This window comes from Buteo buteo, chromosome 10, assembly GCF_964188355.1.
Source record: "Buteo buteo chromosome 10, bButBut1.hap1.1, whole genome shotgun sequence".
NCBI lineage: Eukaryota > Metazoa > Chordata > Aves > Accipitriformes > Accipitridae > Buteo > Buteo buteo.
The window spans coordinates 34377756-34515142 of NC_134180.1; the positions used below are offsets into that span (position 1 = coordinate 34377756).

At 48.2% G+C, this 137387-nt stretch overlaps 8 protein-coding genes across 15 annotated transcripts in view; 3 read left to right on the forward strand and 5 right to left on the reverse strand.

Annotated features, from left to right (window-relative positions):
• The first annotated feature begins 25285 nt into the window (after positions 1-25285).
• RAD54L (RAD54 like) lies at positions 25286-45474 on the forward strand. 2 transcript variants are annotated; one of them, XM_075037027.1, is made up of 18 exons: positions 25286-25359; positions 25476-25568; positions 26627-26746; positions 27525-27585; positions 29346-29481; positions 30265-30334; positions 32800-33088; positions 33593-33717; positions 35560-35710; positions 37616-37742; positions 39871-39945; positions 40378-40508; positions 40616-40726; positions 40868-40991; positions 41311-41389; positions 41497-41676; positions 43081-43244; positions 44429-45474. In XM_075037027.1, the coding sequence occupies exons 1-18, from the start codon at positions 25357-25359 to the stop codon at positions 44628-44630; spliced, it is 2241 nt and encodes a 746-aa protein (XP_074893128.1). In that variant the 5' UTR covers positions 25286-25356; the 3' UTR covers positions 44631-45474. The 2 variants fall into 2 exon arrangements, with proteins under 2 accessions (XP_074893128.1, XP_074893129.1); XM_075037028.1 differs by lacking the exons at positions 25286-25359; positions 25476-25568; positions 26627-26746; ... (1 more) ...; positions 29346-29481; positions 30265-30334 and adding an exon at positions 31153-32019.
• Positions 45475-45481: 7 nt separating this feature from the next.
• On the reverse strand, positions 45482-54396 carry LRRC41 (leucine rich repeat containing 41). Of its 4 annotated transcripts, none has more exons than XM_075037024.1 (10): positions 54056-54396; positions 53883-53969; positions 53234-53304; positions 51273-52434; positions 50604-50849; positions 49547-49711; positions 49119-49217; positions 48503-48625; positions 47489-47564; positions 45482-46253 (listed from the first exon to the last, which is right to left on the reverse strand). In XM_075037024.1, the coding sequence occupies exons 1-10, from the start codon at positions 54168-54170 to the stop codon at positions 46019-46021; spliced, it is 2379 nt and encodes a 792-aa protein (XP_074893125.1). In that variant the 5' UTR covers positions 54171-54396; the 3' UTR covers positions 45482-46018. The 4 variants fall into 4 exon arrangements, 2 of the variants coding, with proteins under 2 accessions (XP_074893125.1, XP_074893126.1); XR_012651817.1 differs by having other exon boundaries at positions 46192-46253; positions 48437-48625; XM_075037025.1 differs by lacking the exon at positions 50604-50849.
• An 82-nt stretch (positions 54397-54478) lies between these two features.
• UQCRH (ubiquinol-cytochrome c reductase hinge protein) lies at positions 54479-55972 on the forward strand. 2 transcript variants are annotated; one of them, XM_075037029.1, is made up of 4 exons: positions 54479-54610; positions 54697-54723; positions 55049-55210; positions 55706-55972. In XM_075037029.1, exons 1-4 carry the CDS (start codon positions 54569-54571, stop codon positions 55736-55738), a joined length of 264 nt encoding a protein of 87 aa, XP_074893130.1. In that variant the 5' UTR covers positions 54479-54568; the 3' UTR covers positions 55739-55972. The 2 variants fall into 2 exon arrangements, with proteins under 2 accessions (XP_074893130.1, XP_074893131.1); XM_075037030.1 differs by having other exon boundaries at positions 54507-54610; positions 54700-54723.
• A 620-nt stretch (positions 55973-56592) lies between these two features.
• NSUN4 (NOP2/Sun RNA methyltransferase 4) lies at positions 56593-60626 on the forward strand. Of its 2 annotated transcripts, none has more exons than XM_075037034.1 (6): positions 56593-56723; positions 57057-57548; positions 57637-57791; positions 57957-58111; positions 58791-58915; positions 59701-60626. In XM_075037034.1, the coding sequence occupies exons 2-6, from the start codon at positions 57244-57246 to the stop codon at positions 59972-59974; spliced, it is 1014 nt and encodes a 337-aa protein (XP_074893135.1). In that variant the 5' UTR covers positions 56593-56723; positions 57057-57243; the 3' UTR covers positions 59975-60626. The 2 variants fall into 2 exon arrangements, with proteins under 2 accessions (XP_074893135.1, XP_074893134.1); XM_075037033.1 differs by having other exon boundaries at positions 56599-56723; positions 57057-57469.
• Positions 60627-61050: 424 nt separating this feature from the next.
• Positions 61051-71702, reverse strand: LOC142035535 (vitamin D3 hydroxylase-associated protein-like). The gene is made up of 15 exons (XM_075037646.1): positions 71493-71702; positions 70002-70115; positions 69512-69655; positions 68405-68538; positions 67817-68023; positions 67295-67335; positions 66942-67066; positions 66219-66344; positions 65280-65377; positions 65013-65112; positions 64103-64146; positions 63030-63069; positions 62451-62559; positions 61953-62098; positions 61051-61296 (listed from the first exon to the last, which is right to left on the reverse strand). Exons 1-15 carry the CDS (start codon positions 71700-71702, stop codon positions 61171-61173), a joined length of 1764 nt encoding a protein of 587 aa, XP_074893747.1. The 3' UTR covers positions 61051-61170.
• A 4172-nt stretch (positions 71703-75874) lies between these two features.
• Positions 75875-88525, reverse strand: LOC142035183 (vitamin D3 hydroxylase-associated protein-like). Its single transcript, XM_075037032.1, is given in 21 exon segments — positions 75875-76065; positions 76068-76131; positions 76441-76583; positions 77433-77541; positions 80924-80963; positions 81581-81624; positions 82705-82808; positions 82811-82868; positions 83631-83756; positions 84548-84571; positions 84574-84677; positions 85305-85345; positions 85910-86084; positions 86087-86115; positions 86441-86520; positions 86522-86575; positions 86763-86801; positions 86803-86886; positions 87222-87315; positions 87317-87333; positions 88316-88525. Coding segments are annotated over 21 exon segments (1701 nt in total). The 3' UTR covers positions 75875-76003.
• Positions 88526-91213: 2688 nt separating this feature from the next.
• Positions 91214-101937, reverse strand: LOC142035182 (fatty-acid amide hydrolase 1-like). Its single transcript, XM_075037031.1, has 15 exons — positions 101263-101937; positions 99838-99951; positions 99003-99146; positions 98525-98658; positions 97235-97441; positions 96773-96813; positions 96077-96201; positions 95747-95872; positions 94504-94601; positions 94023-94119; positions 93678-93718; positions 92818-92857; positions 92137-92245; positions 91649-91794; positions 91214-91557 (listed from the first exon to the last, which is right to left on the reverse strand). Exons 1-15 carry the CDS (start codon positions 101431-101433, stop codon positions 91429-91431), a joined length of 1722 nt encoding a protein of 573 aa, XP_074893132.1. The 5' UTR covers positions 101434-101937; the 3' UTR covers positions 91214-91428.
• A 31014-nt stretch (positions 101938-132951) lies between these two features.
• The window catches only part of DMBX1 (diencephalon/mesencephalon homeobox 1), a 6978-nt gene continuing 2542 nt past the window's right edge, over positions 132952-137387 (reverse strand). The window contains exons 2-4 of one of the 2 annotated variants that reach the window (XM_075037054.1): positions 135341-135519; positions 133827-134181; positions 132952-133352 (exon numbers count right to left, since the gene is read on the reverse strand). In XM_075037054.1, coding sequence (XP_074893155.1) covers positions 132952-133352; positions 133827-134181; positions 135341-135519 — 935 coding nt within the window. Of the gene's footprint in view, positions 133353-133826; positions 134182-135340; positions 135537-137387 lie in introns of both variants that reach the window. The other variant, XM_075037055.1, reaches the window with a different exon arrangement.

Here is a 137387-nt window from a genome sequence, read left to right on the forward strand (position 1 = left end):
AGCATGGATGTGGATGCTAAACATCAAACAGGACTTGAAGTTTCCAGCATTTAATTTCCCATTTAGCCAAGGCAATTAAAAGCATCACCATGTAACACGGCTGATTTTCTCCTGCATTTTTATTTGCCTGTGTCCTTAAAGAGAGTAGTTCAGAAGCAATCACATCCATCCCGCAGCAGTGTCCTACTGCAGCGTGAACAAGCCCGGCTGCTTGCCCTGTCAAGGGCATCTGAATGTCTCCTCCATAATTACACAGCCCTGAAAGCCTGGGCTCTAAGAGGATGTCCTAACTCACCTGGAGAACCACTGTGCAGGCATGTCTCCACATGAGATGGCTGTTCTGATGTTGGCGTTGCCAGCAAGGCAGCAAGGGAAGGAGGATGAAAATGAATTTTGAGGACAGAGCCACTGACTAGGGTGGGAGGGTCCTGAGAAGATGGAGCCAGAGTCTTCTTGGACATGCCAAGTGAAAGGAGGAGAGCAATGGATGCAAGTTGTGAACAGTGAAATTCCAATTAGGAAGAAATTCACCCTCAGGATGGCCAGACATTGGCAAAGGGGCCCAGAGAGGTGGGGAATCTCAGTCCTTATTAATATTCAAGACCTGACTAGATGAAGCCCTGGACAACCTGATCTAAGTTGGCTCTGCTTTTAGGGGTGTTGGATCAGAGACTTCCAGAGAGGTTCCTTCTGACCTAAATTTTTCTGTAACCCAATGAACAAGTCATGCCTGGGCATGCCACCAGCAAGACTGAGGGATACAGTCCTGGCATTAATCGTCAAGGCTGTCCACAACTGGAGGGAATATTTGCCCCAGCGTCCTGCTGGTGGATACATCCCACTAGAGAGGGGGTCAGAGTATTCCTGTGCCTCCCTGGAGCTCCTGTGTAGTACCAAACTTCAGAGGACTTCAGAGCCATCACTGAATCTGCTTGGCTGAGGCCGTGGGATGCTTGTAGCCTCCCTAGCTAGTACCAGAGATGTGATGAGTTCTGGCTGGTGTTCTTTGAGCTTTGCTGCCTGGGCTGTAGGCAACACTGCCTGCTCTCCTGTCTGGAGGAGGAGCAGGTTGCAGCAGCACCAGGCAGGGTTACAGGGACAAATGCCCGAAAACGGTGGTACTCCTGCTTCAGGCCAGACACAGCAGGAGTGCCTCATGGCATATCAGCTTCTCTCTAAAAAATGGAGAACAGCACAGATGACTGTAAAACAGGTGAGAGGTATCTGAATGGGATAGTAAAGGTCCTCCTGAAAGCAGGTTAGAAATAACCTAGCTCTACACCAGTGTGTGAATTTTGCTCCTAGTGCAGGTCATCCCTCTGGCTGGCCATTCCCTGGTCCCTGACCATTCCTTGGGGCACATCCAGGTATTTACTGTCAGTGCTGGCTCTTGGGGGACTTTGAAGTGTGTTTCCTTCTATTCAATTATCTCTGGGAGCTGTAAAGTGCAGCGGCAGAGGTGGCTGTATCATTACATTTGTTCCCCGGCAGCCGACAGGTTTTTAACCAAGTAATTAAGGGTTGGTTTCGCTTGTACCTGAGAATCAACCAGTGAGGCAGAGATAAGGTAATAGCAACACAGCAGGTACTCCGCTATTATTTCTGGCTATGAATTAATCACAGACACTACGGCTCTGTGAATAAGTGCATTGATCATTTGCTACAACAATAAGAGTTTCAACCAGTTATGCTTTTTTTCTCTCTATAAATACTTCGGAGACTGCAGACTTAATGAGTACGAGTCCAGGCTCTTCCCAGAACACTAATAGCATCCATTTAAAAAAAATCCAGCCCTTTATTTTGTGCCTGCTGAAAAGCCTGTCGCTGTTAACTGCCCACGTCTGGGGTCTGCTGAGGGAGACTGAACTCTCCAATTCACAGGAGGATCCAAGCTGTTCCCTCAGAAAGCCTGGGAAAGATTAAAAGCAGCTGAAAGCAAATCACGCTGGCTTGATGAATGGCATTTGGATGCTGTCATGTCGTGGCTGCTGGCATTGCCTGCCTTGAGAGCTGTAGCATGAGCCTCATGAAAACCAGTGCTTCGGGTAAAGCCTCTGGGAGTCATGGGGTGAGTTGAGAATCCCACCTTGCCTTTCTACTTGGTTTTTACAGCTCCATAGTGATGGGGGATGAAGCCCCAAACTGGCAAATGAGGTCAGATGGCCCCAAAAGGCTCAGAGGGGAAAAAAAGTTGAAGCAAAGTGGATTATTTCCTTTTGAAGCCAGGCATGTGTGTTTTGAACCCTTGAAATTCACTCTCTGGGGTGAGGAAAGGGAGGAAACTCAAGATTGGTTGTTCCTTTCCCCAGAGCAGGACAAGCCTGTATCTTGGGGGCTTTAACACCATATATTATTTGTTTAATCATCCTGTCGCTACCCACAGGGATGGTCACCATGGCATGAGCGCCGTGGGGATGGGATGACATGAACGCATATGAAGCCAGGCTTTGTCACTCCTGCTTTCCAGAAAAGCAGCGCTGATGGTGCTGAGCAAACAGCCCTACGTGCATCCCGACAGGCACGACTCCGACCTGTGCTCAGGATCCCGTACCGTTCCTGCCGCACACTTGGGATGGGTGGCATGGCTGTGAAGGTGAGTGGGAATGGGGACAGTCCGGCTGGACCAGGATCATCTCCAGATGGCTGTAGTCACAGGCTTACATCCTCACATAGCTTCCAAGGAATAGGAGTGATTAAACACAACTGTGGAGGAGCCACATTTAACAGTGTGTTTCCCTCACCCCTAAGCAGGTACTTGAGGAAAAAGTATGTGATGTCAAGTGATGTTTTGGGCAAGTTTTTTCCCTCTTGGAGGAAGGATGATCTACTCAAAGGTGGAAACAGATTCAGAAAATCAAAGCTAGAGTTCTGTGCAGACTCTCTAGCCCTTACTGAAATAATTAAATTCCAGTTTTTAAGGCTCTGGGCTTTATTATGCACTCAGTAAAACAAAAAAGGACTAACAATCTTTGGTCTGTGTATTTACACCGCAAACTCTTCCACGTCAAGACTATCTCCTAGTTTGTCCAGCTGGGAATTGGTGGTCTAATTTTCAGAGGGAAACTTGGCAGATACTGTTTTGTAACAAACAGTAAAGAAAGTTCCCATACCTCCCTAATGACTTGCACAGGCAGGATTATTCACTCCAGTTTCCCATCTGTCCTGGTTTTGGCTGGGATAGAGTTAATTGTCTTCCTAGTAGCTGGTACAGTGCTCTGTTTTGGGTTCAGTATGAGAAGCATGTTGGTAACACACTGATGTTTTCCGTTGTTGCTAAGTCGTGTTTAGACTAAAGTCAAGGATTTTTCAGCTTCTTATGCCCAGCCAGCAAGAAGGCTGGAGGGACACAAGAAGTTGGGAGGGGACACAGCCAGGGCAGCTGACCCAAACTGGCCAAAGGGATATTCCATACCATGTGATGTCATGGCCAGTATATAAACTGGGGGGAGTTGCCTGGGAGTGGGATCGCTGCTCATGAACTAACTGGGTATCAGTTGGCAAGCAGTGAACAATTGCAGCGTGCATCACTTGTTTTGTATATTCCAATCCTTTTATTATTATTATAATTATAATTGTCATTTTATTATTGTTATTATTATCATGATTAGTTTCTTCCTTTCTGTTCTGTTAAACTGTTCTTATCTCAATCCATGAGTTTTACTTTTTTTTTTCGATTCTCTCCCCCATCCCACTGTGGGGGGAAGTCAGCGAGCAGCTGCATGGTGCTTAGTTGCTGGCTGGGGTTAAACCATGACACCCACCCAAACAAATATGGGAAACAGCTGTCACAACCAACATACCTTTCAAGAGTTGAAAAATCTTTCCAAGCATGGGCTGGATTGGAAAGCTCAACATTGACTTTCATTGCACTCCCAAACTACTTAACTCTCAGCATGGGTCAAGTAATATATTTCCTTTAGATATTCTGATATGTTTTATTTTCTTTTTAGCTAGTTAACCTTTATTTGAACTTATATTTTATAAATAAAATAAAATAAAATTAAATTTAAAAGATTAATCATTTAAAAAAAAAAGCTGATGTGTAAAACTGGATTTTTTTTATTTTTAGAACCATATTAAAAAAAAAGTGTGGACTGAATCAAAGTGTTTTTTCATGGTTTTTTTTGTTGGATTTTTGTTTGTTTGTTTCAGACAAAACAGCTGCCTTCAGCAGGCTTTGGCAAACATTTGGCAGGGTGACCCGCTTTTGGCCCACTTTTGCCGCCTGCGGATGGACCCTTATTACAACAGCTCACGGAGTTGAGGAGAATGAAGATGGGTTCAGTCATGGCAGAATTTACCTACTTGCTAGTAAACACCCATTGCTGATATGAAATTATTTCCAAGACTTAAATAGGACTTTAACTCAACACTGAATAAGCTGCCTTATTTCCCAGACAGAATAACCCAGGAAATTCCTTCATATTCAAGTGGTAAATATTTAAATACTAGTTTCACCAGTAAATAGCCCCTGTGCCCGAAAGGGCTTGCTTGGTTTATTTGTTAAAATTTTCCTTTATCGAACACAGCTTTACAGAGAAAAAGGAGAAAACACGGCAATAACAAAGAGGTAGCTGCCCAGACACCCCTGGAGAATCCAGGATTAGAAACTTTCTCTTATCATCAAACAGGAGGGATTCAGATGAGAAACACAGAAATTAGTGCTGGGAAGTTCTTTTGCTTGATCTTAGTGTCCATGCTCCCAGAGATGCCCAGAGATGCAGGGGTTAGAAATAGAGCAAATGAAAAATAAAAAATAAGAATTTTCCTGGCCAACCCAAGATAAACCATATTTTCTAGCATACTGTTTATATATAGTCTCCTCACCCTTTGTAATCCAGCTCGGGATGATGGCTCTAGCTTGTGTCTCTTTTGGGCCTCTGGTGCTGAACAACTCATTGGCAGGCTGGCTGTGACACATCTGCCGATGGAGTGAATATGCTACTTTGAGCACAGGAGGGGACTGACTCCATCAGGATACTCTGCCCTAAATATACAGGAGGATGGGAGAGAAGCCTGAACAATCTTGAATAGTACGAAGAAATAGCAATTAGTAAGTATATTGTGCTTCTCCCACACAAAAAAAAAAAGGGTACCAGTGAGAGGATCAGAGGATTTGAAACAAACAAAAGGATATACTTTTTCACACATTGTATTATTACATTATGAATGTTATTGCTCCAAGCAAAAGTCTAGCAGATCCAAAAGCAGCCTGAGAATTTCATGGGAGAAGCATCCTTCAGGGCCTGTTAATAGCTGTGTGTCAACCTCCACTTCAGGAGTCCACCAGCCACAAATTGCAGAAAATGAGGAAGAAATTCCAGAACCTCCAGACCTGGTTTTTTCCCCCTAAGCCCCTGCTAGTGTCCCCTACCAGTGCCAGGTAGGGCATGATGAGATGGACTTCTGGCATATCAGTTTTTATATGTTATGCTTTTAATTGGCAATGCCTTAATTCCTACCCATGGCAGAGCTTTTCTTTCCACTAGGCTGGAATTTCTCACCAGGATGTGGCCAGACCATTGCCAGGAGGAACACCAAACAGGCTCAGACCACCCAGCCTTTGGAAGCCCAGGCCCCCAAGATATGGTTTTGACTTAGAAACCATGAACATTGAGCTGAGCTTTTCCTGCTGACTGAACCAGGTTTTGCCCAAAGCCTGTGCTCAAACATTTTTCTGTCCCCACAAGAGCAAGGAACTTGGATTTCCTTGCTATTAAGAGACGAGGAATCACCAGACCACTTTATACATATACCCGTGTACCACAGGCTCCTAAATGCCACCTTGGAACCAACCCAGCTCCTCTCTGGCTTAAGCCTGTTATCCAACTCCCAGCTGAAGGCACCCAGAGATACCGAGTGCTGTTCTCCTTGAGTTTGCTCTTCCCGTTTATCTCCCTCTCTGCTAAAGATATGCTCCCTATGTCTTATTTGCATTTGTCTGGCTTCATCTCTCAGCCATTGGCTCTTGTTCGGCTTTCTCTGATAGATTAAAAAGCGCTTTAGAAACTGGTGTTTTCTTCTGCTGACGGCACTTATGCATTGTAATCAAATCACCTCTTGACCTCCTTTCTGATAAGCTAAACAGACTCTTTCAAAGTCTCGTTGAAATTTTTTCTCTTGCTCTCAGATTATTTGCAAGTTCTTTCCTGCAGCACTCAGCCTGTATGCAGCACTCCTGGCCTCCCTCTGAGATGGGGAGGGGGGAGAATGGGTGTTTTAAAGAAATAGGAAAAGTTGTGTCAGGGTTGAGGCTTTGGTTTAGGTTCTGGCTTCGCTGCAAGGGCATCTACCTGGTCCACAGTCTACCTGGTACATATGGTGTCCTCCCCCTTCCTTCTCCACATGCCAAAGCTCACCCTTTATAAAATCAATCAAGCTCTGCCCTCCTATTTAGGGCACAAATGGCCTCAGCACACGACAGCCCCAATTCCTAGTCAGGAATGCTTCTCTTCAGGCAATGCACCAAGACCAGTGCATACCCACCAGACAGAAGCGACCTGCTAAAGTGTCTCTTGTGGAACTGGGACAGAGCTGTGCTCCAGCACATCTGGTGCTTGCTGCTCCTCTCTTTTGCTGTCCCCTTCAAGAGCACATCTTCTTCCTCTCTTCTCCACCACCCTTCACTACTCCACCCCCTTAATGGACCTGCAGCCCTTCTTGGGGCACAACAGCAGCATCCTCACCTTGCATATATCCCTTGCAGAGGTGTCTCCCCTGCCTCGGAGCCCTTCCTTTGCCGCAGGATGACCAAGCATCTTCTCTGTAGTATTATAAGAACTGCCGGGATGTGGAAGATCCTCCTCCTTTCCACAGCCAGATGTTGTCAGCCTTTAGTCTCTAGCTCCGTTGTTATTAGAGATCCTCCACTGCTCCCACAGTGTCTGTGTTTTTTCGGCGATAAAGTGAGGAGCCCTGGATTTGAAGCCATCCCTCAGTGTGTCAGACTTGGAAAGATTCCGCTCTCTTTTTCCCACCGCTTAGAGGCATTCAAAAGGTATTTAATTAAACCCACATCAGAGACCTGTTAGCAAGGTTTCTCCAATTAGCAAGGTGGAGAGGACTACATGTCATGGGGGGAAATGAGCAGACATGAAATGGTTTTGTTGCCTGTGCCTTCCTCAGTGTCAGATTAATTGGCACTTTTCTTCCAATTTAAGGCAGAGCTCTGGGCACAGACAGGTCACAGCACCGCAGTGCAACAAATTTTCTAGTTTCCTCTCTCTCTCTCTCTTTAAATATGATGATTGAAAATTTCCTTAGACACCTGAATCATGTTGGGCTCTGTCTGCCAGGGCAAACAAAGAAGAAAAATTAGTGGCACTCAGATTGGTCCTAGATGTCAAGTTCTTTTAGGATCGTCACTTTCCTCTTCCTTACCCATTCTGTGCGTGTGTGGGTGTATCGGCTTTTTCTGTTGTTTTAACACATGCTCCAAACCACGACTAGCTCAAATCAACCTCAAATGGACTTGCAGCTGCTCAGGCCCTCTCTGTATGGAGCAAGTTGAATTAGTCAGATGGTGATCCACCCTGACTGAGGATCTGCCTCCATGGATGTCAGTTTGAACTTGCAGGAAGCCACAGGGATCAGATGCAAGGAGAGATGCCTCTTCAAAAGCATTAACAGGAGACTTGCCTAGCAGAGGCACTCCCCCTGCCTACCCCAAGGACCTGCTGGCTCTCGGGATGTGTGTGTGATACTCACTTGAGTCCTTCACGTGCATTGTCACAGCCCGGTGCCACCTCCCAGCTGGGGCTGGCACAACCCTTCTGTCACTGTGGGACCTTCCTACTGGTTACAGTTGGTCAGTTCTGCGAGACAGCTGTGGCACTGGATGTGGGCTTCTTCCATGTCTGAACATCTCCAGACAGTTAATGGCCCACTGACTATTCACCTACGTGTAAGTGGGAAACAGTGGAAGAGTTGCAGGTTTCAGACTTGGCTAATTCTACAACCAAGGCTAGAAACGTGTCTTTTCAGTAGGCTCAGTTCTTGTGGCACGTTTTGTCATGGGTCATTGGCACACTGCTGTTTTAGATCTCCTCTAGAAACCCCTGCTACCTTTGGACTGTAGTGATAGAGGTACAAGAGCCCTTCCAGACCTGCGTGGCTCCCTATTGGGCCAGCATGGCAAAGAGCCAATTTAAGTAGCCAACAAGCTGGAGTGTGATCAGGGCAGCATTACGTGACATCGCATGACATGACATCACACCCCACAGCCTTGCATCCCACTTAGGATCCAGCTACTGATCTCAGTGCACAGTGCCAGGATGACTGGTGGTCAGCACAGACTCAGAGCAAGGTGTGGACCTGTGGCTCAGGGGCCGGAGAGAACCACATGCCAGGACTGGTTAAATAACCAAAGTCCTGCTCCTTGGGTCACGCTACACGAATAATGACACAGCACTGCCAAAGAGCACGCTTCATTTAGAAGAAGAGGGAACCCAACTCTCACTCCGGAGGATACAGAAACAAATTTAACAGCTCTTTTCTTTGGCTCCCAAAATCAAAGTCAAATCTAGGCTGCATTTTCATCCTTGGAAGTCCTTACAGGGGTATCCTAAGGGTGTTGACAATCAGCTCCGTTTTTCCTCCCACAATTAAATGCAGTTGCAATTCCAACAACACAGCAAATCCTCTTCTATCAAAGCAGGGCACTGGGTTTTGTTTATTATTTGCAAATTGCAAACCAGCACATACAAAAGAGCCCTACCTCAACGTGTGAGCCCGCGATGGGGACATGCTGCTATGACAACAACATGAGGCTGAATCATCCAGACAGACAAGACACACATAATTGTGTGATCACCTGTTCCCAGTTGTTCAAAGGAAATTTTATTAGCGCTGCTGAAAGTACATTAGAGCACAAAGCACAAAGCATCCACACATCAATCAGGGCTCAGCTAATCAATGCAAGCACCGCCTGAGCCCGGTGCCTCACTGTTTGGCCATTCAGCATTTCAGAGGCTTCAGGATGGCATTTACAGAAACTTGTGCTTGTATGTAAAAGATCAAGAAAAACTCAGTTTCTACTAAAATGAAACATTTATGGCTTTTGGATCTTGCTGAGAACACCTGATTTTTGACTGTAGGATGTTTGTGGTCAGTGGAGGGACAGTCTGGATCCAGGACAACAGTCAGAGAATAAGCATGACTGATAGCAAACATGCCTTTTTTAATATTAAAAAAACCCCCAACAATAATTAAGAATGGCAGGTGGGAGATAAGAGCTGGCCTCTTGTGTTACAAACAGAAATATGCAGGGTCATAATTCAGTCAGCCATACCTATAAATCCATATGTGTTTTTGCTGGGCAGGTGCATTAGCCAGAGCATCCATTTCCAGCTGGTGAGAGAGCAGTTCCACTTGGTTTCTTCACTCCCTTGTTTCTCCTAACACGAGGGCATGAAAATCATGACTCTCTAATCATTAGACTGCTTCATATGTCCTTTTTTAGCCATATAACCCCTGGGCAGCACAAAAATGGCTTAATGTCAGTTCCAGAATATCCCTAAATGCGAGTGTCTGGCACTCTTTTTTATGCTCTCTCCTTTCTGAATCTATTGGTATTTTTGCTTCCTGAAGTCTTTCATACCTTAATCTTGTTCACCCAGAAGACTCCAGCAGGTATAAAGGGCTGCTCAAGTAGAAAGAAGCCCATTGTATTTATTAATCACACTCTTTTTGAAAAGGTGGTCAAAACATTCCAAAGGATATTTTTTTTCAAGCATTTTGTCAAGATTTCAACACTCAGTGACAAAAAAAGCAATTTCAGTAAGGTATTTACAGCATTTGAAGATTTTCTACCAGAAGCAACAATGGCATTTTTACATGACTTGGGGAGTTTTCCGCCAATGCTCCTTTCTGATACTGCCCAAAGAAATATCAGTCGAGTTCACCCAGAAGCTGACAGGCAGCATTGTTGGCAGCAGCAATAAGAGCTGAGATGTTTTCCTCTGTAGGTATTGCATATGTATGAGTGTCTCCCTGAGAACATTTCCATCTGCTCCGTGGTGAACGGAAGATGTGGGTATTCCACGAGAGCCATGCTGAGACCACTCAATCAACCACTAATAAAACCAGTCCCAGAGTAATCTGAAAACAAGAGGTTCAGATGCATAGACATGAAACACAGCTGAACAAGCCTGTGCTACAAGCCAGGGCTATTCCCTTCAGTGACAGAGCAAATCATGAAAAGCAGCATCTCTCCTCACTTTCCTCTGTACCTGGCACCAAGGTTTAGCCAGGTGCAAGGAGGGACTGTTTGAAAGTCAGCTTCAAAAGGCAGTGAGGAAATAAAAAAAATCCCAAGAGGGAGGATAGTGAAGCATGACAACAGATTTGCAGACAAAAGCAAGACCTCTCCGTTGCTGGAGATGAGCAGACAGTGGAGTGCATTGAAAACTGGCTGAATGGCCATGCCCAGAGGGTGGTGATCAGAAGGACAAAGTCTAGTTGGAGGCCAGTAGCTAGCAGTGTACCCCAGGGGTCAATATTGGGCCCAATCTTGTTCAACATCTTTATTAAAGGTCTGGATGATGGAGGTGAGTGCACCCTCAGCAAGTTTGCTGATGATACAAAACTGGGGAGAGTGGTTGATACACCAGAGGGTGACACTGCCATCCAGAGGGACCTTGACATGCTGGAGAAATAGGCCGACAGGAGCCTCGTGAAGTTCAACAAGAAGTGCAAAGTCCTGCACCTGAGGAGGAACTGCCCCAGGCACCACCAGAACATCGTGGTGACCAAGCACTGGAACAGGTTGCCCAGAGAGGTTGTAGAGTCTCTGTCCTTGGAGATACTCAAAAGCTGACTGGACATGGTCCTCGGAAACCAGCTCTAGGTGGCCCTGCTTGAGCCACCTAGACAAGATGACCTCCAGAGGTCCCTGCCAACCTCAACCATTCTGTGACTCTCTAATTCTGTGGAGTTTTTAAAGAGCAGGTGGAACAAATATGTTTTCAGACTCTTTTAGGAGAATGGACTAACCTTGTGAAGGCTCCTCCAGCCCTGCCTGGATCCTGGCTGGAGCTGAGAGGACTACATTCACACCAGGTCTACACCAGCTGGCAGTGTCCCAAACTGCCACTGGACCAGATCTGGAATTGCTGAATGACGCTGTGTTGTTGACAGCAATCTTCAAGATCAGATGGTGCTATAAGATTTCTGCTTAAGAATGGGGGAAATCTTGACTGCTTTGTCAATATTTAAACCAAAAGCTATCTGGAAAACAAAAAGAAAAAAAAAAATACATCCACCCTCCTTCTGATTTTGGATCCCCTCTGCAACTCCATCTCCACTCAGAAGATCGTAGTTTTGCTGCACGGCTGCAGAAGAGCAGGGAGACCTGTGGGCACGGCTGTCACCTCTTTGCATGTTCTTAGCACTACAGGTTCTAGTTAGAGAGACAAATTCTAAAGCAGGAACCTCAACAAAGACATAAAAAGCAATCCTATGACCTTGCACTGCTTAGAAACCTGGGCGTGCCTTTTGATGGGGTCCCCTTGCCACAGGTGAGGAAACCTTGTGCATTAGTCTTTAAACTCAGTTTCCTTCCATGGCTTGGCAGATGTATTTCATGATTTGGAAAGAATTGACTGAGCTGTAGAGAATGGATCTGCCTCAGATCTCTTCCTTGAACCCTTTCCCTGACAAACAAAGCTGGTGAGGGTGCAGGTGATGGACCCAGTGTGAAGTGTGGGGCTGGCTGTCATTCTGCTATGTCATGTTATCAGTCACCTCCTCTCCTCCACCAGCCTGGCTTCGGAGAGATGGGATCCTTTCTACCTGTCTCAGTGAACAGAGCCAGGGGAACATACACACATACAGCGGAGAACAAAAATAACCTAACCTGGCAGAAAGCAGACACGCTGTCACACCTCCAAGGGGAAAACTGATACAGCCTCTTGCTTCTGTTTCAAAATCAATTTCAAGATGGTTCATTCCATGAAAGAAATGGCATAAAGGGCATTAGGTCCAGCAACAGAGGCTGCCATTCCCAGGATGATGGATGGGAGATGAGTACAATTACCCGGATGCCTAGAGCTGGTGCACAGCCTTTTCTGTTCAGCAGGCTCTGGCTGTCCTTCCCCATCAGCAGCAAGATCAAAACAAACTCTGCAGAGCCTCTTATGGGGCTGGGCTTGTCTCTGCTCTAGCTATCTTGGAAAACAGAACAAGGAGCAGCAGTGGCAGCTGCTCAGAAAGGACTGTCTGTAATGTTGTATCAAAGACGATCTGCTGCACAGCGATGCGGGGGAACCTCTCGTGCATCCGCAAGACAGTGCCAAGGCTGCTCTCCTGCCCTCTGGTCCCCCGGTCCCCTGAGCTGCTGGTGTGCAGTCCCACACAGGGTCCTGCGGAGGGACCCTGCTGGCAGCACCCTCTGCAGCAGCATCCTGACCTCCCTAGACGAGAGCTGGCACCACCCAAATGCTGTACCCCACCCCAGCCTTCACCTTGATGGTGTTGATGTCAGTAGCATCAGCCACAAACTCTTCACCAGCTTATCTACCAAAAGGTCCTTGTGAGTAAAAACACAGGGCTGTGTTTACACTAGTTGTAAGAGGTGATGTCGAAGTCGTGCCCACATCAGCCAAGCGCTGATTCTGATTCCTTCTTCCCGATGCCCTGGAGCTGCCCTGCTGCTCATGCCCAAGGCTCACTTACACCAGCACTCCCAAAGGGGTTTCCAGCGTGGGCAGTCTGTTGGCAGCAATCCCACTGTTCCCTATACCTGCCATTCCACCTCTCCCAAACTCACCTTCCCCTTCCCTTCTGCACCTGATGAGAGCAGCAAAGCAGAAAATGCAAGACCAATTCCTACACACACTCTCTTGCAGGTGCCACCCTCTTTCCTTTGGAGGCTCCCCCGGAGCTGGCATGTAGAGTAGGGCCATCATGACCTTGTGGGGAAAGAGATGCTGAGGTCCTGGCACCATCCACACACCCAGTGCTCAGTGGGCCACCCACGGGATCACAGAATGGGGACACTTGCTTAGGGGCCATGTGGCCCCCACCGAGCTGGCTGTGCAGCGGGGAGAACCAGGTGGCCTGGAAGAAGTCAACACGATAAACCAGCTGAACACCTTTAGCCCCTGGATTTCACTTCTGTGGAAGAAGGAAACATGGAGGGGCACAGCAGGCAAGGTGTGATGGTCGTTGCATTCCCCCCTGATTGGCAAGGGCCTTCCACTGGCTTCTTAGCTCTGCTTTTGTTTGGAGGTCAAATGCGGTGGGAAATGCCAGAAAGTGGCGATTCAGAAATTGTCACCAACTGCTGGCTGTGGTTTTTCTCAGGCCAGCAAAAGTGCAGGGATCTATAGCCAGCTTTAGGAGAGATGGGGACCATGGCATCTCACGTTATTTGATGAAACTAATGAAGTCTAGTCTTTTTTTTTCTCTTGAAAATTGAAATGCTTTGGGAAAACTGTATCCTCTGTCTCGTGGCTGCAGGCAGCTCTCTCGAATAAGCTATTGTCAGGCCTCAGAGATGTGAGTCAGAGCATCTTTAATCTCTGGGCGGGAGCATTCTCCATGGCTTTCATGCTTTGGAATAAATCTTCAGAGACGTTCCCAAATTAAGCACGATTCCTTTCTAATCTCCTTGCACTTCTTCCTTTCCCCATTTTATCAGCCAGGCTCAAACACATTCAGCATGGCCTACTTCGAAGCAAACTGATTAATGCAATCGCTTCAGGTTTTAGGAAGGATCAGTGCTTACAGCAGGGGAAAGGGCTCCTACTGTTGCTGGCAGCCCCAGCTCCACAGCAGCTTGGGAGGCTTATAGAGATCTGCCTGTGAGCAGAACTGACAGCAGAGGGTGGCAGCAGGGATCACACACTTACACGGGCATCTTCCAAACTCCGGCAGAAGCCTGCTCAGTGTCCAGGCAATTCTCTGAGCCCTCGAGGATCAGAAGCTGCATCGTGCTGCGCAATGTGGCCAGTGCCTCCTGGGCTTGGGGGAGAAGGAGGGAGAGGAGCTCTTGGTCTGCAGAAGGGATGTGCCGTGCGGCTCAGCAGCATCCCTTCCCTCCCTGTCGCCTGGCAGCAGCCGGGTACCACAACCTCTGCCTGCTCCTTCAGCCAGAGACAGCTGAGCGGAGGATCGCAGCTCGCGCTGCTCAGCTGCAGCTGGCACACATCTGGCATAGGAGAGAGGTTTTGGGTTTGCATCACTGGGATTTGCCACGTGGGATTCAGGCCTAGCTGTAGGATGGGTAAAGCCTGAGTCAGGGAGCAGTGGTCTGAATGGCGTGCTGCTATGGGACAGGGGTAGAGAGGGATGTTGAAAGGGGGGTGGTCAAATGCTGGGGAAAAACACTAGCTCTGGATTCATATGTGTGTATTGATGTTGCTAGCTGGAAAGAAAACTGCTCCTCTTGGCTTTTGTGAATCAATTTTTCTGATAAAAGATGCCATCTCTCACTGCCAACCTTGCCTGCATTCAACTCATGCAAGTCATATTGTGTTTGTCTAACGGAGGGACTTCTCACGCGTGGTGTCCTTGGATAGTCCCTAAGAGCTTACAGCCTAAATAGACAAAAGCTGCACAATGATTAGCTGCTTTTTACAGATGAGAAGCTAGAGGTGGAAGAATTACGCAGAAGGGAATCTCCTTCTGTCTCTGCAGTTTTGAACCAACAGGATCCTGAATCCAGTGTTACATTTGCCTGGGGCCGGGAGATACGAAAGCATAAGTGCCCTTTGATTTGTCATCAGACTTCCCAGGACCAGAGTGGGCCAGTCTGTAATCAGTACATTTTGGATGGGTAACACCAAAATGGGACATTGCCTATGGAAAGGTGAAGCTCATGAAACTCCATGGAGCCCACGGAGCACAGTGGATGTTGATGGTGGAAGGGGTAGGAGGGGCACAACTAAACAAAAAAAAGCCTTGACGGATGTGGGCCTCCTGAAGCTGCTTGTTTCCTACCTCACCTGCAGAGCCTCTGCCTTTGCCTCCTCAAGCGGGGTGGCGAGGAGCCCTACCAGCTCCTGCCTTTGCAGTCTGGCCCATGTGTCTACAATCTTGGTTTTTTTCTTGATTGACAAGAGTAGAGGACCCTCGTGCTCTAGTGAGTGTATAATGGCTGCCTTGATGTCATTTATTGATGCTTTGGAATAGCTGTGCTTTCTAATTACTTCTTCCCACCTGCCTGAAGAGCACCTTTTGCTTTCAGATTAACTTCTTGCTATCTCTTTGAACTTGTGCCTCTGTACTCCAAGCACCCTGGGTTTTGTGAGATCAAGGCAAGCTTGGTTAAGGTAAAAGGCAAGTACTGATCAAGGGTTTTTTTCCTTTTCTGCACACGAACGTGCCAGGTTTGCTGATTAGACTGTGTGTGGCACTATCAGCTGACTTAGGGTCCTTGTGCCTTCAAAAGAGACTCTCCAAGAAGAACAAGTTAGTAGGCTGCCTTTGAAGGGGAAAAGCGTTCTTCCTGATGTTCAGAGGAGCATTGCTAGTGTCCAGCATGTGCATCCATATGAACTGCACATATATTTTGGACATGTGCAGTGGCTTCTTAGCTCTGGCAAGCAGAGAGGTTTTTGGTCTGTGTGACAGGTGCTTCCTATGAGTACAGTTTTACAATTCAAGCTGAAAGGGCTGATTTACTCCAGGCAGTCAAATGTCCTAAACAGAAATGGCAAAGTCCAGTCCCAGGCTGAAAATCTCCACTATATAGTGGGATAGTGGTTTGGCTGAGTTTACATTACTAACCGTTGCATTGTTCTTACCAAACATAGATTCAGCAGAGCTTTTAAAATGCTAATTCACTGTAGTTTAGTTGTGGCATAGAAGAAAGCCCCAAGGTTTTCCTGAATACAGATAGGAAATTTAGGCATGATTGATAACCTGGAATATGCAGCATCCTTATTGTCCAGAGCAATGGGGCAGGAGTTGTCCTTGGGCTTTGTGCAGCACCGAGCACACCAGGCAAGCTGACAAACCGGCATCTTCTCTTCTAAAGTTTGTATCCTGCCCATCTATTTCAGGCACTGTGTTAAGCTGCCTGTAGTCTCCTCAGTGACGGTGGCTTCCTTATGGAAAACTAGAAATTAGGTTAGGAGGGAGGTCTAGGGGTCACCTCCACCCAAAGCATAACCCAGCTGAAGGGTATATTGCTTGCTCTTAAAAACTGCAAAGGTTGGAATGCTATCCCTGTCCAGACAGGATTATTTTTCCTCTTGGCAAGGTTTTCCTTAATTGCTAACCCATATCCTCTTGGGCTGCAACGGAAGCCTGCCACTTCCTTTCCTACCTGTTGTGATCCCAGAGAAGACTCCCTTCTTCACAAGAACTTTTTGCAAATTTGCAGATTGCTCTCCTATTTCCTTCTTCTGAGGCTAAAACAATCACAGCCTTTTCAGGCTTCTTCTGCCCTTCCTATTTTCAAGGGGTCTTGATAATGCTGGTCACTCTTCTCACCTCCTGACACACTGACACTGGATACCCAAATGGGGCACGGTATTGCAGCTGTGTAGAGAGGAAGGATATCTTGATGCATCTGATGACTTTTGCCTGATGATACACCCCAGGATGTAGCAGAGCACTTTAGCAGCTGCACATGGGGTGGCTCCAGCAGCTCAGGACTAAAGAAGCCCTGAGCACAACCTCCTTCCATGCTAGAAATCAACTCTTTATTGCTGCTTGCACACAAGCATTGCTCAGAGGAAACTGCAAAACCCTGCTGTAAACCAGGACAACTTACTTGGGAGACAGATGGGCCAAACTGGCACAGCCTGTTTCCTACGGAGTTATTCCCAGAGGCCGAGTTCTGCTTGGACTCCACGGTGCCCAGTAAATGAGATGTTTCATGCTCCTTTGTGACTGTTGAGGAGAGGCATTTTTTGCTAGCGGAGTTTCTCTCTCCTCTCCCCAGCTGCCTGTTTACTCCAGACTTGTCAGAACTGCACGTCTGATCCCCCTGTGAAAAATTTGGTGCGAGCAGCCAAAGGATTTAAAAGTTATTAGGAAAAAAAGAGAAGAGAACAGCGGCATAATTCTGCTTCTTTTGGAAATAAAGCTTAAAAAAGATGAAAGGTATTTGCCTCAACTCTCTGCAGGCTCTACCTCAGCAGCCAGCTGGAGAGACTTTGGGAAAGCAATTCCAGGAGCCCGGAGCTCTTAGCGTCAGTAAAACCTGCTGCTGGGACGGCCGAGCCATCTCACTGAAATCCGCTCGCCTCTGCTTCCTGGCAGCTTCATTTTTTTTCTAGTGGTTTTCGGAGCTGAAATTCCCCCAGTAGCTTGATTCAATTCCCGTGCAAGATGGCAAATGATTGCCCCCAAATGGCAAGCAAATTCCTTGCCTGGCAGTCCAGGTTGTGGCATTGAGGTTCTTCCTTTTTGTTTTATAGCTGCAAGGACTCATAAATGAGCCCTGTGCCCCCAGGAGTGCTATTGCTAGCAAACTGAAAGGGGGACAAAACAAACAAGGATGACAAACTAGGTGTCACAGCTTTGGAGTACAGCTTGGAGGCTGGCTTGTGGTGGGGCTGAGTGTCTACAGCATGGCTGGTTTGGATGAGGCTGGTTTGGAGAGCACCCACACTCGATTACTCATGTCCCTACTGAAGGCTGTGGACAGAGCCTGAAGGTTTCAAAAAGCTCTGGCTCACATCTCTCTTTTTGAGGCTTTCCCCTGTGCCTGTAGATGCCACTGCATATGCTAACCCTCCTGGATTTCTTCCATGACAATCCCAGGGCAGTGAGGGGCATTAGGACATTTTTTCATCAGAGCACTGAAGGTGGAGGCTGAAAACTTGGGTGCAATTTCTCTGTGACTGGGATGAGGGTACTGGAGTGTCCATCCTCAGAGATCTTCAAAGCTCAGCCAGACAAAGTGCAGAGCAAACTGATTTAATCTTTGAAGTTGGCCCTGCTTGGAGCATGGGGTTGGACCAGAGACCTCCAGAGGTCCCTCCTCAACTAAATGAGTCTGTGATTGCAGGCATGGTTTGGGGTAAGACTCATCTTTCTGGTCCTTAGGTCTCCATCTCTGGAAGAAGGAAAAGTTACCTTCCTAATTCTGCATTATCCATCCATCCAAAATCATAAAGCAGAGAGTAAAAAATAAAATACCCAATCCCTTTTTTCAAGGGTGGGAAGATTGTTGTGCTTGTCAGACATTTCATTTTTTATGACATTTTCACTGAATTTTTTTCTCGAAAATGTTATTGCTTTTTAGCTTGACTGAAAAGCCTGCTTTCAGAGAGGAGAAATTCTCAATAGCCATCTTGATAACGTGTTTTTTTTTTAAAACCCCAAACGATTAAAAGCACTCATTACAAATGCTGAAAATCCTTTACAGTCTGCCTGTTTTGAACCCTGCAAAATTAGAACAACAGATATTTCTGTATTTTTCACAAAATAGCTTTTCCCCTTTATTTTTTAAGTCCCTCCATTCAGGCTGTAAGCTTTTCAGGGCAAAAATTGCCTCTTTAACAATGTCATTTTCCAGCTCTCACTTCACCAAGGTTTTCAATTTGGATGGGAGCTCTAAGTCAGATAATCATGCAAGACCACAATGTCTCTGGTTCAAAGCAATGCTGACCATTTTAGGTCACAACTCCAAACTAAGACTTTGAGTTTATTATGGAGCTAAGTTTGAAGGTGTTTTTTTCCTCAGCAGCTGAGTTCGCTGGTGCCCTGCTTGTTTTGTAAACTATTATTAAAAAATAATTATTTTTTCAGGGAGATGCTGTAAGTTCTCTGCTTTTCATGAATTGCAGCTATCAGAAATTATTATCTTAGTGCCTAAGAGATCTGTCATGTCTGCCCCTTCCCTTAACACTTACAAACATGTATAATGTTGATGAATTTAGATGGTCATTTAAAGGCAAATTGCTTGTCCTACTTTTTCCTTCTTATTGATTGTCATGTAATTAACTGATTCATTTCGTTAATATAATCCAGAGTGTCTGCAACCCACTTAATCAGCAGAGCCTGATCAGAAGACTAGGGTTTAATTAGACTGTGCTAATTGCCCCAATGAAATGATGTTTCTTCTGTCCTGAGCCATTACTTATAGGAGCCAGATTTTTTTTTTTCTATTGAGATTTAATTAGGGGCAGAGAGAATAATATTTTGCCTCCTGCCAGAGGAAGGACTTCTGTAAGCAAAGACAAAGCAATTGGGGAGAGCAGTCACACACGGTTAGAGGTGACACATCCCTTATTAGCTGAGCAATATGATGGTCTGCCCATCCAGTGAGACCAGGTGTGTTTCAGGTTGCGTGGTCCATCCCGTGAGCTCCCAAGCTGGTCCTGGAGCTCACTAGAGCCATACAGGACCTGAGGCAACTTGGTACCATAGTGGGAAGGTCTGGGAAGGAAGGACCACGTGCTGCCACAAAAATAATACAAACCCCCTGTTGCCTGTGTCTTATACTCAACCCCAGCCAGCCCCCCTTTAAAGAGAGGAGCTGAAGTGTTTGGGGACTGTGCACACTTCAGAAGATGTCTTCCAAGGGATGCACCTTCGCCACCCATCAAGCTGGTTTCCTCAAACCCAGGTCTCAGCATAGAGACCACCTCTGCTCCCAGCCAGCCTCACTCCTGGCCCTTGGAGGTTGTATAAATCACAAAAAATAATACACAGGGGGCAAACTGTTCTCCGAAGGGAGCCAGCACTTGGTCTCTGCAGAGCTCAGACAGCAGGGAGGGAAGCAATTCCTCTTGCCTTGGAGAAAAACCCATTTGCAGAAAAGTCTTTCTTGGTCATGCAAGCCGATAAGCAAAGATTTTTAAATGTGGTGGAGGGTGCTTGGTAGATTAACTGCTTAGAAAGTAAGTGTGTGTGTATGTGTGTGTATATTATATATTCATATATATTCTTTCAGCTTTCACACCCAGACTGACTATGGTGGGTGCCTCTCTGTAGATCATAAAAGCGACATGATGGAGGTAGCCATTATAAGAAGATGGGTGCAATCCTATTTATTTCAGTTCTAGTCCTGCAACTGGATTTGCATCAAGGCGTATTTGTACCCATGAGCAGCTCCCTTGAATGCAGCCCCAAAGAATTCCACTGGCAGTGCTGTGTGAGTGGTGAGGACCCAGTGGGATCAGGGGCTGTCCCTGGTCCATAAGGCTGAGACCTGCCCTTGGATTTGTTCTGCAGCTCTCTGAGTGCTCTGTAAATGTCTGAGCTGGACATGGAAAATTGCAACTGATTGTAAATTTCTTCCAAAAATGGACCTTCAGCAGGGCTAAATCAATTTGTAAAATCAAGCCGAATTTGGGAAGTCATTTTGGCCTCCCCTCGAGAAACGAGGGATGTTTTTGGAAGTGCCAACACAGCTTGACTCTGACGTTTCCTAAAATCAGGCTTTTTAATGTTTGCAGGTTTTGCTGTTGGCTTGCCTGTGCTTATAAAGGTGAACGAGATAAGACTGGCTAATTAGCTTGTAAACAAAATAGAACATTTTGCTTTGCATCACATGAAATATTTTGGGTTGCTGAGTCAGACTCATGCATGTTTAAAAACATTTTGGCAAAAAAGTTAAATTAGAAGCAAAGGTGGTGCAGGGGGAAAGTACCCCACGGGGACAACCTTCCTTTTGAATGAAGGGCTGGCTCTTGAAAGCAGTCCCATGGAGTGGGAAATGGCTGAAGCACTCAAGTCGCTGATGGTTTTTCTTGGAATAGCGGGGGGGGGGGGGATATCTCTTTGTAGGTGGGCAATGCTAAACCCAGGTTGGTAGGTGAGCCTCTGCTTCCAGGTACTCTTCAGCCAGTGCCATGAGCCTGAATAGGAATCAGCTGCTTAATGTCAAATTAGTGAGAGAGACTGTGATTAGAGCTGGATGCAGCAACAACAATGTTGAAGGAAAAAGGTCAGGGCTTTGTCTCTGCAGGAGGTTGTTGCATTACCCGGAGGCCACCCCTCCTTCTGCTTCCCCACTCATCCTGTGCCCTCTCCAACTCATGGCTTTCAAGCCATGGCGTGTGGCTCGGCATGGTGCAGAGGTCTTTGCCCTCGAGAGGAGGGCATCTTGATTTCCAACAGAGGGCAAGGATGTATTCAGAGAGGGACGCACCAAACCCGTGAGGAAGGAAGCGGGTCTGCAGCATTTCTGGGGCTCAGAGCTCACTGGAGTAGCAGCTGTGGAGATTTTTCCCTGCTCCTTTTGCCTTTGCTGCTTTAAGGAAATAGGATTTTGTGGGTCTTTTTTTGGTAAATAAACAAGATTAGCAAAGATTTATTTTTTCTCTTCTAACAGTAATAAGGATTAGGTACCACCGGGGCCAAAGGGACAGCAGTCATAAATGAATCAAAAGAAACTGTGAAATCTAGTATGTAATGCGTGATGACGAAGGGCTCCGAGACCGAAGAGGGCAGCGACTGCCCAGCTGTGCCACCCCGCTGCGAGACACGAGAGCTGTGCCTTGGGGTGTGCTCACCGCACGTCGGGGTTCAGGCTGAAGCGGATGCTGCACGGCTACGGCTGCGATGGAGGGTACTGCAGGGATGGCTGGGTGGGACGTGGGTCAGCCCTGTAGCCACAGCCCTTCGCTGTCGGCCCAGCCGTAAGTGCTCGAGCGCTGTGGCAGCTCAGCAGCCAGACGGCCGGGGGTGGGAAGCGTATCAGCTGCCCGACTCGCATCAGTCTGGGCTCATGACTCAGTTTTCTTTTGGGTGGTATTCATGCAAATGTGCCAGAAGCAGTGGCAGTGCTGGGATCGTTGCTGCTGAACCTCTGCCTCCATCCAGCGTGCGGTCCGGCTGTGTGTTGAACGGCACCTGACCTCCAGAAAGGAAAAACATTTTTCTCCCCGAAATTAATATTTTTAAAGCACTTAGTGTTTCCTCTCTCAATAAGTGGCTTTGGTGGTAGGGCAGTTGAGCTGTCTCTGACGGTGGTGAAATGGGATCACAACTCCAGCTGACAGCAACTTGGTATGATCATACTCAGTTTCCCTCTCGTGGTTTGCAAAGGAATTAACTGGAAGGATATTTAACTAATTACCTTCCCAGCTGAATATGGCCAAGCTATGCAGGTACATAGGGGTCTTCATCCTGCAGTCCTGGTCCCTTCAGAGCTTCACCTGAAAAGATCCAGGTGGCACCACTGAATTTTGTTAAAGCTGTAGCTCTGCCCTTCTTATCATGATTACAGATTTTCACCTCTGCTTTTCATTACAGAATGGCTGAAGCTGTTAGACGGGGTCTAAGGTGTCCTTCCATCAGGAGACATTTTCTCACATTATCTCTCCCTCATGCTGTTTTCTGCCTGCTACAAAGGTCACAAGCTCTCTTGGGCAGGACCTGTCCTTATTCCTGCCTGCAAAGAGCTGGATACGAGGCCCCAGTTCCTGCAACGCATTTCTTAAAAGTTTCTGTGGGGAACGGGGGAGGGCCTGTGCTCCACAGCAAAAGGAAGGAGCCTCAAAAAAAAAAGGGGGGGGCTGTAAAAGAAGGGAGATTCCACACATCAGGGAGGTCACTGGAGAGCCACTGCATCCACCAGGGTCTGGGTGGAATAGTGGTCCCACTGAGGTGTGGTGGTGGTTGACACTGAGGGGGTGACATGAGTTCATACCATGGTGGTGACTGGAAAACAAGCTCTGTTTGATTATTTTAGTTTTTTTTTTTTTTTTACTGTTTTTCTGGCCTAATCCTGTAGAGTCCCTGAGGAAGTTGTTTGGCATCCTCCCTTCTCCCTGCTTGTACTGGAGGGACTCAGCATCCTGCAGAGACTGCAAGGGAAATCACAGGATTATTCCCCATGGTGATTATCCTGTGATCTCTCAGGGCTATATAAATGGGAACTGATTACAGCTAGAAAAGGAGTAAATTGTGTAATTAGAAAGGGGGAAGAGGGGAGGACTTAACCTCTGCCTGAAGGTACCAGTTTGGAGAGAAGAGTGGAAAATAGAATGCCAAGCGACATCTGCACTGAGACCCAGAGCACCAGAAAGGGCCATCACTGACCTTGTCCCTGGCTGCTCCTGCTGCCTTGGGCAAGACCTTCAGTCTTCCCCCCTGGAAAAAGAATGAAATATTTCTTTCTGCTCTATTTCTCAGCCAGTTTCTTTGGGAAGAAAGGGGATCTCCCTTGTGCATGTCCACCTTGCCCTAGGCTTGCAGCATGGTTGGCTTACGAGCGGACTGGCCGTGCTCAGGCGTTAGCATCATCCCAAATTTGGGACTTGTCACAAACGGTTAGAAGAGAAAAGCTGTTTCAGGATGGAGTCCTCAGTGGTTCTGTGTTGGGTGTAAGATGACCAAAATCTTTGTTATTGCTCTACAGGGAGCAGGAAAGAGCATTTTACCTCCCCTTCCTCTTAGGGTCTTAGGTCTTCCAGACCTAGCCTGGCCTGGGCCAGAATACCTGTCTGTTCCCATTGCAGGCAAAAAAGCACGCAGCAGAATTGCTCTCAAAGCCATGGTGAGGGAGGCTATTAATGCGAATATTATTCATGCCAGGAAAAATAGCCAATTACCTTCCTATAGAACCACTCTCTACCCAGTGAGCCAGTAATTGCAACATCTAACATTTGCCACCGAGCTCTGAAAGCACTTCAGGAATAAAATACTGACAAATGGATTTGGACTTAAAAGAAAAAGACAGGGGAAAAAGTAAAGTTAAGGTACTAGATATTCAGGAGGTGTAAACGGCTGCAGGGAATCTATGCCCACTTACACCTCGCATCCTACAGATGCAAGAATTTGGCTTTGTCTTATATCTACTCTATTGTATGTTCTGTATATGTATGTATAAGATTATATATGTATGTATAACTGTATTAACATAGATGTTTAATAAACTGAATAGAAAAATAGCATGTAACTTGAGGTATGGATACTGCCAAAGGGGCTTCTTGTGTTTCCTGATGTTTAAGAAGGTCAGCTGAGCAACTGGAAGTGACTGAAGTGAGTTTTTGCATTTAATTTATTTCCCAGGTTTACCAGTGAAACAACCAACAAAGGGGAAATCTATCCTTCCCTTTCTCCTTTTCCTCCTTGGAGGAGGAAGGAAAGACAAAGTCCCTTTAAGAGCTGCAGGGCATTGCACATTGACTCGTTTGCTTTGCTGGACTGCACTGAAGGATATGTTTCGTTCCCTGCCTGTCCCCAGGTGTTCCACGGACAGTGTCTGGAGATTTGATGAGTTTCCCAAGATCTATTAATGCTGTCAGCTGCTGAGACCTCCTGGAACCCACAGGCGCCGGAGGACGTGCTCCAAGCCCTGGGAGAGGCACATCGTGGTATCGCAAGCTGTGTGGGAATCTCATCATAAGGGTGCCTTTTCTGCCTGCTGATGGAAGAATTAACTGCATGGATTAGAGGACTTGGCTTATTTCATGGAGTTGTTTGGTGTTTCCCCTGTGTAGCCAGAAGGAGAATTTAGCTTGGGTATCTCCAAAACGCTGTGGCTTTGCAATTTGCAAAAAGTCTGTCCTTTAAATTGCTTGGTGAGCGCCAGCTCTCATTTATCACGTCAGCTGTGATCCATGGAACAGGAACAGCCTTGCTCTTTCCTGAGGACTAGCTCACTCATCTCTTTCAAGGAAAACAAATCGACACGCAAACTGCTGCAGCTCTGAGTTTGCTTTTCACCCTGACCCCCCCCCCCCCCCCAGATACCCTTTAGGTTGTACCAAAGGGACTGTCTTTTTGTTCTGTGGGTGCACAAACAGACGCTGGTCCATAACCAGGGCTTTAGGGTCAGCCATACTCTGAAGAAGTAAGTAGGTAAAATAACATAAAACTGTTCAAAAGCGTCGGTCTATTTTGAAACATGACTGTAAAGGGAAGGCTCCTCCCTCTCCACAGCTCTCATTCCTCGGTGCCAAGGGCCACCCGCCTGCTTCTGTCACGACACCTTGTAATTTAATTCCCTCTACCAGGAGTCACGACAGCCACGGGGCTCTGCCTACAGACCCAGTGTCTAACTCGCTTCACTTTAAAGCTCAAGCTCTCGCCCTCCGCACCTTTGTGCGCCCAACGCCTGATCCGCCGTACCGGGGCAGGACGAGCAGGCCCCGAGGGCCGCCGCCTAGCCCCGTTACCGGGGGGCTGCAGGGAGGCCCCTGCCCGTGATCCACCAACCGGGGCCGGCGGCCCCAGCTGAGGCCCCGTCCCTCCTCGGGCCGCTGCCAGCCCGCCCGTCGGTCAGTCGGTCTGTCAGTCGGTCCGTCACGTCCCCTCTCCTCCCCTCCCCTCAGCGGAACCCCGAGCGGATCGATAGGGCTCGGCGCTCGTTTGGCCATGCCTGTTGCCTTGGAGAAGGGGCGGGGCGGAGCCCGCCCAGCGCCTTTCCCGCCTCCAGCCCGGGGCGCGCGAACCCCTGCGCGCGCGGGAGGTTATCGCTCCCCCTCACCCCTTCCCTGTGAGGCGATGGTGAGTGCGGGCCGGGCCGGGCCGGGCCGGGCCGGGCTGCCCCCCGGCCCCGCCCGGGCTGCCCCCCGGCCCCGCCGTCCCCTCAGTGTTTGTATGTGTGTGTGCCCCTCTTCCAGAGAAGGAGCCTGGCCCCCAGCCAGCTGGCCAAGAGGAAGGCGGGCGACGAGGAGGAGGAGGAGGAAGAGGAGGCAGACCGGCATCCCCCGACGGTAAGCGGGGGGCCCCGGGATGTGGCGGCCTCGGCGGGTGGGGGAGACACCCGTGCCCTTCGGTGTCGAGGCCGGCCTCGCCCGGGTGGGGTTAGGGTGGGCTCGGCCCCGTGTGGCGCCCGGAGCCTCTCCAGCCGTGGGCCGGGGGATAGGGTGCGGGGTGGCGGCGGACCCGCCGCTGCCCAGGTCAGTCAGTCCCTGGTGCCTGATCGCAGGTTGTTACCGCCCCCGTCTTCTGGGGAGTGAGGGTCAGGCCCCAAGTTTATGCTGTTTTCACCAGTTGGGAGAAAACTCCTGTCTGGGCATCTAGCTGGTGGAAGAACTTCGTTGTATACAGGTGATGCTTCGTGGTTATGGAAAAAACTATCCCTGGGAGAGCTTCCAAGTGTTTTGTGGGAGGGCTGGTAACTAGGAATAAGTAGATGTTTAAGACAAACCAGATTGTTATGATGCTATGCTTTATGTCATACAGGTCAAAGAATCTCACTTAGTGCTTTCTGTGTCAAATCCCTTTTTCTGTGCCGGCAGGTGGTTAAAACCGTGCCTCAATCTGAAGAGGACTGTGCTAAATCAGGAAACAGATCAACCACTTGTTTATCTTCATGCTTTGCAATGTGTCTGAAATTTAGGTTTCAGTGTGAGGCCTTTCACCTGCGTAACAACAGATGCTGTGGGAGCCCCTGGGGACTTTCATGTAGTTTGTTCCATGCTATTGACCCTTCCTTTTTTTTTTCCTTCTGCTTTTTGCAGGGGGTGGGGACAGGACAAATCTTAGCACAGACAAGCCTGCCCTTTTACAGGTTAGCAAGTGGTAGCTATTTTCTTAACTAGGACAGTATTTTAAACTTCATACAAGTTAAACTTTAGGGCATGGTGACCTTGGTGGTGTTGCTGGCTCTGCCCTTTGGCAGTGGGGGTGAATCATGATTGTGTCTGTTTAGAGATACTCAGCTGGCTGGGTGGATTGTCTGTGTGGTTACTGAGCATAACAGTGATGCATCTATCATCTGGTCTCACCGGATACCCCCGAGTTGTTTTGTCTTGATTCTGTTTTTCAGACTCGGAAGAGACAGAAGCCTGTCAGTGAGACGGGGAGTGGAGAATGTTACAGATCACCTTTCCGGAAACCCTTGGCTCAGTTGACCAATAGACCTCACTGCCTGGATAGCAGTCAACATGTAAGTGGGTGTTACTGCTGGCATACCATGGCAGGTGGTTGCATATGGAGCTCATTCATCAAGGATGTCCAAATGCCTCCATGGACTCATTTAATCAGAGGTATTACAGAAGTGCCACACATATACACAGAGTCTTTAGGAGACACCTTTTGCGAGCTCCAACCATCTAGTGTTGAAGGAGGTGTGGTGGGGGTACTTTCTATAATGGAAATCCTGAATAAGAGAGTTCTCTGGGGTCTAGGTGAAGGACAGTGCACAGGGATGTGGGTGGCTTTCCACACAGATGGCTCAAGTGCTGTCTGCTTGCCTGGTTCTCTCTGGGTTTCCGCTGCTGGAAACTGTGTGCTGGACTGGCTGGGTGCTCGCTGGTTTGGCATGGATGTTCCTACAATGGTAACCCAGCTCCTTTACTTATTTACCCAGGAAATCAGTTGCCTGACTGAATTACCAAGGCAGGGGAAAGCAATAGCATTTACAGAAGTGAATAATGCCCGTGGATTTGGGAAGACGGGAGTTATGAAAAATCAATTTAATGCATTAGAAAACCCAAAGGAAAATAGTTTTGAAAAGCAGAGTTGGTGGGGGGAATTGTGCTGGTTTGTTACTGTCTTCCTTTTGGATATTCTTGAAAACAGTTGGAGTTGAAGCTTGAATAGATTGAATAGAGGGACTCTCAGCACCTGGGAAAATTGAGTTCTCAAAAAATGTCCTGGGCTTGCCTTCTTGAGCAATCTCTGTTTTCAGACATCTTAAGCATGTTTTCTTTTTGAATTCCTAGGAGGCTTTTATCCGCAGCATTTTGTCCAAACCCTTCAAAGTCCCCATTCCAAATTATAAAGGTAAGATGAGGAGGTTTAAGGATTGTCTGTGTTGACTGACTCGGGTAAAACAGATGATGCTCAGGCCTGTCAAATATATCTGTGGGGATTATTGTTATTTTTTGCACTGATGCGTATGTTCCAGAAATCCTGATTTAATTTTGAAAGAAAAATACTGGCACATTAGCAAAGTCTTCATATTTCTTAGTAGTGTTTAGTTTGGATAATCCTACATTTCAGAATTGGATTTTGTATTCTTACTGCTATGTATTTGATGTAGTGCCAGAAGATTGTGCACCATATCACAAATATAAAAGCAAGATGAATTCCAAGCTATGAAGGTTTACCATCTAAATAATACCCTAATGATACTAACAGACAGAAGGCTCTAGGTGAAAAAGATAGTATGTGCCAGTTTTCTTTCTACTTGGCTTGATGTGTTGTGTCTCAAGGTGATCTTCAAAGCAAAGCAGTATTGAAATTCAAAGCCTCAGCTGGTTTGAATCAGTGAAACACAAGATCTCAGCAATAAATAGACTTGTTCTTGTCCCCTTCTTCCCCTTCACCCTCCAGCTGAAAAATTCAAATGCAGATCAATCAGTTTCACTCAAACTTTAGTTATAAAAAATATGTCTGTAAGCAGACACTGACTATGAAATGACAAGCCCCAAAAGAGTTTGACAAAGTTAGCTTGTGGAAAAGCAGATTTGTCAGGAGGCTAAAACAGAACTGTAACTGGGGAAGCTGCTTTCTGTGACTGTTATCTTCCTCAGGAGATGAGGCTGTTTCATGTGCTCTTTTCTTGGTGTGTACACACTGCTGCCTCAGCTTGTGGTACTTGCTTTGCAAGGAGCTTTGGCAAGCAGCGGGCAAATTGACCCTGCTTGACTCTTTCCCAAGTAAAATCAATCCTGGTGGCACAGCTGCCTGAATTTTGATGGGAAAAGGGATTTCTGTGCATGTTCTTTTTATGTTCATCTCCATTCCAAAACTGCGACATTAAAATACAATACTAGGAAAAGGGACTTATCCTTGGTTTCTGCTTTTCACTGAAATTGGCTCCAAGGCCAAACACCTACAGCAGAGAGAAGATAATACCCTAGAGTAGGTAATGGCAATATGGTGCTAACTATGATACTGTAAAACTTCATCGCTGTTAAAGATCGCTTCCTGACTTTGCATAAAAGATGCAACTCTGGCTAAGTTGGGGCTATGTGATTCAAAAAGAGGATTTAACTCAATATATACTATGTATGTGGGAATGTATTGTACAGCTCAGCAGCTCATTCTGGAATCTTGCTTGTCTTTCAAAAAACTAGAACAACCACCTTTGGGTACTAGGAGTAGCTGCTATGCCCAGAGATAGCTGAGGGAGACGCTGTGCCCGTTTATGGTTGGATGCCAGTGGCACAGGTCTGGGATGAAGCCGCCAGTCACCTTGCAAGACAGCTTATACTGTTGTGTGCCAGCATATGTGGCATCTGCTGCATCCAGTTGTGCCCTTTTTGGTGCTCCCAATGTGGAGGGCAGTGCCATTGCTCCATCTTTGCCTCTGCTCCTTCATTGTATTCTTTCCTGTTGCAGAGCTACCTGCTGTGTGCTGGCAGAGTGCTGCCAAACAACTGCCCTGTGTGGGTTTGCTCTCTGCACCAGTTGTGCCTGCATCTCCACTCCAGCACCCAATTAATTCACTGTTCCTAAACTAATCAGACTCTTCTACAAGGCTATGCTTTCTTCCAGGAAGAAGTTGTTCTTTGAGTTGTGCCTTTGTTTGCTTTCAGGGCCACTGGGCTTGCGTGCACTGGGTATCAAACGCGCAGGGCTGAGGAGTCCACTCCATGACCCTTTTGAGGAAGGAGCTCTGGTTCTGTATGAGCCCCCGCTGCTAAGTGCCCATGACCAGCTGAAAATAGACAAGTGAGTCATCACCTGGCACAAATGCTTCAGCTCTGACCTCCTTGTATGTGTAGGTTTGTGTGCTTTCTTCTCAAATGTGTCTGAGCTGGGGTCTGAACGTCAAGGGAAGTTTGGTTCCAAGTATTCTGCCTCTGAATTGATTCAGGTATGGTAACAATCAAAGAAGAAATGTACCCATGCCAGATTGTTTGTGTTCTTCCACAGGCTGTTTTATCTCCCACTCATCAAAAATTTAAACCTGTTGCAGGGAATGCACACATGGAGAAGCTGCTTAGAAAATTTGACAGCTTAGTCGTTAGTCAGGAAACATCAGCATCTAAGGACAAACAAAGGGAGATGACTGACAGTCAAATGTTAGGCTGCCTAATGGTTTTTATTCTGAAGTAGTTCCTTTTGTGCTGTTGTTATAACTTAAAAGGGCTGTCAGCTGGATCTTCGTGGACAAAGGAGGGGGTTCCTCTCTCCAGTAATGCAGCTACAGTATTGTTATTGAAACAAGAAAATAATAATGACTTTTTAACTCTGTTTCTGAACCACATTCTGCCCTTGTTTTAACCACAGTCCAAATATGTAGTTTCACTGATGTTTTAGATTGTAGATCAGGCCCCTGTGACCTCATTCTCAAAACTGAATTAATCCATTTTTCACTTTCTTGTTGGCAGTTGCTTCCCTCATGCCACTAGGGAGTCCTCAGTATAGCAGTGAGATTTTAAAAAAAACCTAAACATATGCTGTGCCGAGTTCATTAATCACAGTGTCTTCTTCCTTGACTGCCTCCTGCAGGGACAAAGCACCTGTCCATGTTGTGGTGGATCCTGTCCTCAGCCGTGTTTTACGGCCCCATCAGAGAGAAGTAAGTTTTCCATCAGGACCTGAGGGTATGGCTGGAGGACTCGGTGCTTTTCAAAAAGCTGCAGTTCCTCTGCTGGAATTGTTACCCACCAACTGTGAGGTCTACATAGACCTCACAGACTAACAGTGTGTGACAGCTTAACAGACTCTAGTCTGTTGCAAATGCAAAGTGAAACATTTGTTTTAACCATCCTCTTAGAAGCCTGAATGCTGCAAATATTCTCTGTCCTGTGTTAAGCAAGAGGACGTGCTGGGAGTATTACAACAGTCCTGTTTGTCCTTAAAAATGTGGAAAGTTACTGCTTTCTTGTGGGTGAGAACTTTCTCCTCTCTTGCCTCTGATCTAGCAGGGTCAGAGCACTCCCAGCCTAAACATGATGCTGCCTAATGCGCAGGTGTGTTCTCTGTGGGGTTGTAGGTCAGGTCAGCTGATAGTGGAAACTGGGGAGTTTCTGTGACCATGTGCACTGGTTGCGCAGGTCTAGGAAAGCACATTGGTTGACGTTTGTGTCACCAGTGATACCTTAGGAAAAGACCAGATTCTGCAGGGAGATGGGATCTTGCAGAGTCAGGGCTGAAAGTTCAGCCTTTACTTATATTGAAGTCTGAACTTGTAGCTCTGCTGAGTGGAACTCAGTGTAGAAGGTGATGGTATATAGTTGCAATAAATTATGTTGCAGCCCAGTCTTGAGTTGGTCAGGGCAGACTGTCCACGACTGTGTTTTGCTGGTCAGCAGGATTAATTGGATCCACAGTCTCTGAGTCAGGAAACACTGAAGCTCTTCTTTCTGGTACTGTGGTTCCCAACACTGTGGAGTAGATTCCTACTTCATTGTGTTTTATTTGGAGGCTACCCTTTGTAGGTGTGAGCTCTCTGTGACCTACGTAGACTGGGAATTCACCAGTGGAGAGTGCTGAAAAACATTTTATGTTGTAAATATGTGCAACATCACAATATCAAAGCAGTGGGTACTAATCTCCAAATATCTAATGTAGGTATCTGGACAGTTTGAAGTTCATCACAGATGCAGTATATTATCATTTAAGCCTAGAGGCAGCACAGATGGAAGCTGTGATTGCTGATCTTGCAGGCTAAGCAGGTCAAGCTGGATGTGTTCCTGCGTGGGAGATCTTCAGATGGCTCCGAGAGCGCTGTAGGCTGCTCCTAGCTTGTACTTTTATCTCAGGTTTGGTACTGAACCTGTGACCCAGTGTAATGCTCATCTCTGGCTACACAGCTGGAGGCACTTTGTTTTTGGGTAAGATACTGCCTGCTGGTGCTTTTGTCAAGTAATGATAGTTATGTTGGTGTCCTATACACACTGTCTTTTTCACAGCTAGGTGTCTCTGATAAAGCAGTCTCTGTTCTAGTCTAACTAATAAGTCTTTGCCTGCTAAGATTCCTGTGCTGCTTTAGTCAGGTGATGCTCCCAGACTGTTGTACAGCTTTGCTCTGTCTTTGTCATGTCTTATGCCCAGCTGCTGGGAGGTTACCCAACTGGAGCCCCAGCGAACAGCACTCTTTTAGTCAGTAATGTATTTCATAATTGTTCAACTGGCTTAAGTAAACTTCATTAATCTGTTGTTAAGGGCCTAAGAAAGAAAGAAAAGGACTTGAAAGTGCAAGAGAAGGTGCTGCATTGACCAGTCCTAAATAGTGGAGCACAGAGGGGTGAATCCGTCCAGGTGTGTTTAGGTTGTGTGCCTCACTGCCTGCTCTGTTGACACAATGCAGAGAGCTTGTATGTTCCCAGGACAGTGCCCCAGTTTTCTCTGACCCTCTATCCTCACATGATAGAAGAACATTTTGCAGAGTCTGTCCCTGTTATTTGTCTTGGTGATGTGTCAGAGCCCAATGCAGGGCCTGAGCTCTTCTCCCACCATGTGATGTGGGCTATAACCTCAGCCCTGTGCCTTCTATGAAGCTAAATCCGCTTTGAACCTTGAGTCCCCAGGTGAGTCATTGCACTTCTAGGCAGAAGTGATGAGGGCTGCTGATAGTATTCTGGGAGTTAATCAGGCAGCAGAAACAATTCTGCTCACTCTATGATTCTGTGTTTTTAAAACTACCTAACTGGGTATTGTTAAGATGATTAACCTGTTTGCAGTGATTGATGCAGGTTAGCTGATGGCCTGGGTCTCTCTAATGCAGCTAAGGGTAGAAATTTCTGGGAACTCATGTCAGGAAGCTAGTTATAATTGTACAGTTAAAATGTAGTAAGATTTCGTGCATGTTATGAGGTACGTGTTGGCACCAGTAATGTCATTCCAAACTGGATGTGGCTGCATTTTAGCTGTGTCTCAAGTGATTTCCCCCGTCTCATTAGAACACTGCATGTCCCTAGGGGTGTGCTACGCAGATTTGCTGTTGTAGATTCAGTCCTGTGCATTGTGGTAATGCAGCTGTAATGAAGTTGTCATTCTGCTGATGTCCCCATCCTGCTCTAAAGAACAATTTTTTGGCAGGGAGTGAAATTCCTCTGGGACTGTGTGACGAGCCGGCGGATCCCTGGGAGTCATGGCTGTATCATGGCAGATGAAATGGGCCTGGGCAAAACCCTGCAGTGCATCACACTCATGTGGACACTTCTCCGGCAAAGTCCAGACTGCAAGCCGGAAATTGAGAAAGCCATGGTGGTGTCTCCCTCCAGCCTGGTGAGAAACTGGTACAATGAAGTAGAGAAATGGCTGGGGGGAAGGATCCAGCCACTGGCCATTGATGGAGGCTCCAAAGAAGAGATTGACCGTAAACTAGGTACAGAAATGTTTGCAAATGGTGCGGTTGGCTGGCTTAGGTCAAAATCTTGCATTGGAAGAAGCTTAGGTCAAAATCTTGCATTGGAAGAAGCCTACAGCAGCTGATGTGAACATCTCTGAGCTGTCATTAGAGCTCTTGGAGACTGATGGAAGTCTCTCCACTAACATATTTAGATCAGGCCCTTGCATGTTGGTAATAGTTGATCTTTTGGAATAATCCAAGTCCAGTCATGTGCTTAAGTTAGGGCAGTCCCAGTGCCTCCTCTTTACTCCAGCCAGAAGCCCGGAAAGGAGTGGGCAGAGGTGGAAGGGGGATAGAAATGGGGACAGTTGTGGAGAAAGGAGCATGGGTACATGTTGGTGGAAGGGATACTACAGAGTAATTGAAACAGACAGGTTTTCCTAGATTTTTAAGGCAAAAGTTGTGACTACAGAGCTTGAACCCTTTTCTATTAGTCTTCCTCATCCCTTTTTTTTTCCTTTTCCCCCTTCCTATCTGCAGTTGGCTTTATGAACCAGCGTGGCCTACGAGTGCCTTCACCCATCCTGATCATCTCCTATGAGACCTTCCGACTCCATGCTGAGGCATTACAGAAGGGCAGTGTTGGGCTGGTCATATGTGATGAGGTACAGGGGAATCTTTAACGAGAATCTGCTCCTGATATTTTCTTGAGATCTGGGCAAAACTGGCTCTGCTTTCTTAAAAGGGGGGAGGGCAGCAGGAAACAAGGTTTAGCTGTGGACAGCACCCTTTCTGGTGTTAGAGAGGCTCTGGGTAACTGGTTTATCCATGCTGGGCGAGCCTGAACAGGAGAGGCTGTTTTCAGGAGCTGAGATATGAAGAAAATCCAGGTGGTGGTAACTGTGGCCACTTTGTAGGTCCCTGACAGGGTGGGGGCACCTACTAGGGTCCTCACAGTGTGAAATATGTAGCAGAAAGGAGATCCACTGCCTGTCTCTGACTGAAAGAGGCCTCACTCTATTGGGATGGTAGCGCCCTGGCTCACTGATCTGGTTTTCATTTGTTCGTGTTTGTCTTTGCTAAAGTGAGAAGTACTTTCTGTTTGGCCTGGCCTCGTGTTCTGCTGAGTAATTTTTAACTTGGCTCTGTTCTGAGCAAGAGGTTGGACTGGAGACTCCTGAGGTTTCCCAACCTAAATGATTGTGTGGTTCAGCATGCTCTTGTGTGTGGAGCTGGCTGCTGTCAGCCACTTTATCTGGCCACCTTATTCTGTGCTTCTGGGGGATTTTGAAGGGCACTCCTATGGCAGGAGTCTCTTCCGCTCTCTGCAGTCTCCTGCTTGGGGCAAAGGCAGGAGAGCTAGGTGACAATTCCCTCGTGTACTGCTTGTTCAAGAAGAGGCAGACCTGGCTTTACTCTCTGCTTACTGACTGCTGGATCTAGCTTTGCCAAGGCTGTGTTGTCAAGCTCTGCTTTCACATGGCTGAAATGGAGTTGTTTTTTCATTTATCGTTCCCTATTTGTGGTTATAGGTTGTGAGAGCCAGAGATGCTCTGAAGGACAAAATAAAACAAATGCCTTCTGCCTGCTTGAAATGATCAGGCTGGGAGCCTCAGCCACTGTTGAGGTGTCCTCTGCTGCCAGTTAGAGGGGATTTGTTGAATAGCGGTGCCACCCAGTGGTTTGATTTTGTATTTGCTAGAACAGTGCTGAGGAGCTTAAAAAGAGTGAATGTCCTCACAAGTGTAACTCCCATCCACTTGAGTCTATGACTGCCCACACCTCTTGGTGCCCCTGGGATGGGGCTAGCAGCTAGCAATGCTGGGAATGCAGGTCCTTGGCCTTGTGTCTTCTGTATGTTCCCAATAAATACTCAGTTCTGCAGTGGTCTGGCACTTGTGAAAAGCATCTCATCACATATGCTTTATCCTACAGCATAGCACTCAGATGCTAATAAAGCTGCTTTTCCCAGGCATGGGAAATAGGGCCTGTGTTCAGATTACCCCTGTAAGAGGTGCAGAACCTCTTTTTATTAGTGTGCAAAGGCTTGGCAATCCTGGATATAGGTGGTCTTGAATGGCTTGTGATCTTGATCTTTGGTGATATAATGTTACTGGTCTAGAGTTCAGTGCCTAGTGTTGGTAGCTGAAAACATCCCCGTCTTTGAACGGGAAACAGTTCTTATAGTTAGACCATGTCTTGGTTGTTATTTTCATGGTAGGCCCTCTTGCCTGGATGTGACTCGGATGTTCCTGGTCTGGGAAGCTTGTAATGTCATGTTTCCTCACGTAATGGCTTCAGGTTTCCCACCAGATTCTTGCCTTTGAAAGAGGTCTGTCACAACAGCTGAATACACGTACAACATTTAGTCCATTACCAGGAATGGGAAAAGTGGTGAGATGCCTTGTGGGAGATACAGCATATCAGTGTTGATGAGGATCTCCAAGTTGCTTCCTGTCAGAGCCGCTGGCTTTATCAGCTTCATTCCTTTTTTCTTTTTTTCAAAGGGCCATAGACTGAAGAACTCTGAAAACCAAACATACCAGGCTCTCAACAGCTTAAATACACCTCGACGAGTCCTTATCTCAGGCACCCCCATTCAGAATGACCTGCTTGAATATTTCAGCCTGGTGCACTTCGTCAATTCAGGCATCCTAGGTAAGAGTTGAATGTGTGAGAGACATGAAGGAGGGGGAAGTTGCTGACAAGGCCTCTCCTAGTTACCAGTGCCAGCAAAAGCAGCAACCAAGACATTAGTGAGAGGAAAGGTCATGTACAGGTTGGACACTTACTCTCCCTCAGTTTGTATCCAGAAAGTCTAGATGAGGGTCCTGTGTTCTAGAGGCTGTATATCATCAGAGACTCTGTTTCAAGAAGATTGTAATTTAAAGTACACCAGTCTAACACGTATTTTGGAAGGGGAATTAATTAAGGTAAAATTAATATATGACCCCGAGTACTACATGGCTGATCTTGTGTAGCTATACTGGTCAGCCAAAATGTCCGCGTAGGCTAGGAGTTTGTCTACCAATAAGCCCTTGGAGATACTGCAGGAGTTGCTGGGCAGGAAGAGCTAGCTCATAATGGTACTTCCCACAATACTCCCAGGCTATAGCAAATCCAGAAATCTAAGCCAGGAATGATGTCTGTGTAGGAGAGGCTCCATGCAGAGGAAGGTTTGACATAACATGTTCTCTGTGTTGAGTACAGAGGCAACCTGGGAGACAGCTTTTCCCTGCTCTCTCTCTTGTATCCATCTGGCACAGGACATTGAAGTGACTGGTGCAAGGCAGAATGGTGTACCTTGTGGCAGAGTTAGGCAACAAAGCTCGAATTTCTGGCAGTCTGCCATCCCACTTTCAGATAATCTGAGAGAAAGCTGAGGGTGAAGCATTTGGAGTTAAGACTGCTCTTGTTTTTTGAGGCAAAGGAGGCCTGTGAATATAGGGTTAACTTCACCTGAGATAGAAAGAAAAGACTCTGGAGGAGAGATACTGATTAGTGTGAGTTTTCAGGATCAAGCACCTTCTACAATTGTTGGTAGCAGACTGAAATATTTGGTCTCTGGCTCATATGCTCTGCTTATGTCTGCAAGCTCTGTTTTCATTTTGAAAGTAAAGTAGTCTTTGCATCTTCTCCTGCATCACTGGGTTAGGAGCAGGTCTACTGCTTTCCAGTGTGGAGCAGCTTGGCTTTGTCGAGAGGTAATTTTTTCTGTCAAGGAATGAAAATAAAGCAATCTGTAAGTCGTTTCCTTATTGCTATAACTCGTCACCTGTGTTTGTCTCGGTTTGTTTGGCATCCAGTCCAAGAGGCTTCTCATTAATTCTAGTGCATACACAATTCTAGTTAAACACCATTCATCAGGTTCTTAGTCTTACAAGCAGCATTTGGGCCATATTTTTTTCTGTTCAACTGTTTTGCTCCCAGGATTTCTCAAGGAAAGGATGGGATGGGGTGGTGGATGTTCTACATCTGCTTTTTCCATGTGCTTCAATTTCGGGTAGTTATTACAAGGAGCTGACGTGATTTCCCCTGCCCCTCTTGACCTGTACTTTGGGCAAGCCTAGTCTCCCTGTAGTTCCAGTTCGTTCTCTCTGAGATGAGGTTAATACTGTAACTACTGCCAGCAAAGCTGTATGCAGCAGTAGTCGTTTTTCCCTCTTTCAGCCTATGACCAGTAATAAGCAACTGATTACAGATAATTTTGGAACAGGCACACGTAATGCTGCACTGTTGTTTGCAAGGACAAAATCTGAGAGTAAAAGTATAGCTGGAATGTAAGCAAAAACAGTACATACCTGACTGGACTCAGGTTTAACTAAAATTGTATGACCTTTGGCAGTGCATTGTTGTTGGAGTACAGAACGATTGTCTGTTGTACAGATTTGCCTGCCTTGTTTGAATCTTTCCTGGCTAGAAGGGAAAACAATCACACTGATGGGATGGGTGTTTGTTTTATCTGCTGGGCCCCATGCTTGTGCTGTGATAACTGGGGCTGTGGGGTACTGATCAAAGGTTATTTGGTAGTAGTTGTCACCTTTTCACTTCTGTTTTGTACAGGGACTGCACAGGAATTTAAAAGACATTTTGAAATTCCCATCTTGAAAGGCAGAGATGCGGATGCAAGTGAAGCTGAGCGACACAAAGGAGAAGAGAGGCTTAAAGAGCTGATCAGCATTGTGAACAGGTGAACTTCATCCCTCTTCTCTTTGCAGAGCTTTTGCATAAACCCTTGGTGAACACTCGTATCTTTTCAAATTACAGTTGTAGCTGTAATGAATTCTCTTGCCAGTTATGTCTGTTCAGCAAGTGACTGTGCAAGTATTTATTGCCTAAGAAATCTACATAGCATGTAGCTTTAGTCTGAAAAATAGCACATTGACGTGGCACAGTTAGCTGCAGTCATCCCCAAGCAAATGTACTCAGATACTGAATCATGATTTGACTCTTATGTTTGTTTTCTCCTGGGATCTGAATAGTCAGGCAACATCCTTTTATTTGTGTTAACATAACTACAGTGTAGACTGTGTCATACTTGAGATCCATCCAGGGGTTGGATGTTGAGTGGCAGACAGAAAGAGTATAAGGAATGTCGCTCATTTCTGCTGTTGATTGCCCAAGTAACAGAAGAGTCCAGCTCACACTGTCATAGCTGTGTTGGATCTGTAGGGCTAATGGGATTAGACGGCTAGTGTCAGAGATGTGACTTTTGATCCCCAAGAAGCACCTCTGTGATGTAAAATACTGTCTTATTTCTCTTTGGTTGATTTTTGGTATTTGTTTAAACCTGGCTTCTTTTCTGTTCATGAATACAACCAATTTATCTGCGTCTGCTGGCAATTGCTTGTCTCTCTCTTAAGAACTCTTAGTAGATACTCTTTTGAATTCTCATAATTACTGGTGTCTGTCTTTCTCTCTCTTTTTTTAATCTGAGCTTTTGCAACCATCACAAATACAATCCTGCTGTTCATAGTCATGGTAAATTGAATTTCACACTGAGTACAGCTCCTCTATAGAGACAGCCCTGACCTTGACTGCAGGCAGCTTGCAGAAGCCTAAGAGAAAGGAAAGGTTGGGAGAAGAAGAGCATATTCCTTCTTGAGGTGCATTTATTTCTTTTTATAGTTGATGGAAAAGGGGTGTAAAAGTGTGTTCAGGAATGCTTGTGCCTGGCTGTGTTGAGGTCTGTGTCCTTTTCTTTATTGTGCAACAGTCATGACACACAAATAGGGAAGATGAAGTACATAAGTAGTAACAGATGAATTGGTTGAATTTGGTAGCAATTACAAATGAGACAGTGATGCAAAGCTATGTGGAATCATAGGTGTAAGGCTGGAAGGGCCCTGGAGGAGGCATCTAATCCATCTTGCTGTCCCAGCATAGAAGGTGTTAGACCTAAACCATCCCTTACTTAACCCCCACCCAGCACTGAAGACCTTACAAATTCCCCAGGACACCTTTTTCAGGGCATCACTGTCTTTGCAGTTAGAAAATGCTCTTAATGTGTAACATAAATCTTCCTTACCACAGTTTAAGCCTGTTACTTTTCATCCCACTGCTTATGGGTTTGGAAACCAGATTATTTCTTTCTTTAACAGCCTTTGATGGATTTTGGGGCTGTCATATATCCCTGCTGTCTTTCTTCTGTAGGTTGCATAACATCATATTTTCAATGTTTCCTGGCAGAACTGGGTTTCTGCACCTCTTCCTTATTCTGGTTGCTCAGTTCAGCACTTTTTCTCGTCCATCCCATCTTTTCTAAAGTGTGGTAGAACTGCTCCGTGGGGCATTTCTATAGTCCCAAAGGATATGCCCTTTGCTGAAATCTTGGGCCAGACAAAGAACCCATCTTGGCTGAGGATGGCTGCTAAGTTATTACATGGGGAGCTGCCTTCTTGTGCTTTGGGTTATGTCCATGGTGTGTGGTGATTAAATCCTGTCCTTGTTTGCTGTCCATGCCACTGGTCTGTTGTAGCTCATGCTGAGAATGCCATTGGTAGTCTGAGGAAGAGCTGAATTTCTCTTGTAAGGGACTGGGCTCTGTTAGGTGGAATCATGCCTAATCCTTTCAAATCTCATGAACCAAATTTGGAAGCCTCACAAAGACAGTGGGTTATATTGGGCTCCGTAGCATGGGCTGATGGAGCCTCTTAGTGTGGATGGTGGGTGTCTGGCCTTTACCATGTGTTGGACTGTCACAGACTTCTGGAGATAAGGTGTCAGAGGGACTTTCTGTGGAGCTTGTGAGGAATAATAGTGATACAACAGGGTTTTGATGTCATCCAAGCATCTGACCTTAATTTCCCTCCCTGCAGGTGTTTAATCCGAAGAACTTCAGACATTCTGTCCAAATACCTGCCAGTGAAGATCGAGCAGGTGGTCTGCTGCAGGTATCAGAAAGCATGTAATCTGCCTGGGAAATGGGAGGAGCAACAGGAAGGACTGAAAAGTTGCAAAAAGCACTCCAATGCTTGTGGTGACTGCTTCCCTTTAGGAGTGTGATTGTAGCCATTGTCAATATGTTGCTTTTCCTCTTGAAGCAGGGGTGGACAGGCTGCAACTGGTGGTTCCGCCAGGCAGCTGGCATGCTCTGGGCAGCTGTGTACAGCAGAGCCCTGGGGCTGTGCAGAGTATCTGCAAGCTTCTCTTCCAGCTCTGGGTTGAGATATCAGTGCTCTACCATCAGCCTTGGAGGCAGTTCTAGGCTGTCCATGCTGTAGCTAAAAAAAAAAAAAAAAAGGAATCCACTGTGTAGATGGAGGACGAAAGACGGGGTTGGTTTGGGGGCAGGCTGAGACTGCAGAGCTCTTGTTCTGTTTCAGACTGACACCTCTGCAGGCTGAGCTGTACAAGAACTTCCTGAAGCAAGCCAAGCCAGTGGAAGAGCTGAAGGAGGGCAAAATCAGTGTCTCATCTCTCTCTTCCATCACTTCCTTGAAGAAGCTCTGCAATCGTGAGTAGTTCCACTCATGCAGTAGGTTTGTTTTTTGCACTGCTGGTGGGTTTTTTTTGTGTCTCCTTTGTGCACTGCACAGCCTCTGAGCTCTGTTTGTTCTCTAGACCCTGCTCTTATCCATGATAAGTGTGTAGAAGAAGAAGAAGGTTTTATGGGAGTCCTGGACTTGTTCCCTGCTGGCTACAGCACCAAATCTGTGGAGCCCCAGCTTTCAGGTGCTGTAGAACTCAACAGTACAAATGTGCTGCCTAACACAGGCAACCATGAGACTATATTTACCATCTTATCAAGTCCCCCTCTAAGGACTGAAATTTGGGAACTTCTGCTCTAGCTTTATTCTTTCTTTTTTTATCCAGGAAAGATGCTGGTTTTGGACTACATCCTTGCTGTTACAAAAAGCACCAGTAATGACAAGGTGGTTTTAGTGTCTAACTACACTCAGACACTGGACCTATTTGAAAAGCTCTGCAGGAACAGAAGGTTTGTCTTTGGGCTTCATTTGTTTAATCTTGCAAGACTGTACTTGCAGCCTACACTGTAAAAGAAAGTGGCTATTTTTAAAGCTTCTGTCAGGAGGAACTTGTGATCTGTCTTTTACCTCAAATGTTCCTGAATTGGAGCTAATGTGGCTTGTGCTTTGGCTACTGGGGTCACTCAGCAGAAAAGCTCTGGCTCTCTGCAAAAGCTCCTAAAGCCCAGGGCCTTGTTACAGGGCTGTTTGTGAAAAGATTTTTCTCTTTCAAGTAGGATGCTCTGAAGGTCTCAGCAGTCTGATTGTAGTAAATGCTGTATATTCTAGGTATTTATATGTTCGGCTGGATGGCACCATGTCCATTAAAAAGAGAGCAAAGATTGTGGAGCGATTCAACAGCCCCTCGGTAAGTAGAACCTGCCAGATAGGAGCAGCTCTCCTGCCAGTTCTGAATGCTGTGAGTAAAAGTACAGCTGCCTCTGTAGTTTAATCCAAGCCTGCCTTTTTCCACAGAGCCCTGAGTTTATCTTCATGTTAAGCAGCAAAGCAGGTGGCTGCGGTTTGAATTTAATTGGGGCTAACAGACTGGTTATGTTCGACCCAGACTGGAATCCAGCTAATGATGAGCAGGCCATGGCTCGTGTGTGGCGGGATGGCCAGAAGAAGACATGCTACATCTATCGACTGCTTTCAGTGAGTCCTACTCCTCTCACCTCCTCAACATGGAATTCTTGGTGCCAACCCAAACTGCAGCTGCTGTGATTGGGACCAGAAGGGGAAGAACTCTTCTGTGTCAATGACCAGAATTGATTGGAACTTAATTGCTTCCTACCCTTAGATGTGTTGCCATGGAAAACCATGAAGGTTCAAGCTGGAGGGTCATTACTGCAGGCCTCTGTTTCTAATGGTGACTGGCTTCTGAGAAATAGAAACAACTGTGGCTTTCCAGATAAGATGCTCCTTTGAAGACATTTAGGCATCAGACTTTCATTTTGTGGGGTGTCTGATGCTGAGGTTGCTGTTTTTCAGTCTGGCTGCAGTCTGTTTTGGTTGGGTGTACATGTACTTAATAAACAGCAAGTACGTTCCCAGAATTACAGCAGTTTTTGGAATGGGGCTGCCAGTTAGCAGGTGGGGTAGCTGCTCTGTAAAGGAAAAGCATGAAGGAGACTAGTCTTTTCAGGCTACTGCAACACTTTGTCCAGCAGTGCCGGTAGGGATTACTGCTCAGAAATGTCCCCTGTCTGCCTTTGTTCACCTTCACCTCTCATTAGTTCAGACTGGTTTTTTGTTTTGGTTTGGGGGTTTTATGTAAGCTTGTGTTCCTTACTCAATTATTATTTTACTTTGACAAAACATATGTCCTTTGCCCATCCCTTCCTTGTGGTGTTCCTTTTTTTTTTTTTTTTTTCTCTGACCTGGCTGCACCTGGAAGCAGGGAGCTCCTTTGCTTTTAGAACTAGGAAACCAGTCTGCAAATCATGACTAATCACCCCACTCCTTTGTATTACATTTATTTGCAAAGCAGACATTTTCCTTTTAGATTTTTGCCTTAAAAATGTAGCATACTGGCCTTTCTGCACATCTGTTCTAGAACTAGTCATCTCCCTCCAGACAGTGAGTGTGATTGATCCATGTGTGGGTGAACCAGCAAATACTGTTGATGCTCGTGTCACCCAGGGCTAGCCTTGATCACTGTTTTTTGGGAGAGGTTGTGTTTGGTTTTCTTTTTTTTGTCAGGGAGTGGCTGAAGCTGCTCAGCTCCTTTCCCTTCCTTCCTGTCAGCACAATTGGGTGCAGTGTGTGAGCTCCAGCCACAAGTGGCAGCTCCACCTCTTCCTCTTCCATATCTCAGTTGGATTCTCTCCTGTAGCCATGGTGAAAGAGAAAAGAAGCAGAGTTGGCTTAGATCAGCAACCAAATAGGATGTTGTTGGAGTGCAGCTAGTAAAACTTGCCTGTCATCTGTACTGGTCTGGCAAGGCACTAAATGGTCCTGACAGCTTACTGCTGTTTGATCTGGGACCCTTTCCCAATGTAGTGCTCCTTTAACACTCGTGTCCCAACTGTGCTTTATCTCTGACTCTCTCTTCTGTAGACTGGGACCATAGAGGAGAAGATATTCCAACGCCAGACCCACAAGAAGGCCCTCAGCAGCTGTGTGGTGGATGAGGAGCAGGATGTAGAAAGGCACTTCTCACTTGGGGAGCTGAAGGAGCTCTTCACGTTGAATGAGACCACCACCAGTGACACGCATGACAAGTGAGTATACTGAATGACTAGTGGATGGGGTCAGCAAAAAAACCTACCCCTCCACAGTTTGGTCTACTGTTTCAGGGGTTCCTCAGGCAGCAGGAGGAAACTCAGAGAGAGAGAGGGCCTCAAGTGTCTGTGCCTCTGAAGCTGTTAACCACCCGGAGATGAGCACTTTATTGTCTTACAAAAGCTGTGCTGGCTGGACAAGTCAGCCATGTATCTTGATGCTGCCTGTGTTTGGAGGCTGTGAAATACTGCAGCTTATGAAAAGAGAGAAATTGATCAGAGCTGTTCAAATTAGTGGAGCCCAACTTGGTCTTTCCTTGCCACTCCCCTCCTGGTGGTCTGTGATCTCCAAATGCTGAGCTGCTTCCACTGCCAGGGCTACTGCATCTGCTAAGAATTTATGAGGCCAACCCAAGTGCTGTTCTTGGGACTAAAAGAATCCTCTTCTCCATTGTCTGCCCTTCTCCCCCACCCCTGCAACTTGTGGTATTGTAGCCACGAGAAAGAGGACAGGGAGTGCAGGAAAATGCTTCACTGTGAAAGTTAAGACTCTTAGTTCAGGCAAGAAGTGAAGAGGATTAGTTTTAAGCTGACTTAAAGCTTAGGTCTATGTAGGTATCTTGTCTGCATGGCAACAAGCTTTGCTGGCAGGGCTGCTGCTGCTCTTTGTCTCCTTATGCAGCAGCTCGGTAGGGCATCTCCAGAACAGCCTGAGCATAACCCGGTGGCTGTGATGGGAGCCAGGATGGAGCAGTTTGGAGCATGGTGTGCTGTCTTGAAGTCGGGAAGCCTGATGCAGTGCTAAGAATGTGTTAGCAGTAGGGGTGTTCACTCGAGATCTGCTCTAAGCAACATCCCTCACCTTTCAAGGGAAACTCCTGAACTTCCTCTGGGTCCTGCTAGACCATTCCCACAGGGTTAAACAGGGAGGGGGAGTGCCATTAGAAACAGAATCCCAGGGTTTTCAAAATGTGAGTCATTCCTTATCTGTCACACATGCCAGAAGGTGGTTGTGTGTTTAAATGAAATGTGGTAGTAATTAATCGTGTCTGAAAATCCAGTTGCCAGTGTTGCAGGTGAAGAGGTGTTAATCCAAATGTTACTGGGCTGCATTTTTTTTAAACAACCCACATGCTAAAGAAGTGGAGGAACCTTGCATTGCCCTTATGCTGGCTCTGTTCCAGGATCAAGTGTCGTCGCTGTGTGAATGGCCACCAGGTACGGCCCCCTCCTGAAGGGTCTGACTGTACCTCTGACCTCTCCCAGTGGAACCACTGTGCCGATAAGCGGGGGCTGCAAGACTCCGTACTGAAGGCTGCGTGGGATGCTGCTGTCACCTTCACCTTTCATCATCACTCCCATGAGGAGCAGCGAGGGATTCCCTAACAAACAGGTTACTGTCCCCTGTGGGGGCAAGGGTAGACTGCTGTGGCAGTCCACCCCACTTTAATTGCTTTCAAGGAAAGGGGCAGTTAGTTGGTAGCAGTACATGCTGGGTGGTTGTGTGGCTGTGGAATGTTTTCCGAGAGGCTGGAAGGCCCCTAGCATTGGTCAGTCTACTGCAACAGCAAGGAGTCCACGGCTTTTTCTCTGCTGTTGTATTGTGTACCTGAAAAACAGCCCTTTGGGAACTGGGAATAACTGGACTTTGTGCACTTGATCAGATTCAGCACTGGTTCTCATGCTGTTGGTGTCTGTACCTTCTACTCAGCCAAGTTTTTCTTCAGGTTTAAGTTAAGCTGCAGTTTTATAGCACTAGATGCGCACAGTCGTGTTTTTTTCCTTGACAGCTCTGGCTAACAGCTGCAGATCAGAAACTTGCAGGATCCATTTCTGTTGTGAAATGTGAACCTTGCTGATTACTCAGGAACAAGAGGCTTTGTACAACAGAAAAAAGTTTCAGCTTGTATGAACATCTGGCCTGAAAGATCATGCAGGCAGGTAGTAGGAAATCAGGCTCTATTAAGGTAACTCCATTTTTAAAACCACTTGCTTTGTTATGGGCAGGATCCCCAGATCTAGCAGAGTGTTTTAATTAGATCACATTACAAGCCAATAATAAAATTCACACTTTGGTACATTATGGGTCTTTATAATAAAAATATAATTAAAATGTTACAAAAGAACAAACTATTCAAAACCTCTGTAAAATGACTGCAGACACTGGAGAGGACCAACATGATTGCAAATAAACAGCAGGCTACTTGGTACATAAAGAATTTTTTTTTTTTAATAAAGTAAAATTCTGCAAAGGTAAAAGGTCAAGACTGGAGCCTTTTTTAGCTTGTTTTCTACTGCCTTTAAGCAGAGGGAGGAGTTCCTATTTCACAGAATGGTTGAAGTCAAGGTCATATTGTCCAATGCCCCTGCTCAAAAGCAAGTCACCTACAGCTGGTTGCCAAGGACCACAGCCAGATGGCTTTTGAGTCTCCCCAATGATGGAGATAGTTATTGATGAGAAATTGGCTGTAACAACACCCAGTGAAATAACTGCTTGTCCAGACAGCTGCAGGAATTTGGTATCTGTCCCACTTAAAATATTCAAACTAAGAAGATGGTAGAGTTAGATCACCTGCAAATACAGATGTTGACCCACAGGGTCTTCTGTGTCACTTCACTGTGGTACCCCTTCTTCAAATGAATAGAAAATTGACAAGACCAACTGTATACTGCTTGAACCAGAGGAAGACAACTCCACTTGTGCTATGAAATAAGTCTTATTGGCCAGGGACCGAACTGCTTAGTTCAAGCTGATGGGTTTGCTCCTGGGTCCATCACATGACGCTGATGTAGTCAGCAAAGGCCTGGGAAGAGTCCCACGAGTCATTGACCACACTGCATACAGCTTTGAGACGCCGAAGTGCTTCTTGAGCTGTTTCAGCATCCTGGTCCAGCCAATTTTGGAAGAGGCGGAGGTGCGTGAATTGAATCTGTCCCCCTCTCTGCTGGATGTGGCCTTCCAGCTTCTTTGTGAACTCCAGGAGCCCATCAGGTTTGATGCAATTTGAGCTTTCCAGGCAAAGACAGACACAAAAAAAAGTCATTAAGAGTCTAGGCTATAATTTGAGCAGTTTAAATTACTGTTCCTTCTAGTAACTGCCAGTGCAGGTACTTGAGGATGTTTCAATGCAAAGTACAACTTTCTTCAGCAAAGTGTGAGTGGTCCTTCAGTTGTGATGAAAAACAAAACCGAAGCATAGTAATATGAAGGGCCACAAGCTTTTTAAAACTAAGGTGGTAACCACCACCAAGTTAAACTCATTTTCCTGCCCTCCTTACTACTGACTTAAGTAGACCTAGCTGTAGCCTTACACTGTTGCTGGCCGTAAGCTGCTGGCTAAGTAGTGCCAGGAGCACTTCAGTCTCATAGCAGCTGTCAACTGCCTGGACCAAGGGCCCTGGCCCAACCTACAGGTCCCAGTGCAAGCCTCAGCAGCAAGTGATCATTTATCTCTTCCTTCTGAGAAAATCAGGAGAGCATGTGTCAGACCCTGGTGTTTCTAGGAGATTAAAAGGTCATTTTACCTGCATAGATGTGTAAATAAATAGGAAGTTGCATGCTGGACTTAATTTTGTGAGGTGCACAGTAACAATCAGGATTCAAGGCTGCTAAGGGAGTGGCCATGATTAAATAAATTGTCAAGCCTATGCCCTCTCAGCAACCTAAGCCGTTAGGATGTAAAGCTGGGGGGGAGGGAATCAACCAAAACAGTCATTAGTATTGCAGAAATGCCACCCTCCATGTGCTTCGTGAAGGTTACTGCCTATCTTTATGGCCATTCAGGCTCAAGACGAGAGCAGTTCAGGCTGAAGACCAAAGATGATGAAAGGAATGCAGAGGCATTCACAGGATCTGACCAGGGCAATGACAGCATTCTCTCCCTATTCCAGGGCAGTAGGAACAGAGCTATTCACACTGAGGCCTAAGAATAAATGTACATGGGAATGTTAGTTTTAACCTACAGCACAGGAAGGGCTTGAAGCAGCCTCCCAAGTGAGCAGAAAACCAAAGCTGCTTTTAAGATGGAGCTTGACTCATTTATAAAAAGGGACAGTAAGATGCCTCAGAGATGCTGGAGGTCCCTGAGCTTGTATGTGCTCATTGCAGCATTTCTCTAAGCTTTTCCTGGGCACATGTTCCCTTGAGGAAGGAACAAAACCATGCTTAGGCTTCTCCTGCTGTCTGAGCCTAGTTCAGCTCTGGCCCTCCCAAAACAAGAAATTCAGTGTGAGCAGCAGAATACCTGACATCCAGCTGGCAAAGAGAGGAGGAGGAATCTTCAGAGAAAATATCTGCAAGGGCAACCAGCCTGTGATTCCCTAAAAGGGGAGAAATGCAGGTGTTAAGACAGTTCCCAGTTTGCATCTAATTATTTAAATTGCCGCATGGCTGGGATACTAGTGCAGAAAGGAGGCTGTAAGCCTGTGCATGCAGCACAAAGGGCTCATCTCTGCACCCTCTGTTTGTCCCCCTTTAGTGGCTTAAAGCAGTTTACCCTGCTGAGCACAGTGTTCAAAGCAATGGAAACATTTGCTGATAGGGCAGTTTGTTTCGCTAGAAAAATCCTGGTTTTGTTTGAGATGTCAATACGCAGCTTTGTTTTAAAAATGGCCAATAGCACACGATTAAACTCAAAACCTCAGAAGTTAGGTGTATTTCAGGTGATCCCAAGCTTTCCCATTTCATCTCATTAAAAGAACAAACCCCAGTATTCTGGATTTACCTGAAATTAATTTCTCAGACATTTCTGCTTGGCCTGTGATCCAAAAAGCCTCTCATTTCTGTAAATTCAGTTCCACTTCTTTGACACAAACCCTTCCTTTACTTATCCCCATCCCTCAAGTGGCTGCCAACAGCTTTTAAGGCATAAAATCCCCAATCTTGGGCAAAATCTGTGCCTCTGGATGAGAGGCAGTGCATCTGCTGCTGGATCTGTTCCTGTTAAAGAGTCTGAAGCAGATCAGTGTTCAGTCAAATCTGGAGTCCCACTGATACTTGCTTTTGCTGCAGAGAAAAGCAACTGTAATGCCCATGCAGCACCTGGGCTCTTGGTACATTGCTGAATGTAACTGAAATTCTGCCTTTAAAAAATGAACTCAGCGCTCCTTATTTTGTAAGCTAAATTCACTGTTCATGCACATGTTAAGTTCAGCACAGAGGTCACCAGCTAGCAACAGTTGTTAACTCCTACCCTGAAGTTATCTCCAAGAGAACTGGTCTAAGGTCAAGGCCCCATAGCAACATCCACTGTACGCACCAAGGCGATTCCCAGGCAGTTTGAGGCTCTTCAAAGATGAATTTCTTTTCACTGTATTGATTATTTCTGACAAAAACTCAGTAGTAGAGCTTTCAAACAGCCGGCAGAAGGAAAACGTGATTTCTACAGAAAAAATGCATTGACAGTACCTGTTAGTACTCCCTGCGTGCTTCATTATTCCATAATTACATCCTGCAGACAGCTCCAGCCCCTAATCCATATGCAAGAACAAAGCCTCCCCAGCAGTGGATTGCATACAACAGCACTGCCACTCTGTCACAGGAAGAGAGCAGAGATCACACCCAGGGAAGTGGCTTTGCCAGCTGACCCAGTTAAAGGCTGATGTGCTCTGCAGGTTAAAAATCTTTGTGTTATAGCCAAGACTATGGACTCTTCTCTGCAGCATACACCAGCTGTGCAGCTGCTCCTTTCTCTGCCCTGTTGGCACAAAGAACCAGACATGTTCCCACTCTGTCAACAGCTACAAATCTGCTTCAGGGACGGTGACATTTGGCTAAACCTTACACATCTAAAGATCACCTCTTAAATGTCAGCCAGCCAAAAGCAGCCACCTGCAGCATCTTTCCAAGCAACAGCACCCAGGAGATTGCTGTACCTTGCAGGACAGGATCCTGAAGCAAAAGCAGAACTTCTTTCTGGTGCTCAGCCAGGTTCACATCATGAAAGCTCAGTTTCTTCAAATTTGGATTACACTCTAAAAGCAAAACAAGTTCTCAGGTAAAGTACTGTACATCCTTGGGATAAAAAGACCCTAACCCAGCCACTAGCTAACACCCAGAAACTGCATTGGACTGTGGATATTTTGTGCTGGATTGTGGGTAATTAAAAATGAACAATCCTGCTGTGTAGGATCATTCACACGCTCAGCGCAGAAAAGTGGGATGGCCGATAGCCATTTCCTTTTCTCAGGAGACTTCAAGGATGTCCACACTGAAAAACGGACCCACCTAAGCTGGCTTCATACTAAAGGATGGAAGATCACAGCAAGGAAGCCACTCCATGTGTCACAGTGATGCCGAGTACCTTTCAGTGCCTCCAAAAGGAGCCCAAGCTCCTGAGAACTGGGCAGCGTGGCGCTGTCAAGGGACAGCTGCTGGAGGGACTTTGACGCCTTGAGCACTGGCAGCAGGAATGTGGTGTGCAGAGGTTCCCTGGGGAATCGGATCTCCAGCTGCTCCAGGCAGCTCTCTTAAGGGAAGAAAAACAAACAACAATGAAAGAGCTTAGTCTGGAGTGCCCATCTTCAAAGAAGCTAGGTCCTACAGCAAGCAAGTAGTCTGTATGCCTAACAGAACTATCATTTAGGTTGGCAGAAAGTGCCTATGCAACATGCCCTGCCCCACAGAGCTCTACAACTCAGACCTATGGTAATGTGAATCACTTCAGGCTCATTTCAGGACTCCTGCCAGACCGCAGGGCCACCGATTTCTACGGCATTCTGGCAGTGGAACAACGCTTGAGAAGAGGTCACCCTTTATGCACAAACCACTCAGTGTCTTCCCAGAGCACAGCTCTTCACTGACCCCACTCCATACTCACTCAGGCTTTGCTTACTGCTTTTCTGGTCATTCAAGGGCTAATAAGGCTGATGAGAGACCTGTGAGCTGAGAATATGCTGCTATAGCTCCCAGACTGTAATCCAGAGGCTTGGGCAGTGCTTTGGTATTGTGATGATCAAGAGATGCTTTCCCTCTGTTTAAGGGTCTGTCTAAGGCTTAGAGCCTCACAGTCTATAGGATGGTCAAAGCAGAAGCTCCCAACCAATTTACAGATCTGGTGGGATACGCTCCCCACAGGCTGCATGGACAGTCACTGCTAGCAGGTTATGACTGGCCCTGTACAAAGCTGAGGTTGCAGCAGGTTGGCATACAGCAGTAAAATGCTTTGTCCGAGACTCAGGCTCCACAGAGCATGTCAGACTGGAAATGACAAACCAACACCATCTAAATCAGAAAGGTGAGGCTGGAATTGCTTAATTACACATCACTGTAACAGTGTAGAGTTCAAATCTGCGTGACAAACTTTTACAGTTTTATCTGCCTGCCACATCCTGGTCATCACTCAGAATAATGATTCCTACCTGGGATTTCTACCTCACTGCAGCTTGGATTCCCCTCTGGCCTGTTCCCTTCCAGCTGGTTTTTGAGGTCGAAGCTGACTGAGAGCGTGTGGAGCTGGGGAAAGGCGCTCAGGATGCAGCGAACAAGCTCCATGCAAGGCATGTGGGAGAAGACGTCGCTCACACGCACCACGCGGAGGTGACAGTCTGAGTGGCGGGAGAGGGCCCGGAGCCCAGAGAGGATGCAGATGATGTTAGCACCCAGGCCTGGAACAGCATTTGTACAGAAAGGTGTTAGCTGTGCATGTACAGACACCAGCGCACACACAGCTGGAGCTGCACCAATGGCCAACCAACCTAAGGCAAAGGCTAAACTCATAGACTGCTTTATCCACATGTTCTTAAGCTAGACTGTGCATACGGGAGAGGGAGATCTGGCCCTTGCCTTCGCCCTCTCTGAATGGCGTTTAAGCACAAGGCCGGGGGCTGTTCTGGGGCAGAAGGGCCCCATTCTCTCCCTCAGACAAGTCCTCACGCTCATTAAACATCTCTACCGATGCCATTCTCAGGATTGGGTACCAATACTCTTACAATGCCCATTCCAGTAAAAATAAAATCAGGGTAAACCTGAGCGATAAGTCAGCCCATTAGACCAAGGCTGGAAGGAAGCAACCTGTTGACACCACTAACCGTTGTAAGACAGAACCAAGTTTTCTAAAGATACCCAGGAGCTCAGCAGGTTACTCAGAGTCCGACACGTCTCCCCAGTCAAAGGAATGGAGAACAATTCCAGCGTGGACACGCTTCGGAAGCGGTGAGCAGCTTTCAGAGAAAAGATGCCAGCAGATCCTCCTCTTTTCTTACAGCCAGCATGGCCAGAGCACGGAGATCCTAGGGAGGAACTAGTCCAGTTCTCAGCATTTTCTTCCTCTGTGGTGCTGTTTTTGTCAAGTAACCCTGAATTATCCTCTCTAGCAACAGTAAAAACAAAATCATAGAGGTCTTCTGGGTCAGCATATGGTCCCCTGCTTCGTCTGAGGCAGCGACGTTTCTTCCCCACTGCAGATTTCAGCCGTCTGCGTGTCTTTCGAATAACAGGGTAACGGGACAGCTGGTCTGAGACGCAACGAGACCTTCCCTGACTGCTGGTGTGGTCACAGGGCACCTTGCTGCTTGCCTCCTCACGCGACTGGTTTTGCAGAGGAGGACTTCTTGGTCTGGAGAGGACAGAATTCAGGCAAGTGTCAGCCCCGTATCCATTCACCTCCGCATCAGCCGCCTCCGGGGCCCTGGGGGATCCCTTCTGGTTCTCACCATCGCTCCACTTCCTCTCATCATAACAGCCCCTCTCTGCTTGCTCTTGTGCTGACTCCTGGCTTTGGGCTTTGTCCTCCTCTCTGCAAAGGCCACATGGGCCGCTGTGATACGCAAGGGCGTTTCCCGAGCGCCAAAACCCAGCACTCATGCTCAAAATGAGAACGAGAAGAACTGTGTCGGGAACAGGCCAGGAATACATGGACACTTGGCTGACGGAGCCATGGTGAATCAGCCGGTGAAGAAGTAAAACCAGCGAACGCCTGATGGACTGGTCGGAGGAGAGGAGGTGCTGGAACTTCAGGATCCGCAGGGAGCTAGCCAGGTTTTCGAGCACTTTCTCGTTGTGCTCAGCAGTGAGCTCCACCGCGCCCTGCAGCATGTTGCAGAGTGTAAGCTGAGAAACGTGCGGGGAGCTGTGGAGCAGCGGTGAAAAGTGATGGTCGTTGAGACGCCAGTCAGAGGAAACATCCAAGACACCGTGAAGAACGTTTGAGAAGAATGTTTCAAGGAACTTCTTTCTCCAACAGGTTATATTCTGCAATCAAACAACAGGGCCATATTAACAAAAAAGTCAGCCACAATTTTGCTCGTTCTTTTTAAGTTAAATTATTGCTAGCTGCTAACCTGGCAAATGTAGCATCCAAAAAACCCTACTGCTAGCACAACTGAGACTACCTTTCTAGTTCTCAACATCCTTCCTCAGTGTATTTGTTGGAAAACTGAGCTACTCCCATCGCTCTCTCTTCATCCTGCTTCTGGCCTCATTTAAACATATTTAGTGGTTTGAAGCTAAGCCATATTTTTGCCTGTTAAAAACCACCTCATCAGGAATCTTCTTCCAGAGCGTCTCTTTATAAGCTGTGATTAAGTTGTCAATGATTCTTTTGCAATGCTGAATCAATGGATCTGCTTCAGTTTTCCTACGTAAAACCATTCTTCCAAACTCACTGTCTCCTGTATTTTTCTAGTGTTTTCTAAGACATCAGCACATTTTTTTGCCAGCGTAGGTGTAAGCATGACATAAGATACTGTTTTTATCCTATGTTTTCCCAAGAATTACACCTCTAAAGGCAGGATTTATTCTTTCTGCAAACTCACTGTTGTGAGATGGTGTGGCTGTGCAGTACGGTTCCTTTTATGAACCCCGTTTCCCTAAATGTACTACCGGGGTCACGCCTTGGTCCGGAGCTCTACGAATGCTTATAAGCAAGCGCCAGCAACTGCTCGGAGGCATCCAGCAGCACCGGCAGGCTTAGAAACTGAAACCTCGCGGAAAACGGTGGAAACAGGGTGCCTGCTTCGTGCCCCTTCTCCCACCAGCAGCGTCCCCTCACCTCCGAGTTGGGCGGCCTGGTTTTCATCACATCGTCCCACAGCTTACGCCAGATGGGCTGCGTTGAGAGGCCTAGGGGGGGGAAAAAAAAAATCAACCAGGCACTTTCACCCCTTCTCCCCGTCAGAGTGCCCTGCCCCGGAGCTCACAGGGGCACAGGGCAGACCCAGACCCCTGCAGCGCACGGAGGGTGCTTTGCCGCGAGGAGAAGGAAGACCGCTGCCTCGTAAGGGACGCCGGTTAAAAACCGGCAAGTTTTGTCATTCCTCAAAAGGAGCAAAGGTACAGCAGGGCTCGTACCCCGGCGTGAGCCCTGCGGGATGGGGCTCAAGGTTTTGGACGCAGAGGGGTGCCCAAGCTCTGGGGGTGCCGTGTGTGTGTGTCCCCCTCCCCAGTAGAGGCATTCACCCCTTCAGCCCGGGGATCCCGTTTCCAGCCTGGAGGGGTTTGTCCCCCCAGCTGAGGGTTCCTTTCTCCAGCCGGGGGTCCCTCCGGTGTGGGGCTCATCTCTCCAGGGCGGGGGGTATCCCCCCCACAGTGTGTGTGTGTGTGCGTGGGGGGGGGGGTTGCCCACCCCATCAGTTCTGGGGTCCCGTCCCTCCCGCCCGGGGGTACCCCCACGGGTCTGTCGCCGTCCCCGCCGGTGTCACCTGCTCTCCGGGCGGCGCCCTCGGCCCGCTCGAGGCGGAAGACGGTGAGAAGCGGCAGGAGCCCCCGCAGGAGGTGCCCGGGCAGCGCTGCGGAGAGCCAGAGGGAGACGGCGGCAGGGTGCGGGCAGGCCCCAGGCCCCGCGCCCCGCCGCCCCGCGCCGCCCGCGCCTTACCCCAGACGTCCCGCTCCAGGGCCCCCATGCTGCGGCTCACCGCCGCCGCGCTCAGCGCGAACAGGCTGCGCGGCCCCTCCGCCGCCATCGCCCCCTTCACCGCCGCCGCCGCCATCTTGGGGAGGGACGCAACCCCTCCCTCCCGCGCGCCACTGCTGCCGCCGCCATCTTGGGAGGTGGAGGGAGCGGGCGGCCATGTTGGGGAGGTCGCGTCGAGCGGCGCCCCCTTCCCGCGCGGGGCCGGAGAGGCCGGCAGCGGCAGGCAGGCCGAGCCGGCTCCGAGGTTGCGATCCCCAGGAAGAAGGGCAAAAAGAAGGCAGGGAACGGGGAGGCAGCCATCTTGAGACGGTCACGGCGGCCGGGTTTGGAAGGGAGGCGCCTTAGGCCTTGAAGCACCACCCTCCGAGGGAGGAGGTCCCAACGCGCTGCGGGCGCGTTTCCGCTTCCGGGTCGGACAGCGGCCCTTCCGGCGGGTGACCCTGCGGAGTCCTTCTGGGCGGCGGGAGCGGAGGGATGGGGCTGCGCGACACCGTCGTCCACGCCGGCGAGCCCGAGGTGAGCCGGGCCGCAGCCCCGCGGGGCGCGGGCGAGCGGTCCGCCGGTCGGTGGGTTAACGGCTGTGCTTTCTTTTTTTTCCCCAGGAGGAGGAGGAGGAGGAAGAGCTGGTGGTAAGACGGGGAGCGGGGCCGGGGCAGGGCCTGGGCCGCCCCTGCCCGGGGAGCTGGCGGGCCTCGGTGGCGGCGGGGGAGGCCCGTAGCCTCTGCGGCCACCCGCGGCTCCCAGGGGTAGATGCCCGGTGCCTTTCAGCGGCGACAAGCAAGATGGCAGGGGCTTGGGCCGCTCTGTGCTGGCGATCCAGAGCTTAGCGGGGAGGCAGCTTGAATCCGGGCTTCGATGTGGGTGGATGGATCTGTCTTAAAGCGATGGGTCTCGGGGCGGGGGGGGACGGCGTTTCGGGGCCTCCCTGTTCTCACCGCAGCCCCGCGTCTGCAGGATCCTTTAACCACGATCCGGGAGCACTGTGAGCAGACGGAGAAATGCGTGAAGGCGCGGGAGCGGCTGGAGCTGTGTGACGCGCGGGTGTCGTCCAGGTCCCAGACAGAAGAGCAATGCACAGAGGAGCTTTTTGACTTCCTGCACGCCAGGGACCACTGCGTAAGTGCAGCACCCGTGGATGCAACCTGCCTGCTGGTGCTGGGAGCAGAGCTGCCTTTAGCTGCGCTTCTGAGAGTGCAGACAGCTCATGTAGCTGTTCAGCCACAGTGACCTCGGAAGAACTGTGAGCCTTGATGCTTTTTCTTGCTAAATGTTTGGTTCTTCCTTGCTATAACAGTTCCAGCTGGAATTCGGTAGGTTATTAAACAATGAAATAAGTCAAATGCATTGTTTCTGCCCTGCAAATGATACTCTGCTCTCTTAGTGTTGTATTTGCCCTTTTAAAGTTAAACCTTCTTAACCTGAGCTGAAACTTTGTAAGAACTCTCAGCTTGCTAGTTTTCTTGAGTGACTTGTTGCAAGACAGGGAGAAGAGCGGAGGGCTGTGGGGCCGTGTGCGTTAGTGGCCCAGAAAACCAAGAGGCGGCTGGTAACACCCTGCTGATTTCCAGCCCTAAACTATGAGCTACTGAGTGCTTTGTCTCCTCTTTTCAGGTTGCTCACAAACTCTTTAAGAACCTGAAGTGAAGGCGAGTGTGATTGTCCATCTGCTTCCACAGCGCGTGCTGGCAGTTTCTGGATTCATAGTACTGCTTCCCGCCTGTTCATTCTCCACACCAAGTATAAACAAAACGGCTTCCTGGCAGCGACTGAGCGTCAGTGTGTCGCTGCGGCTGTTCTTGTGGAAAATGTGCAGCTACGCAAAAAATGTGTTGATGTTCTGTAATTTTCCATATTAAACATTCAGAGTTCCCATGGAAATACCCTCAGTTTATTTACTAGTTCTTGCACTGGGTTACGATGAAATTAGTGGGTGTCAGAGCCCAGTTTGGTGTGGGGGGGGGACTTTTCCTCACTTGTGGGAATGTCCTTTCAGTGCAGCAGCTGGAGCCCAATCCCATAGGTCAGAATTTGTCAGCTGGAGTCACAAAGATTCTTTCCAAGCCCCACAAGACTGATATTGTTTGTGCAGTAAGTTCTGACTCAAACTAAAGGGAGTGACCCTTTTCTAGGAGAGAAGTCCGTCTGTCTGTCCGTCCTCCTTGAGAGAGGACTGTCAGCTCTCCCTCCCTGTCACCTACCGCTGCCAGAAGGCCTCCCGGCCGCGGTCACCCTCGGGTCCTTGCCCAGACCGACTGACCGCGGGTGGGCAGGGGCTGGTTCTGCCTGCCCAGACCCCGAACGATCACCGGGGGGGGGAACGAAACCCCTCCGGGGGTGGATCACCAGCCCCTTCTGCTGCCCTGCGGGGGGTGTCAAGTTCCCGCTCTGCCCGTTTTTCCTCCCGGTGGGATGTTTTCGGAGGAGGAAAAGGAGGCGGGGGGGCCGGGGGCGGGCGGCGGAGCGGTGCCGGTCCCGCCCCGGAAGGCGCAGCGGCGGAGCGGGGATGATGGCGGCGCTGGGGGCGGCCGGCGGGCGGGCGGCGGCAGCGCTGCTGCGGCGGAGGGGGCCGGGGGGGCCGCCGGCGGGGCTGGGAGCGGCGCCGCGCCGGTACCGCTACAAGGAGAAGTGGGTGAGCGTGAGCCGGTCCCTGCCCCGCACCCCGTTACCCCCCCGTTACACCGCTCGGGACCCAGCCGTTCCCCAAATTGTGTCCCCGCCCCGTGCCCCCGGCTCCATTCGGCCATTCCCGGTCCTGAACCCCCCCCCCCCCCCGGGACCACCAGCCCCTTGGGTGTCGGGGGCACCGTCGCTTTCTGGGGCTGCAGAAAGGCCCCGGGGACTTTTCAGCACAGAACCCGGGGCTGGATTCTCCTGGAAAAACGTTGAGGCTGGGGAGGGGACGCTGGGATGTCGAGGTATTTTGTCATTTAACATCTCTGATATCCATTTTTTCCCCCCCCAGGCTGCCACGGCCCCCCGCATCCCGCCCACGCGGCTGGCCCTGCACCACTTCGACGAGAACTACAGCCTGCAGCTGAAGGACCTGTGGCCCTCCGTCCGCGCCAGCCTGCTCTGCGAGCAGAAGTACGGTGCCCTCCTCAACAACTTCTCTGCTGTCCACCACGTCACCCAAGAGCTGGAGCTGCTGAATGCCGCCGATTTTGTTTCCGAAGCCCCCAAAAAGGCACCGCGATCGCAGCGGGGTGCAGCCGCAGAGGAAGCGGGGAGAGGGGAAAGCAGGTCCCAGGAGGGGTCTGGCGAGGGCAGGACAGCGATGCAGGCAGAGACGTCACCACCACTTCGACCCTCCGTCAGCTCCAACATCAAGTGTTACACCTTCCCCAGGGGCGACATCACGCGCTTTCGCCCTGCACGGTGAGACATCCCTGGGACAGACCGCCCGCTGTCATTGCAAGCCTCGGGGGCTGCATGTGTGTGAGCACCTGCTGCTTCTGTACGTCCCCATCCTCACTTCCAACTGCTGATTTCTTTTCCCCTTGCACGTTTGCTTTTTTTTTTTTACACAAACTGGTGATTTCCAGGCCGGATGCTCTGGGGCTCCTCGACTATTATCTCATGGACGCAGCATCTCTCCTGCCCGTCCTGGCGCTCAATGTGCAGCCGGACGACTTTGTCCTCGACCTTTGTGCGGCTCCGGGTGGCAAGACTCTGGCTCTGCTGCAGACTGGGATTTGTGGTAAGTGGAGATGGGTGTTCCTTGTCCCCGTGCGTAAAAGAGGGCTGAAAGAGTGTGCTGTGCCCATTAATGTCTGACTGTTAATTATTTCTGGTTAGAAGAGTTGGGAATCAGGTGTGTTTTTGCAAGAGTGACATTCCCAGTGTGCCTGTTTTGTCCTCTCAGGGCATCTGGCAGCCAACGACATCTCCATTTCCCGGACAAAGAGGCTGTACCAGATTCTCCATAGCTATGTTCCCAAAGTAATCAGGGAGACTGTGAGTGTCACGTCCTACGACGGACGGGACTGGGGGCAGCTGCAAGGCAGCACTTTCCATAAGGTAGGTGATTGGGAACCGGTGAAGATAAACCCATCTAGTTCACTTTCCTTCTGTTTCAGAGGAAGAGAGCAGCTTATCCTACGGTATAATTGTGTAGTCTTAAATGCGGAGAAAGAGAGAAGAGTAACCCACATACGGAGTAGTATTTCCTTCTGCTCTACCCTTCCTGCAGGATCTGGTGCATATGGGCATCTGGAGTTGTACTTTCATTTACCTGTGTGATACCCCTTAAAAGTCCTGTGTTGATCCATCACCTAGAAGGGGTTAAATGTGAAGATTAGATAATTCTCATTTCTCAGCCGTGTCCAGCCATGGGAGCTGGGTTTATTACTCCGGGAGGGGTCACTGCAGGAGCTTTGGCCGTGCGTGGTTGCAGCCGTAGGTGCTGCAGTAACGCCTGCCAGGAAGATGCATGGTATAGAAACGTTAAATGGGGACATGTGTGAGAGTGTGATACTATCTGCCATTTCTGTGTCTGTTTGCACATTCCCGAAACGCAAAAGCAGCCAGACGAGTTACAGTTCAGTGTGGGTGCATGCCTAGCATCAGCTAGGCAAAGTACCGAGAGCTGCTTGGTGTGTGGCAAGGGTGGAGGAGTTGCGCAAGGGGCAGGTTGCACGAGGAGACTCGCTGAGCTTGACGTGGGCCCAGGACTGATGCAGGACCTCTGCTGCTGCAGGTCCTGGTGGATGTGCCCTGCACGACGGACAGGCACTCTGTCATGGAGGAGGAGAACAACATCTTCCACAGGAGGCGAACGAAGGAGCGTCAGATGTTGCCCATGCTGCAGCTGCAGCTGCTGATGTGAGTGAGCTCGATGCTGTGTTTTGGTGTCATTTGTGTTACGGTAGCAGCTCTCCATGGCCGGCGCTGAAACCTCTTCTTACTTTATGTGTCCCTGACTGGGAAATGTGGAAACCATGTGTAGTTTTCTGGACTGGCAGTAGTTGAACACATCAAATTGTAATAAGTGTAAGAAGGTGCAAATGTTCTCGGTCAGATCAAATGTCCTTACTGTCCCCAGCAGTAGCCACAGGAGATAGGGAGGACGGTCTCAGGAACAGGATGGGTATAGTGTTGTCCTTTTGTGTGATGATCTCCCCAGTCCTGGCAGTGGAGGATTCCTGAGTGTCCACATCTCCCCAGCACATGGGAGGACATGGTGCTTTGTCACCCCATTTCACGGCGAAGGCTGGATGGGCTGGCTGTGAGCTGGGGCAATAAGGAAACAGATTAGACAGTCCCATGGCAGCGCTTGAACTGCAAGAGCCTCTTCCCCTGTACGTACTCTTATCCCATTCCCTTGGAGGTGAGTACAGGATTACTCCTTCCAGCTGCTGTCCAGTAATGTCTCTCCCATGTTAAGTACTTTATCAGTCTGAGTGCCTATTTGACCCATATGGCCCTGGTCTAAAACAGTCCTCAAGCTGCAGTGACACAGGGAGACTGCTGAGCCTGTGGAGTTCAAGATTTGTCTCTCACCTCCTGAGTTAGGTGCTGGCTTCCCAGTTTTGGTGGGTGGGAATGCTGGTGTGCCACGCAGTCCTCTTCTTCCCGTGACAGTGTGTGTGTGTTTAACTTGCCTGCAGGGCTGGGATCCTCGCTACCAAGCCGGGAGGAGAGGTGGTGTATTCTACGTGCTCCCTCTCCCCGCTGCAGAACGAGTATGTGATTGAGAGAGCAGTAGAAATTGCGGAAACTGAGTTTAACATCAGTATCCATGTTGAGGACTTGAGCCACTTTCGGACACTCTTCCAGGACACGTTTTCCTTCTTCTTGGATTGCCGACTGGGGGAGCTTGTTCTGCCTCACCTCACAGCCAACTTTGGACCTATGTATTTCTGCAAATTACGTCGGATGTAGAAGGGTTGACTATGTCTGTTGGCTATCAGGAAATATTTCAAATTTCCAGGGAAAGCAAACTGCTTTATATTTATTTTTCTTTTTAAAATGTCCCAAAGGAAGCCTGCTTTTTTATGGCAGACATAGAGAATAAATGAGAAAGACCTGCTGTGGAGTCTCCTGAATATTTATCTGTTTGAGACTGAGATGTTTAATCTAGGAAAGAGAGAGAGGTCTTATCAGAGGGAGCAATTTATCCATCTGTCTCAGGATGGGGTAAATGGCCCTGTGTGGATGCTGCTCTCTGCCTCCCATCTGACTGCTTTGATCCTACGTGAGTAGGTTTGGGTTAACGAACGCCATCTGGGGATCTCAGCCTTTCTGTCCCAGATCTCACCATCTGCATAATTGAGTTGCATCTGTCTCTGCTTATCTTCTACCTTCAGAAAGAGCAGCCTGACATCCTGAAATAAGAGGTTCCTAAGAATGCCCCTGCTGTGAGGTTGGAAATGTGCTTGTGATGCTCGAGATCTGGTGGTGGAAAGAGCTTGGTGCTGTGGAAAGGCCGGTGGCTGTTGCCCTCCCTCACGGACAGGAAAGCTGTGGTTGAGAGGGAAGGTGTGAACACTCCCGTGCTGGGTGCCATTTAATGTCCAGCGGGAAGGTGTTTGTATGATTTTGAGCAGTAACTGTGCATTCATGTAATCATAGCCATCAGTGAAGCATTACTGGAGTTCATTATAAGAGTTGCTTAACAGCTATGTTTTTATTTTTGTGAGCAAAATACAGTGATGGGGAGGATAGACATGGCTGTATTCCTTACAGGGCAGCACAGTGTTACATCCATATGAAGTTACTCCAGTGCCAGCAAGAAAATACTATTGAGCTTTTGTAATCCTTTTCTCTCAGCATCACCCTGCTGCTTCTGCAAGAGGGCAGCATAGATGAAAATGAGGGTGAACCCCCATCCATGTCCATACTTCCAGGAAGGTGCAGTTCATAGATTTAGCATCATTTGAACCCAGCTTAAGCCAATGCTGCCCTCTGCGTGGCATCTTGGTTCCTTACAGGATCTGTGCTTATTGGCAAGGAGAGGGGTCAGGAAATGGCTTTTCCTTCCTCCTTCCCTCCTCGCTGTAATCTCTGCGCTGCCAGTTGCAAAAGAGAAGTCGTGCAGCACTGCGTGTTTCGCCACTGCGAGTGTGGGACTGTGGAGGCTATGCCGCTCTTTTCTCACGGCTGAGGGTCTCCACCTCCTTCATGAACCGGAGGCACAGCTCCTCCCGCCACGGCAAGGCCACGCACTGCACGGCCACGGGCAGCCCCACGGCTCCTGCCACGGCCTGCAGCGGGGGCAATAAGTGGTGAGGGGTTACCTGGGGGCTCAGACCTCCAGCAGCTTTTCAAACTTGGTTTAGGCACGCGGCTCATCCGGAGAGTGGGGAAGTTGGAGGCTGAGCCCTGCCATTCAAGCAGCGTTAGCGTGCTGGGGCAGAGGGAAGGCTCTTGCTGTTCTTGTGATAGAAATGGTTGCCAAATCTTGGGCAGCGTGTTTAAACACACACCCCTCCAGCCCGCTTTGCTTGGAGCTGTCTTGCAGCCAGATCCCTTTTCCTTCAGCATCCTCATTCCTGATCCATGCTCCGCTGACAGCCTGGGTCCGGTGAAGGCGTCATGGAGCAGGAGGAAAGTAGAGTGCTGTGCTGTGGGCTGTGGCTGTCACAAAAACCTACTCAAACAAGCCTTGCTGCATGGCTCCTTTCTGATTTCAGCCTATAATCCAGCTGGGGGGGTGCACCCCCAGTCTCCCCAAAGCTTAGTGACTTACTTTTTTGGGGGCTTGGGAGAAAAGGGATTTGCAAGGTGTATATAAAGAAGAGGTGATTTTTTTGCACTGTGCCCATATTGCTGGAGACATTTAGGAGCCCCTGATTTCAGTGAAACTATTACTTGAACACGTACCAGCAGTCTCTGCTCCACCGCTTTCCATGTTGCATACCTGTTTCAGCGTCCGGTCCCAGGGGTCGTCACCGTATCCTTGGTAAAGCTTTAGCTCTTCCTCATCAGCTTCTGTCACTGTGCTGACGGGTACAACCCCAGCGGGGAAGTTCAAGACGTTGTACAGCATCGTGGAGGAGATGGCAGCTGAGAGAAGCACAAGAGAGAACGCAGGTAGTCACAGCCTCCCGCCTTCCTTCAAACTTGCACATTGCATGTTCACCGAAGCCCCTGAGAACCAGCTGCTGCTGGGAGGAGAGATTGCACAGGGCTGGTTATCTGCAGGTCCAAGTTCTACTGCAAGAAACAACTGCCACCAGATCACTTCATCCATGTGTCTGTCTCAGTCTGCTCAGGTAGCTTTATGGTAGTTATTTTTCCTTCCTAATGCCCATAAAATGCTTAGGTGGGTGGTGAAGCTCCACCGTAGTGGATGTTTCTGTCCAGTCTCAACCGCTGTGGTCCTCTGCCCTCCCGGGAAGGTCCCAGACTCACTTACTGAGGAGTTTCCCGGCATATCCCGTGGTGAAGGCAGGCCCCAGGACAGGGCACAGCACAACGTCCAGCCGGAGTTCCCTCCACCGGGCGATGAACTCGGTGCGGTAAGCCTTGGGGAGGAGAGGGGAGATGACACGGAGGCCACATCCATGCCTGGAGCATCTCGGCTTCTCCAGGGTAGGCACCAGGCTCTGGCATGGCCGAGGAGGCAGTGGCAGGCAGCCGCTCTTGAGGGAAGAGGCAGGGGAGTGTGTGTCTGCCTCCACAGCACGTGGCCAGGAATTGGAAAGGTCCCTCTTTAGCCGTCCCCACACCCAGGACAGCCTTCGTTGTGCTGGGACCGTCAAACGTGGGCATTTGGGCATGAGCACTGTGGGCAACTGGGAAAGTCCTGGCTGGGTTGAGCCAAAAGCCCACCTACCCCATTTCTATGTCTCTTTTGTGCCTTTCCCTCCATCTTGTCTCCTCCCCAGCACACCTTGCACAACCCCTTTCCTAACTGATGACCCTCCGACCTGGCACTTGCCATAAAGCCTCGACTTGTAGCATGATGCCGGAGAGAAAAGTCCTCAAAAAATACCTCTATTTGATGGTGATGATTCCACATCTCCTTCACTGACCTGCAAGTGGAAATCATAGCAACATTTTTAAGCTTTAAGAGGAGGAGGAATTGCTTAAATAATTCTCCAGGTTGATAAGCCCTGGTGATTTTAGCAATTTCTTAAAACATCTTTCACAATTTGGCCAAAAGTTCCTTTGGTATTTGGCCAAGCAATTAAGCAACAAATGTCTGGAAGTGTTAGAGAAAAGATTTCTCTTGTGAGCCCGGATTTAGTACTCATCTCCACTGTCCTGGTTTCAGCTGGGATAGAGTTAATTGTCTTCCTAGTAGCTGCTATAGTGCTATGTTTTTGAGTTAGGTATGAGAAGAATGTTGATAACACACTGATGTTTTCAGTTGTTGCTAAGTCGTGTTTAGACTAAAGTCAAGGATTTTTCAGCTTCTGATGCTCAGCCAGCAAGAAGGCTGGAGGGGCACAAGAAGTTGGGAGGGGACACAGCCAGGGCCCAAGGAATATTCCATATGATGCGATGCCATGCCCAGCATATAAACTGGGGAAGTGGGCGTGGGCAGATCGCCGCTCGGGGACTAATTGGGTGTTGGTCGATGGGTGGTGAGCAATTGCATTGTGCCTCACTTGTATATTCCAATCTTTTTATTATTACTATTGTCATTTTATTAGTGTTATCATTATTAGTTTCTTCTTTTCTGTTCTATTAAACCGTTCTTATCTCAACCCACAAGTTTTACTTTTTTTTTCCTATTCTCTCCTCCATCCCGCTGGGTGGGGGGGTGGAAGTGAGTGAGCAGCTGTGTAGTGCTTAGTTGCTGGCTGGGGTTAAACCACAACACCACCACAGGCTTTCTGTATGACCTTATCCATCCAATTCCCTCAATCCTTTCAGGATAACACCAGGGGCAGTGCAACACTGAGGAGATGTGTTCCTAAGGGCTGAAGCCATGTCCAGGATGGAGGGACACCCCCTGCAGAGAGCAGGTCAGAACCTGTTGTGAGTCCAGTCCCCCCCCACCATGGACACTTAGAGGACCATTCACTTACATGGACATCCCTGGGGACGATGCCATCTTACCTCATTCCGCCTAAGGCGCTCAGATAGTCAGCCAGGCGGGGAAACTGGAAAGGCAAGAGGTTCTTGTTAGGGACATGACACGGGGATGCAGTAGTTTGTGCCATCCTGGGAAACCCCCGGTCCTATCCTGCCTCCATCCCTCGGGATGCTGCACTGAGGGTGAAAGATAATGATTAAAAATGCTCCTCATGGTTCTGAATCTACTTTGCTTTCAACTTCTGGTTGTTGGTACCCAATGTGTTTCTTACAGCCCAATACTTCCTGCTCACAGAGGAATGCACTGACTTGAACCAAGTCATTTCATCATTTTTGATAAATCAAACAATTTTTAGCTGGCATCTCACAGAAATAAGACCTCTACAAGCACTTTGATTGCCTCTCACTCACTGCTGCCTTTTTGATCCTGTCAGCTGAGAACAACCCAACCAGAGAGGCAGAGAAAATGGAGGATGGAGGAAAGAAGCCCTACAGAAGGATGCTCAGGTGGTGAAAGAGCTACAGTGAGGGCCAGCCCTTAGTAATCACTAGCAGTCCCCATGAAGTTGTGACCTTGGGGAGGCCTCCAACACGGGGATAGAGCTTCAACCTCGAGTCCTTCTGCTGCAGTAATCCCAATGCATGAATTGGTAGGCAAGTGAGCACTGCCAGGTCTAGCATTTGAAGAAACACTTGCAGTGGGCTCTGCATTAATCTTCTAGAGCTCTTGGCTGGTCCTTCTCTCATTTCCCTTTGCACTGGATAAATCCCAGCAGGGATGTAGAAAAGACTTTCCAAAGTGGTAGCATGCGCCTTGGCCTGAAATCCCAGTGTTTCTAGTTAAAGGTGTCCCTCAGTACCATAACGCTTTCAAGCATCTCGAGGTCTTGCTGAGCCTGCGGCCTCTGCTTTGAGCCCGAGGCCAGGGACTCACCAGAGGTTTAAGAATCAGAGCCAGCAGCTTCTTCCCCAGCCTCGGGATCTTGCAGGAATTCACCTGTGATTTCAAGCTTGGATCTACAATACCTCCTGTGCTGAGAGATAACAAGAGGAGGGGATCACGCCAGAGAAGCTGTTTGCCCTTTCTCAGAAACCTGAGTGTCTCCCGTTTGGAGATGGGCTCGTTTTGCCCGTGCGTTGTGCTCCCGGGCGAGGGGATGGAGGTGTTTTACACCGCTGCTGCCAGCGGGCTCTTACTTACAACACGTCCAACCAAGCACGGCCTCCGTCAGCAAAAAACGTCTTCAGAAACAGTTCAGTCATGACATAGTGGATCCGTGGTGGAGAAAAGGGCACCAGCTGCACCAGAACACAAGATTACGTGGCAGCCCGGGGATGTGAATTATTTCCAAGGCTTGACTGTGGATACACTTCAAAGGCAGAGCAGCACCTCCCTGGGCTCCACACGCCAACAGAGATCCCGGTTCAACACTTTACCAGCCCAGGCATCTCCCCATGGGATCATTCCTCCCTGATGGCTGTTTGGCTCAGCTCTGAGATCTCTCCAGAGCTGTTGCCTCCTCCATTCCGCTCCAGGCAGCCACAGAGCCAGAAACTGCACTAGTTTCCTACCTGTCCCAGCAGAATCAACGCCTGCTCAGACACGGACTCGCTTTGCTATGAAGAGCACCACTAGCATGTTTCCACAAGGAGAGAAAGGTGTTTCCCATCCCATGTCCCACAGTCCTTTTCTCTCAGTGGTCTAGGAAGGACAGTAGTCTCCACGGACATTGTGGAGAAAGGAGAAAAACACCTCTCAGAGCCCTGCTGGGGAACAACAGACCTAGAAAACGCCGGGGCAGCCTTCCAGAGTCAAAGGCAGCACTCCATGGATGCTGCTGTCTGGTGCGGACCACAGCCACCAGGTCAGAGATGGATTCGTTACACCCCTGGCCCCTTGAAGGTACAAACTTGCTAATCGCTAGTGCTGTTCCCCCATGAGATGCACTGCTACCTCGTGTGTCTGCATTGCGTACGTGGCTGTAGTAACTGAATAGTAACGGAATCCCGTATCTCTGGTAGGTCATTTATCCCCCAGCGGGGCTTGGGGGCTATGTCTGGTTTCTGAAGGGTGATTTCAGCAGCGAGGAGCAAAGCTGGGGACGCTTTGGGGAGAAGAGCGCAGGGTGGTTGTGCTCACCTGGTGCCCAGCTGCCCGCAGAGCCTCCCGCGTTTCCCGCACGGCCCGCCGCGTGCAGGGGGGCAGTGGGAAGTAGCCGTCCGTGTCGTAGTACCCGACCCGCAGGCGAGCAGAGCTGGAGTACACCTGGAGCAAAGAGCCACCAGTTAAGCATTTCCAACCCTGCTGGGAGCAGGACCGCCCCCGTGCTGAAGCCCACCGCAGTAGGGGACAAAAGGTCCAGGTGTTAGGGAGTAAGTAGTTTTCTGGTTTGCTGCTTATAGTTTCCATAGGTTACCCTTTCCAAAAGTCTGCCCTGGCCTTTTTCTCTAGCCTCCCCTTCATGTCTCCCTTCAAGACCTGTAGATTCAACCATTGCTACAAAGGATGGAGGTGAAAAAATCTGAAGTTCGTCTGCTGCAGAGGGAAAGGAAATGCCCTCAGCCAAGAGATTGGCTGCAGGAGTTTCTGATCCTGTCTCATCTTTTGCTTTTTGCTCCTAGTGTTGCCTTCCTCCCCACCCTTTGCTGGGGTCTCTCAATCTGATAAGCTATATGCCAGCTGAGAAGGCAGATAACTACTTATTAACCTATTTTTTTTCTAGTAATTATGAATTGTGCCCTCAAAGAGAGCTAGCAAGTTATAGAAACCAGTACTGTAGAGATACCTGGACCCTTAAAGAACGCATATGTTGAGCGTGTAGCACCCTCAAAAGAACCAGGGCTTGCTGAATTAAGGACTCACTTCCTCATCGAAGGGGATGGGGGGCACGGTAGGGTCCAGCTGGAACATCTCCTGACAGAGCAACGCCTTCATGCACAGGGCCAGGCTGTCCACATCTCTCGCCATGGGCCCCAGCACCCAAGGAACTGAAGTGGGACAAGAGCAAACATCCACGTTAAGCAAAGGGGTGCACCAAAACACTGGTCCACCCCTCTGCATGGCCACGTTGGCTGCAAGGGATGATCAGGCAACGAGGTGGAATGTTTCAGATGTACTCCAGGCGGATCTTGGTTGTCTCAGGCTTTCCTCAGGCCTAGAGGAGGACATAGGACTCTTCACAGCATATAGAGAGAAGCAATTAAAAATTCATGTACCTGCCAGGATCCCACTGACTGAGCCACTCACTCCAGACAGACTGTGAGAAAAGAAAAAGTAGTATATTGTCATTTCAGTAATTGTGAGATATTCCCAATACATTTGAATAGCATAGTGTCTTCACATAGAGTCTTCAGTTCAGGAGCCAAACCAGAAGAAAATTATTAAAAGTATTTGATTTGAGTCATGTGAAACAGAAAATTTTGGTTAAAATTAAAAAAAACCCCTAAACTCCCACAAATCTTAATTTTTGTTTAACCAAAAATGTTCCATTTTGGCATTATTTAACCACTTTAGACCCTTTTTCCTTTTAACTCCAGGCCAGATTTACAATGAAAACATGGCCATTTCCCCACAAAACCTAACAATGCTTCTTCTTGGGAGAGGTTTTGAGCAAAGCAAGCCAGCCTTTAAGAAAGTTTCCCCCCCCCCAAGCACTCACTGCCTACCTTGCCCCTTCTGCTGAGTTTGACAATTAGCAGGCTTCTTGCAGGGTGGGAAGGGCAGACCCCAGCACCTACCTGAGCCTTTCGGCCGTGGGTTTGAGCCCGCAGAGCCCGCAGAAGCTGGATGGCAGGCGGATGCTGCCACCGACGTCCGAGCCGATGCCCAGGATGGAGCCTCCCCCCGCGATCAGAGCTCCCTCCCCTCCCGAGGAGCCCCCAGGGCTCTTCTGGTGGTTGAGAGGGTTCAAGGTCTGGCCAAAGATGGGATTGCTGCAGTCATAGCTGGGGAAAAGAAAACCAGCACGCGGGCTGTCAGGAACAGCCTAATGCTGTTGGCTCTCCCTTGCAGTGAGCTTATCTGGCATAGCCAACCCCATACTTTCATCCCTAAATCCCTTGGGACCTGGCTTATTCCCATGAGCTTTCACTCTCCCTCCCCCACACAAGTGCACTTGATTTCTCTTTTGTCATGGTAGGGTTTTTTCCTCTTAATCTTGTCTGAAAGCTTTTTTCAGTTGAACTGAGACTGTTGGCAGCTGATGGAAGAGGGACTCGTCCAGGCAACATCTCAGGAGGCAGGAAGGAGCCTGTCCCGGGACCTACAGGCTGGGTTTTAGCTTCAGGAACACGACCAGAGGGAAGATTTCTAATGATGTATATTACTTGAAAAGGGATTGCGGCACGTTGGTCATTGCAAATGGGATGGCCCCTTGACTCTTCAAAACCTTGACTAGGACGCTGTCCTCCTGCACCGGAGTGTCCAGGCATTGCACAAGCCCACAGGTTGACAGGTGACCCTGCAGAGAGGAGAAGTGACAACGGACATGGTCAGCGCAGTTCCTCGGCAGTTTTGGAAGGATGATCTGGTGTCCCCTTTGGGGGGGGGGGGGGGAATGGAGGCAGGGGGCTACTAACCCAATCCCTTGCAAGCCTTTGCATGGAGGGCCAAAGACTCCCTCTCTTTCCATCTTTGGCAGAGGGTTGCCAAACACTTACATGGTTAAGGCTTCTCCTGAAGTTGTCCTTGCTCTTTCCCATGCTATTTCTCTCCCCTGACCCAGATGCAACTCCATAGGTGCACTAGCTGAGGATCAAACCCAGTGTCCTGCTGTCCAAGTGAAGCTACCAGTGGATGTTCAGGAAGGGAATACACATCCCAAGCAAATACAGTGTGATCCTTTTTCAGTTAGCCTTGGTGTTTGGGGCTTGCTTTGGGCTTAGAGCCCTTTTAACTGTGTTGGTAAGTCAACATGGAGGAGACTGCCTAACAAATTCAGCTCAGGATTGTGTGGTCAGTCCTCATCAGTACTTGTCTGTGAGGGGGTCCCTGGTGTGTCTTATCCACAGGCTCCTTCCTAAGGGGCTCAGTGGCCAGGCTACAGCACAACACGGATTCGAGGTTAATGGTTCCTGCTACTAATGACTTTCTAGAAGCTGAGCCATGTTCTTACCCCTGATACTGCAAACCTCTGAGTAGAAGCCTGAGTTATGGCCCAAACAACCATGTAGCCCAGCCTGTGCTGTCTCACATATCAGAGAAGAAATCATTTGGGTGTATAACTATTCACCCCTTGGTTTTTTGCTGATGGAGGCTTCTAACTGCCAGGGTTGCAGCTCCAGTGAGATGTGGGGCCACAGCCTCAGACCCAGCCAGGCTTCCCATGGTGTAAGCAGGGAGGGATCAGGCCCCTTCCCCATTCTCTGTGTCCCACCACTTCACCACCCAGCCCAGCTCACGATGCGACACTTCACGGGCACAAAGGGAAGCACCTTGTGGCTGATGTGATCCTTGATGCTGACGGGGATGCCGTAGAGCAGCCCTTTCTCCTTCTGCCGTTGTATTTCCTGGAGCTGCTCCTCACACTCTGGGATAAAATGTCGCAAGCAGTTTGTCTGCTGGGTCACTTCCAGGGCCTTTGCCGAACACATGGAGGAATAGGTATTAGTTAAGAACAGCATCACTGCACAGCTGCATTTGGTAGCTACCTGGATCTTCAAAGCAAGGGCTAGTGGCTTGGCATGAATGGTAAGTCCCTCCCCAGAGCATCACAGCTCAAGCCATCTCAAAGGACTGTCCAGTGATGGATCTGACCCAGGAGATGGAGACATCCTTGCCTTTTCATATCTTTCTCTTGATATCTGCTATATTAAAGACTTGTCATAATCACCAGGTCCAACAAGTCTTCTCAGCCACCAGCCCACACACCTCGTCATGGAGAACACAAATGATTTGCCCATCACACTGCAGACAGGCACTCACCTTCTCTAAGTAGGTGTAGAGGACAGTCCTGGGGGACAGAGACCCTTCCCGCAGTCTCTCAGTGAGTTCCAGCAGGGACAGGGACAGGATGGCATCTGTCTGGACACTGGGGACCTGCAAGGGAAAGATGAAGTGGATGCCAGGACAGCAGCTGCAGTTACCCTTTGGCTCAGAGGGTATTTAAGTTTTGCCAACATTATCAACAGAGCTTGCTGAAAAGGCGGACCCTGCATGTGGGTGTTCAGACATGGAGCTGCTGAATGTTTCATCCTGAGTTTGGATGTCACAAACATGATGCAAACACAGAGGCCCAGCTATATCTGAAGGTGTAGAAGAGCTTCACGCACTCAGCGCAGCAGAGGGCAAGGCAATGCCTCACATCAGAGCCTTCCTCCTGGCACTGTGGGACTTATCCACTGACCAAGAGTTAATCTCAGCTGAGCAAACACCAGCCTGGGCAGAAGGTACCAAAGTCCTTGCACACAAGTCTGAGGCTGGCCCTTTACCTCTCCGAATGGGTACGGGCAGTGTGGGTCAGCCCGGTCTGAAGACAAACATCTAATAGCCCAAGCCCAGCAAACTGCAAAGAAGTCAGGAAGGACTCACAGGTGGGTAAGATCTACTCAGGTGAAGAAGACTGGCATTTTTCAGTGCCACCAGCTTTTTTTTAAGGTTTTATATCATATTTATAGATATATATATATTTAAGAAAAAAGGTTGTAAAAATATGTACCACTTGTACCTGGTATGCCTTATCTCCAGGTACGTTATCTGTGTAAACATGAGCTGGTTTCACCAGTACCTACTCGGAAGCAAATGGAGTAGGAAGGAAAGGTGGTTAGAAATCAGTGTTGCAGTAGGAATTCAGGGCCACATCCATGCTGGTTGGGTGTCTGCCTCATTCATCCCCATCTTGGGTCCTGGTTGCTCCAAGGGGACACTGAATGCCCTGTACTTCATTAGTGATAAGTTAGTTAGGCCAAGCATCTTCTGGGCAGCCTGCTGGGCCGGGAGGTCTCACTTGCTGGGAATCCTAGTGAAAGCTCTTTTGAAGACTCTCCAAGAGCCATCCAGAAGCCAGGTTTTAGAGACAAAGATATAGGGGTATGGACAGATGTGTAGAGTTAGGAAGAGGAAGAAGCTTTCTTGCTTCTACCCATAGAGGCAAGAGACATTTCTAGATCCTGAAAGAACTGGGGTTTGGATCAATTAAGGTCCAGTGCTTCATCACCTGTGTTGTCCAAAACCTCTTCCCAGTGAGAAATTCACATCTTCCTGGCTGTAGACTCCCACCGCACCTCATCCAGCTTGAGGAGAGCAGTGATTTCCCTTCCTCCCAAGGCAGCCTTTCCTCTTGTTGAGGGCTGCTGGCACATCTCCCCTGGCCTCCTCGTTATAAAAGCTATGGAGGCATGAGCTGGAAGGAGGAGCTGAAGAACAGCATCAGCAGACACCCCAGTGGGACTCAGACCCCCCAGAAGGACAGGTTACCTGCTCCCTGAACTGCTGGACAGCCTTTGCCATTTTCTTCACACCCTCATCCCGGGTCCTCCGAGCCTCTTCCATTTTCTTCTGGATCTGCCTTTTGCCCAGCCATTTCCAGACCACCACGGCTGCTGCCGAGCTGCCGAGCAGGGCAAGGGCAGCAGAAGGATCCACCTCCCTCTCTGGAAGGAGCTGTCTCAGCTGTTGCTGGATCATAACGTGGCCTTCTGGTCTCCAGGGATGGAGTGAGAAAGAAAAGCAAGGCAGGAGCAGGAGACCTCCCCTGCCTCCCCAGACCTGTCTCTCCTCCCAGAACCACTGCCTCGGGTCAGCAAATAGGTTGTAAGTCCAAAGCTGACCACTGCAAAGCTGCCTTCAGTGGAGCGTGCAGTGGAGAATGATTGACCGTGAAATGGAAAAGGTGAAGGTTGGCCAGTGAACCTTGGGGTGTTGAGTTTATAGGGGCTTTCTGGACTGCGGGAAGTTCTCCGCTGCGGAGGAAGGGCTGTGGGATCAGCTGAACAAAAGAAGCAAGGAAATAGCTGCTCTCCTATTTCCTGCGTAGCCTGAGAAGGCAACAGGAGAAGGGGAAAAAACAGCTTGAAATCACAAGACTTCCCTGCACGGGGATGGGAAATGGCATGACAAGAAGATGCATAGCTGTGGGGTACCCACTCGCTCACCAAATCCCTTCGCCTGTGCCGCTCCCACGGTGGCCAGGGGCTGTTTCAGGAGGCCCGTGGGGTAGGGCTCAGCCCTGCTGTGATGCCTGCGTGCGCCAGAAGGAGAGGCTGTTCCACCCCATGACTGAGCATGCTAGTATTGCCTTAGAAGTGGAAAATCCCACAGGGTTGCAGGCCAGAAGCAAACTATTTCCAACAAACATTGGGACAGCTAGTAACTGAGGTCTTTCCAGCACAGATGCCTCTCACTACAAGCACGCAAGAACCATGCACTGAGCTGAAGGCAACAACCCAGCCAACATCAGCCCCAAAAGAAACACCATGGTCTGCCTGTGATCTTCTCTGCTTGTTTTGTATGGGGGGATCCTCCTAGGGGTCCCACCTTGGAAAAGGTTTTGGGGCAGCTAGATTGTACGTTACAAAACTTTGCAAGGTTGCACTTGATGGCCAGAGGCCCAGAACCTGATCCTGCTGTGACAGAGCGTGGAACTGGATATGGAAAGGAAGGTGAAGAGCCTGCTCCCATCAGGGCTAGGGAGTCCTCTAATGTGTGATTTTCATCCATTATCATGTCCATTCTTAACAGTTATTAGAGCTCACTGTTGTTTTTTGTAACAATTTGTGTCACTAGGGAACGTTCTTCTTGTTCTTAACTAGGGAAATTTATGAAGGGCTCTGAAAATTGGTTTTGGCATCCTCTAAGAAACAGTCTGGAGCGGGCAGCAATTAGCTGCATGGTAACAAATTAAGCCGGCCTTTTACTCTGTTCCCTTTCAGTGGCACCCTTGCTCAGAGGATGCCTCCCCAGCTAAGGCGCTGCTGGCTTGGCGAGAGCAGCGGCGTGGGGAGATGCCTGCAGCCCACCCAGCCCCTGCCCCATGGTGCTGGCTGCAGCAGGTGCCTCTGGAAGGTGCGTGTGTCCAGGGTCAGCACGCAGCAATACCCAGCCGTCCCCCAGCCTCCAGGAATCCGCGCAGGGGCTTCCTGAGGCAGAGGTGGGCTCTTTGCCAACGTGACAGCAACATAACCTCTATGATGGGCTGAGCGGACGTGGGAGGTTTTTTTTCCCCCGTGCTGGGAAGTGTCAGGGCATTGGCTTCCCACATCTGCTTGCGCACCGAGACACGTGCTCCGATCCTGCCCTTTAGCCACTTAGCAAATGTTTAACGGAGCCAGAGCCAGCTGTGTCCAGACCGACTTGGCGTTTCAAAGGGCAGATTTATCAGCAGGTGCGGCTGCTTCTGCAGATGGCCGGATGCTGCTGAGGAAGCCCCTTTCCCTGTCAGTGGGTGAGCATCTCCACCTCCTTCATGAACCAGAGGCATCTCTACTCCTGCCGCGGCAAGGCCACACGCTGCACGGCTATGGGCAGCCCCACGGGTCCCTGCAGCAGGGACACAGGCAGTGGGTGTGACTGGAGGGAGGGAGGGTTGAATCCACCCTCAGGACTGGGATGGTTTCAAAAATCCAGGCTTGTTTTGCACCCTCCAAGTAGATCTGCTGAGGTACTCCAAGAGCCATAGGAAATTAAAGAGTCCCTGCCACAAAGGGGAGCAGCTACACAGAGGCAGACGGGTTGGGTCAAAGTGGGGGGCTTTGTGTGCCCCACATCTAAGCAAAGGGGAGCAAGGGATGCGTGGGGAAAAAATCTGCCAAGAAAGAGACCGCTGTCCCCATGGGGAAACTGAGGCAGGGAAGCAAATGGTGTCCCAAGTCAAATCTCGAGTCCATAGCAGAGGAGACAGACCTTCCTGACTCACAGATCAGCGTTCACTCCTCCACATTGCACTGGTGCGCGCTAAACAACCAAGGCCAAGTGCAACGTTTTTACAATGTTTTTCTCACCTGAATCTATCCAGGTCCAAGGTCAAACTCACCTCCTTCGCTTTGCACCATCACAGAAAAAAGGCAGACCAACTCAGTTCACTCTTGTCCCCAGCAAGAGCTGCACTGTCTTTGCTTGCAAAAGCAAACCTGCACTGACTTACTGTCATCACACCCCATGCAACGCCTTCAGCTCTCAGGCAGGCTGGGTTTTGACAGAAGTTTTCTATAACTAAACTGTCTACACTCTAAATTGCTAATAATTACTTTTAATTCAGCTTTGACTCCATTTTGATTAAAATAACAAAAAATAAATCCTGACAGTTGTACCTCATCTTCATGTTTTTGGAACCAAACACTCTGATGCGCTTTTTCAAAACAATTTACAAAATTAGGTATGTTAACTACGCTGCCCTTGAAAGAATGTTAAGGACATTTCACAAAAAGCTGAAATCAGTGAAATGGGCTGGTCCCCTCTGGAGAAGTTCTTCCAGTTGGCTCAGAAGGCTGAATAAATGTTTTCTGGGAACTCTCCAGTTTCTGACTCATTTCAGCCTGGAATATCTATTGGAAGCATGAGACTTTCCTCAATCCCAGTCCAAATCCACCAACACTCACAGAACATAGCAACTGCTAAGAAACTTGCTACTGCTTAATCTGCACCTTTCCAACAACCAAGAACATCAGTTGAGAGGTGAGCATCTGTTTCTATCAACCATTTTTTTTTGCATTGCTCAGCCAGGACCCTGTTGGCTCTCCCTGAATAAACTGCAATACGATGGGGAGAGAAACCTCCCGTACCAATCCTCACACCTCTGACAGTGGGGGCTGCTTTCTCTGCTGACCATCCCTACATCTTTCCCACTTTTGTGGGTATTGCACTATTTTCCTTGGGCTTTTTCATAGCCAAGTGGGTTGTATGGATCCTACTTACAACTTCTCCAGCAAAGTAGAGCCACCATCAGCAAAGATGCTGCAGGGAGCTGTTCCAGGAGCATTTCTACTTCTTCCATCATGCCTGGTGCCTTGCACAGGTCTGTCCTCACCAAGTGACAGCAGAGACTTCAGCGCCTTGTTGGTGAAAGGCTGGGATGTTCCCAGCTGCTCCATGGCTGGGCACAAAGCTTACAGCACGAAGTTGGTCTTTTCACTGGTGTCGTCACAGGCAAGCAGTGGGGAAGCCAGGGGATTTGAGTGCAAAGTAGGAGAACAGTAACAGAAAAAAAAAAAAAAAAAGAGCAGGTGAGACCATGCTTGGAAAGATGAGGACTTGTGCAGCTAACAGCTGTTTCAGAGTGAAAGATGTACCAACCCTAATTCTTTTTTTGTGTTTCAAGGGTGAGCCTTGCTCTGTATGTCAAGGTGTTTCATTTCACCTATTTTTTTAAACATTTGCTTATAGCTAGTTCAACTACCTTCTCCCTTGAAAGTTGTTTTAAATGAATGCCTGGGATCCTGGGGATGTTCGTGTCTCTAATGCCTTCTGCCACTTTCTGTTAGACCAGAGAGCTCTGTTTGCTTTGGGTACTGTAGGAGGCCAACTGACCTGTCCTAACAACTCATGTTCTGCTGATATCAGTTCTTCTAGGAGTTTTATTTGCACCTGATGTTGTGACTACACAAAGTCTAACCTGCAAACTAAAGAAGAAACCCTGCAAAATAAAGTAAAACCAAGTAAAAAAGCTGGATTGTCCAATGACTCAATCTCTCAACCTTGCTCGGTTGCTTACCTGGCTGCAGAATGAAATAACTATAATTATTGGACTCCTTTGGTCCAGCATTAACTCTCGTTCCTTTCTTTTGTTTTTTTGACTCAGTTTAACAAAGAAGGACAATTTGGACAGAAATGAGATTTTTGCTGACTCTTTTTAAACAGCATTAATTGCCAGTTTATTGGAAACCGTGGTTCACAGTCTGTAGGTCACTATCTACTTTGCTTTGTGCATCAGGTAGAAGGTGGCTGGAGTAAAGGAATTTAAAGTCATCATAGTGAAGGCAGGTTCCCAGAAATCACACATTTCTCTTCATGCTGTAGGCAAGTGTCTCCACCTCCTTCATGAAGCGAAGGCATGGTCCTCCTGCCATGGCAGAGCCACGCATTGGATGGCCACCTGCAGCCCCACAGCTCCTTCCACAGCCTGCACAAATTAAGCACGGTGCTGATTCAGAGCACCAGAGCACCTGGGGAGGCACAAGAGAGAACGCTGCCTTTTGACATTGTAGGAAAAGAAGACAAAGGAAGACATGCAAGGGGACAGTTGTCAGGCTGATATACACCAGCCTAGCTGCACCACAGGCAGGGTAGTAACAAGGTGTATGCAAGCTGCAGTACTAAACAAGCTCCCACTCTCGTCAGGAGATGTAGACAAGCCTTGGGACAATGTGCCAGAGGTGTCACTCTGCCGGTCATAACCTTCTGCTAAGAGTTAAGCTCTTTCCCTGCTGACGTCTTTCAGCCTCTTATCCCAAGGGTCTCTGTAGTGCCCTTGGTAATGCTTCAGTTCTTCCTCAGCTCTTGTGGCTGTGCTGACTGACACCACCCCAGCAGGGAAGTTTATGACATTGTATAAATCTGTATAGGAGGTTGCAGCTGGAAAAGATCACATAAAGCATGCAAAATGGCAAAATTTAGTGTGCGGGGCCAGCAATGACTTTTGGATGACAACTTGGGTTGCAGGAATTGTAGACTGGAGTTGCGGGACCTAAAGAGACCATGGAGAGGTTTGAGGGCCACATGGCTGCTGAGACCAGAGACACGTGCCTTCACCTGTCAGTCAGGTGGAGGTTAGATCTGCTCTGGGAGAGACAGATATGGGTATTTGATCTGATTCAGAGTCTGCATCTATGTTTCCCATACCCCAGGGAAAAATCCCAGCTATCTTTTCAAGATACTCCAGATGTCCAGTTCTGCAACACCATCTTGGGGATTTTGGATCCCAAAGGGCCATTGCTAGACAGATAGAGGACCCTGACTGTTTGCTGGAAGGTATAAAAAATTGCCTTTTTCTGCAAGTCACAGGCAACGAGCCTTTCTGCTATTTGCAAAGTCTTGGGAAATGTAAGATGGACACATTCAGAAGAGCCTGGCTTTGTACTAAGGTCTATGTCCCCTCTCACAACGATCCTCACAGCCACTCTCTGCTGCAAGAGTAGTTCTTGGGCTTTCTACAGGACAGACAATGCAGGGGAAACTCACCCATGAATGACTGGGACAGATGTGCCACTAATTGCTGCCCCATAATAATCCAAACACCTACAGATGAAGTGGGAGCATGAGACAACCCACCCAGAGGAGACCTCTCCTTTGCTTTCTTCCCCAGAGGGAAGACCAAGCACCACATGTGGTTTGGGGAATGTCCAAGAGACCAAAATATCTTGCTCCAGTTCTGCCCACAAATACCACCATGGATGCATCCAGAGACACCTCAATGGAGATTACCAGAGAGCTTCCCAGCATAGCCATGGTTAAAGGCTGGCCCCAGTGCAGGACAAAGAATCACATCCAGCCTTAGCTTCCTCCATTTAGCAATGAATTCAGTGCCATAAACCTAGAAGGAAAGAGAAGAGATGACAAACAATGTCTGTTGGACAGCAGTGGCTTCCTGGATACAACTGAAAAATCAAATAAAATCTGAGCTGTGCTTTGAAAGAGCCAATGGATTTTGTTCTTCCACCCTTGGGTTTCTTGTCAGAATACAATGTGCTGCCCAGACCTAGACATTAATGCTACGTAGGGATTTCAGAGTTGATTTCTTCAAGCATTAACCCAGTCATGCTTATAAACAGTTTTGCCTTTGAATTTTTTTGAATGGAGATCAGTAATAGTTTGAAGAGTTATGTCTAGCTGACTAAAATGTCAAATTTATTAAAAGTTTTGGTTATTTTGGTAGAAGAATCTAGAAGACGTGAGTTCAAAATATTTCCATGAAACCTTCTTTCATTCTGCATGAGGATACAGGTAATAAAAAGCAGCAGCAAGAGACAGCTAGGTGAGCCCGAGGTCTTCCCCCCGCAATACAGGAGGCACAGCTTCAGGGTTGTACTGTAGGTCCAAGAGAGATCTAGATTTGTAGTCTGGTTTATCACAGCTTTGCTGAACATCAGGCAACGAATGAATCCACCCTCAAAGAGTTGGTCCACTTAGTAAATAGACATGGGTGGACCACAGTATGGCTGCTTCTGCCCCTGGTTACAGGGGCACATTTGTCCCACGGTCCAGTCCCTGTTCCGCACAACTCTCTCACTCCCAAGTTTTCTGTACAAATGCAAGTTTTCTTCCACATCTCTCACAAAAGCCACAGCCACGAGGCTATTTTTCAGTCTGACCTCAATTTCCATCTGCAGTCTGAGATCCTTCCTGTTGAAAGTTCAACAAATGAAATGGGTTTCCAGGAAATACAGTCAGTGTAGCTAACCTGATTGTTTTTCTGAGAGAAAAGCTGGTCGCTAGCCAAAAGTTTTGAATCAGCTCTTGTTTGCAGTAGATGAAAAAATGTTAATATGGTTTCACTGAAGAAAAACAATTCAAAATATCTCTGAGGCCAACAAACCTTTTTAAGAGTTTTCTTTTTGGTTGGGTTTTTTTGCAGGGCGGGGGGAGGGATCTGTTTTCACCTAAAAAAAAACCCAAACCCATTTCCTTCCGAACACTCCCATCAGCCCAGTGAGCAGGTACGTTTGTAGGAGTTTTTCCTCTGCCCTATAATCTGTCGGACCTGCTGCAAGTGAGCATGCACGTCTGTTGTGAATGAGTGGTTTGGGCTGCCTAAAGAATCACTCTAAAGGGTATTAGCAAAAGTGATTTAACAGTTTATAAAAGAGCAACTTCACAAAGTTCAATGGCAAGGTTCACTCTGTTACTTAATACATGGATGAAGCGTACAAAGGAAAATCAAGTTAAAATCAAACTAGAATGATTTATACAGAGCACAAAGACGCAAAAGAGTAAGGGACACCTTCCAGTTGAGTCATGCAGTTCAGAGAAGACCCCCTTGCTTTCTAAACTCCTGATGGAGCTTAGGGGCAGCTAGGTCCAATCTTCGTCTCAGACTTGGGCAACTGTTTATGTCTAACGGAAGGAATACAAAGAATAAGGAAGACCTTCCCATTGAGTCATGAGGTTCAGAGAAGACCCCCTTGCTTTCTAAACTCCTGATGGAGCTTAGGTGTGGCTGGATCCACTCCTAGTCCCAGACTTGGTCAACGGTTTATGTTCTAAGGGAGTATATTTGTGTAGGAGCAGTCTAAGGTTCATTCACAGTTTAAGGCAAATCACAAGATTTAGCAACACTTAATCACTGACTAATTTAACATTTACAAAGTGATTCAATAGAATTTACCACAATCACAACAGTGACTTAATTATAGTTTCTAAATGGCAATATTTGTACTATACTTGCTATCGGATACCTAGGTCAATTCACACATGCACGCATGCAGACACAAAAAGATAGATAGATATATATAAACAGAGGTATACCTGTTAAAAATTCCCCTCGAGTTCAGTGAAATATTCACATCAAATGTCTTGGCATTTCTCAATGGGGGAAGGGTTGAGCCTCAAGGAGTGAAGGGTATCAGCCCAGGTCCCGTTGTCAGCTTTTGGCGACAGTCCTCCAATTTTTTCACAAGCTGGAGAGCTCACGAGCTCCGAGAGGTGTCCCAGTCAGAGGGGGATGCTCGTTGCAGCCCGCTGCGGTCCAGGGGAGCTCAAAGGGCCTCACTTAGGACTGCTGTTTATAGGTTTGCAAGATGATTGGCTTTGGTCAGCGTATTTCCATTCTGGCTGTAATTCTTGTCAGGCAATTCTGGCACCATCCAAGGTGGGCCATGATCCAGGCAGCTGGATTTTCGGGTATGGTTAGGGAGTGCCCAATCATCCTAACTCACTGTACCATAGCCAGGATAAGAAAGCACCAGATTGTCCCAACTCACTGCACAAGAACACAATGTTGGCAGGTCCTGACATCGCAACGTGGGTGGGGGGGTGGGGGGTGCTGCACCACCACAACGCCCATCGAGTGACCGGCACTGGTGGAGGCTGCGTGGTGCAGGCAAGGGGCACGTTTCTTCTCGGGAAAGGTTGCGAGGGTGTCCCAGGGAACGCAGATCCTGCCTTGTGGGAGGACGCTGAAACAGCTCAGCTTCTTCAGCCTTGCAAAACACCAGCTGAAAGGGGATACAATTGCTCTCTATAAATAGATCAAGGACAAGGGAGGCAGTACAAAATACCAGAGGGGAGAGATGTGCTATTTAAGCTCAAGGACAGGAATAAAATGAGGATAAACTGGAAGTGAATAAACAGCACAAGAAATATGAAAGTTTCCAACCATCAGAGCATGGAGGAGAGGAGCTGGCCAATAAAAACGAATGCAAGCATGAAATTCAACTGGTTTTAAAGAGGAATCTGATCAGTTTGTGGGCAGCACTGGACTAAAGTTGTCCAGGAGAATGCTTCCTGTCCTATGCTCCTGATCCCAAATGAGTTCATTTGAAATAAGCCAAAGAGTTACAACCACAATTTTTGACTCCTAAGGCCTCTGCTTGATTGTTCAAGCATGGTCTTAGCTCATAACAATAGCATCTAGTGTCTGAAATGAAGGATTTGCACCAAGAGACAGAAAGAAGAAAAAACGAAGCCTCATTTTTAGTGGCTGTTCTTATGCTATTTCTGCTTAGGAAATGCAAAGGATAATATTTCCTCCCTATCCTACAGTAAGTAGAGACCTCCACGTGAACATGTATTGCCTTGAGTTCTTAGCACTTCTCGCAAAGCTTGACTTTCAAAGGAAAGCCTAGCTGCTTTATTTCCACATGATCCCTTTCCAACTCTGAATACATCACAGAGCTCAAAGCAATTGCTTAGAAACTTTAGGGATCTCTCACTATATTTAGTAAGGAAAAAAAAAATAAATAAAAAAATCACATTACCGCCACTGCTCCACGCTGATCCCAGAGGTTTTTGGCAGACCTGGAAAGGTGGCAGAATTAATCAGCTTTGGGACTGTGGCAACAGAAAACAATTAACAAAATGCACAGACAGCCCATTGTTGTGGAAACAGCATGACCCTTCTGGGAACAAGTCATAATATCACCCAGCTGAGTCCACTGGGTTCACACGTGCTTACAGGTACATCAAAAGAACTTATGTTAAAAGCATGGCAGATCATGGCAGGCTTCTAAATTCACTTGCTCCCAGTTTGGTGTGTCTCTGTCTCTCTTGGAGGGGCAGATACTTCACACCACACCATACCTGCATGTGGAGACCTGTCCATTAACTTGGCACGTGATGCTCTGGGTACCAGAATTCACCTGATGGGGGAAGTAGCCTGTATGTCTCTGTTCTGATCTCCATGGAGACATCCTAGCCCTGCCATGATGAGGATCCTTGGGCTCTTAAAATAATCTCTGGCTGCATAGCCCTGGTGGTGCTAAACCCAGGTGGTGCCGAGGCAGCTCATCTGGCTCAGCCTCTGCCGCGTAGCCCCGTGACAGGGGTTTGCACAATGAGCTGGCACCTACCTGCGTGAACCGGTGGACACACTTGTGTGCATCCCCTTTCTCTAGAGCTACTTCAGTGCATCTGACCCCACTCCACAGAGAGCGCTGAGATCCCAAGCGATTCGTGGGTACTTTCAGAGGGAAGAGAATAATTTAGGATTAGTCAAGAACAATGCGTGCAGCTGAAATAGCTGGCTACCATGTGATTGCATTTTGGGCACACTTCTTGTCCTAGCAGAGGTGGGTCTGAAGAACAGATATGGTTTCCAGTGAAGTAGTTTTACTCCCACATTAATTTATATATTTAATCACAACAACCCATGCCAGTAAGGCTCTAGACCACACTGCTAGCCCTGGAGAGCATCTTCTGGATGCGGGGATGCTGTTTAGACCTGTTGTGGTTTAACCCCAGCCAGCAACTAAGCACCACGCAGCCGCTCACTCACTTCCCCCCCATCCAGTGGGATGGGGGAGAAAATCGGGAAAAGAAGTAAAACTCATGGGTTGAGATAAGAACGGTTTAATAGAACAGAAAAGAAGAAACTAATAATGATAATGATAACACTAATAAAATGACAACAGTAGTAATAAAAGGATTGAAATGTACAAATGATGCACAGGGCAATTGCTCACCACCCGCCAACCGACACCCAGCCAGTCCCCGAGCGGCCATTCCCTGCCCCCCCTTCCCAGTTCCTAAACTAGATGGGATGTCCCATGGTATGGAATACACTGTTGGCCAGTTTGGGTCAGGTGCCCTGGCTGGGTATGAGAAACTGAAAAATCCTTGACTATAGTCTAAACACTACTGAGCAACAACTGAAAACATCAGTGTGTTATCAACATTCTTCACATACTGAACTCAAAACACAGCACTGTACCAGCTACGAGGAAGACGGTTAACTCTATCCCAGCTGAAACCAGGACAAGACCCTTGCCACTCTCTTGGAGCTCATTGCTGGATGAGCTGTATGGCTCATGTGTTCCCGAGAACAAATCATATTTCAACCTCCCCATGCAAAACTCCCACAAAAGGCTGTCAGAACCACTTGATAAGTTCAGCCTGGGTTTAGGGACTAAGTGTATTTAAGTGTATTTCACTATTAAGCCCATCAAGCACTTAACATGAAGCAGCCTACCTCCTTGCACACGGAAACTTCCCCACCTTGCAGATCTCCTATAACACGGACGAGACATGTCTACACATTTACTATGGGTTTCAAAATAATAGCCAAGATCCTTTTCACTGGAGCAGGAAGCCTGTAAGTATTGAACTGGGAGTTCAGGTTAGGATCCATGATGTCTCCTTTAAAATCCCTCTGGTGAACAGCTCATCTGCCACATAGTCAATCCTGGGTGATGCAACGGGAACAAACTGCAAGAAAACCATCCCTGTTCAAGAGGCAACAAAGATGAATGATTCACAGAGCCCTTTGTGAACCTCTCTGCCTCACTGGTGAGGTGAGTGGGAAGTGGTGGAAAGCTTAGGCCCTCCTTGCTGCTGTAGGACAGCAAGACCCCATTTTCAAAGGAATCTGGGTTAGCAGCACGTGCCCACTGTCCTTTCCCGTCTCCAAGGCATCAACACATGTTGTGACCTGGCACGGGCTCCACTCCTCCAGATGTTAGAGAGGAATTTTTAGAGGCTTCAAAACACCAAGTATTTTTAATTAATTTGCATCATTGGAACAGCTCCCATATAGAAATCCCCATTGATGAAACCACAGAATAATTTAGGCTAGAAGTGGTCCCTGGGGGCTCAACTGCTCCAACCTCCTTCTCACTTACCCACCAAGAAATCTGTAAACTGCGTTTAACAGCTGAGGAATCATGGAAACTATTGTGAGTTTGATATTTATGGGAACACCAAATATGATGGAAAAAACACTGCTTTAGAAAAGGAGAGACTTGGAGATATCTGAAGGCAATTCTCCTGTTTGCTAGGCCAGGAATATAAGCAAGATCACTTTGATTTGGGAAACAAACTGTTGCATTTACCTTCCTCTTCATTATACTTGCCGCAGGGAGGGATAGTCCCTGTTTTATGGGCAGCAAAAGTGGAGACAGAAAATGACTTGTCCAAACTCTGTAAGGAGCAGGATAACAGCTCCAGGCAACCACAGACATGAAAACCCACCATATGCCATGCATCCTGGAGGAGCTTTCTTTTCTGCTGGATGGCCCATTTCATGCTGAGCGACAGCTGAAAGTAGTGGTCTTCTTCATAACACCCAGTCCAAAATGGCTTTGAACTGGTGTAAACCTGTGAGATGAGGAGCCATCGCTTCCATGCGTAAGACGTACAAAATTGGACCATTCCCAGGGCTCAGGGAGGCAGCAACTGAGGTCTCCTGGGTGGGAGGAACGATGGGAGCAATAGGGCTGGTGGAAAGCAGTGTTGTCCAGAAGATAGGTCGGCAGCAGTGGTCCTTGGCATGGTCTTTCTGACACCACCTTCTGCCATGTGAAGGTGTCCCAGCTTTGAGATAGCAGGTGTGATAGTACTTGTACAGACCACGTGCCTGGGATGCCTGGCTACAGGCAGAGTTCAGGGGCTGTTCCTCTAGGGTAAGCGACTGGTCTGTATTGTCTGGGTGTCAGGGACAACTGGAGGTTCCTTGGATCCTAGGACCTGAGGCAGAAAGACATGATCAGATGGTAGAAGCAGAGAGCTAATGGCAAAGGGCAATGATTTCTTAGATCAGTGACTGTTAAATGAGGCTCTGTAATTAAAGGTGTGAGGGGTGAATTCTTCTGATCAGGAGAAATCAGCTCCTTTAGGGATTGGGCCAGGATGGAGCCAACAAGCTTGTTCTGCATGTCGCCGGGAAGGGAAGGGGTCAGCATCCAGCAGCTCTCATCAAGGCAAGGCAAGAGGGGCCCGACAACCCTGCTGCGCGGCTGCTTCTGGTGGTTGCTTCATGCTGGCTGCCCTCTGTTCAGAACGACACTTGCTTCCCTGGGTCCTTCACTATCTTGAGACATGAAACTAGATAAGAATCTCCCAAGATCTCGCTGGGCAAATGGAGACATGGGATTGCCTTTGAGCTTCACCTCCTCATCAAAGGAGGGGGTGGGCAGGGCATGGTGGGATCCAGGCAGAACATCTCCTCGCAGAGCAGCGCCTTCATGCAGAAGGCCAGGCTGTCCATGTCCTTCGCCATCGGCTCCAGCATCCCTGTCGCTGCAAGCACAAAGGTCCTATCACTGCAGGCAGATGGGCTGGTGCTGTCTCATAGTTACTGGTAGGGACCCAGCATGGAAGAGTTTCGGTCAGGCCAGGGAAGAGGAATGGGGAACTAGTGTAATGGGCAAGAAGTGAGCAAGGAGGTCCAGCAGGGACAATCCGTAAGTCTCAGAGCAGAGGTGACCTAATGAGGCTGACCTTCTGGGCCAGGCTTCTTCAGGCACAAGGGCTGCTCAAGAGGAGCGAGGGCTGCAGCCCTCCTGCCAACAGCAATACCGCTTGGCAGCAGCTGAAGCCAGCACAGTCTCCTGGAAGCATCTCCAGTGAGACACCCCAGGCCTTTGGGATGCCCATCTCACGTTTCTCACTGCTACACATGGCATTACCTGGACGGGTATTGCTTCAGTTCTGCTCAGATTCGGCTAACACCTACCACCATCCAGAACAGAATAAATGGTGCAAAAAGGTAATAGTGCAAGGCAAGCCCTGGTCTAATAGATTACCGGTTTTGACTGGCCATGAGACACCTAATTGAGCAGGCACATTTGCTGGCATTTCAGCAGCAGGAGGAGATGTGAGAAACAAAGGTTTGACAGTAATAACATGTCATCTGGATGGATTTACCCGATTTCATCCCTATGGTAGGAGAAACCACACCTAGTTTCCTAGGAACATAATGAGAGAAGCAGATTAGCAGCAGCTCTCGCTGTAAGGCAGGTCACCATGCTGAGTTGCAGCCTTCCCATTTGCCCCCAGTCAACATCTAGGAGGGCAAAGAGTCCTGCAAAGATTTGACCCTTTCTAGGCTAGGAAGAATTCCATGGTCTGTAAGCTGCTAGGGGCTAGAGACAGTTTTTATCATCTCCTTTCCCTGGTGCATCTAATTCCTTATCTGTGAGCAAACCACCTCTGATAAACAGAAAGCTCTTACAAGCAAAGCAAGGGCTGGAAAACATCTGAAGAGGAGATGATCCTGTAGTATTTGCTTTCAGCTTCCTGGCCAGGGCTATTAAAAAATTGAACAAGTCTTTCCTGTATTAACAGATGGAGGGCATCACATGTCATTAATAGAGCCCTTTGCCCTAGCTGACACAAGGAAACAGGCAGGTTAGGGTGCTAACTTAAGCCTGGAGGAAACCTTGGGCGTTATTGCAAAGTTTGGTGCACTGTGGGGGACACTTTACAGCCACCATGGCAAGTGGAAGAAGAGGACAGATGTTGGGATGTACCTGATCCTGTTGCCTGTGGGTTTGAGCCCACACAGCCTGCAGAAGCTGGATGGCAGGCAGATGCTGCCAACTACCTCCAACCCGATGCCCAGGATGGAGCCTCCCGCTGTGATCAGAGCTCCCTCCCCTCCCAAGAAGCCCCCAGGGCTCTTCTGGTGGTTGAGAGGGTTCAGCATCTGCCAAAGATGAGGTTGCTGCAGTCATAGCTGGGGAGAAGATCAGCAGGTGAGTGAGGTACTTCTGTCTGCAAACCATAAATACAGGGCACAGAGCATCTGTGCAGGGATGAGTGTGGAATTAATCCCAGCAGGTAGAATCAGCATGAAGTAGATTTGTTGGGACAGCTGAATTTAAGAAGAAAGAGGCATCAAATATAAAAGAAATAATTTCAGATTGAAATGAGGAGGCAATTAACTCAATGTGCACGGTTAGCTTGGACAAAGGTGGGAGCTTGTGCATGCGGGCCCACCCTCTCTCAGATAGCAAGAGTCACATGTCATAGCATTTTCATGAAGATGAACACAGGATTACTTTATCATCATCTGTGGGATGTTGCTTTTAATGAAGGGGATTGCCCCCTGGATTTTTGGAACCTGGATGGTGACACTGTCTTTCTTCCTTCACTTGGCTGAGAAACTTCACCATCAGTCCAGAGGAGATGTGGCCCTTGGGGATGGGAAGCAAAGCTCTTCAGGTACCAGAAAAGATGCTGTTTGGAGCAGGTTTGATGGTCCCACAATATTTGGTCCAGAACATCCTTGTCTGAGGGAACTCTTAGCCAGTCCTACTGAGGATGGGACATCCTGGCCTCTTCCCAGCCTCAGGCCAAGAGACAAGGGAATTAGGGAAGTACCTTGCAGTTAATGTGATCCTTGATGTTAATAGGAATGCCCTAAGAGCAGCCCCTTCTTCTTCAGTTTCTGGAGCTGATCATCACAGCCATAAATGAAGTCTATCACGCAGTTCACCTCCAAAGCCTCTCCAGAACAGAGAAGACAGATAAATGATGAGGAGGAAGGAAACAGTATTTAAATTGAGGTTTCAAGCTGAAAATTCAATCTCCTCAAACCTCCAACATTCATTATTTAGACCTTACCTATAAACTTTAGATGTTTCTTGCTGGGATAGTTTTCTGCCCTGGATCTCTGTCCTACATATTTACCCATAAACCACCGTTCAGACATCACAGTATTGACAAATTGTAATCCCCAGCGTTGCCAGTTCTTTCAGCAAATGACCTGGTTTTATATTTGGAAGTCCCCACTGCAGAAGAGCCCTGCAGCATCTATCCCACACTGGAAGTATCACTCACTTTGCCTGTGTAGGAGTAGAGGACACTTTCTGGGGACAGGGACCCCTCCTTCAGCTTCTCCACCAGCTCCCCCATCAGCAGCGAGAAGATGTGCAGTCTGAGTGCCTGCATTCTGCAAAGGGTAGGAAATTGGGTACAGAGGGAAGTAAAAGACAGAAAAGGCTGGTGTTGAGGCTGCAAATACCCAGTTTTAACATCTGCCCAGGAATGACCTAGAATGGAGAATTTTAGGAGACATTCCCTGTGGAAATGCAGACCTCCCACATAGCACTGTGCATACTGGAATGGGGAATTTGCTGAGTCTTAGTTCATAAAAACAGATCCAAAACAGGCAGAAAACTGCTTCTTGACTGGGGCGTTGCATGAACCTGTAAGAGAGGTTTGACCTGTCTCTGTTTACTCTCCTGCGGGCCTTCACCCCCCTTCTAACTCATAGGCATTGTGTTGAATAGCAGTTCAACCAGCTAAAGTTTTACAGAATTTATCATTAACATGGGGGAAAAAAATGTGTAGGCTCTTTGCAACCTCCTCCCCCAAAAAAGAATAGCAGTAGGTATTTATTAGGGGTTTAAGACAAATCCCAAATCCAAGGACCTGACCTCCTAAAATCCAGGTGCTTCTTTACCTGGACATGGGCAGGAAGAAATGGCTTTTGGTCATCGATGTGCAGATGTTGGTGGGACATGAAGCCCTCCCCATACTTTGAGGATGATGGGACAGGAAGGTCCCTATGGAGGGGCAGAGGTAAGGAGGATGGGAGAGGAAAGGCTTCACAGTAGGGACAGATGAGGAGAAAAGGGCATAGGGAGGTCTGGGGTGGTGATCCTATTCAGTATGTCCTCAACTCCAATCCATCTTTCATCCACAGGATTCCCTCAACAGGTCTGTGTTAAGAAATACTTCCTTTACACTGTCTTTATGGGAGTCTTTTTTGTGATAATGGAGGGTGGTGACCCTCAAAAAAAATGGTGATGATCCAAAACATGCACACACCCTAACCACCATTCAAAGAGGGATTGATCAGCACTCCCCCATTTCTTTGGTTACCCAAAATACAATCCCTTCTTCCCACACTCACTTTCCCCCCAAATTACCTCTTGCTTAAACCTGTGAGCTGCCTTCTCCATTTGCTCCAGGGACACATCCCGTTTCCTCCTCGCCTCCTCCATCTTCTGCTGGATCTGCCTATGTTCCAACCATTTCAGTAGCACAACGGCTGCAGCTGAACTGCAGAGCAGAGCTGAGAGGGTGCAAGGGCCTCCCGGTGCTGGATCTATGACCTGCCACAGTCACTCCTGGGTCATGATTTCTCTCTCAGTCCTTCCTGGTTTGGTCCAGATACGGACACTTGGGTCTCCCACCTTCTCCTAAGGAGGGCTGATGAATGCAAACTATGCGATTGCCTGCTGTGCAACATCAGCTCTGAAGCAGAGTCACATTAACAAACTCCAAGAATGGACTTTTTAGACCATGGACTTTGCAAGGCTCTGCCTGCTGGAGAAGCGTTGTGGGTCGGGCTGCAAAACGGTGCGCTCAGCTCACACTGGGTTTGGGGGGTGTCCCCCAAGGCTGTGTCTCCCCAAGCCACTGGCTGCTGCTGTACCTGGCTACGCACAGGGGCCAGAGCTGATTAACAAAGCTGAAAGTCTGCAAAACCCAGATCGGGCTATCCCTACTATACCCATGTCTAACAATTAATTAGCACTTAAGCCTATTAACTAGAGGTGCTCAGCCATCATCTCTGTCCCTCAGGCAGCAGCACGTGCAGCCCTTTGAGCCTGGGACAACGTTGCTGTTTGATCTGAGGAACCTGGTGCAGGGGGTGAAATTGCACCTATTGGAGAAGAGGGAGCTCAGGAGAACCAAGAGTATGAAGGTGCAAGAAGGACACAGTGACTCTGGAAAGGCAATGTGGAAGGAGCTATCTGAAGATGCCCTCAAGAAGCATGACTGCTCTGTGTCATTTTCAAGCCAAGCCCTTTTGAAAAGTATTTTGGCAACCCAGATCAGGGGGCGAGCACTTTTGGGAAATCCTCTCTGATGGACCCAGTATCCTATCTGCTCTCCAGTTTCTAAGCCATCTTCCAGCCAGCACAAGGCAAAGGAGCTGAACTATGCAGCCTTGCCAGCCCCAGGAGCTGCCCCTTGCCACGGGTGCTCCCCACCCATGAGACTGTCCCCAAGAGTACAGAAAGGAAGGGCTGCAAAATCAAACTTCTCTCAAACGTCAAGGGTCTGCAAACCTACAGGGAAGGAACAGGAGATGTCTCTGACAATTTATTGCCAAGCTGTAAGGCAGCATTGGCATATCTGGAGAGATGCTGGATCTGCTCCAAGAAGTGGGGTAGCAGAGCTTGGAAGGAGGCTGCAACCAGGGTAGTCATTGCTCTCTGGTGGAGAGGTCTTGTTTGGGTACCGAAAGCCAGTGACTGTGCTGCTATCGTGTTACCTTGCCTGTTACAGACACGTCCCGCGGGATTATTCCTGTGGCAGCAGGGAGGGAGCTTGGGGAAGAAGCAAGACCTTGTAGAGAAATTAGCTGCTGACTGGAAAGGCAAGGAGGATCCTCCCTGTTCAGCCAGGACAGAGAGCAAAAAGAGCCAAATAACTCAATGTGGATGTCACCAACCTCTCCCCACTGACTGTGAGGATGTGGTCTTCATTGCCCCATCCTAGCCTTAAGCTTCAGTGCTGCCATTCACACTGACCTCCCCTGGAAGCAGCCTGCAGCTGGCCCTTTTTGGCAACCACAAGTCCCCAAAGCCACACAGCAGCTTTGGCCCTGCCTGGTGCACTGTCCCGTGGCAGTGGGCACGGCTCGCTGAAGGTCCTCGCTCAGGTCTTCCAGTGAAGTTCAGGTCCACTGGTGTCTCTGTCATTTGGACTCCTGCACCCTGCCCAGCTCCATGCCAGGGAGAAAGCAGTTAAATTAACAGAGCAATGCAGTGCTTGGCTCTCGAGGAGCGACAAGCTCCTCCAGGCTTGAATTTTAAAATGCAAACAGATAAACCCTGTCCAGCATTTTCTGTGTGGGCAGGGAGCACCTGCAACTGGTGAAAATCCCCACCCAAGCTCTTCTGTGGCTTGGCTTTACATAGCATTCAGTCCTAGGATGTCTGGAGCTCCCTCCCTCATTTCTTCAAAGCCTGCTGATAAAGAATCGGGGTCCTGGGAGCTGCTTTCTCCTAGCCTGGGAAAAATCTCTCTGCCCAGCTCTTGAAAAGACCCTATGCTTTTGCATGACTCTGCTTTAAACAACAATAATACATTAAAAAAACCCAAACTTAAATCCTGCCAGAGCTTTGTTACAATCCGCTTGTGATATTGCTGCGTTGGGAAAATGCTTTTGCATTGCGATATCTCTTTCCGGAACACCCTTAACCTACCGGGAGCAGCCGGGGCTGCCAATCCCGGTGTCAGCAGCTGCCAGCGGCCGTAAATCCCCCCTGGAAAACCTGGCATGGCCCCCTCTGCCAAACAGGAGGAGGGGGTGTGCAGGGCAGGCTGTCCAGCTGGCTGTCTAGCCCTGGCACACTGCTTTATACATGCAATACCGTGAGCTGAAGCACTTTGTATCTCTGCTCTGGGGAAAGCAGGAGTAGATGTCTGAATGAGATGGGAGTTAACGATGACTCCAGATTTCCCCTCCATGGCGTGCAGGGTGCCAGCAGCCCTGTGCTGTGTGAAGCGGTCCAGCTCCCTCCCTGCTTGCCAGAGCCTGCAGGCAGGCTCAGCTTTGACCTTGGATTGCTGGTCTGTGGCAGGGAAAAGGCTGGATTGCATCCTCAGGGAGCTGAGAATGGAGGGGAAAATCCCTTTTCCTACAGCACTCCAAGCAGGAATCTGAACGTCTTGGACGAAACCAGTCTCATGGCTCAGTTTCCCCACTTGTAAGAGAAAGATCATGTTTTTGCACTTCCCTTGGGGGTGTTGAAAGGGTTATTAAAATCCACCCCAAACCCCCACACAAACACAGACCTGAAACAACAGACTCTGATAACAAAAAATACTGTATTCGGACAACGATTGGAAGGGCTCCACTGCTGCGGAGCTCACCTCGCTTTCCCCTTGCACCCCAAAGCCAGCAGCCAGACCAGCCATCACCGCATCCTCGTGGAGGGGAACACGAGTCCTGCAGGTGAGTCGGACCAAAGGATGACCTGTGCTGACGTTAGCTGGGATCCTGCTCCGGGCGAACGCGCAGGACTCAGACGAACCTGTTTTTCTTCAAGACGAGGGTCTCCACCTCCTTCATGAACCGGAGGCACAGCTCCTCCTGCCACGGCAAGGCCACGCACTGCACGGCCACGGGCAGCCCCACGCTGCCACGAAAAGCCTGTGGCACAAACAGAGGGGGAGAGGGCAGGGGGTTGTCCAGGGAACGGGATGGGGATGCTCACACGCCTGGGGAACCTGGTGCCACTCACCTTCGCCAGGGTCCGGTCCCACCAGTCCCGAAAGTACCCCTGGTAGCCCTTCAGCTCCTCCTCATCCTCATCCGTCACCATCGTGACGGGGACCACACCGGCAGGGAAGTCCAAGGCGTTGTAGAGCACGGTGTAGCTGATTGCCACTGGGGGAGAGGGGGAGCTCACAGCACCAGCCCGCAGCAGGGAAAGCCTTCGCCCCCCTCCGCGTAAGCAAGCTTCCAGCTAACGGGGCGCTTGCACTGGGAATTCAAGGGCTGTGGGATGGAAACCTGCCCCTTGGCTCCCACACGCACCGGGGGGTTTGTCCTGGGTGTAACCCACGGGTTGGGGCTGCAGTTGCCCCGAGAGCCGAGCTCTTCCCACCGCCGGCCAGTGCCGTGGGGCTGTGAGGGCAGGAGGAGGAATGCCTCGCATTGACACTGGTGGAATGCCACAGCAGGAGCACGCTGGAGGCAAAGGTGTCCCCCCTCCGCTGGCAGTCCTACCTGAGAGCTTCCCAGGGTAGCCGATGCCGAAAGCCGGACCCAGCATGGGACAAAGCATGACATCCAGGTTCAGCTTTTTCCACTGGGCAATGAACTGGTGGCAAAACTCCTGAGGAGGAAACGCACTAGTGGTCAGCGGGATGGATGTACTGTCCCATGGCTGCTGGCTGATGCTCTCCTTGGGTGCCCAGCCAGGCTCTCGACCCTTTCCCAGGAGCAGCCATCAGGCTACATCAGGCCTGATCCCGCTAAAACCCAGCGACCCTTGGCTGCTTGGTCCACAGCCCTCCCAGTGTACAAAGCATCCTTCCCCCTGCTAAAACTGGAGGCGGGGAAAGATTGAGTGTGGGGGCACATGGCAACCTGGGAAAGGGGCACGGGTCTTGAGGAAACTGGAATGGAAATAGAGGCAAGTCTGCTGCAGCTGATGGCCTACATTTTCAAGTGTAGGAGTGAAAAATTCGGGATCTGATTCAGGATCATGAATGTGTCTATGTGTCGTCCTAATCTTTAAATGTGTTGAGAACTTGCACATCCAAGTGAGATCTGTTGAAGAGTGATGTATGTTTCTACCCCACATCACCAGTGACTTGATCATCTAACTTTGGTGGGTACTGAATCTACCTCTTCCCAAAGAGAAATAAAACAAAAATTATCTAACCCTAAATTGTAATGCTTTACCTCAATTTCATGATGAAGACTCCAGACTTCATCGACTGTGCTGAAAAAGGAAACAAAACCAAAGAAAGGCATCAAGAGCTCCTGCAAAGAGCAGCTTTAGGGGCAGAGAAGATGGGCACAGGTTAGCTCTGCTCCTGGAGCTGCAGCCAAGGGAAGAGAGGACTTTGGCAAAGTCTTGGCTTTCCTCTGAAGGGCTCGGGGTCTTATTTCTGCTCCTGCCCATGATGGAGGGATGACTAAAGGCAGATTGGTGCAGTGCTGCTTTGGCTTAACAAGTGTCCAGCCCTGTTACTGCTGCTGTCCTCAGGAGGTGGAAGCCCAGACCCATGATTCCTCAAAGGCCAGGCTGTGTGAGGTGGACTGATCCTTTGATGGGGGGACAGACGTACTGCCTTGGAGGCACAGCACAAAATACACCCTTTCTGCTACGGGATTTGAGTCCTTTCTCACCACTAGCTGCCCAACATTGATATCACAGCAAGGAAGAGCAAGCCTCCTTCCCTCTGCATTAACTTTCCTTCTGTCTTACACGGTGCCTACCTCATGGTATGACAGATGCATTAACCGGTGCTGAAGCCAACATTATATTTCATTCCCACAAGCTTCATCCAGTTCCTAAGCAAGAGGCTGTGAACCCTTGCCCTCATTCCCATCCTCAGTACTAGAACAGTTTGCCAAACCCTGCAGGGTTATGGTGTTGACATAAACTGGTCTCAGTTTGCTCCCACCCTTGTGTTTTCTGCCTTGTGTTTGCTCAGAGGCATGCAGCTGGGGCAGTATCCCTAATGTAGCAAACACTGCTGCCCTCCAAAAGAGAAACCCAGATCTTCACACATTTGCTCAGGCTCAGATTTACTCACTTTGCTGTCATACTTCTTACGATATCTGAAAATCGAGGCACCTGAGAAGGAGAAAGTAAAAAAAAAAAGGAAAATAATCTACGTTAATTCCAGCCCTGTCCTCCAAGACAGTTCCATCACAAATACAAGCTGTTGACTCAGTGCTCAGGAAGGACTCGTGGATTCTCCCCAAAGTGGGGAGAGGAGGAACAGAAATAGCATCACTCCAGTTTGGAGATGTGTCTAAGCACAGCCAGGAAGCCATGCCTAGAGACTTCTCTATGATGAAGACTTACTGCAATGGGAGACAAGTTCACCACCACCTACTGCTTAACTCCATCTACGCTAGAAAGAAATGGACCTTACGAAGGGTTTGGCAATCCAGGAGAGGACAGTTTTTAGCCAGTTTGGTGACTTCGCCAACCAGAAGAACAGCCTCACACTTTTGTCCAGCTCCCCTTTGCTGAAAGAGAAAAGGGGGTTTGGCTGAGCAGTGTTGGGAAGCAATCACAGTAGATGAGCTTTCAGAAGGCCAACCCCTCTGAACAGCATATCTAAGTGACAAAAAGAGGTTTGCTCCATTCCTCTGGGCTCCTCTGATTCTCACAATATTTATAGGATATCAGCACCCAGTTTCCTTTCATCTGTCAAGACTGGTAACAATCCCAAAGAGAGCCAAGGTTCAGCTGAACTGCTTGATGGTAAGCTTCCCAGTAAATCCCAGTGCGTATTAGCCACTATCTACATCCAGTAGCTCTGCTACCTGTATCTGGACGCTAGCCAGACCCCAGGGAGGATTTTCATAGAAAAGTGCTGATCCCATCAAACTGTTCTAGGCTATACTTACAATTTCTTGAGAAAAGACGTGCCCCCATCTGCAAATACTCCCCTGAAGCAGAAGTTAAAGACCACGTAGTCCACATTTGTGAGTTCGAAGGGCACCAGCTGGAAGGAAAATGGAAGAGGAGTCAGTGGCACAAGCAAGCTGTGTGGGAGAAGCCATTGAGGGCTCTCAGTGGGCTGAGGATTTCCTGAGAAGCCCTCAGGAAAGCCTCCAGCATCTGAGGCCATGAGGGCCTCTCCATCCCATCCATCCTTCCCTGAAAACACCATTTTCCCTTTGAGCAACAAACAGATGAGTCAAGAGATACAGGATGGGCTTGGCCCCCTGAAGTCCAAGCAGGCACAAAGGTCCCTCCAAAACTGGCAGTGGGTGACAGAGAGCATGAGTCTCTGCTTCCCGCTTCACTCCCGATTCTTTTGCAAGGGTACAGGGGAGGTGTGCAGCCAGGACCATGCCTCACGCACAGGAGGTGACTCGCTGAAATGGCAAAGAGGATGAAGGAGACAACCTCTGCTCAGCACCCCAGAAACCTGAGACCCTAGAAACAGGTCTGGGTCAATAGGGGACTGCTTGGCTATAAAAGATCTGCCATCTGCAACTACCCATTTATTTTCCCCTTAGGTTCTTGTTTCCAGATACAAAAACAGGAGGTGGCTTTCCATGCAACATGCAGTAGATCTGTGGAACCGCTTGCCAAAGGATATGACGCAGAAGAGGTGAAATTGGCTTGAGAATAGACTAAACAAGTACTTGGACAACAGCTCGTCACAGTCACTGAAGAGAGGTGGTCCATCAGGCTCAGGAATCACACTGACCTGACAGTAATCGTACACCATCAGAACTGTACGCTCCCTCCGGGCACTGCTTCAGGACCCTGGTTGTGGAGCACCTAGCACAACGTGGATCTCAGCCAGGGTGTGAGTAAATGCACCCACACTACAGACAAGTCATACTGCAGCGTATCTACTCCCCAGCATGTGTTAGGGTTTGGGGTGGGCTCCCTTTTGTGTTCACCAGCACCTAAACAGCACTGAGACCCTGCCAAAAGGAGAAATCAAGTTGCAACATAAAGAATTTATCTTTTCCAGAAGCCGCTATCTACTTTCATCAAACCTGTGGCAAGCTGAGTGGATTCCAGGCCCCCTTTCCTTGCCAAATTTGCTTGATGTTCACCCACGGGTCCCAAAGACACGGTAGGAAGGAAGAATAGACGCAGCATGACTATTGGGTTCATGCAACATCCTACCGTGTGGCCAGCATCCTCCAGCAGCTGCTTCGTCTCCCGAACGGCACGTCTCATGGCAGGGCTTGGCATGGTGAAGAAATCGGTTTCATAGTAGCCTATGCGGAGGGGCTGCGTGCTGGAGTACACCTGCAGAGCAAGGGAGAGCGCCAGCGGGAAGGATGTCAGGAGCCATCAGTACACCCATGCCGCAGGGGGAGTCTGGAAAACAGCACTTCTCTCACCCACGTGCCCACCCACAGGTCCCGGAGGGCTCCCGTGAGCCACTGGCATTTTCGGCCTGAGCAATGGCAGCTCTTCTCAGAGAGCTTCACCCCCTTTGAGGTCCTTTACCTCTTCATTGAAGGGAAGGGGAGGCACTGTGCTGTCCAGGTTGAACATGTCCTCGCACAGGAGTGCCCGCATGCACAGTGCCAGGCTCTCCACGTCTTTTGCCATCGGCCCCACTGCTGTGACCACTGGAAGAGACCAGAAGAGAGCGTTCATGGCTAGGGGGTCTTTCAAGGGCATGTCCTGCAAAAGCAGGGCCTCTCGGCATCGTTTTGACTTAGTCTAGTCTTCGCAACAGTTCCTCTTTGAGAATTGGGCTGGGGATGCCTACAGGTGTCTTCCCATCAGCAGGCCCATCGTTATGGACCCAGACTTGTTATCCATCAATACGTGCCCTGATGTCTCCATTTCTTGATTTACAAATGTAAACAAAAAGTTTTGTTGATCACAACACAAGGACAGCTTAAGACACTCCCTTTGACTGCTAATCACACCTCCCACGAAGCAGTGGCAGACAACACAGCAACCTGGGGGTTACAGGGTGTGTTGAGGTTTGTGTGTTACACAAACTGCTCCCCTCGGCTCATGCATATTTCAGTTTTTCAGGAATCACAGTATGGGAGCGGCTCTGTGAAAAAGTCCCTGAAAGGAACCTGCTTCTCTCTCTGAACGTGTTGGAGAAGGTCCCCCATAACCAGCTGAGGGTCCTTCTCACCCCTGCCCTACTGCCCTCCCTGGGGGACAACCATCAATTCCTACCTGCCTTCTGCCCAACGACACCACAAGTTATTCCTTTTTTACTGTGAAGAAAAGAGACACACAAAATACAGCAGCTGAGTAGTTTTCATTGAAGGGAAAAAGCTTTAAGCAGTAGCAGGTGGTAATGAAAACACTGCCCTCCCTTTGCAGATGCAGAGGTTGGCAGAAGGGCCAAGGGGAAGCCCAAGAGAGATCCTACGCCAGAATGGTTTATGCCCTGTCAGTCAGGAACAACCACCCCCTTAGCATGCAGATGGAGAGGTTTCCCCATCTCTGTTCTGGGGGAAACAACGCTTCCCTCCATACAGGCCCCAGAAAATGTCCGGGCAGGAGGGAGAAACAAGCCCTTCGCAGTTCCTCCCAAGTTTCCCCTTGCCCACAGGAGCAGGAGCATCCCAGCACAGCAGTCAGTAGGGTGGCGGGTGAGTCTCACCAGAGACATCACTGCATTACTTGCAGTACCTGAGTCTGTTCCCGGTGGGTTTGAGTGTACAGATCCCACAGAAGGCAGCGGGGAAACGCAGGCTCCCTCCTACATCTGTCCCAAAGCCCAAGATGGATCCACCTCCTCCTATAAGTGCCCCTTCTCCACCAGAGGAGCCTCCAGGGGTTCTGGTGTAGAGCAGAGGGTTGAACGTCTGACCAAAGATTAAGTTCTTGCAGTCATAGCTAAAGAGAGAGAGGGAGATCGCAAATGAGAAGAATGTAGATATCTGCTGATGTGGACCCCAGTCACTACAAAAAGACCTTCAGAAGGTAATTAGATAATACACTAGTTGTCACATCGACATCACTTGGTCCGAGGGAGCTTCCCAAAGCTCCCATGAAGACCACCAGCCTTTTCATGGCGGTCCCATGTCCTGGATTCACTGCCAGCTAATTTCAGTATCGTCAAGCCTTCCCCAGGCAGACCCTCTGGCAGCACAAATACATCAAGCCTCCTGGAAAACCTCCTGTTCAGGTGGTCCTGAGTGCCACAGGACATCCAAAGCAGCCCACCTGCAGCAGGTCCAGGCCCCTCCATGCTGAGGGGGCATTCCTGAGCCTCTGCTTTGGAACAGGCCAAACGCCAACTGCGGCAATATTTGAACATCGGAGTCCCCCAGGAACTGGTGCAAAATCCGATGATCTCTGGGGCAACCTCTTTCTGTGGCTTTTTTTAAACGTGGCCAGTCATTGCCGTGTCGCCTTAAGGAAGGCATTTCATACGGCTTGGGCAATAGTCATGCACGGAGGAGCTTTGCCAGAGTTCACTTGTCAGTACCCAGAGCCAGCAGCAGGGTGGCTGTCTGACAGAGCGCACCTGACCTCGCACCGTATCAATGACATCAAGCATGCTCTTGCCAAGATACAGCAGGAGGTTTGGGGGCAGGATAATTTAAGGTCATTAGCTTAACTAGCTAATGAGCTTCCCCTGCCATGGATATGCATTTGCGCTGTATAGTTAACAGGACCATGTATAAGGCCTTAATAAAAAAAAAAAAAGTGATTTAAAAACACCCAGCACAGGAAAGAAGGGCAGCGATTTCTCTCCTCTTCTCCTTTTTTTTCCATTTGGAACTAGAGTTAATTTTCATCCTTAGTGAAAATGTGCTTACTTTTTTAAGTAAAACTTCAAGACACTAAGGATGGGGACCAGGTGTTGTAATTTAAAAAGAAGTGGGAAATGAGAATTAGACTTAATAGAAACCCTCACTTGGGATGAGGGAGGGAGGACTGCTGCCACGCCGAGGAAATGGAGCACCCACCTACCTGATGAGGGACACAGGAACGTTGGTTTTGACAAACGGAATTGCCCCCTGTCTCCTGAGCACCTGCACCACCACGCTGTCCTCTGCTGCGGGTTTATTGAGGTTTTTTATAAACCCTAACGTGGAATCATGACCCTGGGAACACAAGACAACAAGGTTTCCAAATGGAGAATGGAAATTCCCCCTGCTCCTGCGTTTTTATGTATTTATATATATATATATATATAAAAGCACGTGCATGCACCTCCAACAACCCATCCATCACCCACACATTGCATAGTATATTGGTAGTAAATCTGACCAGCCTTCTCCATTGGCTTATATGGGAGACGGGCAGCAAACCCCAGTACCTGCCAGGGCAGGCCATCCCACATCAGCTATGACAAAGTCAAGCAAGATGCTAAAGTCAAACCTCCCCCTGCCACCAAAGTTCAAACCACAGGGATGTCAGGATACCCACAGTATCACGCTGGCAGTACCTCGCAGTCGATGGAGTCTTTGATGCTGACAGGCACCCCATAGAGCAAACCCAGCTTCCCTGTCCGCTTCGCTTTCCGGACCTGGGTCTCGCTTTCCTGCAGATACTCCGTGATGCAGTTGGTTTCTGTGGCGATCTGGAGGGCCTTGGGGAAAGCAGGCAAAGCCCACAGGTGAGACACGGCCCGCAGTGTTCCGCAACGGCCTTCTGTTTTGCAAGGGACACCTGCCTCTTCTCCCTTTTCCACCTCCCCATCTGGACAATGGGTATCGGGGCAGCCCTTTCTGTTCCTTTCCAAGACGTTTTCATGCCAAACTCCAAACTATTGTCTGGACACAGGGGAGCCATAGCACCAGCTATGATGAAGAGAGGCACTCAGCCCAGCAGAATACCAAAGGCTATTCTCTTGATTGAGCTTCTGGGGTGGCATAAAATGATAACCCCGAAGTGGGAACCCAGGAGGTGATCAGGGCATTACGACAAAAGTAGAGAATGAAAGCGGACACTGAGCCTTTGAGGTTTACCAATGCATTTGGAGGTGGAGGGGAGGCAACAGCAGCATTCTGCAACTTTGCTATAGACACACCTGCCCCCCTAGGATGGTATGGGCTCTCCAGATGCTGAGCTTGCTGCTCTCTTTTGCTCCAAACCAAGCCGAGAGCCACGGCAGCCAGACGCCCAGCTCTCCCTTCACTCACAGAAAAGCACAGATGGGCCCAGCACCAACCAGCAAGCAACGACAGCTCAGCAGCACTTGAACCTTGTGCTGGGCTTCTCCCCCCAAAAAGCCAGCCCCACTGTGAGTGAGACGCTGCCCCGCCACCCTTGCTCCTCACCTTGCCCACGTAGGCATAGAAGACATGCTCCAGAGGGAGGGAGCCATCCCGGAGTTTCTTGGAGAGCTCCGGCAAAGGCAGAGAGAGGATGGAAATCATGTTCACAGAAGGATGCTACGGAAAAGGTTGAACAGGCAATGACACACCTCTACCTCAGCTGCTGGGCTCCTCCTGTCCCCTTGGTGCCCACTGTAACCCACCCAAAAAATATCTGCCATTTAGTGGCCAAATGCAATATCTGCCTCAAGACTGCAATCCTGCTCCTACACCATACTAGAGAGCATGGCGTGAAACCAGCAGGGCCAGCAGTAACCCAGGCTTTCTAAAGCCTTTTCTTCCTGGCCAGACCGGTCTCACCAAGCACCTGCTGCTTAAAACAAAGCCTTTTACGCAGCCTTGTTCAGACAGGGCTTGGCCAAGGCCTGGGGGAACTGCTCGGTGCAATGTTCTCTGCTGAATTACAGTGGGAATTGGTGGCATGGTTGTAGACATTTCTCTAGCAAGAAACGAAAGCGGACCCGGCACCAGCTCTTCTCCTGGCATCGCCAAGATATCCTACAGGGAAGCGCGCAAACCAGGGAGCGGCAGAGATTTTGGGGTCAGCAGAGATTTCCTCGCCACCTACCGAATACCACGAAAAAAAAAAAAAAAAAAAAAAGCGTGAAACCTCATCCCCCAAGCTGGACTCTGAACCCAAGCGAGTCCCCTCCAAGTCCAGGTGGGGCAGTCTGACGGGATCACAGGGTGCACGGCGCGGTCGAGCCGCATTTCTGGGCACCGCGCCTGGGCGCCGGCGGCTTCGCGTCCCATCCCCGGGGGCAGCGTCCGGGGGCTGCGCGGCTGCACTTTGGCCTCTGCTGATAACGCGCTGCCTTCTCGCCTTTTCCTACCGCCTTCTCCCGGCCAGGCTGAGCCTCCTACCGCGGCGGAAGAGGCCGGGAAGCTTTCAGACGAGGGGCCGGCATTTTTCCCTCTTCTCGCTGCCGGGGACTGTTTGCTGGCGCCTGCGCCGCTGCCCGTTATCCCCCCCCCGCTGCACCGGCTGCCCCAGGAAGCATTCCCTCGCCCCCCTCCCTGCTACAGAGGGGATGGCTGCATTGCCGGGGGGGTTGTGTGTGCAACGCACACGTAGGTTTAGGAAGGGGGAAAAAAAAAAAAAAGAAAACGAGATCCCCGTAGCTCCGTATTAGGAGCCGGAATGCCGTCTCGCAAGGGGGTAAGGTCTGCGGGCGCAGCCCAGCAGCTGCCCCTTGCAGGGAGCAGCCCCCCCAGCCCGCACGCCCGCTGTCCCCGGGGGAATAAGCTAAGGAGAAGGGACCGGGGTGAGGAGCCATCCCCTGGGCGGCCGGAGGCGGCTTGTCCATCCGCAGCCCCTCCCGCCCCGGTGGGTGAAGGAGGGGAGAAGGGCGGCTTTATCGCACTCACCTGCTCCCGAAAGCACCGCACGGCCATCTCCATCTGCACCAGGCTCCGCTCCTGCCTCTGCCGAGCCTCCTTCACCTTCTTCCAGAGCCCCCTTCGCCACCGCCATCGCAGCAGCAGCAGCAAGAGGCTGGCGGCCGAAGAGCAGAGGAGGGCGGGCAGGGGGACCCGCATGGCGGGGCTGGCTGAACGACCGACAGACCCAGACAGACAGACAGACCGGGCGGGCGCCCCGCTCCTCCCGCTGCCGCCGCCGCCGCCCCGCTCCCGGCCGGGTCCAAGGGCACCCGCTCGCCGGTGGGGAAGAGGGAGGCAAAACCTGGGGAGGATTCCCGAGCGGGAGGGGGTTGGGTTCAAGCTGGAAAAGGATTTTACACCGGTTTAGCTGCCTTGCGAGCAGGGGAGGAGGAGATTTGGGAGGAGGAAAGGCTCCTGGATGGAAACTCGCGTCTCCCTCTATATAAGGTTGATTGATTTTGCCGTCCCCCACGTGAGGCTTTGATCTCCCTGAAATTTTTCAGCCTCTCTGGGGATACTCTTGGCTAGGAGCATCAAGGAAACAGAGCGGGGGAGTCCTAACGATACCCGGCTCCTTTGCGTTTCCTGACCGAGCAGCTGTGTGGGAAAAAGAAACAATAAATGTCCCAGCCTGTGCCCAGTGGAGTCCACTTCATCACTGGCAAGAGCATGGGTGTGCCTGTGCTGTGCTAAGTGCTGCAACTTCCAACAGAGAAACCTGGCGTCCCTGCTCAGGCAGGGGAGTGTTTGCTGTGGCCTTGCTCTCACTTCCGAGGGAAACTCCAAAATAATCTGTCACCAGCCCAACACGAGGTCTGTCCTCAAAAAACCTTCACCGCTTGCAAAAGTTCATCAGCAAATATTTCAAGCTATCCGGTTTAGATGCTGCCCATAAGTTTGTGGAAAACCTGTTGGGCAGGGTTTGGGATGTCTTCTCCTTCCCTCTGCGTCCCAGCAAGATGAGCTGTGCCTAAGGCACTCCCAGGCAGATGCTGAGCTAGAAAATGTGATCGACTTACATACCCCAGATCTGATTTTCCTGGTGTTATTGCTCAGGGTGCTGGCTTTACTTCAACCTTCAAGCCATGAGAGCTATTCCGGCAGCACCTGAGCGGCTTGTGCCAGAGCCTGACTCCTCTAGAGGGAAATGCTGCACTGTACGTACACAGCGTCCTGGGACTGATACTGTCTTTGCTGAAGGGTGTTGAAGCCTCGGAAATATTCAGCCCTCAGTGAACTTGTGACCTACGGCTTCTTGCTCTGTATTTGAGGATGAGTAGCTCCCTGTTATCTGGGTCAAGGAAATTACATGCAAGAACGGCCCTTTTTTCCCCACCGTTTTGTTTTTTTCTTTTTTTTTTTTTTTCCCCTCCCCCCTACCTTTCAGACTGTGGGGCTCAGAGGATTATACAGTAATGCGAGCTTCCAAGGTCACGGCAGTCCCATGCATGCAGACTATTCAGGGCACAAGAAACTGCAAGGGGAGCAGGATGGGTGGGGGTGCCCTTGCCGTGAGCCAGGAGGATGGAATCAGCTCAAGGTTGGTGAGAGCTGGTGCTGTGATCCCAATCTCCTGCTTCCTTCTTTCTCATGCTGGAGGCTTCACGCTCTCCTCAGCTGCACTGATCTCCCAGTGCCAAAATAGGGCTGTTTCCCTGCAGGCTGTAAAACCAGGTGCACCTGAAGTCTTTTAACAAGAGAACAAGAAAGGTGGTGAACTTGGAGAAACAGAAGTTAAAAACTAGTTCTGGTGGAAGACAAAATTACTTCTCTAACCCTCTTCCCCTAATTTAAACCCTGCTTAAAACCTCTCATGCAGGAACAATTTTCAACTTCTGCAATTCAGCTTGTCAAAGGGAAGAAAAAAAAAATACAAGCTTTATGACTGGAGCACCTGTGCCTCCAGGAGCTGCTGCCAGAGACCCCTTTCTCCTCTCTCCCAGGCGAGTGTATGGGGGTGAATAAATGGGGTTGAGGATCAGGCAGGACAGTGGCAAGCTTTGGATCTCTGCTGGGGCTGGTCAGCTCCAGGAAGCTAAGCCAGGGCATGGGAAACCCCAAAATGCAGTGGGTCTCTGCTGTGACCCAGCTGCCAGCAGAGATGGGACAAGGCAGAGGACGGGGGGGGGCTCCAGCATAGGTGGGTGGTGGCTGGGGACACCCTGGCCAGCAGGATGTGCCTGGGACAACGTAAGAGGGGTTAAATGGGTCTGGCCTTGCTCCCCACGGGGCGGGGTGGGGGGCTAACTGGTGGCTTGTGGGGCAAGTGGTGCCCTGATGTCCTCTTGGGACGCTGGTGTGTCCTTGCCAGATGAGGAAGCGGAGCTTTTCTGCTGTTACGTCCATAGGGCTGCCCATACTCTGCAGCAAAGGGGGCTTGAATCCTGGGGTGCTGGAAATGAGGACGGATCCTGCCCCTGCACCTCCTCCACTGCCTGGCAGGGCTGGAGCCTGTGGCTAAGGGAGGGAGAAAGGATCATCTGGATCCATTGCCCACACCCCTCCCTGTGTCCACAGAGCTGTGGCTGGGTGGGTACCACCACACACCAGAGATGCTGTAACCCTGCGGTTACCAAAGGAGGGGCAGAAAGGCGTCGTCTTCTTCTAACTGCGACACATCACACACGATCAGCTGGACTGGATCAGGCTGAAGGACCGGCTAACCCCTGTTCATCTGACACCAGAGCAGACGCCAAGAGCATGGCAAACACACAGCAATGTTTTCCTTAGTGCTGTCTCCTGGCACCCAGAGGGCTGTGGCTTCCCAAGCCAGATGTTAAGTTTCAGTGACTAATAGCTGTGTGCTCATACAGATATTTCTGCTGTGAAGGAATCTGATTCTGGCACTCACGGCGTCCTGCAGAAGGGACATCCACAGTTTATCTACGTACTATAGGAAAGCGACATCTCCTGTTTGCTGTGCTCAGCTAATTTCATTTGCTGCCCCTTATTTCAGAAGAGGCAATAAGAAATTGTTTGCTGTTCACCCAGGAATTTATACACTTCTGTTCTTCCATTTCACCCTACTGCTTTTAGACCGTTTCCCAGAGGTTAACAGCTTGCTCCTGCCACCAGCTGCTAGTTGTCTCCTTCCCAGGGTCTGGCCCTCTGAAAGAAGATCCATGCTTCATTTACAACAGCCAACAGTCCCACTTGCTAAATTTCTTCTCTCCTTGTAGGTTCCCGACACTCGAGTGGGATTTGTCAACATGATCTGCAAGAAGGTGAAGCAGCTCCTGGCAGAGCTGGAGTTTAACCCCTGCAAGAAAGTTGTCCAGCAGCTCAGGCTAGAGGTAGTGTCACGTGGGAGTCATTCCTTTTGCCCCTGCAAGAAAATTGCATGTCTCAACCAAGCTGTTCACTCAGTGACACCTTTGTTATTCACCCTGTAGTCACCACTGCCTGTAGAAGATGCTCGTCCTCCTCACTGATTGTGCTCCAGTGGGAGGACCGGTTCCTCCCAAATCTGCTTCAAGGTGGAGTACCTGAGTAAACAGATTGAATGCACAGTTTGTGCCAGCTTTGTGGACTCTGTTGTGAAGCAGATTAGGGAATGCTCCCCTATTTTCTCCACTAGGAGAGCGGAGGAGGAGCTGACCTGGAAGAGGACTGTGACTTGCGTGTGCAACTTGCACTTGCACAAGCTCTCGTGTTCCTTGTGTACCTGGCAGCTATTGCATGGCAGCTTGATGGAGAGTAAGGGAAAGTTGAAGAGGTCACAGCAGTGGGGTCCGCAGGATGGGGAGGGCCCTTTGGAAGATCCCTAAGATTGCCAAAGGCACCTCAAGCAAGTAGTTTCAGGCTTTGAAAACCTCATTTCTATATAAATGGGGGAGCAGGGACTCATTTCTAGTAGTGCATGTGTTAGAGCAACTTAAATCCAAACAGCTTTGCATTTCATGTGAACATTAAAAAATAAGAAATTTTAAAAAAGAGAGAGAAAGAAAATTTAAGTGGCTAAAATTACTCCTGTAGTTGTTTTTTTACACAGCTGAATGAAGATAATTGTATTGGCAATTGTGAGTGATTACAGTATTATCTGCCATCAAAAAAGTTATTTTTTTGAATGCTAGAGAAATTAATGACACATAAAACTGTGCTTAGATTGAGTGCATTCATCAGCAGAAATGCCTCATGCTGGCACTGCTACACTGTAATTACTTCAGCCGTTCAGAGGAAGAGAGCAGGAGATAGGGGGCTATTGTGGATACCGCCAAAGATTTACATACATTTACACGCTGAGCTGCTCTGGTGCTCAGAGAGGGGGGAGCAGAGACATGGCAGCAAAGCTGGTGAGGGGGGAAGGAGTTTTGCCCCTTCTTTTTCTTTATTGTGCATTGCAGAGCGAAGAATGAGGGGTCATCTCTGTGTTTAAAACTTTACAGGGTGAAGCCAGTGTGGAGAAGATGGTTAAATGCTCCTCAGAATAGCAAGTGATGAGCCTAGGCTTTATGGGATGCTGCCTCATGGTGTGTTGAATTGATAAAACCATTCCTGGGGTCACAGGCACTGATTTCCCAGCCCTGGCAGTGATTGCCCAGCCCTGGGAGACTGATGGGTTTGCTGGGAACCGTAGAGGTGGTGTCCCCAAGAGACATCTGCTCGTGCCCTGCGCTTCAAGCGAGCCCATCGTGCTGCCACATCAGTGAGGCTGGGAGCATGGGTACATCTCAGCAGGGCTGGGGTGAGGAGATCTAGAAGAAATGCTCCCCAGCTTGCTCCACACCTTGTGGCCCTTCAGCAAGGAGATATTGGGGGACCCCGGACCCCCTCCAGTGATGGACCCATGCCCCGCTCAAGCAGGGAATCATAAAACCTTCCGCGATCTCCATCTTCTTGTGCATATCTGCCTTCTGAGCTGTATCGTGAGCTAAATTAATAAAGAAAGAGGAGCACAGCCCCTTTCCAGCCCATGGCCAGGCCCGGTGTGCATCTCCAGCTGCTCCCCCAGACCATCGCTGCTGGATGCGCTTGGCCTTTCGGGTGGGAGCCACCAGAGAGCAGGATTGAGCTGCTGGCCTGGCAGAAATCACATTCTCGGAGGCATTTGCGCCCTAAACCCCTGCACTGTATACCCTGTACTTGCAAGGAGTGTTGAACGAAGCAGAAAGCCCTTTTCTGGCTCTTTGGGTGATGGGACAGCCCGAGCTTTTGTGGGGAACAGTGCTTTGATTTCAGACGGTTTAAAGTGCTCTTACAAAATGAGGGGAGATTTGCTGTTGGTCCATCTGGGCTGGGTTGGTTTTGCTAAGGAGGATGGCCCAGCAGGGCTTGATTCTGCAAACCATCAGTGCTCAAGAGACCTGAAGCTCCTCTGCTGCCAGGATTTGTTCCAGTGGCCAGGACTGTGCACCTTTAACTGGGCAAGGGCATCTCCACCTCCTCTGACTGCATATCGCAGAGAAGGGGAAACAATATTATTTGTGTTTGAAGCCCCACAGGCCAAGTTTTGAGGCTAACAGGGGCAGCTCCAAGTTTAATCCTGACAGTCTTCATCCAAAGCGATGTTATTCGATAGCTTGGGGTCAAGATTTAAGTGGGGTCCTGAGTTGTAGCAGGGGCTTGAGCCCTTGTGCATCTCTGACATGAGTGGGCTGAATCCAGACCTCTTTGGCCACTGGTACTGTGGTTTTCCTTGCTTGGAAAAAAGCACAGAAACCCTGCCTTTTTTTTTTTTTTTTTTTTTTTTTTTTTTTAATAGAGCGAGCGAGTCCTGTTTTCTGAACAGGCCAGGAGAGGGAGACAGACAGCCAGTTACTGCACGGCCCAAATTTCCAGCTCTCCCTATTTGCTGTGGGATGGGAGCAAACACACTTAAATATACACACTGACTTTCCCAGAGGGAAGGTTTGGTGTGTGCAGGCCCCCGGGTGACCCGCGATTTACATTTACACAAGCAGGATGGGCATTGGGCAGGAGGGGAAACTGAGGCACAGAGCAGGCCCATGCCTTGGTGGAACTGGTTGGTGGCATCCTTCTTCTTGAGGACTTCCCGGGGCCTATTGCAGGCTGTGACTGCTCTGTGTCGGTCGGTGTAAACATCCCTGTGATCTGGAGCGGGTCCACGAGGAGGGCTACGGGAGGCCGTTCCAGCATCATCGCAGATGTGACCGCGTAGGGTCACACGACTCGCAGAACGCCGATATACCTCCTGCCCCATCCACGCCGAGTGTCTGCGCAGCGTCTTGCACGACCAGCAGCCGGTCCCTGGTTCAGACCCCCCCGATGGAGAAGCGTTGGGGACCCCCACCTGTGGGCAAGCTGTTGTTGGCGAGCTCACCCCAGCGTTGTGGAGGTACGAGGGGCATGAACATGCAGAGGCAGTGGGGGGGGGGGGTGTCCCCTCCCTCCCTCCTGTATGTCATCTTCCCGGAGCGATCGGAAAGCTGCAAAGCATCACGGCCCGTGCTCGCAGCAAACAAGTCGATGGATTGATCGGTCCCTCCCGCCGCCCACGTTTTCCCTCCCCCTCTCATCTCTCCTGGGCCAGCACTACCGAAGGACTGGTGAGATCACCCCTGTGTTGAAAAGAAATAAATAAATAACCAAATAAAAATGCTGACGTGGAGAAGTCAATCAGCTTTGTGTGGCCTTGTAATATCTCATTTTATCCGCGCCACGCTTTATTAAATTCTCATAAACCTGTCAATGAGGACAGATACCATTTCAGTTTACCCCATTAGTTCTACACAATGACATCGGGGGAGAGGAAGACGGGGAGGTGGGGGGGAGGCACTCGGCGCGGAGAAAAGAGGAATGAATTTAAAGACAGAAAAAAAGAGAAAACCAGAGCCAAACTCGGCTTCGTGACAATAATGTAATAACATCGGCACCCAGGGAAAGTAATTGAATTAAGTGGCTTTTGTTAATGGTTTTAAGATTTAGAAATGTAAATAATAGTTAGGACTCTTTAATGGGACTCTGGTTTTAGGTAACTGCAGCCCTGAGAATGAGAAATGCTTTGCTGCTTAATATGATGTCAGATAGTTTTGTTACTCCTCCGGTTTCATGCCTGCAAAGCATATTTTGCAGTTTTAAAGCCGGGTGTGTTTATCATCTTTCCTTTCTAACTTCAGATGGAGCTTAATTCGGGAGTATTTGCATGAACCCTTCTTAGCCAGTCCCTATCACTTATTTGCACCGCCAGGAATAAAGTATTATTTCTCCCGAGCTGCTTTGGAGAACTTCCTGACTGCAGGGTTACTCTGCTCAGAAGCCTCCTGTCTATTTACATGTTCATTAAAGGCAGGCGGCAGCGGGTGCTCTCTGCGGCAGGGCCGGACTCGGCTCCCCGGAGTAACGCCGTTGGGAGCAGTGATGTTACACCGGGCTTAGGCCAGTGGGGATGGAGAATCCAGCCGACAGGTAGGATGAGCCAGGCGATTTAGAAATGACTTTCATGGGAACTCGTTCTGCTTAAAATATTATTGGATTTTCATTTAGGAACCTATCAAAGTGCAAGAATAAAGTCTGAGCTGCCTAACCCACATAGGTCTAAACAAACAGTCCTCCCTTCTGCTCTGCAATCTGACGGCTCGCGGATTGGAAAGGGTCCTTCGTTAAGGCACGGGCTGAGTCTCAGGGAAACCCACTGTGCCAGGCAGAATAGGGGGCTTTGCATTTATTCGGGCTGAAAATCTCCCCCTTTGCAGGGTGAAGGCGGATGCCTGTCCTGGCGCTCCCCGGACTGTGCCGCAGGGATGATGTCTTCCCCGCTTGTCCCCTTAACTCTGCCCGCTGCTGTGTGGGCACCTGCAGCTCCCCTCCTGCAGTGCAAGGAGGCAAAAGCTCTCCGGCGGCTTTTGCTCCAGCCCAAAAGCAAGTGAGCAGCTCTGCATACACTGGGTCGCTCTAACACCTCCCGGGGGGAGCTGCCGTCTCGTCTGCTTCACTCGTAACCTGCGGTGATCTCTGCTATTGAATGGCTTCAGCTCCACTTGCGTGGCTGGAGAGCCTGCCTCATAGCTGCAAGCTCTGCTTTCCATCCAGTGGGATCTCAGGACACTACACAACCTCAAAAGCCTTCCCCCATCATCTTCATAAGCCTTCCTCCATCACCTTCATAAACCTTCCCTCATCACCTTCATAAACCTTCCCCCATCATCTTCATAAACCTTCTCCCATCACCTTCATAAACCTTCTCCCATCACCTTCATAAACCTTCTCCCATCACCTTCATAAGCCTTCCTCCATCACATTCAAAACCTTTCTCCCATCATTTTCATAAGCCTTCCCCCAACACCTTCATAGGCTTGGCTGGAAAGAGAGCCTAAAAGTCCCAAGCCAAACCTGACCCAGCTCACATGGACAAAGGAGAGAGTTGTCAGATTGTAAATGCAAAAATAAACGGTTCAAGTTACACATCTCCCCCGGGGGGTTTCTTAAGTAGGTTGTTTGCAAAAAAGAAAAAAAAAAAAGAAATAGTTCAGTTCCTCCTGGTGAATTTGAGAAGAGGTTTCTCACTGCTGTCCATTTGCTGTATTGCTGTACTTTAAGTGAAACTGGGGTAGAACAGAGGAGTTTGTTTCTTCCCTTATGTAAAAATAAAATAAGAACGAGAATAATATTGCAATTAAAACAACAAATCCTTCACTATTCTCCCTGCATTAGAAAAGAAAACCCAACCACCCTATTAATGGTCAAATTCTTAAAAACAGCCCCTGACTTAGCAATTTCCCTCTGACAGGTCGCTTTTTTCTGACCATGCCGCCGTGGCACTGACCGTGGCAGAGGGAGAGGCAGCTGCAGGCTGGGCTCCTGCCCTGGGCTCTCCTGTGGGTGCTGCAGCATCATTGGGGGTGCTGGTCCCAGCACAGCTCCTTTCCCGGGGAGGCTGTAACGAAAACAGGATCGGTGGCTTTCCCTCCTCTGCAAACAAGACGGGGACAGGTGATTGGAAATTTGGGGACTCGGTGTTTTGTGTGCTTCACCGTTTCCCAGCAGAGGTGGGCTGCAGGCTCAGCACCTGCCTCTCTTCCACTGGGTCCCAGTGGGATCCCACTGGGATGCTGCTGTGTCCTCGAGCAGGACTACAGAATTTTTCTCCCGAAGCCAGATTCCTGCTGTCCTGTGTCCGTCCAGGCAACAAGTGACCTGCGTTGGAGAAGAAGAGCCGGGGACCTGGGAGAGGGCTCATGTCCCCCTCTGCCTCCGGCAACGTGAGGGGCCACCCTGGCTCCCTGCTCGGAGGGAAGGGACAGCTTCCACTCTAGTCCATGAGTCCACGGCTCTGCTCTGCAAGTCAGGGAGCTCAGCAATGCAGCAGGATAGCAGCTGGAAAGAGATTTACACAGCCCCATAGACAGGTAAGAACTATTTAATGCTTGGAGAGCCATTAAATAATTTGCCATGATAAGACCCAGGCGATGCTATTTTCTGCAGATAAAAAGCAGGTTATTTTTCATTAGCTGCAAAAAGGCTGTTGGTGGCGGTGAAACTTGCCACTGGGTCTGTAGCTCGACACAGCACGAGCAGATACAAGCAATATCCTAAAAATAATTGAAATCCACTGAGGGCTGTGTTGAACTGCTTTTTTTAAGTGCATCAGGTGAAACAACAAAGGGATGGGGTGACCCTGATTCAGGAAACGGTGCTGATGGATCAGGGGGCGCATATGCATTGAATGGGAGATGCGAGCATGCTGGAGCCGCTCCCAATCTGCCAAAACTGCATGTGGACAGGAACCTGGCTCTGGCTGCAGCATTTTGTCCAATCAAGACTGAATTGCAGGTTTTTTGGTGAGACCATCCTGGGATTGTCTTCACTGACAAGCTGCCAGCTCAGCCAGGAACCTGTTAGAAGCAGACAAGAGAAGAACAACCCTATGAGCCACAGAAGTCAGACTCCAGATGATTTACATGGAGCATGAGGGGCACCAGAAGGATAGCCAGCCCAGAAAATGAGATTATAAACTATCATCCGCTGTTAGACGCTGGGACGTGTCTACAGGGTGGCCCTCTGCCATCATTCGGGGAGGCAGCCGTGGTCTAGTGGTGAAAGCAGAAGGCTTTTGGAAAATCCCCCATCCTGAGGAGCATCTGAGAATACACTTGGTTTCTGCCTTCCCTCCTGCAGCCCTTTCCTGACCTGTTGTCCTGGTTTCAGCTGGGATAGAATTAACTGTCTTCCTAGTAGCTGGTACAGTGCTATGTTTTCAGTTCAGTATGTGAAGAATGTTGATAACACTGATGTTTTCAGTTGTTGCTCAGTAGTGTTTAGACTATAGTCAAGGATTTTTCAGCTTCTCATGCCCAGCCAGGGCACCTGACCCAAACTGGCCAACGGTGTATTCCATACCATGGGACGTCCCATCTAGTTTAGGAACGGGGAAGGGGGGGGCAGGGATTTCGCCGCTCGGGGACTGGCTGGGTGTCGGTCGGCGGGTGGTGAGCAATTGCCCTGCGCATCATTTGTACATTTCAATCCTTTTATTACTACTGCTGTCATTTTATTAGTGTTATCATTATCATTATTAGTTTCTTCTTTTCTGTTCTATTAAACCGTTCTTATCTCAACCCATGAGTTTTACTTCTTTTCCTGATTTTCTCCCCCATCCCACTGGGTGGGGGGGAGTGAGTGAGCGGCTGCGTGGTGCTTAGTTGCTGGCTGGGGTTAAACCACGACACCTGTGTGCAGTGCCTGACACCTTTAGAGGCCACAGGAACATCCTAACTGGTCACTGCTGCATCTTGCTTTCCCCATGGCAGGGTCTGGAGATGTTTGCGAAGTCAGTGCAGGAGTGGCAGTCTGGTGGACTGAGATGGTGGAAGAGAAGCAGCCCTTCCTCCAACTGGCCAGGTCCTATGGAGTGTAGACCCTAAGGTGGACCCACTCCTGCAGTTGAGCTAACAGCTCTGGGGCTGGTGGTATCCGCAGGGCATCGCTCTGAAGTAGTTTAAACATTGCCTCTTTTGGGGAAAGGAGAGGACACAAGAACCTGGAAAGAGGATACAGGAACCCTGATGTGGATGCACCAAGCTGTCTAAACTGATTTAGGGTTCAAGCAAGGCCAGTGTTGCATCTGAGCCAAGAAAATGCAAAATAGCCCATCTGCTCACCTAAGTGTGAAACCTGCTGGTAGAGGCTTGGACGTTTAAAGTTCTTCACCTCTGCGATGTGAACTGATAGGAGGGGAAAAGAAGCACTAAAAGGAGTCCTCAGGAGAGTCAGAGCCTGGTGTTTAATCTGCGCTGGCATGGAGGTGGTTAATCAGATAATCTCTGGGCCCTGTAACACAAAGAGAAAGTGAGTTTTCTGATCCATAAAGGATCAGTCTGCAGGAAGCCCCATCAGATTCCTCAGCGTGAAATTACACCACAGCAGGGGGGTACAGTCCTGCTACTGTACAACATTAAAGAGATGAATTAGGACTTGACATTCATGTGCTTAATATGCCTATTCCTGGCATTATCCCACAAGGACCAGTCACCGCCAAGGACTTACGGTCACCGGGTCTAGGAAGGTATTTAGGGTTGCTCATTTGCTTGCTTCCAGAGCCAGGCTATCTGGCTTCCCCATCTAATCTCTCAGCATTAGGAGCAGGGGGGAGCGCAGCCCAGCTCTTCTATCTCGCAGCAATCTGGTCCGGTGAATAAACAACCAGGTGCACCCTTGTTGTTTGAATAAATCACAACGATCCTCTAGACTGGTGAGTGTTGCACGAGGGAAAAAACCACGATGCACATAAAATCATGACTTGGTCCTCAAGAGGCTGAGAAAGGGGGAGAGAGCCAACCCTGAAAGTATCTCTTGCATAGTTGCTGCTAACAAAAAATAAATATTTACTGGAAAGGAAGGCCTCACCAGATCTATATTAGAAATTATTTGAACTGGGTTAGTCTCTCCAGTGTTAAAGTCATTGGAGGTGTGCCTTGGACAAACGTTGGTACTCCGAGCTACTTTACTGAACAGGCTTTGCCAAGAAGCCAGAGCCTTTCTAAGCCTAGGTCTGGGCTGTGCGAAAATTCCCGCCTGTTTGAACTCTGAGCCAGGGCAGAGTGCTTTTGGTTTGCTTTTTATCCATGAAACATTTTTTTGAGAACAAAATTTTAGGGGGAGGGGAGAATCCACTCCAAATTCTGGAAGAAATAAAAAGGAAAATGTTGGCTATGAGGCCAAATAGTTCTCTTTTTGAGCTGATCATTTTCCAAGAGAAAATCCAAATTTTTTTCAGAAAGTGGCTGTCCTGCAGGAAATTCCTGATTTCACGGGTGTGCTGCACTTCTGGCAAGAGCACTTGTGATCAAACTGATTGAAAAGCTGTTTAATTGGAACTGTTTTAAGAACAAACTAAAATTTGGCAAGGTTAATGGGGGGAAGCGTGGACAGGCCCAGGAGAAATAAATGAGAAGCAGAGTCCTCCCAGAAGCTGATTTTGCAATGGTCTGGCGTGGAGAAAGGGCGAAAGCCTCCCCGGCACGAGGACGTCCTTGTGGTTGTGATCACGTTGTGCGGCACATGGGCGCTTTGCAGCCCACAAATCCCGCTCCTCCGACTCTCCTCTTCAACTGTTTTCCCTGGGGAAAGGGGAGCGGGAATATGGTGGGATCCTTGGATGCATCCAGACATGGAAGTGGTGCTCAGTCTGAACATACTGAGCATGACCATGCAGGATCAGTCCTGAACCTGGTCATACAAAAGCATCTCTTGTGTCGGATGCAGTGGATGCCCAAATTTGTAACCCATTTCTACAGCATTTTGAATACGGACACATTCTTGCCTGCCCCGCTTGAGAAGGGATGTAGCAGAGAGGTCACTAGACAAATTCATGGAAAAAGGTGAATTGGGTCTCTAAGATACAAAGCTGCGGTATCGATATTGGGACTGTACCACCATGCCCCTTTTCTGGCTTGTCCTGCTTTCTATCGAGCTCATGGTAACCCATGGGGGTGGAGATGAGGATTTCTACAGGCTCTTTTTTTCCTTAAGCACAGACTTTGTGGGAATATTTTTCTACCTAAATGTAAATCAGAGCTAACATTGTCGTGGGTGAAATCAAATAACAATTTATACCCAGATATCTTTACTCTTTTCCATGTGATGGAAGTTTTGGTGCTGGGCTCATACATCCTGACATCAAGCCAGGCATGGAGGTGCTTCTTGGACGTACTGAGCAGTCTCTGGTGAATGCAGTTGCCATCAGGTAAGCAACAAATAGAGTTAATGGTTGAGGTAGCTGAATACCCCATCTCTATGGATAGGATGTGCTCCCCCCAGTTGTTTTCTCTGCCTAGAGGCACCATCTAAGCAAGTGATGTGTGGTCACCACCCCATATCCTAAATCTTCAACAAACTAGTCCTCAAGTCCAAATAAACACTTTCAGGATGAAACCGGAAAGGAGATTTGGATGCTTAAAACTGCCCAACATTTTGGTTGTCCCATTGTCCAGACAAGGTAGACAGAAAATGTTCCCAAACCCACTCTGTTGATTTAAAATAAATCCCAAGAAAAACATCCCTAAGTAAACCAACGCGTGAAGGCTGAAGGAGCACTTTCACACCTGAATGATAAATCCTCATTCTTCAAGAGAGTGACAATTTTTTTTAGTGTGCTTGGCTTTTGTCTCCTATGAAATTAGAAGTCTCCCACTGAGGGTTGGGTTTCATGTCTGGGTCACAGTTTCTACAGAAAGGAATTTTCATTATGGTCTTGGAAACACTTAAGCCTCCCTGTGCAACTGATCTAGCTGAGCTTTTCATAAGCAGCAGGACCATGGATGCCATCAGCAATCAGGGGTGAAATCTCAAGCAATCTGAGAAGGAGATATGAGCCTTAGGATGAGACAGGATCTCATAGTGAGATTAACATGGACTGTGAGGGTAATTAACCACAGTGACTGTTTGCTGAAGGTGTGGTGGGGGGTATCTCCTTGCCGGCAGACTTTAGACTGGAGGATGGATTCCCTGTTTCAAGGGGGAGTTAATTCACCAAAGCCCTTTGCCTTGTGATGTGCAGGGTGACAGACTAGATTATGAAGCTGGAACAGAGGTTGGGGACCAGTGTAGCAATAGTTGAGTCCTCAGGCCACACAAAGTGTGAGAAGTAAATAACTATTCCCAACATATCAAATGACATGGGAGAGTGTATCCCAAAGAGGTATGAGACCTAGGAACTTCTCACAGGGCATAAAACCCCAGACATACTCTGATCAGTAAAATTCAAAGAATATATTTCTAAGCCTGGGTCTTGCCCTGTTTCCTGTGGACATGGCGAAGGGACTAGTTCCTGCACTATACCAGCACTTTGTGTACTTAAAGCAGGCATATATCTGAAACTCCATTTGCTTTTCTCTCTCCAGGTTACACAACATCAATAGTCTTCATTTTTCTTTCTGGATGCTGTTTTCCAGTTATTATTTTTCTCTGGACTCTCTCCAGCCAACACACATCTTTCTTGAAGTGGTGCTCAAAACCAGACATGTTTTTCCATCTCAGGTCTAACCAGAGATGAGTAGAGAGAAGATGCATCCCCATGTCCTGTGAGCTCTATCAGGGTTGTCCATGGTTGTAAAAGTACCTCATGGGTATCGTAGGACTTAAATCAAGCAGTTACACCAAAAATCTGTGACAACAGTTGTGTAGGCTGAAAATGGCACACTCTTTTGTGATTTTTTTCCCTCTTGTTGAATGTGATGAAAATGTGGAATGTGCCTTGTCCCCCCACACAGCTTTCTCTGCATAGGCGAGATGCCCAAACCACAAAATTAGTAAAAAGAAACAAAGTAACTGTTGTAAGGTGGACCTCTTCATCAGTGTGCTTCAAAGGTTTTCTGCATTGAATAAAACAAGTTTTGACATATAATTGCAAGAGAAAAGAGCTGTAAAGACTCTACCATAGCTCATACCTTGATAATGGGTGATGATCCACAGCAATCCAGCTGGGCTCTTGAGGTTTGGGGTAAGTCTGACGAGCTGTGAATCTGGAGCATCAGTGAACATACAGGGATACTCAGCCTCCTTTAACAAACAGGAAAACTGAAACCAAGAATGTGAAGCCTTTTCTCCAAACCACATGTAATGGGGCAGTGGAGACAACAGCAGCGAGACAGGCATCTTTGGCTTGCTCAAGGTCAAGGCTGCCCTGTTTCTTAACTGGAAGTTAATCATTTAGCATGGGTAGTGGGAGCTCTATTTTTAGTTCTCTCTATTCTTTTATAGCTGAACAGATTTTCACCTCCTAGAAGCTGCTACCCAGTCTCACAGTGCCCTTTTTGCAACAGCTTTTTTCCAGAATAAAACTGCTTTTTAAACATTTGGCAACTGAGGAGCATGCTTGGGTGGTGCTGGGGCATCTCTGGGCTCTTCAGACCCACCTCCTGCCTGGAGCAATGCTGTTGCCAGCACCAGGTCAGGCTGGCCATGGCGGTTTACCCAAGTTTTTAAATTCTCCGGGGATGGAGACGCCCCACCTCTGGTGTCCTGCCCCAAGGCTGCACCACCGTCGCTGTCAGGAATTCCTAATGTTCAGCCCAAATCTCCCAAGCTGCAAGTGGTGCCTTTTGTCCCTTGTCATACCATCGTCTTATACAAGAAAAGTTTGGCTCCATCATCTCTGTGCCTTTCTTGGAGCAGCTGCCAGCTGCAGCCGCTAGAAAGGGCTAGGAAGAAAGTGTCGATGGAGCTAGTGTGAACGCAACTGTGAACCAGAGCCAGCGTGAAAGATGGTGATCCTGGGAGAGTTAGCAAGGGGATGCTTTTGCTGTGCTAAGGATACCTTAGCGCTCTCAATTATCTGCACTCTCCTTAATGACCCAATCTTCTGTGCCTTGTTGTAAGGCAGTTCCTCTTGAATCACAGTATTTAGAGCGATAATTTGGCTTGGAAGGGGTCTTTGGAGGACATCTGGTCCATACCTTGCCTTGGTCATGCTAGACAGCATGTGAAGTTGGGGTTGGTAGGAGTTCATCCTTCTTCATCAACTGTACAGTAAGCAGAAGGCAGGTCCCTGGTTTCCAGATGACTGAAGTGAGGCAGGATGGAGAGACTGGCATTGTCCTCAGTCCCACCTTTTCCTCAGCCCCGAAGGCGTAGCACATGATGCTGTTTTAATTACACAGCAGAGGAAGCTCACAGTTGTGTGACAAATATGAATACTTCTCGTGGGCTCAGCTGGAGGGTCCTTCCAGGCAGGAGCTGGTAACCTATGTTGGGAAGCTCTTCAGGGCAGGCCATGGGATTTACGTTTCTCCGAGTGCTGAAGACTCCTGCTTCTGATGGGAATTACTGGGAGCTCCCAAATTGTGTTCATTCATTTAATTTCTACTGCAGATTTCTTGCATGCCGCTAGGCAAGTCCCTTGGTGTCTCATCGTTTCTGCTTCCTACCAGGAAAATGTCCTCTCCTTCTCCCACCTCCATCTTCACCATTTAGGTGATGCACCTCTCTGAGGAAAGGGTTACAAAGATGTGTATTAGCTGGAGACAATCCAGAGAAAAATGAGAATAACTAGAAAATACACAACGGCTATGTACAGCGCTTTGCACCGCCGGGCTCTCATCCTCCTGAGGAAAAAAAAAGCCTCAAGCAGGATAAAAAATAAATACTAAAAATAGCATGCTGCTGAGCAGGTTTGTGGGGCCGCTCTGCGGAGAGCCAGCGAGGCAGCCCTTAGGAATGCGAGCAGAAAAGGACGCAGGGCAAGGGGAGAGACAGCCCTTTCCACCGGCCCCCACCTGCCCCTCTTTCCCCCACTGTGTGAACCTACTGTAGATTTCTTGAATTTCCCTTTGATGTTTATCTCCCCCCAGTAATTCTATTTGGGGGATTTGCTAAAGCGACGGTTAGAAGAATACAGCCTGGAATAGGGCGGCCGAAGGGCGAAAGAATGTTAGAAACAGGATTAAGATCATATTCTACAAGCGGTTGTCAGCCACTGAATAGGGCTAAAGTTTCTTATCGGGCCGGGGTGCCAGAATGCCTTTGGATTCTTCTCCCCTCTTTCCCTCCCCTCGGCACAGGGCTTTCAGCGTGGCAGGGAAAGCATAATCATCGCCCTGAATGGGGAGGTGGGCTCTTGCAAGCTTCGCCCCACGGAGCGGAGGCTGGGAGAGGGGGTCAGGGGATTGCTGCGGGTGTCGTGGGCAGGCAGCCCAGTTGCCTGGGAAAAACAAAAAAAAAAGGCAATGGTGGTTAATGCTGAAGTGGCTGGAGGATTTTAAGGCGCAACTATATTAAGAGGACAGGATTCCCTTTTGAAAGTCCCAAGCTCAGTTTCTTGATTTTTTTTATTTTATTTTTTTTTTTGCATGGGATTCCATGGCTTTCACTAGGCATTTTAGTTGTTGTTTTTTCTTTTTCTCCTTCTTCTTTTTAGGCAGGATTGGCATCCTGGTGGGAACTTAATTGGAAATATTTGGGGCTTGCTTCTGAATGTTCCAGATGATAAGAAACAGAAGTTCCAGAAAAGTGGAAGTATTTGGAAATAAGGAGCAAAGAAAAAGGAAGTGTGTTTTGAAAACAAACAGAGGCAAAAAAATGCTTGTGAAAGAGAATAAATTTTGGAAACTTTTGAAGCTACTTTCATATAAAACAAAAATACAAACACACTGACCTTGCCTGGGCAAAGGAATCAAGTAGTATTAAATTGCCCTGTGTGCTCATTTCAGAAGGCTAAGGGTATACAGGCTTTTGATGTTTCTACCTGTAAGATGCTTTTGTCTTCTTTACAGGTTAGGACCTTATAATAGAGAAGATTTTGAAGGGGTCAGTGTCCTCCCCTTTCCCAATCTGCGACACAACAGATGGACCCATGTGAGTACTCTCAGATGTGTATGTTCCAGTAGAAAAGAAGTGTTTCTGGTAAGATATTCAGATTCATTTAGGGAAATCTGGGTTTCGTTTCACTAACGTATTTAGACTATGTAGGCATGGAATGTTTCTCACTTGTTCTGCACAAAGCAGACAGAAATCTTGCCATCTTTTCTGGTTTGTGTTGGAAAAGGAAGTCTTGCAGGTAATATAATTTCTGGGCTGATCAACATAGCTGGGGAAAGGAACAAATTAGCTTTCTGGATCATGACTACATGTAGCTATTCTATAATGAGGGATTGCATTTCTCTGTAGCCCTTGCCTGATTTAAAGTATCAGGAAAACTTTGTCTAGAGACCCGTTGTCGAGCAAGAGCTCAGCAGAAGCAGTAGAAATCCAGCAAGAGGAACTATTTCCCCAGAGTTTTCAATATTTGGGGAGTGAGGGGGAGTGAAAGCCAAAGGGGTTAAAACCCAGCTCCTGGAGGCCTGTGAATATGAAAGCATCTCAGCTTTTAAATGAGCTTCTCCCTTGAGGTTTACAGAAATTTGACAGCCGAATACTGAAGTCAGAGAATCCTTTATCTACAAGACAAAATCTCATTAATTATTTTAGGGACTTGAGAGTAATGTCCTCGATGCTTTTGGTTGGCAATACTGTGAAACTTGAGTGAAATGGGGACTGAATGACATTACCATGTCCAAAAGCAATGAGGTTGAGGGAAGTTAAATAGCCCACACAAAATGATGTAAAATAAATTAGATTTTTTAAATTCTTCCGTTTTTCATAGTCCTTAACAAATAATGCTTTCAAGTCAAACTACGAGGCTACATTCTGTAGTTCTTATTGATTTCAGTTGGAACTTTGCCTAAATAAAATGTGTCAGCTTTTTTTTGACTCTTTAAATCCATCATTCCTTGCTATTACTCCTAGACTTTGTCACGTCGCTCCCTGCTACAATCAGCCCTTGTTGCATGAGTGCAATCTACTTGTATGCCCTAAGAGCTCCTGCCCCCAGAGGCTGACAAACTGCTGTATTTTCACACTTAGAACTCACACTTGCAGTAGTCTTCAGTAATGGAAAGTACCGGAATATGAAAAATCACTCCTCGTGCAAGGTGAGTACAAGGAGACAGGGTTACAGGAGCAGAAGGGAGCATCGCAAGGGCTGTTTGGGCAAAAGATGCTCTATGGTTCAACGTCCACATGTATCACTCACGTATTCCTTCTCCCATTCTGCTCCTAGGTCAGTGTTTTTTATGTAACTCAAAGGTTTATACAAATGAAAACATGATGAATAGACTATGCTGGTTAAAGACAGCGGTGTTAGCTTCCTCTCACATTTGGGGACTCAGAGCACCTTCAAAGCCATGTCAAGAAATTGCAGTAACTGCATCGAGGTGAGCCAGGGTAGGGAATCACCTTAATGCTCCTTCCCCAGCAAACTGCTCCCCAAGGACATGCCCGAGGGCAGCGAGCCTGCTCCTTCCCTTTGGTTTGCATTTGCCTGTGGTTGTACCAGCTTTTCCTGAACACCCACTGCCGAGTGTAACTGGGAGATGTTGGGGACAGCTTTCTGAGGAGTTTGCCAGGAGAGCCGACACAACTTTTGGAAGCCAACTGAATGCAAAGCAGGATTAGACCTGGCTCTTTAATACTCATAATCCCAATGTTGCAGCAATGCCTCCACCTTGTGCAGGGCAGCTTCATGTCCAGTCCCACCCTGAGACTCAAGCAGATAAAGCGATATCAAGCATTTATTCCATAAGACCTAATAATCTGTGTTGTCTGTTTGGCCCTTTTAATTGCCTTTCTTTTTTTAACCAAGGTTGAGACATCATAAAACAAGGGATGGTACCTTTGGAAGAGGAGAAACCTCTTCAAGAATCACTGGGAGATGGGCAGTTACTCCAAATCTATAAAACAGAAGAAGGTCAGTGAGAAATTTGCTTCTACCTCAAAAATTTATGATGCTACTGTCTGCCATTAGCTCCTGGTTGGTTTGGCACTGCCAGTGTGGTGCAAAGTGTTCTTCATTGCATCGCTCAAAGTCACTGCTAGACTCATCCAAGTAGAAACCCAAGCACTGATTTTTTTTCCCCATGATGCTGGCCTGTACCGTGGCCTTCCAGGCTAAGGCTGGTGAGCTCGGCGGTGGCTACCGGCGGCAGCAAACAGCTCGCCAGCACTGGGTGACAGTCAGGGTGACAGCTGGGAGGCTGCGAAGGGGACAGGCAACTCTAAACACATGCTTAAACACGGCGCTATTTGCCCAATAATCAGTAACATCGAGAGGGCGACATTAAACAAAATAATAAATTGTGTGCTGGGCTTCAAATTGGATCCCTTTTTTTATTTGATTTTGCTAGGATTTATTCCATTTGACAAACCATGCTGTTTAGAATACAATAGTGGCATAATCACAGCCCGGGGCCCTCATTCTTCAAGATAATGGGATACTTATTCATCTAAGGCAGGTACAAGTCTGTCCTTGGCTTTCATTTTACAAGATTACTTGTATTTCTGTCTCGTTTGCAATAGGTGATATCTGTCAGAAAGCAATTTTCACCCAATTTGGGGTTCTTAATATTTTGTCTTTAAACTCCTTTGTTGTTGATTTTTCCTTCCCCCCACCGCTTGACACGCATTTGGCAAGCAACCTGCAGACAAGCTGCTTTTTTTTCCCCTTTTAAACAAATAAATAAATAAATAGCATCCCTGGCCCTGTTTACATAGCTTGACGATTTATTAGTTAAGCGTGACAGCACAGGAATTTTTCAATGTACAAGACGTCCCGGCTGGTGTGTGTTCCACTTCATCCTCAAGAAAAAGAGAGTCTGCGCTCGCTTTTGTTCAGCCTGACAGTCTGAAAGTTCAGCAGATAGGAGCCCCTCGTCCCCCCAGAGATGATCCAAAAAGCGGTGGTTTAAAGGCCAACTGGAAGGGCTGAGCTGAGGTCCCGATTCAGGCTTCGAGGGCTTAACTTCAATATTTTTTTCAAGTAAAGGTGAATGAAATGCAGGGTAATTTTTTTGCAGGAGCGCAGTGATTTTTTTCAGGTAATGTTGGGAAATGAAAAGAAAAAAAAAATTGGTCCACTAGCAAGGTTCTGCTTAGTGCTAAAAAGAAACATTTGTTTTTCCATTTAAAGATGAAGTGAAATGGGGAAAAACATGTGATAAACTGTTTGGATCTAAAAAGCATTTAGATAAAATTCTAGCTATTTGGGATTTCAGCCCTTCCAGTTTCCTTACGTGAAAAGCTCTTCTCATTTCCCTGCTTTCCTATTTCCCCTCGCTTATCCCTACAGCCCCCTCTGCTGCTTTTGGGTATCCCAGGTTAATTTGTCATTGAATTTTGATTCTGAAAATGCAACAGCTCCATCTTAGTTGATGTTTTTCTTGTCTTTCCCCTCTTCCCCTCCATCCTTACTCAAAGCTGCAGGAACGTGGGTAGGTGTGAAGCCCCCTCCCAGCCCCGCTTCTTGTGCTGAGACCTGATGGAGTCGTGACACATTCCTGCAGGTAACATAGCCCTGCAGACATCCTGGGAGGTGGAGGGACTTAAAAATGCAGGTGGAAGCAAAGCAAACAAACAAAATTTGGGAAATGGGGCTGAAATCAAAAGCACATCTCTCGTCTCTCTTTGTTTAAGCCGGTTAGAGGAGCTCTGTGCAAAGAGGAATTACTCTGAGGAGACTCAGACACCTTTCTTTTCTCTGTGGGTGTCTCTGAAAGCAAAACTAATTCACTTCTTTTGCTCCATCAGGTCTCCCCTCCATTGTTCCTCACTAATGTAATTTTTTTTGTCTTACTTCAGAAACATTCCTGCCTGAGTAATCGTCTCCAGCACGGAGAGCGAGGAAAGGAAATTAAGATGTTAGTGAGGGTTTGAGACATCTCTCATGTTTCAGAGTGGATCAGAAGGCTTTTTTTTCCTTAAGTTATGGGGAGGTGAGGCAAACACGTTGGATGGCTTAGCTGGCGGGAGAGGGCTGGGGTGGAGCGGGGCTGGTCTTCAGGAAGCGGTGACGCTTCTTTCTTCTCTTGACACAGCAATAAATATGTCCCTAATTCCACATGCGGGTCCATCTACAGCAGATAATCTCTCAGGGGAAGAGTTTCATCTTTGGTGGTCTCCACAGGGCAATCACAATAACTTTTTACTAGATGGTTCCCAATTTTACTTTGGGAAGGGAGGAGGCTGGACTACGGGAGGTGTCAGATGAGATCTTTTTTTGGAGACATGAGGCAAAACTGAAGCTGACAGATAACTTTTGAGTAGTTTTTTTGCCTTCAACAGCCAAAAGCTGAAGGGAGCTGAGCCACTTCCACCAGGCGAGTGATTTATCTTGTTATAGGGAAGTTCATTTTTTAACCAAAGAATGAGACCGTACGCATGAAAATCCATCAGCAAAGGTTTTTCCAGGGTTACACAGTGGATTTCAGTTTTCCCCAGATGTTTCCCAGTGCAGCTGTGGAGACCTGCATGGAGATTTTGAGCCAGCTTCAGAACTGCTTTGTTTTTCTCTGCTCCTTTTCATGGCATCCTTGGAGAGATGGTCTCCTGTCCCCAACAGCCACCCTGGTCATGGCCACCAAACTGCTGAGGTGGACCACTTGGCTTAACTCACAGAGCCTTTGTGGTGCTTGTGACCTATTAATTGACTCCATAAGAAAGAAATAATGGGGAAATTAGCATAAACATTGCACTTGGGATTGAACAGTGCTTGCAGCTGCCTTTGCAGTAAGGGGTGCTGTAAAGTTTACTGTGCAAAAATGATGGCTCCAAAGTCAGTCTGGGAGTAGCAGGTGCCTCACCTGAGATTCCTGATGGTGGTGTGTCCCCATGGGCCACCCCATGGGCATCTTTTCATAGGGAAGAGCTTCATCCCACTGGGAAGTCACGCTCGCCTGGGAATGCTGGACTGACTGTACATGGCGGTGGGAGAGAGCAGAGGAACGGAGCTGAAGAATTTCCCAGGGCTGAGCAAAAAGCCAACCTTCATCCAAAAAGGGGTTACAAATCCTGAAGACACCAAGTAAAATGTAAGCAAAAGTCTCAAGTGATATTCGGGCAAAAGTTGCAGAAATTTAAGTCACTTAGGCATTATTAATATTTGCTTTGTCAAAGGAGAGATAGGTTTCTCTGACATGTGCCTTGCAGCAGGTTAAAATAAAAGACCAGCATGGTCCCTTCTGGACTTGCAGCTCCTGAAAACAGCGCCAGCCCCAGTGTGTAATAGGATCTTCACTGCTATTCCAGGGCTTGAATAACATTATGGTGACTTTGCATAGATTTTTGCCCTTAATGCAAATAGGGAAATGATTTTCTAATCGGGTAAGATAAGGCTGAAACATGATAGATAGAGTTGGGCTTGTTAATGAAATACAAAGAAGTAGCCTGTAGCTCCATAAACTATTCTTTAAAATAATGCAACGTTAAAAAAAAATGAGTTTCTCTGGCTAACAGTGATGTGAGAAAGCCTTGATGCAAATCTTTGTAATGAGTGCATTTCGATGAGCATTTGAAAAATATATATGTATTTATTTGCATTGATATGTTTATATGGCTTTACATATCAACTTAGTCAGGAAAAATTGAATAAAATGTCTCAGGTCTGGGAAATGAGAAGAGATTATGAAAAGCAGATTTAATATAGCACCGTTTTTTGATGTTTGTGGCACATTTCATCATATTGCCAGAGACACCCAATTACACAGCTTGCAGAGTAATCAGCAAATGGGGGATCCGAAGGAGAATATTAACTGTGGTCTTTTTTTTCCCCTTCCTCCTCCTCCTTCTTTAGCAAATATTATGTTATGCTTTATGGAAATGGATCAAAATGCCACATGTGCATTTAATACTGAGCTCTGGAGCTCTTTCAAATCTTATTTTTCCCCTCACATTGTATTTTTCTGGAACAAACCTCCTGATAACTTTAGGACATGGTCTTTAAAGCCAAAAACATCACCTTAAACTTCCTGCAAGTTTGGGTTCCAGTTTTAGCAGGTGGTTGACTTTACCTCATTGACCTTGTGCGAGGGGAAAAATCAGGTCTTATTGTGAATTGCAGATACCCACGTGCAAGGACATGATCATAGATCATCCGTTCATTTCCCTCTTGGTGGAGGCAGGAATTGTCCAAGCTATTTGGTGGCCTTGAAGGTCACAGACACTCCTTACCCACAGGGTTTTTAATATTCAAAGCAAACCTGCTACTGCAGTGAAAAAAGGAGATCTAGTGATTCATATTCCCCTTATTGTGGAAAAAAATAGCAATGGTTGCATTGTAGGACAATTGTGGCTGGCTGATATTTTGGCTGCATGTGATCAAACAGTCCTCGAAGGCACTGATTGAACCGGGTCAAAAAAATTGGAACTAAAAATATTGCAGGCAGGGGTGTTACCAGGCTCTGCCCATATTCCCACTGTTCCTGGCTCTCCGCTTGGTTTAAGAGAAAGTCACTTTTCTTGAGAATGTCAGAAAAGTTATAAATCATTATTACAAATGCACTCACTTTTCCTTCTTGATGACTTTTTCCCTACTATGTTGTTTCCTCTGCAATGTTTCTACAGTTGAGAAGAGAAACTAGGAAGTTATATTGGTGGGGGATGACATTCTGAAATTGAGTAATTTGATTCTTTTTTAAGAGCTTCATTGTCAGACGACTTCAGGAAAATCTTAATAAAGTCAGAAAAATATTTTTTTTCTTATCAGCTTCATCAGGCAGCAAATTAGGCCTGTAGCCAAGATGGAAAGCCCTTGACATCACTAGGAACTTCTTGCCCAAAGAGAAGTTTCACCATCTAGGTAATGCTCAAACTAACCCTAAGGGAGCAGCACAGTAGAGCAACAAGTTTCACTGCCATCTTCTTGAGCACAGCCCACCATGGCTAGACCTAGAAAAGGGGACAGGTCTTCCACCAAAAGAACAGAAACATGCCCCAAATTGCATGAAAGCCCAATCGTTTGAGAATGGTCCAATTTATCCTGCACCGCTGTCTTTAAAGACAAACTCTCTAGTCAGGTCTTTCCCATCATCCCCTCGTCAGACATGACTTTGTGTCCTGGCTTGTGCTGGAAGGTGATGAGAGAGCAGACCCCTTGTGCTCGCCTCGCATAAAGTGCTGCAGCAATTGTTTCAGTGTCTTGCAGCCAAAGGGGGTTTTCACCTCCTGCCCCAGCTGGAGACAGTGACCCCAACAGCGAGAAGCTGATGTTCGGCACCTTTTTATTGTGCAGATTTTTCTGTGTGGTCCCAGCCTCCCCCAGCTGAGTGGCAATGGCACTCACCACCATCGGCAGGGACGTGGTGGGGCCAGGCAGGGGAGCATGGGTTTCGGTGTGGGCACCGTTACCTGACCCACACTCCGTGTCCAGGTTTTCTGCACTAGAAAATGCCTCGCAGCCCACCAGTGACACGACTCAGGTACAAAATAGGTGAGCCTGTTTGCATTTACACCCCTGCCGATCGGCTCAGGTAGTTGTTAAGGAAGGATTCGCAAAATAAGTTTTCCTTGATTTTTTTTTTCTTTTTTATTAGCGGAGTATGAAAACAGGCAATAATTTTACAGAAAGCAGGACTGGCACAATTGGTACATAGCATCATGCTGCAGCTTTTTGGAAATGAATATAAACTCTTTTTTTTTTTCTTCTTTTACCTACCAGAATAAATAAATATGATACACATTTGAGTTCCTCGATAGTGAATTCTAAAGCACAAGGTCTTACACTACAGCTCAATTTTACAGCGATCTGTACAGTATATTACTTTGATTTCCTTTTTGTTGTTTAAAAGCCTTTGTTCCTTTGCAAGATAGGTTTGACACACAAACACGGTTACACTTTGGGGCTAACTGTATGCCTTGGGTCAGAAGCTGGGAAAAAAAATATAAATTGATTGCCTCCTGGGATGAGAAAATAAACCAAAAAGTTATTTTCCATTGCACAGACACATCTAAAGTTCTGCTGTATGAGATGGCCCTGCTCAGTTGCCAGGGCAGTTAGAAAAGGCTTTGGCCATTTGTAGGGCACCAGATGCACTATGTAACTTGCTATGGGTTTAACGTGTGTCTTTCTTAGAGAGCTTTTGCAGAGGGCTTTTAGCTTGAGGCCCAGACTATTAAAAAAAAAATAATTGTATGTTTTTGTTAGTATATGACAAATCTTATATTCTTTACAAATTAATTTGGGGGCTAAATTTTGTCCTTAGCTGTGGCCTTGCTCCGCTGAAATCAGTGCAATTATTCCACTATGGCATCACAGCAGCGATGAGGGTCTTACTTTACATAGTGTCTGGGTCTTACTTTACAAGTCGCAGCAGGTTCCTCTGAAACCAGTAAGACTACATGACCTGGGACATGTCCTGAACTTTGTACAAGGTCCTGAGGCCATGCTCGAAGTTGGCATTAATGAGAGCCTTCATTAATGAGAGACACCCATATACAGAGGAGGTGATGTTAGCATCTCAGCTTTTGCATCTTTTCCCCAGGCAGCCTGAGAAAGCAGAGGACGACACGGATGCTGCTATCTGTGCAGCTGGGAACGAAACAGCGCGTCTGCAAAGTCCGTGGAAAACAGAGGACGTTAATCATTACTGGGCTGTTTTGTAATATGGTGGGAAAGCTGCATACACACATCAGAGCAGGGGATTTTCTTGTTTGTTTGATCTTGCTTTGCTGGAAATTTGTTTGTTTGGGTTTTGGTTTTTTTGTTGTTTATTGCACCAACCTTTTCTTATCCCTCTGCTATGGATTTGGATTGAGAGCAGACCTACTCAGAGAAATAGCTTATTTTCACTCGATAGAAAACACAGGAGATGTATTGTGTTGCTCTGGAACAGATCGTAAAAAATCAGCAAGGGGCACATGGAGGGGTAAGGAGGGAGGAAAAGAAAAATCAACACAGCTTGTAAAAACCAGCAGGAAAGTTCTGTAATTGACTTTTTTCAAGCTTAATTGAGTTATGTTTCATAGCTACTGTAATTAAACTAACAGAATACGTTGGATTTGAATTTGCATTTCCTTTCTACAGAAGTTTATTTAATCCTTTACGTATGAACTCTTCAGAAGTGTCCTTAAACTTCTCAAAATTGTCGTGTCAATGGAAGTACCACACATGGCACACAGGGACAGAAATAGCTCCAGTTCCCTCTTCTGTGTCCACCCACTGTGGTGTTTCTTCAGCAAAGATGAGCATCTCTTCGACTGGCTGCGGTGGCAACAGAAACCTAGAGCTGGTTAAATTTCTTCACGTGGTGAAATACCTAAATGAGAGATGAGATGTGAGGGGATCTGTTTGTTGATGATTATTTTCGTGGTTAGGAGTGTTTTTGTGTTTCCTACACGGCAGATGATGATTTTTGGTGGGGGAAATACAGGCAAAACTTCTCTCTCTCTGTATTCCCATATTCACCATCAAGGATATTTCCACTTGTTAGCCAAAAAGAAAAAAGAACCAAAAAGGGAAAAAAGACATTCCCTTTCTGCCTCCCAGCATTGTTACTGGTTCTTTTCTCACAGGTAGTATTTAGTATTTCTCCTGCACTGTTTAAACACCTCCTTTACTTTATTAATACTTAGCAGACTTGTCTTGCAGAGTAAAAGAAATTTAAACTGCAAACTCTTACCCTGAATATTGTGACCTGTTTTCTCCTGGGCCCTGATCCTGCAAGGACCATGGCTAAAACCTTTAAAAATTTGGTAAGTAGGGTTTGGAGCCACAGCTGGTTCACCAAGGAGAGGCAACGTAAGCAAAGCCATAGGAAGGGAAAAGAACAGCAGAGGAGATCTCCAGGTACAAAACCTGTTTCAAAATAGAAATTAGGGAGATTTTATCCCCAGTCTCTCCACCATTGTTTTTAAAGGACTGGTCGCATCCTTTTCCCAGCCTTGGTGCCATGCTGTGCATTTATTTGGCATTCCTTTCATGCATTAAAAAATCAACTGGATCATCTGCATTACGAAACACAAAATGTTGCTTCTCTTTTTACATTTATCTCTCTGCTGCTAAAACTGTACCAGGGATGCCCTGCCCCAGCACCAGGTTGGCGTAGCACCCAGAGAAGATAGATAGCTTTTTTTTCCCCCATAATAGTTTTTCTGTCTGATGGGGCAGGATCTCCGGGTTACTCTCCAGGCCTTTTATGCCTGTGATAGAAGAATCTGTGTTATATCCAACTGCAATATTTGTTAAAACACATCAGATGTCTCCTGGACAGTGAGGGGAGGGGAACCTCATTCCATTTTGTTTCTGAGACTCCACCAACAACCTCATTTTCCTAAATAGCTGGGGGTGGTGGAAGGAAAGGGAACAAGCAGACCTCACATCACAAATCGGGGGAGATGTGCAGTAGTTCTTCACACCTGAAAGAATGTTCAGGTTTGTAAAGTTCAAAGAGGAATGATGCAGAATGACTCCCTTCAGTCTTCCCACTACATACATAGGCTTGGATTGGATGGCGAGTTCTCCCTGTGGTTTTTTGATTTTTTTTTTTTTTTTTGGTCAGAAAAAGCCCCAAAGCCCAGAGGCATTAAAACAATATGCAGGAAAGAGTCAGTTTTGACAGATAATTCATTATTAAACTTTTGCAAGTTAGGAGCCTAAATTCTTGCTTTTTTGCATTTCCAAATCAATTTTGGCTTTACGTGTCAGTTTACTCCCATCATGGATGTTTAACTTTGACCTTAAGAAGATAAACCCCAAACTTGGCATAAAATACTTCAGGGCCTCATATATATTTAAGGCAATATATTTTTTCTTTTATTTCTTTTTAAATTTTAGCTATTTTTATCCTGATTCAGAATGGGAGAAATAATCTCCGCATAAGAAATGTTGACATGCTCTAGTCCAGGACCAGCTGCACCTTGGTCAGCTTCTGTACCACACAGAGGCAGACGAGGATGATACTGAACAGACATTGCTAGGGACTGATGGAGATCCTGATGTCTCCTCTCCCAATTTGCTTTCTGAGCTGTGCTGACCTCGTCCTGATGTCCATGGTTTTAATGGCGTGCTAGATGTTCCGTCTGGGAAGTTCCCAGTAGCTGCTCCAAGCCTGCTGTGAGGATGTCAGCGATACCACAGGGCACGAAGAGCGTCAGGCACCAGGGTCGGTCGAGACGTGTGAAGACCGTGAATGTCAATATGAATTTTTGCACCAAGGCACAGGGAAGAGTTTCCCTCCGTGGCTCAGTGGGGAAGGTCTCGTCTCCCTCCAGAGGATCATGGCAAATCTAGTGCTGGCTCAAGCAAGCTTATCTCCTGCGCTCCCTGTCCCCACCTTGCAGAAGCAGGGCATAAATCCACGTGTTTTGACCTTCCCGTGGCGGATGCTGTGGTATCCATCGTGACCTACAGGAAGGCTGTATCTGCCCTGATGTGAGCTGACATCGCCCATTCCAGCCCCATGGTACCCGGGCAGAGAAGAGATGCCCGTCTTACCTGGGATGGGATAAGAGTGACTACGACCCTCTGTTCTCTGCCTGAAACACTCACTGACATGAGTTGCAGTTTCATGGACATCTTTTATTACTTAAAGAAGAACTGAAGTCCAGATCTGGTCTCACTGCCAATTACCACCCTTGTTTGCTTCATCAGCTCAGTCTAGACTGATACCAGGGAACAACATCAGAAAGGGCATTAATTAAATTTGCAGTCGCTCTGCTCTGGCAAAGAAACTCCATATCCTACAAATGCACTGATGTTAGTGTGAGGCATTAAAAATAAAGATTAATATAGCTTTTTGAGGAAGGAAGAGGAGAAAAATTAAAGCTTTTGTCCTGGTGTCCCTGGTTTGGGTGACAGGCTACAAAAAATGGAAGCTGGGACTTTCAAAGGATCTTTTTGGAGACAGTAAATGTTCTTTGGTGGTTTTAATTTAATCAAACTCCTTTGAAAGTGGCAGCCAAAAATCTGCTTCCTACGAATACCTTTGGTTTTGGCAATGTGGAGAATTCTGACGGTCACAGGGGCTGATTTGACAAAGTCAGGAGAACTAAAGCAGGAGAGAAAACCCTCAAACTGAAGTGTTTGGCACAACAGAAACATTTAAGGAAGATGCTCCATTTTCCTTGGAAGCTGGTGCAGTCGATGGGTTGCCCCCTCCGGAGGTCCACTCTTGCTATAACTTTATGAGGGATAACACACCATTTTCCGTCAAACTTGGCTATTCTTACGTCTCTATTTGCAGGAGTTAGATGCTTTTTCAAGAGGTATTAGCGGAGTTGAAAACACTCTTTCCCCTCCATGTTTAAAGAGGTAATTTGATCCCTGGTTTCTGCTCTGGTATGAAGCAAGGTGGGAGCGAGTGGGGCCATAGGCTATGGATCTACACTTCATGGTTAAATCAAGTACGGACCAGCTGATCATCTGCCGTGAATTAGCACAGATCTGCCCTGTGTGTTAGTGGCAGACCCAGCTGACAACCTTGGGTTTCAAACGTAGCACCTGCCACACAGTCTGGATTTTTTGGTCCTAGGCAATATTAGAGATTAGATCTGGATATCATCCCTCCCTAATGCTCAGGATAACAGCAGTGGGTTCAAAGGATTTATTTGGTTTGGCAAAAAACCCCCGTGGTTTGAGTTGGCAGAAACATTTCTTCTCAACAAGGACAACCACCCTAGGTTGAATGATGGGTCATTCCAATGAAACGAGGCTGAAACTGTTCACTGAAATAATTTTGAAGCTGGTGAATTTTGGTTACTTGCAAAGCCTGCATTTTTGGCAAGTTCATCTATGCCCCCTCAGCTCCAGCAAATACAAAGAGACTATAAAGCCCCTGCTTATCACCTGCTTTGCCTCCAGCATTTCAGCATTTTTCACTTGTTACATTTTCGCTTGCTAACCAGTTTCTGAAGCTGCAGGGCTTGAGGGTAGAATTTGGTGATCAGAGCTTTTTTCTAGACACAGCTTGCATTAATCAAGTTTTTGTCAAAGAACCATATAATTCATGGTGTATGAACACACCAGGAGTTCATACAAAGTTTTTATTATTCTCTATTGTCAAAGTTAGACCAAAATGCTCTCCAAAAAGAAAACCCCATAATTTGTAAATAGAGGAGTTTACACTTCACTGAAGATCAAAGAGGAAACAATCTAGATCAAAAATAATCCTGTGAATTTGGCTTTCATTTTTCTCCCCAGCCAGCAGCATTAGGCCAATATTTTGTCCTCTGTCTTTGAACAAGTGCTATTAAAAAGTAAACGAAAAATGCTTGCCTTATAGGAAGTGCTTAAACAGGAAATTCACCTTCATGTCATTTCCCGGCTGTTATAAAATTAGCTTTAGCAGAGAAGGGGGAAGTGGAGCAGTGAAGTGCACAGTCGTTTCTCTTCGTCATAAACACCTTTAGGATGCTGACCCACGAAGAGCAACTAGCTACAAGCTGAGGTCAGAAGGATGGCTGGTTTGTGACTTGGATACTAGCTACTAAAATTGTGAAGGAAGGGGGTATAAAAGCAAAAGAGGTCACAGTTCTGTACCACTGACAGTAACACACAGGTGATGGGTGTTGTCAACATTATAAACTATATACAAGACGAAGCAGGACTCTCTTTTCCCAAAGAACGCAACAACAACAAAAAAGGTGTATATAACACAGCTGGCACATTATCGCGGGGATGAGGAAAGGGGGCTTCTCCTGAACGTTACAGGCTTAACTCATGGCAGTCCAGAGGACAGTTCATCTGTCTAAACATACATACTCTCCCCCTTCCTCCTTAAATATTTAGTGAAGACGAGGCCAGTAGCAATGTCTGATGCAATCTTGGTGCTAATAAGACATTAGTAAATGCAAAGTTTTCCCTGAAAGGGAGCACCTTACTCCAGGAAGAGATGAGGGTGGGTGGGGGTTCAAGGAGTGACATGTCTAGTGCCAACCTCTGGTGCATCTTCTCATGGGCAACGCGAGCTCATCTGCCAGTCAGTTGGGTAGGGTGTCAAGCCCAAGGGATGCCGCGTGCTGCTTCGCCCGGAGCCTTAGGTTCTCAATACTCGTCGTTTTACTGTTCAGGCTTGGAAGGGAGCTGGAGGCCTGCAGGATGGGGGAGGACCAGACCTGCTGAGCGTGGGAGAGCGACTGGTAATACGACTGACAGTGCAGGGAGCTCAGCGGCGCCATGTTGACGTTCATGCCCAAGTAGGGCATGGCAGACGGTGTCCCCATTTCGAAGGAGGAGTAATGGACCAAGTTGTTGGTGGCAGCCATGTGCTGGCGGAATTGCTCCTGCAGGCGGAAGAGGCTCAGGGGTGAGGAGGAGTAGGAGTGAGTCTGAGCCAGGCCACTGCTGGATGAAGGCGTCACAGTTGCGCTGACTGGGGACTCTGTAGCAGGAGACAAGAGGGGATGGGGGTTATTTCTGCAGGCTGGATGCAGGTGCTGATCCTCACCCCAGTAGGGTTTGGACTGCAGCACGGGCTTCTCTCTTGCATCAGGAGGGCAGACGAGATGGGTTGTGTTAGCTCGGGAGAGCTAAACGTGCCTGTTCCTTACTTAGCACCTTACAGCATAGAAATGGGGCTGACCTCTTTGCTACGACTTTCCTGCTGCCACTGGGCACTGTTCTCCCCAAGCTCTAACCTGAGCAGAAGGTATTTGCTCTTTCTGTGCTCCTGCTACAATAGACAGCATGCTCTGTGTGGGTCCCATTTAGTGCTGGGGGACAAGAAGACAAATCTGGGCAGCCTACGTGCAAGCACCCATGCCCCCAGGGAATAAGGGACTATACCCAACCACTAGCACCCCCCTTGGAAATGCCAGGTCCTGACACCAACCCCCATCAAGCTGCTGCCCCTCACCTGCTTTTGGGCTCGCTCTCTTGCAGTTCAAAACCTTGCTGTCCACACCAGGGCTCTTGTCCACTTTAGCCTCATCCAAGGTGCTCTTAAACTCCTCCTCTCTGTCGGTCTGGTCCTCGGGCGCTGACTCGCTGGCCGACTGCTCTGACAGGGTTAGGTTGAGGTCTGCGCCCACCTCGCTTGGGAGACTCTGGACTTTCTCGGTGTCCGGGGTGGTGGCCTGGGTCTCCAGCACGGGCGGCTCCGTCTTTCCCTCGCTGTGGCTCCCTTCACAGTCCTTCTGCTTCTGCAGCTGCTCCTTCTGCAGGCTACGCTGTTTCTTCCGGAATTTGGCTCTCCGGTTCTTGAACCAAACCTTCAAGGTCACAAACAGCAAGGGGGAAAACTGTTGAGAATCCTGCTTAGTGCCAAATTCAGCATCATTCAGCCTGGGAACTTCAAGGGAACCCCAAGTAATGAAGTACTGAAAACCCACTGTGTCCAAATGTTTTCAGTGCTTCTACCAATAGCACAACAAATATATTTTTAAAAATGTCCAGCCTTCTTGTTGATTCTTTAAGCCATTCCACTGGCATTGGGTTTTTTTGGTTTTTTGTTGTTGTTTTTTTTTTCTAAATTGGTCAGGCAGTTTCGTCCAACCAGAATGGCTTATAGCTGAGTCTGATGACATTACACTGGTTTACAGGACAGTGCTCTTTTAGTTTCTAAAACCATTTGGATATAAGTGTACCAAAACTATGACGACAACACTCAAAATAAGTCATTACAGGCATAGGCTGTTATCTGGGAACTGAATTTAAGAGAGGAGGAGAGAATCCATATTTTTTTAACCTAAATCAGTAGAGATGGATTGGAAGAAATATATTTGCAAATCTTGTTAGTGCTGTTTGACTAGTTAGATGACAAAACAAAAATTTTGAAGATCAAAATGTCTTGACATTTATATAAAATAATTCTTTTTTTCTACTACTTATCCACTTCACATTGAAGAACATGCTATTTTGTCTTTTAAAGCCCATCAATGCAAGAACTTCCCCACCAGCAGGTTATGAAGCATGTTGCACTAGTTGAAACTAAAAAAATCCCAAAAAACAAAAACCAAACCTTGGCCTGAGATGTTACAAATATTGACACTGGTGGAAAAGAGCAGCTGGAATTACTTGGGTTTCTGCTCTTCTGAGAAAGCCAGAAAAGCCTTACAAATAAATAAATAAGTAGACTTCTGTTAATGTTTCTAAAATTTCCCCCAAAGAAATGTGAAAGAACAAATGAAAACCAGTGTACACTTCAGACAATCCTAAATTTAAAAAATGCGCATGGGGATGAAGAATTTCTTTAGCAGATGTGTGACTTCAGATGATTTTCTTCTGCCCTCGCCTTTGACAACTTTACTGCTCCCAAATCTTTGATTACACTGGAAGAGTCTTGAAAGGTCAAGGGAGCTGTCAACCCTCTTGGAACCCCACTACATTCTTTTAAACATCCCCACTCACAAACCCACAAAATACCAGTACCTGGACTCTGGCTTCAGGTAGGTTTGTGCACATAGCCAGCCGCTCTCTCATCACCACATCTGGGTAGTGAGTCTTCTGGAAGGTCTTCTCCAGCGCCTCCAGCTGTTGGGCGGTGAAGGCTGTGCGACTTCGCCTTTGTTTGCGGTGCTGGGATCCATAACGTGCCTCCAAAATGATGTCTTGAAATGTACAGCCGTTGGAAGACAAGAAAAGTGGCCAATTTAATTATTGGAATTTGTATGCTGACAGTTGAATAAAGCACTTGGTAACACCAGACGAACCTACAAAAAGTTTTTTTCATGGCTCTAGATCTAATAAAACACATACACACATTTTACTGGTTAATTGAGGTGTCCAAGGAGATAAAACCTCTGACTAGAAAGCCTGTTCTGAAGAGGGAACATCTTTCTATGACAGCTGTGGAAACTGTTGAGACTCCAATGCTAAATTTGGTTGAAATAAGCCAACCTGCTTCAGCGTCAGTGGGGTAGGACATGCAGATGCCCGGACCCAACATGGCATAAGCCTCTTTCATTAAGAAACTCAGTTAAAAACAAGGTGAGGAGATTCACCCTTGTAATAAGGAGAGGGGCCCAACATTATGCGTCATGTTCTCCTTGAAGCCCAAGGCAGAGCTTCAGTAGGCTTCAACGCTGCCATGATGTGCTGCCCTGATCGGGGGGAAGAGTCTGAGCAGCTCAAACACAGATGCTTCTAGCTCATTTTGTTGGCTGCAGCTGTATTGGAAGACATGCGTCTTCCCAGAAACCAGGCTGAGCTGGCTCTTCTTTAGTGTCTCGTATGTAGCTCTCTGTAGTCTTCAAGGCATGATATTGGAGTGCTGTTCTGGGCCCCAGTTCAGGGAAGCACTTAAGCTCATGTGCTTATGTGTGTTTAGCTTGAAACCATGTGCTTTACTGAGCATGGGCTCTCTGCAGCATCTGGGGTGGAAACACCAGCCAGGACCAAGTCCAGACCCACTGAGTGCAAGCCCAGCGCTCATGTGCCGAGCTCTTCTCAGTAGAGGAGCTACTCACAAGGCCTGACTTTGCAAACTGTGCTTGCAAAATTAAGAGCAGAGAAGAAATTCAGACTGGGGAAAATCTGAGGCCAACAGTAAAGGGCTTATTATTTTACCAGAGGCGTTATTATTGCACAACAGTTAGTGGGAGTAGAAAGATCTTAAATCAATGAAAATTAGTTACTTTAAAATGAAAAAAAAAACACCAAACAACAACTCTTTATTATGCAAGCTGGGACATGCTGTGCTACAGCATTGGAATGAAATAGTCTGGCAAGAGGTTTGCTCTCAAAGAGGAAATGCAGAAAGAGCAGTGTCTGGTATCATTTTTAATTCAGTTAAGAATGTGACTTCCAGTAGAAGGGAGGAATGAACACACTAGAAAACAGCAGGGAGAAAAGTCGGCATTATCAGTGCATGGAGCCAGATGAAGGCTCTTGCTCCTGTTTATTTGTGCTTTTGTCACGAGCATTGTGGAATGAATCTAAACAATAAAACAAAACCTGCTGTCAGGCCAGCCCCAGAACCACACAGCCAGGTTCCAAATACATTGGCTAATGAGCGTAGCAAATCAGCTTTGCACTGCTCAAACATTCCTCTTCCAAACTTCCAGCTGTTTCATTCTAGGTCAGCATTTTCAGCACCTTTCTGGGCGATAGCCAAAGCCATGTGGTTTTGGCAACCTGGAGGAGACGTGATCAGGCTAAAGGTCTTCGGCCAAATACAATATAGTGTTGGTTGCATACAAGAGACTTTTGTGTTTGAGGTATTGGAGCTCCTCAGGGAGTTAAAATGCTGGTAATAGCTGCCACTTTGGAGGCAAAGAGACTGTCCTTGATGAATTCAGACACAGTCACAGTGCAGCCGGGCGAGGAGAAGGGATGTTCTGGGACAAGAAATAGAAGCTACCCCAAAACGTTTTACAAAGCTAACGTTTGTGTTTCAAGTACAAGAAATCAGGAGAAAGGACACTGGTTAAACACCCTACCTGCAGGCTGGAATATTCCCGAATTTCTAGAGTAGAGG

What these genes read in the sequence shown, in the direction of transcription:
- RAD54L (XM_075037027.1), top strand. An exon ending in CCCCATTCCAAATTATAAAG is followed by an intron (nt 27,586 to 29,345) that starts GTAAGATGAGGA and finishes GTTTGCTTTCAG; the next exon opens with GGCCACTGGGCTTGCGTGCA. An exon ending in AGAGATTGACCGTAAACTAG is followed by an intron (nt 33,089 to 33,592) that starts GTACAGAAATGT and finishes TCCTATCTGCAG; the next exon opens with TTGGCTTTATGAACCAGCGT.
- LRRC41 (XM_075037024.1), bottom strand. Translation starts at nt 54,170, where the DNA reads ATGGCGGCGGCGGCGGTGAAGGGGGCGATGGCGGCGGAGGGGCCGCGC. An exon ending in CCAGGCCGCCCAACTCGGAG is followed by an intron (nt 52,435 to 53,233) that starts GTGAGGGGACGC and finishes GTTTGATTGCAG; the next exon opens with AATATAACCTGTTGGAGAAA. An exon ending in TCAGGATCCTGTCCTGCAAG is followed by an intron (nt 48,626 to 49,118) that starts GTACAGCAATCT and finishes TTTTTTCTGTAG; the next exon opens with AAATCACGTTTTCCTTCTGC.
- UQCRH (XM_075037029.1), top strand. Translation starts at nt 54,569, where the DNA reads ATGGGGCTGCGCGACACCGTCGTCCACGCCGGCGAGCCCGAG. An exon ending in TCCACGCCGGCGAGCCCGAG is followed by an intron (nt 54,611 to 54,696) that starts GTGAGCCGGGCC and finishes TTTTTTCCCCAG; the next exon opens with GAGGAGGAGGAGGAGGAAGA. An exon ending in TGCACGCCAGGGACCACTGC is followed by an intron (nt 55,211 to 55,705) that starts GTAAGTGCAGCA and finishes TCCTCTTTTCAG; the next exon opens with GTTGCTCACAAACTCTTTAA.
- NSUN4 (XM_075037033.1), top strand. Translation starts at nt 56,601, where the DNA reads ATGGCGGCGCTGGGGGCGGCCGGCGGGCGGGCGGCGGCAGCGCTGCTG. An exon ending in ACCGCTACAAGGAGAAGTGG is followed by an intron (nt 56,724 to 57,056) that starts GTGAGCGTGAGC and finishes TTCCCCCCCCAG; the next exon opens with GCTGCCACGGCCCCCCGCAT. An exon ending in AAGGCAGCACTTTCCATAAG is followed by an intron (nt 58,112 to 58,790) that starts GTAGGTGATTGG and finishes CTGCTGCTGCAG; the next exon opens with GTCCTGGTGGATGTGCCCTG.
- LOC142035535 (XM_075037646.1), bottom strand. Translation starts at nt 71,702, where the DNA reads ATGATCCAGCAACAGCTGAGACAGCTCCTTCCAGAGAGGGAGGTGGAT. An exon ending in ATCATCACCATCAAATAGAG is followed by an intron (nt 62,560 to 63,029) that starts GTATTTTTTGAG and finishes CTCCTCCCCAAG; the next exon opens with GCTTACCGCACCGAGTTCAT. An exon ending in GGGACCGGACGCTGAAACAG is followed by an intron (nt 61,297 to 61,952) that starts GTATGCAACATG and finishes CCCCCGCTGCAG; the next exon opens with GCCGTGGCAGGAGCCGTGGG.
- LOC142035182 (XM_075037031.1), bottom strand. Translation starts at nt 101,433, where the DNA reads ATGCGGGTCCCCCTGCCCGCCCTCCTCTGCTCTTCGGCCGCCAGCCTC. An exon ending in GTAAGAAGTATGACAGCAAA is followed by an intron (nt 92,858 to 93,677) that starts GTGAGTAAATCT and finishes TTCCTTTTTCAG; the next exon opens with CACAGTCGATGAAGTCTGGA. An exon ending in CTACCCTGGGAAGCTCTCAG is followed by an intron (nt 91,795 to 92,136) that starts GTAGGACTGCCA and finishes CCTCTCCCCCAG; the next exon opens with TGGCAATCAGCTACACCGTG.